The 111,574-nt window shown below is 43.8% G+C and overlaps 4 protein-coding genes across 7 annotated transcripts; 2 read left to right on the top strand and 2 right to left on the bottom strand.

Annotated features, from left to right (window-relative positions):
- Positions 1–4,885: 4,885 nt before the first annotated feature.
- Positions 4,886–18,370, bottom strand: LOC125433815 (oxidative stress-responsive serine-rich protein 1-like). Of its 3 annotated transcripts, XM_048498695.1 has the most exons (5): positions 18,244–18,302; positions 12,919–13,017; positions 9,558–9,854; positions 8,518–8,628; positions 4,886–5,664 (listed from the first exon to the last, which is right to left on the bottom strand). In XM_048498695.1, coding segments are annotated over exons 3-5 (780 nt in total). In that variant the 5' UTR covers positions 9,560–9,854; positions 12,919–13,017; positions 18,244–18,302; the 3' UTR covers positions 4,886–4,997. The 3 variants fall into 3 exon arrangements, with proteins under 3 accessions (XP_048354652.1, XP_048354649.1, XP_048354651.1); XM_048498692.1 differs by lacking the exon at positions 9,558–9,854 and having other exon boundaries at positions 18,244–18,370; XM_048498694.1 differs by lacking the exons at positions 9,558–9,854; positions 18,244–18,302 and adding an exon at positions 18,089–18,204.
- A 150-nt stretch (positions 18,371–18,520) lies between these two features.
- On the top strand, positions 18,521–27,679 carry LOC125433967 (oxidative stress-responsive serine-rich protein 1-like). Of its 2 annotated transcripts, none has more exons than XM_048498934.1 (4): positions 18,521–18,566; positions 23,258–23,378; positions 26,240–26,341; positions 26,822–27,679. In XM_048498934.1, exons 2-4 carry the CDS (start codon positions 23,302–23,304, stop codon positions 27,522–27,524), a joined length of 882 nt encoding a protein of 293 aa, XP_048354891.1. In that variant the 5' UTR covers positions 18,521–18,566; positions 23,258–23,301; the 3' UTR covers positions 27,525–27,679. The 2 variants fall into 2 exon arrangements, with proteins under 2 accessions (XP_048354891.1, XP_048354892.1); XM_048498935.1 differs by lacking the exon at positions 18,521–18,566 and adding an exon at positions 18,575–18,886.
- A 9,102-nt stretch (positions 27,680–36,781) lies between these two features.
- Positions 36,782–94,080, top strand: GDAP1L1 (ganglioside induced differentiation associated protein 1 like 1). Its single transcript, XM_048498802.1, has 6 exons — positions 36,782–37,304; positions 52,603–52,795; positions 66,992–67,165; positions 82,123–82,220; positions 85,871–85,985; positions 92,659–94,080. The coding sequence occupies exons 1-6, from the start codon at positions 37,122–37,124 to the stop codon at positions 93,000–93,002; spliced, it is 1,107 nt and encodes a 368-aa protein (XP_048354759.1). The 5' UTR covers positions 36,782–37,121; the 3' UTR covers positions 93,003–94,080.
- Positions 94,081–99,627: 5,547 nt separating this feature from the next.
- Positions 99,628–106,634, bottom strand: FITM2 (fat storage inducing transmembrane protein 2). Its single transcript, XM_048497419.1, has 2 exons — positions 106,315–106,634; positions 99,628–105,476 (listed from the first exon to the last, which is right to left on the bottom strand). Exons 1-2 carry the CDS (start codon positions 106,485–106,487, stop codon positions 104,861–104,863), a joined length of 789 nt encoding a protein of 262 aa, XP_048353376.1. The 5' UTR covers positions 106,488–106,634; the 3' UTR covers positions 99,628–104,860.
- Positions 106,635–111,574: the final 4,940 nt, after the last annotated feature.

Below are 111,574 nucleotides of genomic sequence, written 5' to 3'. Positions count from 1 at the left end.
GGGTATATATTGTCCATGTCCCAGGGTGGGGAACTAATCAGTAAGTGTTTGGGTGGAAATTGCTATGCAAAGGTGTGGTTGACTGCATTGTATTGCGGGTGGGGTTATCAGTCCATTTTTTAAGTACTTGTATAAAGGATTGACCGCTGACAAAAATGGTAGGAGGAAAAGACCTGAGAGCCAGCGGGATAATCTTGGACCCGCCACTTGCTGTTCACTGCCTCGCAGGGTCGTTGTGGAAGGAAGAATCAGGTTATATCTCCTTGGAAAAGGGGCAGGATGAAAGTGAAATAATGACATAAGCTAATGGCATTCTTTCTCAAGACAGACTCCCCCTCTCCGGCATGAAGGCCTCAATTTCTCTGCTTTATGGTGAACAGAACATAGGAAGTTACAACTTTTTTTTTTAAGCGCCTGGGTATGTGCTGCACTCACTATAGTAGAGATAATTAAAAACAGGTTTCGTTTTCCTTGCCAGCGATTTGGTGCGTAACTGCTCTGACTGTAGCTACCCTGTTAGGAGCAGATTTTGCCCTACTGTGCACCTGCTCACAGCTTGGCATCTTACACTTACAAGATTAATGGTGAGGTCAAATGGTGGCAGAAAATGGCATCAGTATGAGTATACAAGAACTGTGCCGTGTAACTGACCTACTGGCTCTTAAGAAGTGCTTTCATGCCTTACTCCTGTTTCCTTTGCACAACTAAAGCTCTTTCCAGAACTTGAAACATCTTCCAAAAAGGGGGTGGAGGAAATAGATCAGAAAAGCAGACAAGCCCAGCCTCCTCCTGTAAACTTTCATTTACTTTGGTCACACCTGTCTCTCGTTATGTAGAAAGAGAAGGAAGAAAATATGTTTCCTGAACATGGCATTAAAAAGAACATGTGCACATCATATAGGAACAAAGACAAACTTGGAGTTAATCTGTATGACTACGTTATGCAGACATTACAAATCATTAACGTGCCAGGAATTTTCCAAGTTATCTCTAGGCCCCAATAACTTAACCGTCCCTGAATGAAAAGAGGGAGGAAAAAACCTGCCACTTTTGGAGCGCAAAGCCATAGCAAATGGACTTGCAGACACATAAAATAGTAAGTGTCCCAAACACTTTGTAATTACTGAGTTTAGAACTATCAGTCAGTCACCACAATCCCTTTCACGATTGACCTCAAGTCATATTGTGTTTCCTCTCGCAGGCTGGCTGTTGAAAAGGCATCCTCCTCTAGGTTGTCAGGAGGAAGCAAGGTCTTCTCACAGAGTGACAACTCAGTATATACAAATTCCAGGGTGTACAGGAAAATAAAACTATGTCCCAGTGTCTTTCCAGCACTGTTAAATCTCATCTTAACTCACAGAGTGGGCAGTTTCTATATAGGGGTTGCACTTGCTGGCAGATGACAAAACATCAAAGCCGTATATGATGAGAATCAGAACATAAGAACAGCCTCTTGAATCAGACTGTTGATCCATTTAGTCCAGCAACCTGTTTCACGCAAAAGCCAACCTGTTATCCCGGAGGACTTCACAACACAGTGGCCAAGGCTCCATGCACTACTTCAAGTTGGTCTGATTAGAAGAGTGTTTTTTTATACCCTGTTTTTCTCTCCTGCAAGGAGTCTCAAAGTGGCTTACGATCACCTTCCCTTCCCCACCAAGACACCTTGTGAGTTAGGTGGGGCTGAAACAGAGACAACTCTAAGACAACTGTGACTAACCCAAGCAGGCTTCATGTGGAGGAACAGGGAGAACAAATCCAGCTCACCAGATTAGAGTCCACTGCTCAAGTGGAGGAGTGGGGAAATCAAACCTGGTTCTCCAGATTAGAATTCAGTGCTCTTAACCACCACACCACGCTTGGTGTGTTATCTACACAGAATGAATCTTCTGACATGGATTCCCATATTGGTTTGGCAGTCCCAAGCGCAGACTTAGTAAACAGGAAAAGCAACAAAAAGATGCTGTCAGGAGGGAAGATTTTTGTCTACGAGGCTGTTAGACAGCTGTGTTGGTTGCCTTTTAAAACATCTCATCTGTACATTGCACTGCCTACCACTGCTTTCAGCTTTTTAATTTTTTGTAAGTTGCAAACACCAGTTAAGTCCATTATGTGTGCTGAGGCTGCTTTTTCAAGAGAAGCTCAGGACCACCACAGGACTGTCTCCGTTACAACAGGCCCATCTTAGAGAAAAAGGACACCCATCGTACTGAGGCGCTCGATGGTGATGCGAATAGGAGGCTGGAAGTTTGGCTGTTGTCTTGGTCAAATCATGGCCTGAAGGAGGCACAATGGAGTTTGCTGCCTCCTCAGAGATTAACAGATCCTGCTGGTTTCCAGATGGCTCAGTGATTTTGAGAGCCTCCCTGGTGATTCCATGGGCCTAAACAGGGTTTCTGTCTCATGCTGAGATAGGCCTCACCTCAGTGATCTGTCGGGAAGTTGCTGAACTGGAAGACGACTAAAGCAGCAGGCTTAAGATGAGTCAGAACACGACACAGAGTCCATTTGCAGTTCTATGAAGTGGCAGTGAAGGCCAAGGGTTTTTTCTGCACCATTATGCCAGTAGCATCTCATTCAACTCAACCGTCTGAAGCGGTTCGTGACTTGCTTATTGCTCAAATTCAACCTTTCGAGTGATATAATGTAGTCCCAGATGTAATGTTTTTGCAAAGTTGTTTGCTGCTTATGTCTCTCTCATTCATTTTGACTTGGAGACCTAATTGAGAGTAAGGTCAGCGACCTGAACAGTCAGAAGTACTTGCTGGTCTTTTTGTTATCGATTCAAGATTGATCCTTGGGAGCATTAGAGCCGCCTCTCATGCTCTTGACCTGTGCCTGTCTTGGTTTTTAAAACTTTGGCAGAAAAAAGGTTTTGGAACCATTCATTAAAATCATTAATCATCTCTCTGACTGATGGGGAGGGGACGCTTTGAAAGAAGAAGTTATTAGACCTCCAATGAGATGGCCAATTATAGGCCCGTCCCTAATCTCCCTTTGCTGGGGTTCCACAGGGTCCTATTTTCCCATCTATGTTCTTCATATTTATTTGAGGCCACTAAGATCATCTGGAGTTTTGGAGCTGGGTGGCATCAATATGCAGATGATACTCAACTGTATATTTCATTATCCAAGAGGTCATATCAGATTCATCCATCCTGGCTCTGAACCAGCACTTTGAGGCCGTGATTAAGTGGCTACAGCAGAACAGACTGAATCCAGACAAGGCAGAAGTGATCTTGGCCAGGAAGGGTGATTTTTTAAAAAGTAGGCACAGCAGTAGATCCAGTGGAGCTGGTGTTTGTGGAGCAGTTTAATAGCCTGGGGGGTGGGAGGCTGATCATGGACCTTTCCTTGCTGTTTGAAAAGTAGGCTGGAATTGTGGTTAAGAGTGCCTGTTGCTGTTCGCATCTGGCTTGACCCCTCTTCCTTCTTACTTGCTGATCCCACTACGCTAATTCATTTTTGTTTGGTAACACAATGGTAATGTGGTCTATGCCCCCTTCTGCACATGCAGAATAATGCACTTTCAATACACATTCCCAATTGTTTGAAAGAGGATTTTGCTATTCCACACAGCAAAATCCAGCTGCAAAGTGCACTGAAAATGGATTGAAAGGGCATTATTCTGCATGTGAGGAAGGGGCCTATGAAGCTGTCCTGAAAGGTAACCCAGAACCATGAGGCGGTTCAGAATGCATCAGCCCGATTGCTGTCAGAGGATATCCAGAAGGAACGTACCTTGCCTATCTTGAAACAGCTCCACTAGCTGCCAGCTTGCTTTCAAGTCGAGGTGCTGGATACGACTCTTATGTGAATTGCAAGCTATAAAAGGACTGTTTGCTCTCATAGATTCCTCTATGCCAAATAGGCTCAAAGCTACCACGTACTAACAGCTCCCCAACTTAAGCCTCCTGCTGTCTGGCATCAATAAGAGTCTGTGCCCACACAACTGACACTTTCACTCTTTGAAACAATTTTTTCTCAGCAGGTCAAACCCACAGTTACATCTTTTTTGCTGCAAGTGTCTCTTTAATGGAAACAATTCATTTTGCTGCTTTTAATTGATTTGTAAGCTACTTTGAGCAACAAGGTCATGTGGGATATAAATATTTTAGCAAGTAAATAAATATATACCAACGACATTTCCAAAATTACTGAAAAGCCAGTTAAATGAGTTCTGAGTGGAAATTGTAACAAGAGTCACAGAATCCAGTGGCTGATGCACCGCTTCTTTTTAAATAGGTCATCAATTATGTATATGGTACAAGGCTGACACCTAGTGGCAAAAAGAAGTAGGTGAGCTTTTAGTACCTGTCTACATTCTCATTACTGAACCCAACATTTACGTTTCCTATTTGCTGATTGCTCATTCCACAGGATTTGTGCCCTGCAAAAACCTGATTTGATTGTATTTACAATGCATTTAAAGCAATGCCAAAAAGACAGAGAAAAAGCAACTTGTATTTGCATGCAAGGGATGAAGGATTACACTCCAAAGTAACGTCTGGTTTGATGGAGACTAGAGAAGACCCGAACAGGAAGCAAGATCAGGTCATAAGAGACTGGATTTTATCAGTTATAATGCATTTCCATACTTTAATAACTAGTGGAGACTTGTACAGATGCTGTGAACTATCTGCGGAAAGTTAGCAGTGGCAAGATACATCTTTCAGCTCATACAGAGAGTCAGCTCTGGTTTCTGCTTGGACTGCTGCGTCAGTTCCGTAAATGGATATTCTGAACATTTTAGTCATTTATCCAAGCTGGTTACTCATTAAACATAGATTCTACATGGCAATCTCTTGCCCTGATCTTGCTTCCAGCTTTTGCAGTCAACTGGGTTTGGATTTGTGGCCATTAATGAGTGTGGAAAACCAAAAGATTGAATGTGATGCAGAGGTGTCTTTATTAGGAGCACAGAGAGCAAAGGCCTCTCAGATGAGACATGACCAAGGCCAGATTCCACAGCCTTTCTTGACAACACCCCACAGTGGTCATGTGTACATCATTTCTGCCATGTGGGACATTTTTTTAGGGATATGTAGGAAATACTCCATGTACCCTGAAAGGTCTTCAATAGTCACATCATCCACATTAGCCCTGGCTTGCTCAGAACAAGACCTAGGAGAGCAGGAAGGAGTTCTTGAAAGAAGAACCTGGGAATTGTTCTGTACACGTGTTGTTCTTTCGGGCGTTGATGGAAGAGAGTTCTGTAGGTCAGAAAACTTGTAGACTTTCATGTCCTGCCATTCCTGACACTGGCAGTGCTTGTTTGTGCATGCGCAGATACCGCCTTTATGTTGCTCAGAGAGGGACTGAAAGTCAGCAAGATCTGTGGCTTTTAGAATGGCAGTGGGAAGAGAAACAGCACCACCTTCAGTTTTGTTCTTCAGAGTTTCTACGGCACGTGCTTCCGGTGGCTCACCACCATTCTCCCCGGGATCAACGTCACTGAGAAGATGATGGGCTTGTTCAATCTTTGGAGCTGGCATATCTGGGCTAGGGCTACTTTCAGAGGAGCTGGTGGAACTCTTGGACGCTGGCTGGCTGTAGGAAGACGTCTGGACACTGCAGTGGATGAACTTGGGGGGATGGAGTATTGGGGACTTTGACCGCCGCCGCCGTGTTCTCACAGTTCCTCTCAAGGGCTTCCTCAAACAACTAAAAAGTGAAGCAAAATTAGTTGTTTATTCTGCACCGATGACCATCAAGCCACACTGTATTGTGACTCTGCAACTTCCTGATAATTTAGAAAATATCATTATTTTCACATGCACTGAACAGAAAAGAAATGCCTTCCATAGAACTGAGGTTTTATACTAGAGTGCATGAAAATGCATTCTTTGTCTTGGGTCCTATTGTGGTGCTTTAAAGTTCTCTGCATTACATTGTGTATTTTTTAATTAATATATGCAACACATTAGTTTATACCATCTTGGGTTCCTTGAGAAAGGAGAAGAATTTGGATTTATATCCCACCTTTCTCTCCTGCAAGGAGACTCAAAGTGGCTTGCAAGCTCCTTTCCCTTCCTCTCCCCACAACAGACACCTTGTGAGGTAGGTGGGGTTGAGAGAGTTCTGAAGAACTGTGACTAGCCCAAGGTCATCCAGCAGGAATGTAGGAGTGTGAAAACACATCTGGTTCACCAGATAAACCTCTGCCACTCAAGTGGAGAAGTGGGGAATCAAACCTGGTTCTCCAGATTAGAATCCACCTGCTCTTAACCACCACACCTGCTTCCCTTCTCCCCTTCCTCATTCCAAAAGGAATAAGACAGAATGTATCACAAGGATTTCTACAGTAGAAAATAAGCTCTAAGTACTTTTCATAGCTAACCTGAGATGGATTTCTTTCTTTTTCTCCCCACAGTTTCATTAAAAAGCAAGCAAGCAAAAAAAAAGAGACTGTGGAAATACAGGAAAAATCCTCTTGAAACAAACATTTATAAGAAACAAAGGTCTGAAACGTGTGCAGACATTTGAACTGTGTGTGCAGCAGAGGAACTGGAATGGCAAGATCACCCTACCAACAGCACACCTGCTTCTGTCCCTGTGGCCCAGACACTGCAAGGTTATGCAACAGTGGAAATGTCCTACAGACATTAGGCTCTATGCACAAAGGCCTCTATGTAAGCATTAAACTGCTCAGTGGCAGAATGGGGGTAGACCAGGGACATAGGTATAGATTTTTTATGGAGGGGCACACCCCCACCCGCCCCTAGGGCATGGCCGTCTCCGAGGCCGGGACAGCAGACTCCGCCGCCCTTCCCTCCCCTGCCCCCCACCAGCTGGGCTCCCAGCAGGCAGCTCCTTCTGCCCTCCCCTCTGGGCAGAGGCATAGAGGGAAAATGGAGCCCGGTGCAAAATCTGAGTTTTGCGACCCCCACCCCCACCCCGCCAGCCACTGTGATGTTGGAATCCACCCCCAAACAGCATCTCTTTCAATGGTGTTTAAACTAGAGAGCCCAAATTCTCCTTTTAAATCCACCTTAAAGGGAAAATCTGGAGTCCCCAGTTGAACAACATTGAAAGTGATGCTGTTTTGCGGTGGATTATCCCCCACCCTGAAACAGCATCACTTTCAATGTGGCGTAGTGGTTAAGAGTAGGTGCATTCTAATCTGGAGGAACCGGGTTTGATTCCCTGCTCTGCCGCTTGAGCTGTGGAGGCTTATCTGGGGAATTCAGATTAGCCTGTGCACTCCCACACATGCCAGCTGGGTAACCTTGGGCTAGTCACAGCTTTTTGGAGCTCTCTCAAGTGTTTGTTGTGAGGGGGGAAGGGTAAGGAGATTCTAAGTTCCTTTGAGTCTCCTACAGGAAGGAAAGGGGGGATATAAATCCAAACTCTTCTTCTTCCACTGAGGACCTCAGATTCTCCCTTTAAATTCATGCCAAAGGGGGTGGATTTAAAAGGAGAGTCTGGGGAAATTTGGGGGGTGCCTGCTGTCAGGGGTGCAATTGTTAAGCTAGAAGCACCAAACTTTCAGGGTATCTTTAGGAGACTCTCCTGATGATACTACCCAGGTTTAGAAACGTTTGGTTCATGGGGGCCAAAGATATGGACCCTCAAATGTGTAACCCCCATCTCCTATTAGCTCCCATTGGAAACAATGGGGGATGGGGCACCCCCTTTGGGAATCCATAACTTTGGACCCCATGAACCAAACCTGGGTGGTATAATCAGGAGAGTCCCCCAAACAATCCCTGAAAGTTTGGTGCTGCTAGCCTAAACAATGCGCCCCCTGCACGCCAAAAACAAAAAAACCCACTAAAAATGTTTTTAAAACCCACAAACGGGGGGCGGAGCTTCGAACATGAATGGGGGGTTGAACCCGAGACCCCCCCTTACCTACATCCTTGGGGTGGACTAGCATGACCACGATTCGCCTCCTGGTCCCCCAGTGATGTGGAACAGCATGAAAACCTGCACACAAATTGATCTACTCTCCTACTCCTAAATGATGATACACAGTACTGATTGTAATCTGCCAAAGGATGGGATACTTACATTATCTGCAGTAGTGTAAGTCAGGGGTCTTTAAACTATGGCCCTCCAGATGTTCATGGACTACAATTCCCATCAGCCCCTGCCAGCATGGCTAAGTGGCAGGGCTGATGGGAATTGTAGTTCATGAACATGGTGTAAGTAGACAGCTGATCCCTCACCCATCACAAAACAACACAGGCCTGTGGTTTGCACTTTTTCTGAGGTGCTAAGGAACAGTGGCATGCTGCAGTGCAGGCAAGATCTGCCTCCATTCCCTCATGCAGCACCTTTTTGTCAACAGGAAGTCAAGGGCCAGCTCTTTATTTTATATTAAAAAGGAGGGGCTAAAATCACTTGGAATACAAGGCAGCACCAGTTTGCATCGTCCTGCCTCTCAGGCTCAACATCATGCATCAGCTGCATTGGTACTGGTCACTTTTAAGCTGCTCTAGAGGACCAAGAACTTTGGCAGAACACTCCGTATCTGATGGGGTTCCATTAGCCTGGCTCAGGCTTCCACCTTACCAGTGCCAGCTCTCTTTAGATGCATTCATGTTCTTCTGTTTGGTTTCATCTGTAGGTCTTACAGGCGGTCTCAGAGATGTCGACTCGCTCACAGACAGTGTAGCAGTGGACCTGAAATGGGGAAAAAATAGCCTTCTGAAAAAAACCCCCACCAAAAATCCTGCAGTAGGGTTAATAGACCTCTGCTTTCTGATATATATGGTACTTGTTAATATATTTATACTTGGCTTATTTAGTGACCTACTAAGCCAAACAACTTTTGCTCGCATAGTACAGATTTTTCCTGAAGCGAGCCAGCTAACTGCCATGCAGCACTTGAACGATTATGAGTTTAAAGTAAATGGATTTTTTAGAGCCCTATGTATTTTTCAGCTTCTGTGCACAGCATTAATTTACAAAGATTTTTCACACTAATAGACTAAAACAGAACACCATAAAGACCTTTAATGGCAACTTAAGCCCCCAAATTAGCATCATTTCCAAAAACACGCTAACCCAGAGATACACAGAAACATCAGGCACAATTCTCTTTGCGCTGCTCTAGAAACAGTCACTCAGAATTCTGCGACATCCCAGAATCTTGGAGGCAAAGAATACTAAAATCAGTTGAGCATTTTATGGGAAGTGGGGGTGGGGGGTGGGGGGTGGATCAAAGATAGGAGAATTGGCTTGCTCAAGTCCTAAGTGCTTATAGAACCATGGAAAGGGGAATTGAGGTACAGTGAGGAAACTAACAAATAATTTATTCCTTTTCACCCCACAATTTGTCATGGGTTTCCATCTTGTTTCTCAAGAATAGCAACGCTTCCACTTTTTCTGAAGAGAAAACCAACAGGGAACTGTATCTAAACTAAGATCACTGCTTCACAGATTTAAGGAAAGCCTCAAGAAACAGTGATTAGAAATGGAAGACACACCAAAATAAAGCAACGCACGTGCTCCACCTGTTCTAATGTCATTGAACAGGCTATTTTTATAATTATTGGACAAACAACATGTTTTACACTTTTTTACAGGTATATTCTAGAAACAAGCCTTACATTCATCCATGGTGACCTTCTGGCTTTCTGAATTTGTGATACACCATTCATTTTTTCTCTCTCCCATTTTCTCCCTAACTCCGTGTCTACGAGCTGTTAAGTCACTTCCGATTCACGGCAACCCTACAAATGAATGACCTCCAAAACATCTTATCATTAACAGCCTTGCTCAGGTCTTACAAACGGAGGGCCGTGGCTTCCTTTATTGAGTCAATCCATCTCATGTTGGCTCTTCCTCTTCGCTTGCTGCTTTCAACTGTTCTTAGTGTTATTGTCTTTTTCATAGCACTAGGAGGGCTATAAGAAATAAAACATTAAGGTCAACAGCGACAGAAACTTCACTGGAAGCATGACACGGCATATTGGAGTGGGAGGGCAGAGTCATTATTGTGCACAACAGAATGAGCCTAGCAAGGAATTTATGACACAATCTCAAGTTGCTGCTTGTCAAGCAGTTGGAATGTTTTGTGGTTTTTTTGTGGCTGTTGTGTGTTCGTCACATTTGCAATCTGTAATTGCAAAACCTTGGCGCTCCCGGAAAGACCTCCAGAGGGGTCCTCAATGAGAAAGTGGTGGACATGCTTCTTTGCAGCACAGTTTGTCCAGTCTCTCCTACTGCCTCCTGCCAAGTGCAGTCGTGGAGTCTGTTCTAGTGCATATGTTCAGTGAATGGAGGGCAGTGGTGAAGCTCAATAGCCTAACACTCGCATTAGAACACGCAGCAGTAAATATTAGTAATAAGACCACAACTACTGTTGCACTCTGGCTATAACTAATTTTTCATATGCGTATATATATACATATATATATATGCGTATATATATACATGAATTTACATCATTACATTATATTTCATCCACAAAGTAGATGTTGTTAAACTTACCTTTTGGATGTTGTTAACAAGAAGTGATTGTGTTGAAAATTAATGAAATATAAAAAATATAAAAAATATGAACAATGCTATAAATTCATGTATATACATACGCATATGAAAAATTAGTTATAGCCAGAGTGCAACAGTAGTTGAAGCTCAATAGCCTAACACTCGCATTAGAACACGCAGCAGTAGCTTCTTGGCAGACAAGTTAATTTAGAAAGGTTTCTCTGAACCTTATAAAATCCCTGCAGGACAGAATGGGGAAAACAACAGTTCAGCAAGTCAATAATGCTTTCTATTTTTATGCTGTTCGGTTGGCATATATCCCATCACAGAGGGATGTTTTATTAGTAATTACCAATACCTTGCCCAAACTAGTCCCGCTGCTCACCTCCAAGGAAATATGCTAATCCCTAATAAATAGTTCTGAAGAGATTCAAGTATGGTTATAATTAATACCATCCCAACTAGCATCTCCACCAAGTGGCTGAAAATTATCAGCACGGTCCCATGCTAATGCTTGCTCTCAGGCACCTGAAACGATCACTGATAGGATACAAAAGAAACCACCGGCTTGATCCAGTCAGGACCAAAATCAAGGCCAAACAAATCAACTGCTGTCAATAATGAGTCATGGCCAATCTAAAGTAGCATGAACAAACAAATCCGAAGTGTTCCATTCTAAGACAACTGAGACAGTTATGGTTAAGGGGGAAACAATATGAGCTGAACTTAGCAATACAAGTTCCAGTAGGAATGCTACTTAGCTGTTTGCAAAACCTAAACAAGACTGTTAATGACAGGATGTTTTAAAGGTCATTCATTCGTAGAGCTGCCACAAATCAGACGCAACGTGACGGCACATAACTTACTCACAAACATAGTTAGCAGTTTAGCACCACAGGTCAGCTTCAGGTAAGACACTGATATGCTCTTTCACTCACACTTGAAGCATAAAAGCAACTACCTTGGAGGTACATGAAATACAATGAATGGGAATTCAGACTTCAGTAGTCTCTCAGAGGTAGGCATATTTCTAGATGTAAGAACTGTGTAGTCATACATCTGCAGTTATTTCCTCGACCTTCAGTTCATACACCATGCTAAACCATAGTCAGTCATTTATACACTCAAGACAGTTTGAGCCTCCTTCCATTTTCCACCCTCAGGTTCATATAGTTCACAAGTTCATTCCCACTCCACAATGCAAATATTCTTTGAGGAAGGCTGTAATTTCTCACACCCGTCCAAGTTAGTACAACCCATAGTTTCTAGTTCTGGCTTGCCAGTGAATTGCAAGCTGTGGTCTGTCAATTCAGACATTGCAGCTTAATTAAGTTGTACTATTTTAAACCGGAGCTGGCAGGATATCTGAAGCCTCTTTTAAAAGATCCGCACACACACCCTTCCTAAATTCGATCCACAGAAGATTTTAATTTTGCACTAAGTTTATATTGTTTGCAAAGAAGTTGGGAGTCCCCCACAAATTGCTATAGAGTAGTACATAAGGGCATACTAGGAAGTTCTCAGTTCAAACAGCACCACTGTTATTTCAGTATCAGCCCTATTTTTGTAACATGGTCTACCTTTATAAGAGGACAGAAAATGCTGTTAGCAGACATGAACCACACTGAACATTCAAGAAGTGCTGTGGAAATTTTTTTTAGAAATTAAAACCAGGGACCATACTACAGAAAGGATGACAGAAGTAAACTAGGTATCTGAGGGCAGAGGAGTAAGGAGCCACAATGTTTAGTGGCTCTTCATCATACATATTCTCTCCTCCACCAAGACAGCTATTTTTAAAAAAATGAACTGAATTAAATACAAAGATAATTTCTGTTTAGGTTCCTCTTCCTTTTTTATTTCTTGTTGTCAAGTCACATCTGACTTATTGTGACCCCAAAGTGTTTTCAAGGCAAGAGACGTTCAAAGGTGGTTTGCTGTTGGTTTGCTCCATCTTGGTATTCCTTGGAGGTCTTTATCCAAATACTAACCAGGGTCAGGGCTGAGAGTGTATGACTCTCCCAACATCACGCAGCAAATTTCCATGGTGTGAGGATGTAAAATCGGGTTTCCATGCTGGCTCTCTCCAGGTTTCCTACTACCGTGTTTCCCCGAAAATGAGACAGGGTCTTATATTAATTTTTGCACCAAAAGATGCATTAGGACTATTTTCAGGGTAGGGCTTATTTTAGGGGAAATATGGTACCTTCACAATTCATTAAGGCGGGCTCTCAGCAGCCCCATTGCTTCCCCGTCACATGTGATGCAAGCCACATCCTCATTGGCAGGGAGAACCCTGCTGGATCACACCATCCTGAACTGTAACTACCGGTAGGGCTTATTTCTGGAGGAGGGCTTATATTTAAAGCATCCTCCAAAAATCCTGAAAAATCATGATAGGGCTTATTTTCGGGGAAACACGGTATGTAATTTTTAAAAAATCACACAAATGCTAAATTTCACTGCGTTGTTGCTTACCCCTCTGCATCCACTCTTAGCTTTTTGAAAGCTGCTTGAAGGTTCTCCTCAATCTCCGACATTTCTGGAGCACAATCCACTGCTCTCCCTCTCTGCAGGCTGAAGAGAGAATATAAGCACATGAAAATAACACAGACACACCTGAATAGGTATGACTTCATTTGATATTTCACTGGTGAAAGTGCCCAAGCTGAAACATTATCTGGAGATGTATCAGAAAGTCAAAAAGCTAACAGCAATTCTGTGTGGAACATCCAAATAATATAATAAGCAGTTCCACTTCTTTTGGAAAGAATGAAGCTATATGAAGGATTACAAGACAAGAAGCAACAGCAAATGGAAGAAAGGTACATCTAGGACAAACTTCACACAAGGGCTGCTTCATCATTACTAAATTCATTCTGGAAAAGCCAGTCTGCACGCAACTTGTTAATTTCCACACACGTGACTCATGAAACATAACAATCTCCTACTAACAGCACAGACCAGTGTCCCTACCAGTTTTCTATGATGTACTGCTTTTCTCTACCTCAAAGTGGCTTACAATCATATGACGCCTTGTAAGGCAGGTAGGGCTGAAAGAGTTCTGAAAGAACTGACTGGCCCAAGCTCACCCAGAGGCTTCATGTAGAGGAGTAGGGAATCAAACACAAGTCCCTGCTCTTAACCAATGCATCATGCTGGCTCTCAACAGCTTATTGGTTTCATCTATCAGGATTTCACCCCTTCCTTACCCCAAAATTTAAGTTGTATAACAAACAGTCTATTGGGGACCTTTAAGTAATTTTGATATCCGAGGCGTTTTCTACCAAGCTCTAAATGTCTGAGGCTACAGTTTCCCCAAAAATTCAATCTGGCATGTTTATTCTGAATCAAACCCCACTAAATTCAATATGACTGACTTTTGAGAAAAAGTACACAGAGCATGCAACCAATGTTATTCAGGTGGAAACATTGAAAGCCTAAGTGCCATGAAAGCCTATACATTGAAAGCCTATACTGCCCTAGCTTGTCAATATTTTCCCCATTCTGACTTTATATGGGGTCCCCTCATGATTGAATGCTCCTCTATACAATAATAAATACGCCATCCCTCTGCACAGAATACCAGCAAACCAACCAGAAGGCTATGCTAAAAGCCCAGACTTGCAACATGATAGTTATATTATAAACCACATCAAATTCAACAGGCCTTATTCTCAAGAAAGCATTCATGATTCTAGAGTCTCACTGACTGCAAGCAGACTTACTTCAAGAGTAATTATGCCTCAAACTTCCATACACACATAGTGGCATAATTGTTGATATTTTGTTGTTTATGACAGTTGTTGCCTGCCGCCCTGAGCCCTACGGGGGAGGGCGGGATATAGATCAAAGAATAAAATAAAAATAAGATAAAAATAAAACTGCTTTGTCCTGAATTATCCCCCTATAAGCATGTCTGTACTGCTCTACTGAAAACAGCTATTACAACTTTCAAAGAGTAAGAATAGTTTGACCTTCCTATGCTGAATTGTACACCAACAAGGAAAGCCGATTTTCCCAGCCTTCAGAGCTCAAGTTGACAAGGAAAAGAGAGAGTAGAAAAACTACTAGAACGGTGCTCACTTGGATGCACCTCCCTCCCTGCTCCTCTCAGGTGATGTTTGTTGGCTCTGGCATGATTTAATCAGGTAGGTTTCTTACTTGCCTTGCTTGTTGGATGTCATTATGACACATCTAGAAGGATCGATGTGTCACAATGTGCTTGGTGTATACACCAGGTGTTGAATCAGGCACCGACGAAAACCCAAAAGGAAGCGGCGTGTGCCTACAACAGCTTCCTGTGCCTACAACAGCTTCCTGTGCTAGTCACCTACCAAGCAAATGGATGATTGCAGGTACATGAGAACGGTCTGCCTTTACAGAAAATTAATATTGAATTTACAAGTAAAAAACTTGAAGGCAGGCTACTTTATTGTACATTATTTTTCATAATGCAAATACAGCATATCTCTTTGTAACATCATGCAAGAACTAGGAATGGCAGAACAGGCTGAGACAGCATGCAGTGCAGCACTCTGCAGCTACCTCTTGCTTTAGTACTGGGCACGTCTGCAGCACTGGTTGTAGAAAAGGAATTTCTGTCTTCTTGAAAGACTCCTCCAGATATAATTCCTTCTCTCATTGCTGTGGTTTGCCTCAATTTGGATAACGCCTCAACAATAGTTCATAATCCAAATTGTAGTTTGAACTTCCAAACATACAACAGGCAAACCATGACTCTCTACTGATCTCTTTTTGTGTTTGGGAGGGGGCTTGGCTTTATCGGCCTGAGTCCCCTATCTCTGTCCACGGTACATCTTAAGACCATGGGGGCGAATCTTTGGCACTCCAGATGTTATGGACTACAATTCCCATCAGCCCCTGCCAATTGGCCGTGCTGGAAGGGCTGATGGGAATTGTAGTCCATAACATTGGGAGTGCCAAAGGTTCACCACCACTGTCTTAAGATGTGGAGTTTGTATTGTGAACTATCTCATTAGGTATCTAACAGTGTAGACCTGCAGAACCCTTCTGGGTGGATCCGGACCTACTGGGTTCAGCATAGAGCAGGAGGAATTCTCTGCAGACCACTGCAATTATTTTGCTAAGCCCTTTCCGAATGAAGTCTCTCCCATCCTCTGCCTTGGATTCTACATTAATACTGACAGGATAGGATAGTCCCCGGGTACCAATGTGTCCAGTTGTGTGGGACACCTTTCAGCTTATACAATGTGAGGATGTGGACAGAGTTCTTGGAAACCTGAGACCTCCCAACTGCTTGCTTAAATCTGCTAGGGAGCTTGCAGACTGGGTCCAGGAGGCAGTAAATGTCTCCTTGAGAGAGGAGGTGGTCGACCTGCCTTAAAGAAGAAAGTGATCCATTCCCTCTGATAGAAATCTACTCTAAACCCACAAGTGTTGGCTACCATCCAGTTTCAAATGTACCATTCTTGAGTGAGTTAATGGAATGAGTGCCGACTGGTGAACTTCAGTGATTCCTGAATGAAGCCATGAGCTGGTGCATATTCTGGTACCTCTAAATTAAATTGCCACAATGTGCCCTATGTAGGGCTACTCTTGCGGACTGTCTGGAAGTTACATTTGGTACAGAATGCTGCAGCCAGAATGCTGACTGGAATGGGTCATAGGTACCGTATCGCTTCAACCTCTCTCGGTGTATCCTGGCTACCAACTTGCTTCTGGGCCCAATTCAAGGGGCTCATATTGAGCTTTAAAACCTTGCAATACTTGTGGCCAGTATAACTTGAGGACCATCTTCTCCAGTATGAACCTACCTGTTCATTCCAATCATCATCAAAGGCACTGCTTCAGGTGCTCCCACCATCTGAAGCTACACACGTTGGTGATCTCAGAAAGGGCCCTCTCGTTCATGGCACCAAAACTTTGAAAATTCTTCTCCAGATAGATTAGTTTTGTCTTCTGATATCATTGTCTTCTGCTAACAGGTGAAGACTTTTTTGTTTGGCATACCCAATACCTATTATTGGCCCTTCTCCCTGGTTGTTTCTATTGAATTCTTTTATTTTTACTTTATTTTTTTCTGTGATGGGGACACAGCAACGAGTAACACTTCACCTATTTAGTAACTTTGTCCCATATTTTTATTGTAATTCTCAAGGCGGCTTTCAATACGAACAAGAAATAAAAGCATAAATAGACCTAAAGAAAGCAATTTAAGTGAACGGCCAGCAGTAACCCTGAACAAAACTAAAATAGCTAGAATAAAAGTCAGCATATAAATATGTAAGCAGCAACATAAAACCTGCATTACAAATTGAAGCATTAAAATACACTTCCATAACATATTTTAATAAATCCGCCAGAGATCAGGCATGAGGTAGTTTCTAGGCTGATCCTGCATTGGCCTGTATGGCCCCTTCCAACGCTATGATTTTATGATTTTATGATTCTGATGAGCCTTTTGAGGCAGGGAATTCTAGACCGGAAGCCAGATGAAGATGACTCATCTCATATCTTCCAAGCTCAGAACTGATATAAATGTGTCACCACTGGGCAAGTAAAATGCACACATGTGATGCAGCACATTGCCAGCACCTGATTTAAGCAGACTACTCAGCTGCTATGTGAAGCAATGCATATTAAACCCTGTGTACAAACACAGCATGAAGTGACAGAGCGCTGAGACAGTGCATTGTAATACCCCTCACTGCACGAGGGAATCGCATTTTCTGAACACACCCTTCCACTAAGCAAGCCTCCACGAGCAGAAGCCACAGAGCAGGCAGAACTAAACCCTTTACCTGGAATGGCCTAGATTTGTTTGTAGTTTTCAACTGACAGGGGATTTTCCCTTCTCTAACACAGAGAAGCCTTCAAAATAGAAAGGCAAGCTGAATAAGCATCGCTTACTAGTTCTTTTTAATAATATTTTTCTTAGTTTTCTGAAATATAATTCAAAAATAGATAAGAAAATATAGAAAGAGAAAAAAGAAAATACAGAATCCCATTGACTATACATATATTAACTCTAACACACTGGATCTTAAAGTTACAGTACTAATATCATTCAGACAGAACTCTGCATAGTTTATAATTCAATAGCTTCTAACCTTTAATTCCAAAACAGCACTAAGTATCTAATAAGCAGTTACTTAATCAACAACAAATTAATACTCTTATTATTATTCCTGCATAATCGATTCAAGGTTTAAATAACAAACACACTTCCCATTCTCAGCAAACTAATTTTTGCATCACTAATTCGACATCTCGTTCTGCTGAATGGGTAGGCCAGACCTTAGGAAACGCCAGGTCACCGACGAGGTGCTTGTCCGATAGCGTCATGCTTAAATCTGACCTAAATTCAGCCCCGACCCCCGGTGACCACGCGTCAAGAGGAGCCGATATTAAAACACAGGTCTCTCTACCTGTTGAGTCTTCACCTGTTAAAGAATCCTCTCTACCTGTTGAGTCTCCATCTGTTAACAAATCCTCTCTACCTGTTGAGTCTCCACCTGTTAAAGAATCCTCTCTACCTGTTGAGTCTCCATCTGTTAACAAATCCTCTCTACCTGTTGAGTTTCCACCTGTTAAAGAATCCTCTCTACCTGTTGAGTCTCCACCTGTTAAAGAACCCGCAAAAGGACTCCCTAATCCGTTTTACCAGAGACTCAGCACTAAGGAAGAATCTTCTAAACACGGAGGCTTCAACGCCCGAAGTTGTGACTCAAGAGAAACAAGCACCGCTGCGCTGAGCCCTTTTCGGTTTGGAAGAGACCAGCAAGCGCCAGCGACGGTTGATTAAGAGGACCAACGTACTCGAGTCAGTGAAGCAGCCTAGGGAAAACCTCGAACGCCGCCGTCCTCCCGCCTGAGAAGCGACAGCCAACGACCCGGATGTAGAAGCGACCCTGCGAGCGAGAGTACCAGAACGCGAGCCCAGATCTGGCGAATGACGGAAGGTTGGCCTCAATGCGCATGCGCTCCTCCCGGACGAGAGACGAGCCCACTCTTCTCCTCCCTATTGGCGAGATGCGCGCGGGGAAGCTTCCCTCTGCGATTTGGGCATGCGCGGCTGTTGTCGCCACTTCCTGTTGTTGCTTTTTCGATCACTTCCGACAGTGACTGTGGCGAGTGTGCTGGTGAGTGGCGCGTTGCGGATGATGGATACTTTCTTAGTCTGTTGGGTGGCGGAGGTGGAAAGTGGCTGTCTGGGGGGAGGGAATGAGCTCTTCCATTGGGATTCACTTAGCGGGCCCCTTTGCAGGCAACTCTCTTAGCCGCCTTTTTTGCCTGAGGCAGAGGGTCCTTGGGGACTGGCCACTGAGTCAGGGTTCCCATGCTTCCCCCCTTCCTATATCTCATGCTGCACCTGCCTTATTCTGTGTGCTAACGGCTGGGGTGACTAAAGCTTCCACCAAACGCCCGAGACTGTTGTCTACTTTCATTCAACATTTCGCGTGTATGTAGAGCTTTCTTTGTCTGGAGAGATTCAGCATAAACGGCATATTTGGTTTCGAACCCGAGCTTGCATAAGGTCCTTGTCAGAGAGCATTGCCGCTCTTTGTCGTCTTTCAAGCTGTATGCTTGATTGAGGAAAAGACCTGTTGGCCTCGATCTTAAATGCAACTGTATAGGATCTGTGCTTTCCTTTGAAAATGGAACAAAATGATCAGTGTGGGATATTTGTGTGCAGATTTTCTCCCTCGCCCCTTAGTTCGGACTGCCCAACCATTTTTCACAATTTGCTTGCTAATGCATTAAAAGCATGCGTGTGTTAGTGTTTGTTCTGTTCTTCTCCTTGAGAAGATACCCTTGTGTGTCTTGACAAAAGTTGTCTTACAGTGGTCTGACATCCTAATTTTTAAAAATGTTGATTTGCTGAGGACTTCAGTAAGTCTGCTCAACAAGTGAATGTCTCGTTGTAGCATTACAACATAATTCTAAAACTTTTGGGGCCAAAGCATTAATTTGAAATGTTAATAAATTACATATCTCTTTATGATATAGGTTTGGGTCCACCAGAGGATTTCCCATGGACAGAAGGGATCTCTGTTAATGGAAACTTCCTTGTTTCCCTCTCTTGCTCCTGAATTCCTGGAGGACAGAGAACCCCCTAGGAACATCAAGAGAAGAGAGCACTCCCCTCTATTTGCGGATGTTCTCTGATGAATCGAAGCCTGTGGCTGCCATGCACACACACTGTGTATTTAAAAGTAGTGCCAATGGAAAACACTGGATAAGTCTGACATGTGGAGTGTATTGACTTGCTGTAGAGCATACAACTTCTTTGGTTTTGCACTCTGAATCATTTGTTGGCCTGCTTTATAGTGCTGGATATAACAGAATGGAATTGTTTCATTTCGTATAAGACTCCAGGTGTAATTGTTGAAAAGCAGAATGGTTGTTGTCATAGGGTAAAACTAACTGCATTGTTAAGAACAACATAAAGTTACTTTGTAGTTCAACCAATATAAACATTTTACACTTCCACTGAATTTTAATTGCCTTCTTCCCAGCTTGTCTATTCTACTGATGAGTAATTAAATTCTTAGAAAATCAAAATAGTTGCATGAGAAGGGATGGGGAAAGTTAGCAATTCAGAGAAAGTGGTGGTTGCCTAGCGGGGAAAATACAGTAACTAATATTTACCCATAATGGTCTCTAGGAAAAGACTTACAAAAGGCCTTTTTGTTGTGTTGAATAAGTCATTAAGCAAAATAGCCTCAGGATCAGCTCTTTGGAGGATAAAATATAGAACATTAGGGGAATGAGTTTGTGTGTGGGGGTGGGGGGAATCTTCTTATTCATTTTATTTTCTCTGTCACCCCTTAGTTGGAATTCACCATAAACTTCATATTTGGCTTAGAACTCGAGCTTGTATAAGTTCCTGATCAGTGAGTACTGTGGACATTTCAATCAGAATGCGGTTCTGGCATGAACTACCATTACACTGAGGACAATCATAAGCAGCAAGATGCCAATTCCCACAACTGAATTGTGGATTGCTAAGAATGGCACCGTTGTAAATTTACAAAAGCCACCAATCAAACTATTAGTATAAATTAACAATAATTGCTTATACAGAGGAAATTGGTAGGAATTTGCAGAGATGCTGGCTGTTCCCCAAAAATCCATCTTAGGATCTGCATCTTACATCTGTTCCTCAGGATCTGCATCTTACAGACTCCCCTGCCCATGCTTTATGGAAACAACTGCTTGGGGAAAAAAGGCTTCTAAAAGCAGCCATAGCAAGATGAATTAGACTGTATTTGGACAGCTTGCACGGTCCAAAACTCAGCGTTCTCAGTGGCATCATGTCCCATTTGACCAGATTAGCGGGTGCATCTGCTTCATTTGCTGCCAGGGCTCCTTCTGGAGAAATATGTAGAACAGCCACCTGGTCCTCCTTTTCAGCCTTTGTGAGACTCTACAGATTGGACCCACAGGGCTCAATTGAAGCGGCCATCAGAAGGTGGGCCCTGCAACAGGTAGTACAGTAGGATTCATAAGAGCAGAATTTTGGCCACAAGTGGTTTTCTTACTGGTCCCACCCTTATATAGAGGCTCTTGTATATAACCAGCCTGGATGACAGGGCCCCACTGAAAAAGAAAAACAGCTTGGACTAATGGTGAGGCAGTCTTCTTTTCAGTGGGGCAAAGTCATCCACTTCCTACCCCCTACAAAAAAAGGAAAAAAAGAAATGAAAATGAATTAAAAAACACCAAAAAAAGAATGTGACAGGTGCAGAAAAGGAAGAGAGAAATTGATGGAGCTAGGCTACAGTAATTCTGGAAAGGCCACCCCACTGCAGCCCAGGAGAATAGCAAAAAAATTTGCATAGCCCTGCCTGAACAGTTGGAGGCATGCCCTAACCAACTTGGATGACTTTGCTCCACTGCTAAGACAATGTAACTATAGCTTTTAGCATTGTCCAGCTGCAAAATTTTAACAGCTGTCATTATTATTTCTTGGAGCTGTTGCATGTGTTTTGCAACCATAAAATGCTTATCTTTTGAATCCCAACCTGTCAATGAAGACATGAAGCTGTCCTAAACTGGTCAGACTAGCGGTCTTATCTGGGTCAGCAGTGTGAACCTAGAATCTTTGGCATGCTAAGCAGATACTCTACTGCTGAGCCATGGGTCTCTTCCTATCAATGCTTATACATTTTAGTTTCTTCTAGACTGAACAGTGATTACTTGCTTCATATCCACGTGACAGTCTTGCCATCATTGGTGTCCACTAAAGAAAATTTACTACTGATAATTTAATTGAGGGTTTATCATTGTGAAAAATGCTGGATAAAGCATCGTGTATGTGTTACTGTGCAAAGTTACATTTCAGTATATTAGTTGGAGCCTATTGATGAAATAAGGAACTGTATCACATGATGCTTTTGTTGCTAAACAAGTTAGCAATCATTTATTTATCTACTTTATTTAAAACCTGTCCTCCTCGCTGAGACTTAGGTGGATTACACAGTGTAAAATAATGCGGTCAAATAGCACAAGACAGACAACAAATGATGCAGTAGGAATAGCATTACAAAAATTAAACAGTACAAAAAAGGTATCTGACAAGATATATAATAAATAATGACAAAAATTGGATTATAAAAGTGGAAGACAATGAGAGTAAGAGAGTATGTTCGGTAAACAATGGAATAGACTGCAATCCTATTCCATATTAAATAATCACATGAAGTCTTTTATGTGTATGTCACATTTATGTGGGATGGCTTCCATGTAATGCAGGAAAAACCCATGGCAGTCTGATGGTAGGTTTTCCTAGGGTTGTGGTGGTCGCTGGTTCAGATCTTTGTTCCTGAGGCCAGTTTCGCTTCGTATCTTTGGCTGGTATCTTCAGAGGTGTACACCTCTGAAGATGCCAGTCACAGATGCAGGTGAAACGTTAGGAGCAAGATCTACCAGACCACAGCCACGCAGCCCGGAAAACCCACTACAATCAGTTGAATCTGGCTATGAAAGCCTTCGACAATATCATGGCAGTCTGTTTAGCTGTGACCTTGAATGACAACAGACCTTCCTATCTGGACTGTAATGGCCTGAATGTCAGTTATCAGCACATTTCAGTGAGAAGGATCTTTCTATTTTTTATTATTTTATAGTACTATTTTATAGTTCATTTGTCATATTTGCTTCCATGCGTGACACTATATCTTCTTTCCCTCCCTATCTGTAAAGAATCCTGATCAGAGCTCAAAAAATAATTAACGTGTGTAGTTTCCATCAAGGAGTTGTTTAGATATCTGCAGTTTTTCCAGCCTTGGTTCCAATATGAAATAGTAGCTTTAGCTATTGGCTTGCATATTTAATAAAATATTTATTAAACAGATCCTTCTCCACTGCAGTTAATGTTGTGGTGTAGGATCGATTGGGGAAGAAAAGATGTACTTTTGCCGTTAGTAAATACTATATTGTCCATTGCCTCTATCTCAGCTTTAGTATTCCATGGGATAGCATTTTCTCTAAATGAAAGGCTACCATGTATTCTCATCATATATTTATATCCATTTCCATTTGTGATTGGCAAAAAAAGTTTTGAAATCATGCAGGAAAATGTGTACCCTCAGTCACATGGATGTTGGTAGAAATGAAACCTCGGATTGTCTTACCAAATTACCTCAGCCTGTTTTTTGTAAAATGTCTTTTCACATGCAGTGTCAACATGAGTCAAACTGCATCTGAGCTAAATGTAATAATACAAGTAATAATGTAGTATTGTCACTGGTGCTTCTTTGGTGGATTTTAGTGGATTTGTGTAATGTTCTCCAACTCATCTCACTGTAATTTATTTTTCTTTTGTTAGTATTCATTATATGGCAGGTCAAGTAGTATCCTAACAGCCTACCAATGGAATCAGAAGCTAAAGAAGGAGATGAAGAAAGTTTGCAAACTGCTTTCAAGAAGCTGAGAGTGGATCCTGCTGGGTAGGTGACTAAAGCCACATGAATTTGTCTCATGGTTGAATGTGTTGTTGAAGGCTTTCACGGCCGGATTCAACTGGTTGTGGTGGGTTTTCCGGGTTGTGTGGCCGTGGCCTGGAAGATCTTGTTCCTAATGTTTCGCCTGCATCTGTGGCTGTCTCATGGTTATTGTACTATTCTTGTTGGTGATCTTTTTATTGGGATTCTAACCTATTCAGATGTAAACCATGTTAAGTGTTTTTGTTAACAACGTAGGCATTTTCCCATGTGGATGAGCAGGGTGCAAAAACTGGCCAGGAAGAAAGCAGTTCAGCCTTGTTAAACTCCAAAAGTACATCCAAAGACATGCGTATAAATGTCTTTCAACGGGAGGCGCATTCCACAATTTATTAATTTATTTTATATACCACCCTCCCCCTGAGGGCTCAGGGCGGTTCACAACAAGGTTAAAACATACCTTAAAACATAATTTAAATATCAGTTACATAAAAACAGAACTCATTTAAAAATGTGGATGGCGTCCGGCTACCCCCTCCCCCCTTTTGTGCCCACGGGAGGCCAGATAACATGGTAGATATATTTTTAATCAGGCTGGCCAAACGCCTGGCAGAACAGGTCCGTCTTGCAGGCCCTGCGAAAACTCTGTAAGTCCCGCAGGGCCCTGATCTCCCGAGGGAGCCTGTTCCACCAGGTAGGGGCCAGGGCTGAAAAGGCCCTGCCCCTCGTAGAGGCCAGCCTGATCATTTTTGGGCCAGGGATCACGAGTAGGTCCTCCTCCGAGGAGCAGAGGAGCCTACCGGGGCAATATGAGGAGAGGCGGTCCCTCAGGTATGCAGGTCTGAGACCGCGAACGGCTTTGAAGGTCAAAACCAACACTTTAAACATAATCCGGAACTCAATCGGCAGCCAGTGCAGATGGTATAGGATCGGTGTAATTCGATCCCTGCTCAAACTGCCGTAAGCAGCCTGGCTGCTGCATTCTGAATGAGTTTTAATTTGCGGATCATGGCTAAAGACAAGCCCGTGTAGAGTGAGTTACAGTAGTCTAACCTGGAATGTGAATGCTCATCTTTCCGCATTCAAACCATTAAAAATTGAAGGCATGTTTTATTTGATTTATAGTAAAGGGGGTGTTTAAGAACCATTTAAAAGAATTGGAGAAAATACATCATCACGATTTTTTCAGTAATCCATACTCATTGTCCAAAAAGTGAAGCTTTGTACAATTACTAACAGTTAAGATCTGGAATCTCATTTGCCTTCACCTAAGCTACTTGAACGTGTTTTCTGTGCTCTCTACCCTTACCTCTGCTGTCGTACATTGTTGGAGATGTTTTTTATTCTTTCCACTTTGTTGAAATTATGCTGTTTTGGAATGCTTGTAACTGGGTCTCCATTTTCAAACCCAGCCATTCCCCATTCTGCAGAAACAGTAGTTGTTTTTCAGTAGGTTTAGCGCTCTGATTGCAAATATGTTACATAAAAGCAATCCCTACAGATTTCAGATACTCATGTTTACATAGCATGCTTTAGGATTTGAATTCAAGCTAGCTTTCAGATCTTTTTTGCTGTTCCATTGGTTGATTAGTTGTTTGCTCGCATTACTGAAAGTTAAAGGCAAGATTCTAACCAACATATCCCTTGTTTTGTTTATTGGGATTAAGATCAAGAGGAAGCATACGTTATCTGCCTTATTTATGCTGTATTACTGGTCCTCTTACTTACTGAATTGATGATCCAGTCATGGAAGGCCACCTGTTTATTTTAAATAAAAGCCAACTGTACAATATGTTTGGAATAATAGCCACATATAGCTTATATACTTCTTCATTGAAAAAGTGTGTTAGGAACAAATTGGGTTATCTTTTGAACAGATTCATACAGATCAACTGTGTACCGGTAGTAATATCACCAGTTAGTGACTATGGCCCCTTCCGCACACGTAGATTAATGCACTTTCAATCTACTTTCAATGCACTTTGAAGCTGGATTTTACTTACTGTGGATCAAATATACATTATTCTGCATGTGCATAAGGCAAAGGCGGAGATACAAGGGGGACGGTGGGGTGTGTGCACGTTGCACCGGACGCGCACCAGGGGGCACAAACATTCAGGTTTGTTTTTTGTATTTTTAGTGTTTTTCAGTTTTAGGCCTGCAGGGGGTACACTTTTTAGGCTAGCAGCACCAAAATTTCAGGGTATCTTTGGGAGACTCTCCTGATGATACCACCCAAGTTAAGTGAGGTTTGGTTCAGGGGGTCCAAAGTCATGGATTCCCAAAGGGGGTGTCCCCATCCCCCATTGGTTCCAATGGGAGCTAATAGGAGATGGGGGCTACACTTTGAGGGTCCATAACTTTGGACCCCCTGAACCAAACTTCACCAAACCTGGGTGGTAACATCAGGACAGTCTCCTAAGGATACACAAACATGCCCCCCCCCCCACCGCAAAACTCAGATTTTGCACCGGGCTTTATTTTCCCTAGCTACGCCTTTGGCAGAAGGGGCCTATGAGGCAGAAGGGGCCTATGAGTGGTGCCCTTAACCATCACATAGTGGAATGTATAGGGACAAGGCGGACTTTTCCCTACCCAAGACATTTCCTACCCAAGACACAGTGGCAGTTTGTTTAGCTTTTTAGTGCTAAAATTCCAACAACAACAAAATTAGGTGGCAGTATGACAACATCACATCGTATTTCTCACTCATTTATACGTAAGCCATAAATTGCAAAGTCGTTTTTCAGATGATTGGAGAGGCATCTAGGCATGCCTTCGACTGTACTTTAAACGTCATTCGAATCTGCCAGCAAACCTTTCATTTGAGAGCAAAGCTTTCTCATTCTGGTTTCCCATTAACGTAGGTCTACACCTATGAGCGAAGGTACCGGCCTGAGAGCTCCTGTCCGAGCAACCGTGGATGGAGCCAGGCATCAAACCGTCTGCTCAAGAGAGACCTGGCATGGGTAAGATTTCTTCCTGAACAGTTGCTTGTCCAAGACACATCCCCCTTCAAAGATTAAATTCATTTTCTTTATATTCCATTATGCAGTTGTTATAGCTGTTTAGCCAGTAAGTTCAGCTAAAAATTAGTGATGTGATCTTCTCTTGCAGCCTACTGCAACCGTCCTTTAATAACCTGTTGCATGATGAGGGTAGTTCAGAAATGACAGAAATAAGTTCTATGACTTCTGTTAGCTGTAGTTAACATAAGGAGAAGGATTTGTAGGAGGGGGCGTTTTCATCTGCCACGGAATGGGGGAGCTGAGAAAGTCACACTCGTCAGGTAGAAGCCATTGCTCCCACAAAAACACTGCGCCAAATCCAGCCTCATGATCTTTTCTATTGATGTGCTTCAATACTCAGAATGATAGAAAATCTCTTTTATTTAAAATGCATTTTATTTGGGTATGAGATTCTGAATAATGCTGCTCTTCTCTCTTCAGGTGCGCAAGGAAACCCTTGAGAGGAATGACGAGGCCGCAGCGCCGCAGGCGTTCCAAATCCCCCGTCCTGCATCCCCCCAAGTTTACATACTGCAGCATGAAAGCATCTTCCACCAGTAACCAGCTTAAACACAAAAACCAGGTGGATGTTTCAAAGAGCAAACTCAGTCCAGACCCTGGCATTACAGAAGAGCCATATTTGGGAGGAAAGAGGTGTCCTCTTTTTGACAGCAATAACTGCAGAAGGCCCAGAGCAGAGCACTGGAGCACTTGTACGAGCGAGCAGCCTTCCGAGAATTTGAGAAAGAGCTGCTCTGCATTTTCTTTGGCCTTTGAGACCGGCCTGGATCCCAGCCATCCTTCAGATTTCCAGGCGTTATCCAAGCTGAGTTACGGGAAGCGGTGCTCTTGTCTGGACAAGGAATGCCGGTGCAAACCGTGGCAGGCAATAGAGGCGTATTCGTTCTCTGGCTTGCGGAGCGTCCTGTCGGAATGTGAAAAGGCCGTCCTGGAGGTGCGTTCGCAGTCGCTGCCAAACAGGTCACCCTCTGGCACGTGTTCATCAGGCTCTGCCCGGTCGTGTTCTGAGCAAGCCCGCGTCTTTGTGGATGATGTGACTATTGAAGATCTTTCAGGGTACATGGAGTATTATTTGTATATTCCCAAGAAAATGTCTCACATGGCAGAGATGATGTACACTTGACGTGAGAATCACGGGTTGGCTGTTCAGTGGTGGTAGTGAGATGTTCCCTCAGTGCCATAGTTTGAAATGTATCCATTATTATTGCTGCGTGTTTGATCAAATGTTTATTTGCGCCATACAGTGTAGTTTTTTAAATAAAGTGAAAAAAGAGACAACAGCCTGTGTCTGAAAGATGCATTGGATTCACTGTTTCAGAAATGGACTTCAGCAAAGTATCCCCTCCTTGATCCATTCTAACGTTCTCACTATTTCTCCAAAAATAACTGTATTTTAAAAATCGGAAGTGTCATCTTGCTTAAAACCTAGCAAGCTATTCTGTTTTGAAAGAAAATGTAATGAGTGGGTTAAGTTTGAGCCAAATCTTGAAAAAGTGAAATGCAGAGAGAGTTCCTTGTATATGTTCACCTCAAGTTTTTAATAGATCTCTTTCAGAGATACTTGCAGAGAAATGGCTTGGCACAAGTAGGGAACAGCAAGACCTATCTGAGCAATTTTGCACTCAGTGTGCCTTTGTTTTGCTTGCAAAATACATTTCACATTTTGTTTAGGTCAAAATTTCAGTTGTAGCTCTTAAGAATAAGCTGTTGAAGTACCCCAGAATCTATTACCCTCTGTTCCTGTTTAGCACTCTGCTTTTGGATTTTCTCGCATACGGATTTTGTACTGTATTGAAGAATTATAAGCTGATTCGTCTGGTGAGAAGTGTTTCAGTGGCTCAGTCTTCCTGCATCTGGAACATTACTCAGCTGGATTTGCAAGTAACATATAGAACTGGTTGTTGTGGGTTTTCCAGGCTGTGTGTCCAGACTTCCCTCTGTGATACACCTCTGAAGATGCCAGCCACAGATGCAGGCGAAACGTTAGGAACAAGATCTACCAGACAGCGGCCACACAGCCCCCCAAACCCACAACAACCAGTTGAATCCGGCCATGAAAGCTTTTGACAATACATTAACACATAGAAACTTAAACACAAGAAAATTCCAGATGTGGACCTTCTCTGCGAGCTTTTGACATAAGTGGACACTGGATTCCTTCTAGTAGTTATGCAAGCAATGGAGACTTCTAAATGGAGACTTCTAAATGGAGACTTCTAAAATAGCTGGCAGCATGTTAAAAGAGCAGCTGTGCGTGCCACACAAAGTTTAGCCTGCTTTGTCAGTGGGATCTTGCAAGCCACATGGCTTTAAGCACTCTAAGCTTGCTTTCCCTTTTCACATCTGTCTGAGCTTTAGAAAGGAGATAGCATCGCATCGTTAATCTTAAATTTTAAATTAGGAATTTGTTTTGTGGTTATAATCCTGAATTTTGTTCAGGTACTACCTCTAGTGGCAGCATAATGATTTTATAAGTAAAATAAATGTATACGCAGTAGATTTTATCATCTTGTTTGTGAGTTGAAAATAGAACATAGAAGATAGGTATCGCTCAATCACAGAAATGACTGGAGAAACATCTACCGAGAGCTGAGTGCTTCTATGCCCGGGAGCAACTACAGGCTCCAGCAAACAGGAACAATCTTCTGCCTAAGTGGGGAGAGAAAAAGAGAGATCCATTTTCCTTTTATAGGACTTGGAAATTTGAAATGAGGTATGGCATATTTTGCCACTGCTTAGTAAGATTAAAGGTAAAAGCAGCTGAAAAAAATGAAAAATAATTGTGTGTAAAAAGCTGTGCCGTTCTAGCTACACAATAATAGTTGGGCAGGTTCTCACGTTCATTTGAATGACTTTCTCAAGTACTCTGTATTCAGTCCTGCAAGAAAGTTGTCCTAGTCGAACCAGATTGAAATGAATGGAGGTCACGCAAGAGCACGGCATTTCATACTGTTTTGAGGGAACTGGCAAAAGAGAACGTTGCAGTGTTGTTCTCTTGATCTCTTGATGATTTCCAGCTGAATTTATGAAATTACTTCACTGAAAAGACATGCACATTTAACTTGCGATACCTCATTCTCACATTCAAGTTACCACTTGATGTTGCAGTCAATCCATAAATGTGTATATGCCCCCTCCCCCCGCTTTCTCTATTTCGCTTCTAATTCCTTGCACTTTAAAGGTGTTTGATAACTTCCTCACATTTCACGAAGGACGTTAAATCATCTGACAGTTTTGACAAACACGTTCTCATCCTGTGCTCAAGCATGTAGGGAAAATATACATTGCGTGACAGTGGGGTTGATTTGCTGCTTTAAGATCAGGGTTCGCTTTGAAACTATGGTAACAGAGCCTATTTTAAGAGGTAACAAGGAAACTGAACAAAGCATAAGCACTTGACCTATTTCCATTTCCCTGGAAATGAACCCTTCACTGTGGTTTGATTTTTTTCAAAGCTTTCTAATGTCCTTGGTACAGAATGTCTCCAGAGTGTAATCCCTTACCACAGATTAATTTTCTTTTCACCATTTTAGGGTACTACAAGGGCAAGAAAAGTCAGTGCCGGCACCGAGAGTAGAAGGCAGTAAGATCAACTTCTGGTATTTTAGTTAATTAGTCAAATTCCTTTTCTTGGGGATTGCTACATAACCAGCAGAAAGGTACAATCATCCAGGATGGGTCAGTGGAAGTGGTCTTTTAAAATCAGTCTTACAATGTTTATTGTATAATAAATAATCCACTAGATGGAGCTATAGGTTCTGTGATGAGAGCCGTTTTTTGTCTCCGCACTAGTTCTTCGTTTGCTCCAAATCTGCCCATTTAAATAAAAGCCTTCAGTGCAGTAATGCCTGAAAAAAAAACACCCGGTATAGGGGTTTATCATAACTTAAATGAGCCGTCCCCCTGAATTTCATGCCCGTGGATGCCATGGCACACACACACACACACACCCCACACACACCCTTTCTGGTGCCTACCATGTGTTTTTAGAAAATGGGTTAGCACCAAGTAGCTTCTCATTGACTATTGAAGGTTTGATTGGCTGTGCAGATTTTTTGAAATGTTGCTTAGGCAACAGCTGCTATCACAGCTCAAGGATCTGCACTGTCTTACTGAAGTTAAGCCGTGGCTATCATTTTGGTGCTACGCCCATGACGTGTTAAAATTCCAAATGTGCTTGCAGGCTCTCAAAGGTTGGGAACTCGCAGCTTAAACCTTCCAGTGGGTGCCAAAAAAGTAAATCTTATGAGATGAGAAAATCTGTGGGTTGGATTCTACCAGATTTTCCTGGTCCTGTTTAATTCCCCTCCTCATTGCAGTCCCCTTCATTAGTGGGTGTTTATTTTTTCATGCTGGTTCCATGATCCCTGGTACAGCCTGTTTGTTCAAGTGAAATATCTTACTGTGTAGGACAGGCACTTTAACAGAAGGATGAAATACATTCGATTTTTAAATATACTGAAAAAATGCAGGTTGTGTTATTTCTTATCAGAATGCAAAAATTAAGGTTTTGGAGTTGGGGAGCGAAATGCACAGGTCACAGCTGCAGATCAGTAAAACCAATGCTGGCATTAAATTAATGTTTTCAGAGCATGTTTTCAAATGCCCCTTTTGTGGGAAAACTCATTTTGCTACTGTTTGCATTTGCTTTCTACATAGCAAGTATTTATATATAACGTATATATACAAAACGGAAGGCTGCACACACATTTACACACATATATATAGGAGCATTTGTGCTGGGATCCCCTACACTTTAAGTAGGAATGTGTATTTTGGAGTGAGAATCCCTTCACTTACTGTGTGCGGATCCCTTCTTTCCTTCAAAAACCTCAACATGGTATTCATGGGACAATTCCATTTTATCTTCGCAAGATCTCTGTGTGATAGGATAGGTTGAGAGATCTTGATTGGCCCAAAGCTACCCTGCAAGTATCATGACTGAGCCACTATCTGAATCCAATTTTCTTTGATTTTATTATGTCACTGTCCCCAATACCCCATGCTATGTGTCTGTACATATGTAGAGTCTACTCACATGTTCAGACTGCTTGTAAGTGCTTGTTGATTGCAAGTTATCCTCTGCATTTCAGCTATTTCCAGACATTTGCTTGTATGTTTGCTGACTTAGGGCAACCCTGTACAATTTTCAAGGCAAAAGACTTAACAGTGGTTTGCCATGGCCTTCCCCTGATATTTCTTGGTGGTCTCCCATCCAATTACTTCATCAGTACTGAACCTGCTTAGCTTTGGAGATCTGGCCAGTTCAGATTAGCCTGGGCCCTCCACATCCAGGCATCCACTTGTGAGCAATTTTTTGTAAAACGCATAGAATCAAATAAAATTCCTGTTTCTCTTGATAACTTCTAATTGATCCCAACAAGTTGCAGAAGCGTCATTGGGGAAACAGGCTACTTTCATCAAAAACAACACTGGTGCAAAAAGGAACGTGGATTCTGCCGTCCAATAGTCTTTTCCTGCTGGTTAGCCTGTGGTAATGCTGAACTATTATTAAAATCAGGATGAAACTACTCCAGGTTGTTGTACTTCAAACAAGCTACAAAATATTGCATTATTTAGGATGTTTTATTTGGGATGGGAAGAATTCTTGAAATTCACAACAACTTGTTTTCTGCGGATGTTCACAGATATTTCTGCCTCTGTTGCTGCCTTGTACAAAGTGGCACATTTCTGTCCACAATTTTGGCCCTAGAGAAAGATGAGGCTTGGGTACCAGCATCATGTAATCTGAAGCCATGACTTGATGTAGGAATCAGCAGTAGATTGGAATGGTGGGGAGATGGGAATCGTCTTGCCTCAATTTTAAAAGGGAATGTTGGATGAGCTGCAACTCTATCATGTTCTCCCCCACAAAATTATTTTTGTTCTTTCCCATCTCTTTCTGCACAAGAACTCATAGTTACACCCTCTTGATTGCCCTGCAAAGTAGGCTGAGACTGAGCCCTAGCAACTGGCCTGAGGCTGCCTTTTGTCCCCAATTCTGACTCTTGTTAGTAGCACAAACAGGCTAATTCCTAGCTTAAAGTGGGGATAGGCGGGGATTTTCGGAATAAATTGTAGGGCAAGAAGATATTGTGGAGGTGCCACTATCCCCCTTCACAAGGACTGTTTGGAGACCCCTTTCAACATGATAAACTCCTAAACTTGGGGAAAGCGGATTGTTCCTGTTTGCCTATGAACTTGAAGGACCTGTGACTGTCAGAAGGTCTAGGAAATGGGACACTTACTGACAAGGTAATCAAGGTTTCTGAATGCTCATTTCTTAGGTGTTTGTGGCCAATCATAGCAACAAAAATAGACAGCTGGGTGATGCAAGAGGAATTGGTTGCAGAGGAAGGAACAATAGCTAGAAAATTCATTCTCTCTCTAGCACCATGGGGCAGTGTCGCTGAGATCCAGAGCTAGATGAATAGCCTTGTTAATCCCTACCCCAAACCTCCCCATGGAACTATAGTCCAACAGCCTGTTGTATCTGCTGTCCAAGGGGTATGATGGGAGAGGTAGTTCCGCAGATACATCAGGCTGTTGGACTATAGTTGCGTGGTGAAGTTTAGGGGCAGGGATGCAAAACTCTCAAAGGAGTGTGTGTTTAATAATATTTAATAATATTGTGTTACAAACATGAAACCTTTATCCCAAATGTAAAAATCAACTTGAAACCTTTTGAAACCTTTAACTTAAGTATAATTATCAGGACTACGGACGACCACTTTCTCACATTAATTAAAAGAACTATTCTTAAATATTGGCCTATAGTCAGAGATCTTCCTGGTTGCTATCTCCCTCCCTTGTTCGGACTCAGGCATAGCAAAACACTAGGAAATACTGTGGTAAGAACAGATGTTATAAAACATGCTAAAACTATACCCAACACCATTTGGGTTCAAATGTTGCCTCTACCATGAACTCAATAGGTAATTGTGATCTTAGGCAAGCCAGCTTCCCCAATCTATATCAAAAGCATAATAATATGGGCCTGCCTTGCAGGGTGATGGTAAGATTTGCAACATAATGTATATGAAGTGCTTTGAACTCTTGAAAGCGCTATGTAAGTGTCTAAAAATCATTATTCTGGTCTGCAACTTCTGTGTATCCTAAAGGGCAAGTTCAAAAACAACAACAATCCCATTGACACACACTGTATACATCTGTATTGAGGTACCAACTCAGAGAACCATTTAATGGAGGCCAGGTGCCAAGTTATCCAACAGACTAGAAGGTCCCTGAATGAGTCCACTCAGCATTTTTAAAAGGTAAAATGTAGTTGTGGGAAGTTACAGTCTAAGACACAGGTGTCGAACTTGTGGCCCTCCAGATGTTATGGACTACAGTTCCCATCATCCACTGCCAGCAGGATGCTGGCAGGGGATGATGGGAACTGTAGTCCATAACATCTGGAGGGCCGCGAGTTCGACACCTATGGTCTAAGAGCTCTAGAACAGTGGTTCTCAACCTGGGGGTCAGGACCCCTTTGGGGTTGAATGACCCTTTCACAGGGGTCGCCTAAGACTCTCTGCATCAGTGTTCTCCATCTGTAAAATGGATAAACGTTAGGGTTAGGGGTCACCACAACATGAGGAACTGTATTTAACGGTGGCGGTATTAGGAAGGTTGAGAACCACTGCTCTAGAAAGTTCCCAAATGCTCTAGATCATCTTCTCTCATGTAACCTACCACTCTGCTCAGTTGAGTCTGAAACCTTCCTCCAGCCTCAGGAGCCTTCTTCCAAGCTAGAAAAGCAGGAAAACATGCTGTTGAATTGCAGCTGACTCATGACAACCCCCTCCACAGGGTGTTCCATGAAAGAGATGAGCAGAAGTGGTTTGCCATCACCTTCCTCTTCATAGCAACCTTAGTCATCCTGGGTGGTCTGCCATCCAAGTACAAACCCTTGCTAAGTTGAGATATTCGGGCACCTCCTCCAGTGACTCTAAATTGGACTTAAGTGATTCTAAATTGCAAGAAGGAGCAGATAAAGACTTTGTTGGGTATATATCTGTATCTATATATATATATACATTAACAGAGTAGAACAGAAGAGACAGATTCTCAGTTGCTTTTATATATGAGTTTACTAACTATAAAGAGAGGGTTACATGGAGATAAAATAAGAAATCTTTCCTGTTACACATCTACATTACTGTACATTTGGTTACATCTTGGTACTATCTGCTGTCTCATGCCCGTGGTGGCATGGCTCAATCAGAGTTAACTTTGTCAAAGGCTTTCACGGCCGGAATCACTGGGGTGTTGTGTGGTTTCCAGGCTGTATGGCCGTGTTCTGGTAGCATTTTCTCCTGACGTTTCGCCTGCATCTGTGGCTGGCATCTTCAGAGGATCATGTCGAAACGTCAGGAGAAAATGCTACTAGAACACAGCCATACAGCCCAGAAAACACACAACACCCCAGAGTTAACTTTGTAACTTCAGATGGACGTGCTCACTAGCATGCAAGCAATGGCTATCTCACTGATCAATAGTTAATCAATAGATCAGGTCATAAACAGTGACTTCAGCAACTGATACCAGCATAGGAGTAATTAGACTTTCATATGGCAGGTTTCCCCACATATCTCCTCTGCTACACCTGTCCCCATTGACCATTGTCTGCCCCCGCCCCCCCAAATGCCATCACAGGACTTTTTAAACTGGCAGTTGACATAGTGGTATAGCATGGTAACATTATAGCAATCTGTAGGTTCTCCAGATTTTTTTTTAAGCATGTCTATAGCACCTATGGTTATGGAGATACAGGGTGGGGGGAATATGTCCACAACAAAAGACTTTGGCCCCTTCCGCACATGCAGAATAATGCACTTTGAATCCACTTTCACAATTGTTTGCAAGTGGATTTTGATATTCCACGCAGTAAAATCCAGCTGCAAAGTGCATTGAAAGTGCATTATTCTGCATGTGCGGAAGGAGCCTTGGATTTTCAAAAATGAAAACTAGGGATCCACAGAACCTAACAGACAAACTGTCACAGCAATATAACACTGTGGTAGTGTACATGCTGTCAAGTCACAGCTGACTTATGGTGGTCCCATAGAATTTTTGAAGGCAAGAGATGTTTGGAGGTGGTTTGCCATTGCCTGCCTCCTCATGGGCTGGGAGAGTTCTGAGTGAACAGTGACTGGGCCAAGGTCACTTTATGTGGAGGAGTGGGGAATCAAACTCTGTTCTCCAGATCAGAATCAACTGCTCTTAGCCACTATGCCACACTGGCTCTGCAAGCAATGAACACATTATTATAAATATAACACTATAATCAGGTGTTAATTGCCTTTCTTAAGCCCTTGGGGGTCACTGTTTGAGGGGGAAAGGGCATTGATGGGACAATCAACACCTTGTTGTGAACTTTACCAATACATTGCGGCAAGGTGGTTAGAGAAAGGAAACGTAGGAAAACCCAGAAGGTTCATGAAAATACAATGATGCTGAGGGTAAGCAGGGGTAAAACACCTGTCCCACAGCACCCAAGGCAGTACAACAATGTATAAGTGACTGTCGGGATGCTGCCATGGGGCCTGTTTGCTCTATGCTCTGAATTGCTTTGTGCTGTTCGCAGGTGCTTATCTGCCAATGTAACCTTGGCAGTCTAGAGGGTTGCTTCAGTGAAAGTTCCTCTGTTTTGCTTCACATGTGGGGTGGGGGAATACTGTTCCAAATTATCACTGTTCTGAGGGGATGAACTCAGAACAGTCTTCTGCCTTCTTTCTTTCTAGCAGGAATAAATCAATGAACCTTCAAGTGTTTCGTTGTCTATGCAGAGGAGTTTGGACATTAAGACTGTTCTCCATGTGTCCGCCTCCCCATCCCATCTCGGACATCCCATCTCTGTAAAAGCACTGTATCAGCTTCTATTGGAAGTTTTAAAGCAGGGGCTTGAGGTGGAATTCATCCCTTGCTCCCCCCCCCCGGTATACTCCAAGATATACTACTTCTGAACGTGGATGTTCCATTTGGTTGTCATGGCTGCTAGCCAGTGAGAGGCTCTATAAATTTGACCCATATTTCTCCTTACTTTCTGAACAGCTTATCTTCAGTGAAATGTGATTTTTAAAAAAATGTCAAGGTCAGAAAATGCTCTCAGGTTTAAAATGATAGAAATGCACGGGGATTAAACAAAGAATCTCCTCATTTGCACAACGGGACTTTCTGATTGGGGGAAAAATTATATCAGAATCCCAGATCTGCCTGCCAGTAGAAGTAAAATTAACCTCAGTAAACATCAGTCCCCTCTATCTGGATATTGGAATACTTCAACATGTGGATTCATATCTTGCCAGAAGCCATTCTGATCAAAGAAAGGCTGTCCTATATTGTCAATAAGCTGCAAGACCTCCGGCAGCGTGTGGATGCTCAGGTTTGTCGTCAGGTGGCACGGACTCTCTGTTGTGTCTGTGATTGGAACAACGCGTGAGCAGTGCAGCAGTCAGCCTCAGTGGCAACCTTGCCATGGTTGTAAAGAGGTTGTGCTGTAGCACACACCCAGCTACACTCCTGTTTTCTCTTCCAAAACCAGATGCTGCTTCTGATCCTGCTGCCTTGGGCTCCCTGTGCCAATCCGGAGTGAGTAATGAATTTCGAGCCCTTCGGCTCCGGCAAGGATGCTGTTTCCATGAGCCCATGTGATGCTTCGATAGTACAGCAGCTGCAGCTCTTCCTTTCTCCTGCTCTTCCATAATCTCGGGCTGTCATGGCGACTCCCAACAATGTTACTCCCACCAACTGCAGCTGGTGGCCCATTTCAGCCCTGGAGAACGATGCAGCAGGCAAATCCATGGAGACAGAGGAAATCCAGGACCCGGCACACCCTGCTTTCCGATCCAAGGACAGGCTGGTTTTATATCACTGGACCCAGTCATTCAGCTCACAGAAGGTAAAGGCTTAGCTGGCTTCAGAAGGGGAGGGATGTCAGCCAATATTATAGTGTGCAAAATTCCTGGATGTGAAGCTGGTAGACAAAAGCAGGTTGCGTTTCCCTCAGGGGATGCTCAAGGGAGCAGCTGGGAGGCAAGATGTTGTTGGAACAGAGGTGTGTTTTATGTCTGCATTTCAGCAATTTCAACAGTGTTGGCCTTGGAGGCAGGGGGAGGGGATTCTCGGCTGTCTCTGTCTGGTTTGGGGGTCAGATTTTCCTGTTATGTTTGGCGATGGTTCTGACTGATGGTTAGAAATCTGAAATGAATGGCAGTGTTGGGGGTGGGGGGAGAGAAGCACACAAAAATGAACCCTGAAATGTTTAGCAGGTAATGATGGAAGAAGACTGGCATGGAAACCTACAATGGGGTTTAGTTCCTGAATATGTACCGTGGGACAGGACTGCACTGAACAACCCGTTCACTTATGAGACTGCAGTATTGGGATCAAAATCCTGTTTCCTGGATTCTGTTGTCTATTCACTGAATGTTTTAAGTTTTGGTTTCAAACTGAAAGCAAATGGCATCTTCCCCCCACCCCCATTTGCTGAATGCTCCATCACTAGGGCAGGCATTTACACAGGATGGGACACACCTGGCATTATTTTTCATAGCCCAGTGTACCCAGCATCAGCTATTTCTCTTTGCATTCATTATATATGTGAGCTGAATTATGCATGGGGGTGAAGATGAATGGACAGGCTTCTTCAAGGAAGGAGGCCTCTTGTTTCCATTGTACTCTGGAAAACTATGTGGGTTGCAGTGTGAGTCTTCCCTCCCCCCCCCCCACACATGTATACACAAAGAAACCCATGGAGTAGGGCTGTTGCTTTAAGATTAGTGGCTAAAGTAACTTGTCCCGCATTCACAGGGCACAGCTCTGCCTGTCAAACAAACTGTGCCTTCTCTCCTCTTTTCTTGCATAACAATCTGTCTCCCTTCAAAAGCATTCTTTATGTCTTTCTTTCGGCCCTTGCCTGGGTAGGAAACAGTTAACTAGCCACTCATACATGCTTTTCTACAACTAGTCCAGAGCTAGCCCCACCTCTGCCAGAACTGATGGGACTCCATAGCTGGCAGACTGAGCAAGTTAAAGTGGCAGTGCACAAAATGTGCCTCTAGTTTGATAAACAGGGTGGGGGGGGTTTGTTTGCAAAGAAAGCAGGATTTTTCAGTGCCTTGTAATGCATGCATTGCATCAAGCTCTTCAGGAAACCCTGGACTTAAAAAGTATAAACACAGCGCTAGAGACATGACAAAGAGAGATAGTTCTTTTTGGATTGGAATTTCCATGTGCCAACAAATTTTTTTAGCTCTGACAGCCATATAGCTTCAGTGTCCCTGAGCTCAAGTATTCAGTCCTCTCCAGTGCTTCATTTTAGCCTAAGATTAGATCCTGACATCAAACATTTTGCAATCTGGCAATGTGTTGACTAGCTAGGAAAGTCAGCTATCATGCAGAAAGCCCTGGGTTCAGATTTTGCCTCTGACCACTTTGCCTCACTGTTCTCAGGCCTGCCCACATCCAGTGCAATATGGGAATGGTAATACTGGCCTAAATTACAGGGATACTGTATGGATTACAGAAAAAAGTGTGAAGTGCTTTGAATTCTGAAAGGGCTGTATAAATGTTAAGAACCATGACTATTTGGGGATTCCTTTCTCCTTCATGGTAGAAAAGACAGGGCTTTAATATAGGCAGCCCCATTATTCATGATATCTATTTCCTACAGAAAAGAAAGGCAAAGTCAGGTGCAGGTATTACCCCCCCCCCCGTCCCCCCCCCCCAAAAAAAAATCCTATCAAGATTCCACAGTGGTGGACATGAACAGCAGTTCTGCAGATCTGGCTTCTGTATTCTTGGTTCAATACCACGGCCAGGGCATTCCACAAATGTGCCAATATCCTCCTAATGCAATTTCCTTTCATAGAGAAGACCTTTGCAAATTAAGGAGTCAAGTCTGCTGTTTATAATGGATTATACCAGAGGTGAACTAGGCTAAAACAAAGCCTTGACGAGACCTTATGCATTTTTCACATTCTGGAATTCTGCACTAAAATGACCAACTTCTGCAGTTACAAACCCCAAGATAGGAATTGAGTTGTTCATAGAGTGCTTCATTTTGGGGAGGAGATATTTATTTATTCACTTCATTTATACCTCAGATTTCTCCCCACTGGGTATCCAAAGCAGCATAGTTAGTCCAACCTCCTGCCTGAAGCCACAATCAAAGCACCCCTGACAGACGGCCATCCAGCCTCTGTTTAAAAACCTCCAAAGAAGGAGACTCCACCACCCTCCAAGGCAGTGTATCCTACTGTCAAACTGCCCTTACTAACAGGAAGTTCTTCCTATAGGGGAAATCTCTTTTCCTGCACCTTGAATTCATTACTTCTTGTCCTAGTGTCTGGAGTAGCAGAAAACAAGCTTTCTCCCTCTTCAGCAAGACATCTCTTCAAATATTTAAACATGGCTATCATATCTACCCTTAGCTTTCTCTTCTCCAGACTAAACGTATCTAGCTCCCAAAGCCCTTCCTCATAGGACATAGATTCCAGACCTGTTACTATTTTGGCCACTTTCCTCTGAACCCATTTTGGTTAAAAAGAAAGATACTTCTTAGGATGCCTTCTGGCCTGGAACTCTTTTTTTCCTGTTCCCAGTTTCACAGGTGCTAGTTGAAGTTGCTTATAGTGGGGGAGATGTTGGAAGTAGCAATGTCCAGCATGAGAAGGAACTGAGAAGAAGACCCAGCAGGGGACAGGCAAGTGGTCAGCTAGGTAGGGCTGTAAGATTAGAGACCCGTCCATCCTTTCGTGCCACCTCTTGTCCATCCTTAGTCTGATATTCTTGAGTCTAATTTCCTCCTCCTCAGAAGTTAAGTGTTCTTCTGTTCCCTAGCTAGCAATGTAGCGACTGATTGTCTCTGTATGTCCTATTTCCTATATGAAATGTAGTTCCCTAATAAACATTCTCCTTTTAAGCTTTTAATCAATGTGTGGACATCTCGACTCTTCTGTAAGATGCCAACAGGAGAGAGATTTTGTATATGATCCAAATTGCTCTTTTTATTAGGGAATCCAGGAATTGACAGGAACTGTGTGGTCTGAGATGGGGACACAGCCCAGTGAGCTACCACATAAGGTCTATGCTTAGACTTCAGAGCCCTCTTTGGACACAGAAAGGAACAGTGTGTATCACTTAAGCCCTTGCTATTGGCAGGTAGCATGAAGCTTCTGGATTGGCAAGATCTAGCAGAAATATGGGGAACTTGACCTTCTGCTGTTACCCAATAAACAGAGCAATACATTCTGCTTGCTGAGTTTCATGCTCTAACGTCCAGCTTCAGCGATTGAACCTTGCAGCTCATCAGTGGAAAGCACACTATCTAGGGATCTTGAAAGGCCCTAGTGCATCCTAACATTTTACCATAACCACATTATTCTGGGCTGAGTCTTTTCACGGAAAGTGGGCTGTGTTTGCAAGCAAAGCACAATGTGTGCTACCAAATGCACTTTGTTAAATCAGCATCTTTTCTTGTGGCCACCTTGCATGATAAAGTGTGGACTTCTCTCTGTGTCTGTGTCTTGAGCTCTGTCTCCTTCTCTCACTTCCAGAGGACATACATAAGTACCTTAAACATGTCTGGCCATAATGATCCTGCCGTAGTGCATAGATTAGCCATAGATTAGTTCTTGGGAACAATTTTGTCTTCTGTGAAAACAAAGGAGGCCTCATTATGGTTGCTTGATACAAACCCCTTAGCGTGTGGGAATGCAGTGGCTTGAAGGGGGCTGACTTCAGCATAAACTAGCTGAGCGCTAAACCATTTGCGGAGTTGCTGTTATGTCACAGAATCTTGGTGGAGGGATCGAAAGAGAACACCCGTAAGGGGTGGCTAGGGAAAGGGGCTGAAAGGTGAAGTCAAGGATGTGCCAAAAAAGAGGGTTTTTTTGGGGGGGAGGGAAGTAACAGAGGGAAATTTACCTCAGTTCTGTGAAGAGAGCAGAGGAAACTGAGGATATTTGTGTACATGGAGCATGGGTCAGAGAGTATGCAGGTGGAAATCTTTCTGACTGTGAGCCAAACCATTCCTCACCCCTGCTGCTCTAATAGTTGGCTGAGTTACTGTAGTGCTGTGAAGGAAGGAAAACTTCACAGCAACCAAAGGAACTAAACGTTCTTCTTGGTGAACTGTGTGTGGAGAGGCAGAATGTCCTCATGCTTCGGTAGCATTTGCATCCTCTTAAGACCATAAGGTAGCCCTGCTTGATCAGATGATACCAAAGAACATCTGTTTCAGGATCCTGCTTCCCCAAATGGCCAAACGGTTATTGCTAAGAAGCCCAGAAACGGCATGAAAGAAACTGCCCTCCCATTTTATTCCCCAGAAAGTGGCATTCAGAAATACACAGCTCCTGAACATGGAAGTTCATTTAGCTTTCAGAGCCAACCTTCATAATTTTACCTAATCTCCTCTCAAAGCCATCTAAGCAGCGGCCACATCCTGTGGGAGGCAATTCAGTAAATATGTGAGTTATGAAGGAATCCTTTCTTTCTCTTGAATTTACTGGCAATCATCTGCCGGTAACATTAAAAAGAAATTGAACAGAGCTTTGACTCTTTGAAAGCAGTTTGACACCTTCCTAAGCGTTAGTTAGAGTGCCAAGAGGTGAAAAGAAAGTCTGAAGTCTTAGATAAGCTAATTAGAATAAACCTCTTCATGAATTTTCATGGGCTTCCTTTTGTGTCTAATGCACAGATCATTGATTACATATGAATGAGACAGGCCTATTGAACATATCAATTATCTCAACCCTTCAGAATCAGAAGCGAGTAAACATACAAAGGAACAAATCCTTAGTTTAATTAGTTTCATTGGCTTATGTTTAAGTATAAACAAAATGGACAAACGTGAAAGTGAAATAGCTGCTAACCTAATCCAATATGTCTATTTTTGTTGAGAGGTTCTAGTAAACACATTTGTATTCCATTTTTAGAAGAACACATAATTATTAGTTTTCCAGTTCAAGAGTGGTTTCTTAGTTGTCCACTACATATTCCTTGCTGTTTTCATTCTTTTGTTCTCCTTAGGGCAAACTACGCAAAACTTCAAAAACTTTCAACAGATCTGGTCATATAAGCCCATATAATGGCTTGATTTATGCTCATTGGGGCTAAAAAAAAAGCTAGCATCCATAAGTACAGTAGCTGCAAATCTGACCAAAGAAATTGTATTTTTCTACTTCAATTCACTTCCACTCAAGTTTTTTTTCCTTGTGTGGGTGAAAAAGCATCAGGGGGTGTAACTTATTTGCCTGCTGCAATTTACAGCCTCCCATGAGTGCTTTTCATCAGAAAAGAAACATCAAGTAAACTGTTATTTGCCTTGCTATTCCATGTATAGTTGGTTCTTTGCTCCCAGACAGATGATTTTGACTGATACCCTTATACTGTTGAAGACTGCTTTTTGTTAGGGATGCCACAAAGGTTTTTTTTTTTAACGTGCTCATAATGCGAAATGTCCTGTTCTTGTTCATATCGCTAGTTGGTCCCCACCTTGCCCTGAAATTACATCTAAGAAATTATATTAAATGTGTTTCATACTTATGGGCACAGATGCGTTATGTGCTCACACTCAAAGTGCCAATTAACAATTATACTACCACATGCTGGACTGATTGTAAGGCCTGGGTGGTTTTCAAAGGTCACCACAGTCATTATGCATTGCACTAATTCTGGATTGGTTCCAGTGATCAGTTAGCAGAAGGTGTAGAGACTGAAGATCTTTCCCATGTTCTGTTCTACCAGCAATCCCCTGATGTTCCTCCTCAGCGCAGCCCACAGTCTGCATGGCTGTTAATGCTCGTGGATCCTGCAACCACAGGAATCAACTTTCCTGGGGTCAGAAATGACTGCTGGGAAGAAGGGGAACATGGGAGGGATCCACAATCCTTGTATCACAGATAATTTGATCTGACTCCTAATGTGAAAGTTATCAAGGCACAGATGACAAACTGTGCTCATAATATCATAATCCCCTCAGAAGAGGGTACAGTCAGTATACAGACCAAACCATCAAAGGGAATTTGGTCCCACATTGGATCCCAGCTGTGCTTGGACAAAAGTTGTTGGAGAGTCAAATTACACCTATCTTACCTAACAGGTAGATTGATTCAAACAGGGCAGGACTTGATCAAAGAAGAGTTGGCTTTTATACTCTGCTCTTCTCTACCATAAGGAGTCTCAAAGAGCTTCACAATCTCTCTCTCTCACACACATACACACACACACACACACACACACACACACACACACACACACACACCAGACACTTTGTGAGGTAGATGGGGCTGAGAGAGTTCTGAGAGAACTGTGACTGTTCCAAGGTCACCCAGGAGGCTTCATGTGGAGTCAAACTTGGTTCTCCAGATTTGAGTCTCTAGGTAGGGTTCTCTAGAGAAGAGTCTGTTGCTCTTAACATGGCTCATTCCGCACATGCAGAATAATGCACTTTCAAACTGCTTTCAGTGCTCTTTGAAGCTGTGCGGAATAGCAAAATCCACTTGCAAACAGTTGTGAAAGTGGTTTGAAAACGCATTATTTTGCGTGTGCGGAAGGGGCCCATGACACCATGCTGACTCTCAGTTAAAATCTTAAGGTAATGAGAACATAAAGTTCTGAGTACCCTCAGATCACCCTTTCCTGCTTCTGCCTGCTGAGAGAGGTGGGAATAAGAAGAGTACCCAAGATAAGAGAGGGTTTCTGATCTTACAGTGGTCTGCTGGCCCTTCTGGGATGAATAAATAAGAGTTCATGAAGGACAGCTATTTTCTATTTAGAAAATGACACAGCACCACAGCCACAATCTGAATTGTCCCCTCCCATAGCTGATCTTTAACATCCAAATAAATTTGAGTGGCCTGTTAATGGATTTCCTCCATGAAGCTTGACCAACCTCCTCAGAACCATTCCCATAGTCCAGGGGTCTGCAACCTGTGGCTCTCCAGATGCTGGCAGGGGCTGATGGGAATTGTAGTCCTTGAACATCTGGAGAGCCGCAGGTTGCAGACCCCTGCCATAGTCCTACCCACTCCAGCCTGTCTAGTGATTTGCTTTTTTTAAAAAAAAAAAACCACATTCACATTAAGCAGGAAAGCTCCTCTTGAACTTGCCTGTTGTCGAATGCTTTTGTGGCCTGCACAGCCAACCAGGCTGTCAATGGGCTAGTCACCACTGGTTTGAAGCCACCAGTGCTGAGGTTATGCGAATAGATCTAGGCCCAGATTATTTGCAGGGTCACATCATTCGGCCCGTTGCCTTTCGTTTCAACCTCTCATCACTGGCCCGTGTTCTGTGCGCATAGAGAGAGCTCCAAGATACAAGTGGCGCCGAAATGCAGCTTTTGCTGCATGGCTCGATGTGAGTGGGCGGAATGAAATGAGGCTTACTGCGTTTTTTAAAAGCCAACCCCTCCTAATAAAGTGGTTGGCAACAAAGGTGCATTGGAGAGCTGCAGGATCTTTACCACTGGAGATTTTAAACAAAGGGATGCTAAGCGATCTCCTGCCAAGGATGCTCTAAGTATGAACTAATTCCCTCCGGCTTCTGGGGTCAATCCCAGATATGTGGGCTTATTTACTCTGAAACCTCATATCAATTTTATATCAGTGTCCCAGGGTTACTAACTTCCAGGTAGTCCTGGAGTTTCCCCAGAAATACGTTTGATTTACTAGGGAGATCAATTCCCATGAAGGCTATGACAGTGTTGGCAGATGGACCGCATCGCATCACGTCATCACTGAGCTCTTTCCCAAATTCCACCTGCCCCAGGCACTACCCACAAATCTCCAAGAATTTCCCTTGCCAGAGTCAGCAACGCTAGAAGGAGCCAGAGCTCAGAGGAAAAGCATAAGCTGTGCATGCCAAAAGACCTCAGTTAAATCTCTAGAAAATCCAGTTAAGAGATTTGAGATGGGAGGGCTGGCAATGTCCTCGGAGAGCTGCTTCCAGTCCGAGTATGCAATCCTGGGCTAGATGTGCCAATGAGCAACTTCATACATGTGTATGAAGAGCCAGCGTGGTGTAGTGATTAAGAACAGGTGGATTCTAATCTGGATAACAGGGATTGATTGCCAACTCCTCCACCGGAGTGAAAGAGGCTTATCTGGTGAACCAGATGTGTTTCTGCACTTCTGCATTCCTGCTGGGCGAACCTTGGGCTAGTCACAGTTCTTCAGAACCCTCTCAGCCCCACCTACCTCACAAGGTGTCTGTTGTGGGGAGAAGAAGGGAAAGGAGTTTGTAAGCCACCTTGAGTCATCTTACATGACAGAAAGGTGGGATATAAATCCAGACTCTTCTTCTTATCTTATTTTGGCCTTTTATGTTGGTTTTGGACTCCTTACAATATCTTGCTGCTCTCTTAGCTGTCTTGAATCTAAAAAGGCAAGGGAGGACATAAGTAGTTTACATAGATAAATAAACTGTTCAGTGTTAACTATCAAGTCTTCCCCCCAAGAATCCTGGGAATTGTAGTTTGATAGGGATTCTTTATATCCCTGGGCTTTCTCATGGAAGCACCAGTTACTTTGAACTGTTGTAGGTAGAAATATAGGAGGGAAGACTGCAAGGTGAAGCCCAATCATATCAGATTTTAAAAGCTAAGCAGGAACAGTACTTGGTAAGGGAGACCACCTAGGAAAACTCTGCTGAGAAAGGCAATGGCAAACCACCTCTGCTTCATCACTTGCCTTGAAAAACCTCTTGCTGGGGTCAGCAGAAGTCAGCTGCAACTTAATGGCACTCTAAACACACACAGGTAGGAATGTGAACCGCCAGCCAGGAAGCACAGCCTTCCATATTGCCCTCAGCTATGGGTTCACATAACTGATCCAAGTCATTAGTTTTCTTTCAATCCCAGTCACCTATGTCTGCAACTCTAATGCTGGCCTCCCTTACAGAACTGGTGCTAAGCATCAGTGAGATAATGCTGAGGAAGTGCTTGGACTTAATTCTACAAATGCTAAATATTATTACTGGTATTAATGCCTTCAAACACAGCACCACCTGTTTTGTTTTTATCCTTTCTCCAAGGTGGCAGGCATGGGTCCCTGCTCTTCAATCGTATCCTCGTGATATCACTTTGAGGTAAATGAGGTGGATGGAGAGAGTCATTAGCCAAGATTACTCAGGAGAGTTGGGAAAGTCCTGGAGATTTGGGAATCGAGACTGGGGAAGGGTGGGGGTTGTGGAGTGGAGTGGAAGGCCCTCATTGGGATAGAGTGCCATAGAGTCTATTCTCCAAAGCAGGCATTTTCTCCTGATCAGTTGTAATTCCAGAGGATCTCCTCTTCATCTGGAGGTTGGCTACCCTATCACTTAGTGAGCTCCATGGCTGTAGCGATTTGAACTTGCATCTTCTTGGCCCTAATCTGACACTCTAACTGCTACACCACATTGGCTGACGATCCTCTTTGATTTTGCCATGTAGGTCATCCTTAGTGTGTAACAACCTGCTTTATGTAACTAACTCTAGGTAAGCATGCTGGCAAACTTGTCCACAGTGTGTAGCCAGTTGGCATCTCTGGGTGTTCCGTCCCACCTAAAGTGCTGATTCCATCCCACCCGAGGTCCTTTTTAAAAGCAGCTGCTGTCTTTCCTTTTAGCGAGTCCTGGCTGTGATTTGACAAGTTTCCATTTAAAGAATGAGGGTATGTTTGAACAATCAACAAGAGTTTTGGGGATTAAGTCTTCAAGAGCTGAAGCCCTCTTTGTCAGATGCCCGACAAAGGGATACTTTTATAAACTTATACCCCACAAAAACTTGCTGATCCATAAGGGGCTACTGGACTTGATTCTTTCTGTACTACTGCAGATCAACATGGCTACCCTCTGAAACTGTTTTTAAAATGGGGACATTTATGGCAAGTGCTCCAATTTCCAGTCACCTGACTTCTCCCCAATTCTGCCCAAATGTCTTCTGCTCTGGCCGGGAGGGGGTGGGGGGTGGGGTGGGGGCTGTCTAGACAACAATCAGCTTTCTGCCTAGCTGATTTTAAAACAAACTCCCCTTGTGTGGTTCCTGTACTTTGAGCATGGCAGGGTGCTTCGAACTCATGGAGCAGCCTTTTGAGTCGGACCATAAGTCCCTAATGTCAGGGCTGTCTAGTAGTCTGACTGGCAACTGCGATCAGCACTCACAAGTTGAAGTCTTTCCGATCACCTACTACCTGGTCCTGTTAACTGAAGCTATATTGCCCTGGAGATTCCATGCCTCAAAACAATAAAGGTACTGGTTGTTGTGGGTTTTCCGGGCTGTGTGTCTTGTGGTCTTGTGGATCTTGTTCCTAACGTTCCGCCTTCATCTGTGGCTGGCATCTTCAGAGGTGTATCATAGAGTGAAGTCTGTTACACACTGTGTCTAGTGAGAAGAGAATGTTTAGATTCTGAACATCTCATTCTCTAAACATCCTCTTCTCACTGGACACAGTGTGTAACAGACTTCACTCTTTGATACACCTCTGAAGATGCCAGCCACAGATGAAGGTGGAACGTTAGGAACAAGATCCACTAGACCACGGCCACACAGCCCGGAAAACCCACCAGAACCACTCCTGCTTTTCATTTGGTTTTTGTGACATGAATAATCACAGATTTTGAGATATCAGCTTGCAAATTCATCTTCTTATGTGTGTGTGTGAAGTGTTCAAGAGCTGGAGAAAGGGGGGGGGGAGCAGCAGGAGGCATGCTGACAATGCTCTTCAGCTGGGACGGCAATGTGGTCCAGGGCCAATCCTGGTCCTCATGTGGCCTCATCTAATTGTGGCCAAGGAGAAGTGACTTCTATCTGGCGATGTGAGAAGACATCCTCCCCTGTCGATTCAGCCAAGTGGTAGATATTGCACTGAGGATTAGACAGCATTATATCCATGAGTCAGAAATCCTGAGCTCTGCTTGCTTTAGCTGGTTTCTTTCACCCAGCATCTCTCTCTCTCTCTCTCTCTCTCTCTCTCTCTCTCTCTCTCTCTCTCTCTCTCTCTCTGCCTTTCAGCAAGAAAGGCAAAGCTGGCCAAGGCAGCTGAGTCGTGCTCCTGAGTCCCGACCAACAGAGCTACTGAACAGCGTGGGCGGTGAAGGAATGCACGCAATATGTCTTTCCTGCCTCAGCAAATCCCAGCACCTGCTGGAGGAAATAGTGGTTTGGCTGAGCCAAACAAAATGCCCCCTCTCTCAGAGTCCAATAGTTAGATAATCCAGCAATGAAACCATCACTTCAATGACACAGAGGAGTGAGGGATGAAATCCACTCGTGTCACTTTTGCCAGCAAAAGCTAGCAAACTGTGATGTGCCGCTAACTGAGGCAAGCACTACCAAGAGCTGACTGGGCCAATTCCTTTGGCATGGTGAAGGGCATTTGAAGCAGAGGCTGTCTGGATCTCAACAGGGTATTTGCTTTCTGTAATTTAATTCATGGCGTGTCTCATCTGCAGAAAACTCCATTCTCAGAGGCAGCCATGAGCGCACATTTACTGCATTGGGGGGCATGGGCAGAAAAATCACGTGGGAGAGCCCTCTTGGGGCTCTGCCACTGCAAAATCCAGGTTGGTAGATAGCGCGTTTCAGTGTTCATTCCCCTCTCCCATTTCCACCTCTGAAAAGGAAGTTTTGTGAACAGAGCAGGGAGCTCAATTCAAATCAACAGAAGGGCACCAGAAAAGGTAGCTGTTTCCCCTATCTGAAATGGTCCCAAGAAATCCGTGGGAGAAAACATAGAAGAAGCTGCATTAGAAGTTCTATGCCTATTCCAGTGGAGCAAATAGCAGCTCAGAGAGGAAAGCTTAAGCCTGTTTGCCCTTATACTCTGTCTAAATCAGTGCATTTGGTTTTAAAGAGGCAAACATATTGGGAGGGAGACTTATAGAACTCTCTCTCAGCATCGCATGTAGCAGCAGCCCAAGGAAAAAGATTTTAGCCAGCCTCCTTGACATGGAGATATGGAGCACAGCTTCTTTTTTGCAGCTGTTGGTAGTGATTTGTGCAGTGCCTGGCGCTGGGTCAGAGGCAGCCAAACTGGCTTAACATAAGAGCCACATAGAATAAACTTCTGATGTTTGTGAACAGGCATGAACAGATATTACCCACACACTTTGATCATTGCCTGCACGTTTTATTACAAACCTTTTAATATAAATATTAAGAAATACATGTGTCAAAATAATTATTCACGCATATCATTTTAAAATTAAAATTAAATGAGATTGCCAAAAGTAAAAACAAACGGAACAAAAAAGATAATGCTAATTATACTTCTTTGTCTAAGATGATAATGAAGAAGAAGAGTTGGATATATATTCCCCCTTTCTCTCTTGTAAGGAGACTCACAGGGGCTTACAAACTCCTTTCCCTTTCTTGCAACCCCCTCCCCACAACAAACACCTTGTGAGGTGGATGGGGCTGAGAGAGCTCTGAAGAACTGTGACTAGCCCAAGATCACTCAGTTGGCATGTGCTGGAGTGCACAAGCTAATCTAGTCCACCAGGTAATCCTCCACAGCTCAAGTGGCAGAACGGGGAATCAAACCCTGTTCTCCAGATTAGAATGCACCTGCTCCTAACCACTACACCACAACAGGCTCTGTGGTGAGATGAGGAGGCAAGGGGCAAGAGCAGAGAGTGAAGAACAGTGGCTGAGACTGCCCCATCAGTCCACTCTCGAAAACACTGGCAGGAGGTTCCTTATGCCTCCCTCAGAGGATCCAATCGCACTATCCCTCACTCTCTGCTGCTGAGAAGTGACTAAGGAAGGTCACCTCTTCCACCATCCCAGACTTAAGTGTCAATAACCAGTGAGGTTGAGCACAGCCAATCCTGACCTGCTGCCCATTCAGCATCTCAGCTGGGGCTCCCCTCTGCCTTTCCTTGGGAGTATTTGCTGAGGAGAGGAGGTACAAATATCAGTTTCCTACGCAGCCCAGCCCAGCCCAGCGTTATCGCCACAGCTGCTTGTTTGGAACTTCCCACCCAGACAGCTTCCCACCAAGTACTACTCCCAGGGGAATAGCGGGCCCTGAGAAAGGCTAGGTGGGTCTGCCGCGGGAAGGAAAAACCAGCAGAAAGTCCCAATTTAGTCCGATTTCAGTCAAGTGTACCTTAGCTCAGATGTGGACAGAGGAGGCAGTGACCAGCTGTTTTCCTGTCCTGGTCCTGCATTGCATTATCCTTTGGAAGACTAGAAATCAAATCCAGGTGGCCAAAACTGAATGCAGAGTATCCCAAGCACAGGAAACATCAGAGATGGTACAGAATTTAAATCAATAGTGACCACCGGGAGAACCCTCTTAAGCTAGCTGCCATTGAACTACGAGGTTAAAAGCTGTACGGTATTTGTTATCTGATGATTTCTGGTAGTTTTTGTTATTTGGTTATAGAAGACAAGGGCTCTCTCAAATCTGTTTCATGACTTCACAAAACATTAAGATCCAATCTATCGTTAATAGTGTACATATATTAGTTGATGTGGTTTTTAAAAATAAATGTCTTACTTTTGTATGAGTTGCTATAATTTTTTTTAAAAAAATGTACAACGCCCCCCCCTTGTAAAAGGAAAGATCTGTCTCCAGCTAAAGCTTTTCCCTGTTACCTGAAGGACCTGAATACTACTAGTTTCAAAAGGACCTAAGGGAGGGCTATTGTCCAGAGGAGTAGCAAGGGGGGAAAGCACCTGGCGCACTGGTGTATCCTACGCCCCCGCCCTGCCCCGGAATGCCCCCCCCACCCCATAACGCCCCCACCATACCCCCAGATCGCCCTTGGCACACATCCAGTGCACACACATCCAGTGCATCGCGCACACCCCAATCCCCTTGGAGCTACACTTCTGCTGTTGTCTTCATGTCCTGTTTGTGGGCTTCTCAGAGGTGTCTGTTTTCTGTGGGAAACAAAGAACTGTATTAGATCTACTACCAGGTTCTTTTAACTGAAGATGCCAGAGATTGAACCCATGACCTTCTGGCTGTTCACAGAACCACAGCCCTTCCCCAATATATACCTCACCTGATGAGAGTATACCACCTTGGGCCATGTTGCTTGGCTTTTTGTCCACCTGGGTTTTCCAACACCCATTTTCAACTATTTGAGATTCACAGGAGGGTGCTGGAGGAGAGGCAGGTGAGAAAGATCAGCGACCACCAGAACCAGAACCAGCTACCAGCATGCTGTTAAATCTCACTGCTAGCTGTTCACTTTTAGCTAGAAAATATTATCTGCATGCATTTGTGTTAAACATCCTTTTAACTTTACTGATAATATCATATAGATCAGTGGTGGCGAACCTATGGCACGCGTGCCAGAGGTAGCACTCAGAGTCCTCTTTGTGGCACTGTCACCCCAGTTTGGGCACTCAGTGGCATAGCACCAAGGGGGTGAGGGGTGTCCAATGAATTCGGCGCGTGGCGAGGGCATTCTGGGCAGTGGTGGGATCCAAAAATTTTAGTTCCCATGGTGGTGGGATTCAAATTGTGGTGTAGTGCCAATGGGGCTGGGCGGGGCACGACGGGACGTGGGCGGGCATTCCAAGGGCGGGGCTGTGGCAAGGATGCAGCTACTGTGCCTGTCCTTGGGCGGGAAGCGAATGCACGCAGGCGCACCTCCTGCTAGACTGCTTCATGTTCTGCACGCTACTGCTGAGAGGAGGGGCGTAACTAAGGCAAAAATCACGTGGCAAAATCACCAATTAGTAACCCCCTCTCGGCACATACAAATAATTAGTAATCTACTCTCGGGAACCTGTGAGAACCTGCTGGATCCCACCTCTGATTCTGGGGGTGTGGCGGGGGTGTTTCGGGGCATTCCAGGGGCATTCCAGGGCGGGGCAGAGGCGCGGGGCGCACGCATGTCCCGGATGCAGTTTCCCCTTGCTCCATCCCTGGTACTTGGTTTCTAAAAGGTTTGCCATCGCTGATACAGATACATAAAGGCCACCATTTTTTGTGCATCAATAAAAGCCACTGCTGCTATTCTTTATGCAATTACAAAGGCCACTGCTGCTATTCCAGGTGTCATTTATAAAAAGGCAGTCAGAACTAAGGGATTCTCAGGGCTGTACTGCAACACTAGGAAGTATATGATATGTGCTAATCACCCACAATATTCATTGGTAGTAATATTGAGCACAGCTGTCTAACTCACATAGCGCACGTTTTTAATGAGGCTGGTGAGGAGCACTGTGTCATTTCTCCATTCATTTCTTGCTGCAGGTCCGCCTAGTCATTGCAGAAAAGGGGTTACCATGTGAGGAGCGGGACGTCAGCATGCCACTGACTGAGCACAAAGAGCCCTGGTTTATGCGGCTCAATCTTGGGGAAGAGGTGCCCGTCATCATCCACGGAGACAACATTATCAGCGACTACAATCAGATTATCGATTACATGGAAAAGACCTTCACAGGAGGTAAGATGAGACCCGTGAAGACAACCAAAAGCAGGAGTCCTAGGGAGGAATCTCCAGCCCAAGAGTTCTGTTTTCCTTATGTGAATAGAAAAGGAAAGCAGAGAAGAGTTTGTAAGCAGGGCTCCCAAGGAATTAAACAAGGATGTTGATTAATCAGTTTTAAAAGCAGAAGATGAATCAATGCAAATAACTTTGGGGTGCTGTGTGGTTTCCGGGCTGTTTGGCCGTGTTCTAGCAGCATTCTCTCCTGACGTTTCGCCTGTATCTGTGACTGGCATCTTCAGAGGATCTGATAGTGCCAGCCACAGATGCAGGCGAAACGTCAGGAGAGAATGCTGCTAGAACACGGCCAAACAGCCCGGAAACCACACAGCACCCCAGTGATTCCGGCCGTGAAAGCCTTCGGCAAATAACTTTGCTCAGTAACATCGATATAGGCATGGGTTATAAACTTGTTGACAAACAATGCAATCATTTTCTTTTGGGGGACAACTGTATAGCCATGGAGGTCTACTGTACCTCTGGGAGAACTTCAGGCCTTACCTGGATGTTGGCAACTCTAGCATTGCTCCACAAAAGTTGCCTGTGACGGTTTCCCAACTGCAACTACACTGTCTAACTGCAGGTCTGGAAAGCAGTCATATTATGTGCATTTGCTCCACTGTGGGAACTCCTTCATGTACAATTTCTCTACAAAGGTAAGGGGAAATGTCACCAAGCAGTTTTCTCCCTGTGGAATGTGCTTAGGTGTCAAACTCGTGGCCCTCCAGATGTTATGGACTATAGTTCCCATCATCCCCTGCCAGCATGGGGATCTGCCAGCATGGGGTCTAGGGTATATATACTCTACTTGATTTACTACCATCAGATCCTCTTAAGATGCCAACCCCAGATGCAGTCGAAACGTCAGGAGAAAATGCTACAAGAACATGGCCACAAAGCCCGGAAACCACACAACACCCCAATGAATCCAGCTGTCTTGGACAATAGTTTTCTCCCTGTTTAAGGCAGAAGGGCCTTATTCCATCTAGAATGTGATTCATTTCTCATGTTGACTCAGAGGCCAGTGTTTACATGGGAATTATGTACCTTGTTTTGTGTTAGAATCTTCTCCCTGCAGCCTTCTTCCCCGGTTCTGTTTCCAAAGCCTGCCAAGCGGAGAAATTTCAAAGGCTAAGAATGGATATTTCAATGGGGGCTTTGCAGCCGTTGTCACAAATCCCGTCATCTTGTGCAAGCAGATGCTTAAAGAATGGCCCTAAAATAGATCCAGAGAAAAAAAGGGAGTCTTGGCAGCAATGCCGCATTCCTGGTTGCTTAAGCTCCCACTTTCAAATGAGCTCCCCTCCCCACTTCTGACTGCATTCAGCAGATTTCAGCAGGGCAAGGAAATGTTGCCAGCAGAATTTGAGACTTTGGTTTCGCTAATTGCGCTGGCCTTTGCTGAATCCCTAAAAGATGTAACCCAAGATCCAGTTCTGGACACATTTATCTGGGAGCAAGGGTAAAAACAGACATCACACATTTCAGAACAGTGGGGCAAGTTCAGCAGCACTTCCCCATCGATGTTCTAAGTATACTCTTGTTCTTCAAGAGTATAACTCCCTCAAGATCAAACTCCTTAAGGAAAAAAAACCAGTGTATTGTCAAAAGTTTTCATGGCTGGAATCAACTGACTGTTGTGGGTTTTTCTGGGCTGTGTGGCTGCAAAAACTACCAGACCCCCTCCCCCACAAAAACAGTTATGCAAGCTTTGATTGTGTATTCTTGTATGGCAGGGGGTTGGACTTGATGGCCCTTGTGGTCTTTTCCAATTCTATGATTCTAAGTTAAGGTGACCAGATGGTCACCTTTGTAAACCAAGACGGATGGGTGGGTAGGCGGGTGGCCGAACGCGTGCGCGCGCAGCCACAGGAGCGCACTGCCTTCTGGGGTGCTCCCGTTTCCCGCCCTGTCACAGGGCGGGAAATAGGCAGTGCTCCTGCGGCCACGTGCGCGGGAGGCTGCCGCACTGCCTTGCACCCCAGAAGGCAGTGCGGCAGCCTTCCAAAAATCGGGACACTTGAAAAAACCTGCGGGACGTGGGACAAATTGTTTTAAGGCGGGACTGTCCCACCAAAAGCGGGATGTCTGGTCAGCCTATTCTAAGTTCTCCACCAAAGACAGCTGTGCATGGTGCCAGTAAGCAGTTTGGCACTCGTGAGAACTCCAAGAAACCTTCCCCAACTCTTTACTCAAGAATTTCTTTTCTTACTGATAAGGATAACATCCAGTGTGGTGTAGTGGTTAGAGTGTTGGGCAAAGACTTGTGAGACCCAGATTCAAATCCTTGCTTCATCATGGAAGGTTATTAGATAACCATAATGCAGCTATTCTCCCTCAGACTAATCTAATTCACAAGATAATTTCAGAGGACAACCATATTGGTCTGCAGCAGAAGAGTTAGATTCAAACCTAGTAGCACTTAAAGACCTACAAAATTTTCAGGCAGATATGGATGTTGGCCTGAAGCAGCTAAAAAAAAACCTGTTGAGTACAGAGACACACCGTTAGAAAGAACCAAGTTTTATTCCCAGTACAAGCTTTCCTGTGCTTGCACTCTTCTTCAGATACACTTCAGATACACTTGATGGGGAGGGGGCTTGGCAGCTGAAGGTGGCCCCTTTAAGGCAGATTCCACATGGGCCAAAAACAGCAGTGTGAAAACCCTTCTACACTGTTTTAAACCATTTTACACCGTTTTCACACTGCTGATTTGGGCCCATGCAGAATCCGCTTAAGTGGCACCCAAGGACCATGCCCTGGATGCCCCACCCTACATACATCTCTAGTATCAAATTTCTCATATGAAGGTATCTTAAAGGTAAATCACCAGCACTTTGAGAATTTTTTTCCTGGACCAAACTCATATTAGCATATTTATTCATATGTACAAAATTGATGTCACATTTTTTTTCCTGCCATTTTGAGAAAGTATCAGAAATTGTACGGGTCCCCTGACTGACTCTTGAGTTAGCTAGCAGGAATTATAACACTGGCTAGGTAGTGATTCCGGGCAGCAAAGTCCAGCTTGGCTGCAGCATCCAATTAAAGTGGAGAGGTCCAGGTTCTGATGACCACTCTGATGTGAACGTGGTTGGGAGATTTGGGGCCAGTGCGGTTGGTATGTGAGGTGAAACTGGAGAAAAAGGAAGTATTGGAACGTAATTTAAATTGTTGTGTAGCGGGAAATAAACATATTGTATGAACATAGAACAGTGGTGGCGAACCTTCGGCCCTCCAGATGTTATGGACTACAATTCCCATCAGCCCCTGCCAATTGGCCATGCTGGCAGGGGCTGATGGAAATTGTAGTCCATAACATCTGGAGTGCCGAAGGTTCACCACCACGGACATAGAACATGTAGAAGCTGAATAATGGAGGGAAATGGTAGGATGTCTTGAAAACGGAAAATATGAACTCTTAGCATGTGAGGTCTGGGAGGGAAACTGGCATGGTGTAGCCCAACAAGAGAGTGACTGTAACGTGCTTAATGGAATGTGGAAAATTAGTCATTAAAATGGGGCTCTATTGGCCTACAGAAACATTTTGTGTTTTCCTAGTTCCAGTTCCCGTGCCTTAGTATTATACATCTCAAATTGATTCTGAACCCCTTCCCTCATTTCTTATATGCTGCTACACTAGTTGCTAGTTGCTCTGTTGAATTCTCAGAACTCCGAAAAGTAATCAGAATATGCAAGTCAAACAAAGACTGTATTCTAATCATGAAGTTTGTGCATTCCCATGGAAGAATCTGGGACATTAACATTTTGTTTATTGGCAACAAAGGCTGAGCCCTAGAATCAATTTTTGGGTTTTCTCTTCCATCTGGTGGATGCAGAGAGGGTTTTCCATAGACTTGCTTTAGTAGCCGGTTGGGGGTGAGGGCATGTAAAAGATCATTTGTAGTCATGTGCCCAATTTCATCAGCTCTTAGAAGCTAAGCAGGGTTGGTACTTGAATGGGGAAAAGGTTGGTACAAATGAAGTAGTAGTAGTAGTAATTAGGACTACTCAACTAGTCAGCTCAAGATCTAAGCAGGTCTCTCGACTCTGCAGTCCAAGTCTGGCAGGGCAACCACAGACTACACCCTGCCAAGTCTTCCAAAATGGTGAGTGAACCAGCTCTAGGAGAGCTAGGAAGAGTTACTAACATCATGATATGTTTGAAAGGGCAACCCCTGGCGTGAGGGGTTGCAGCATTGTCTCGACAAATGATAGGAGGATATGATTTCATTTCCAGGTGATGTTGTTTCCTCTAGTAATTATGGGGAGCAGGAGGATTGTGATGGATTATAAAGGGTGTCTCCTACCATGGCTACCCCCCTTCCCCACAACTGAGTAGGCCATGGATATCTGCTTTATAAATAGATCTATGATAGCAGAACAATGGTTAAAATCTTACTTGAAATGATGGGACATAATCTGTTTATCGACTGCAATTACACCATTAGCTCTTTTTAAAAGGCTCAATGAAATCTCAAGGCAGGAACTTAACTGGCAATTTATTAACTGCAACAATAATTCTGGCTAAAAACAGGAAGACTGTATATCTAGTGAGTGATATGGATTGGAGAAAATAGCCGTGGGGCATTATGCATATGATGTGAACAAGCTGGTCCAATTCATTCAAAACCAGGAAAGAAAGATACTGCACTTAAAAAAGGCCACTTGGAGAAATTATTCCAGTTGATTCAGTACTGGAAGATGTTGCAGAACACCCTGTTGTCCTATTAACTTTTAGAGACCTGGAAAGGATGGCTAAAATCAGAACCATGACAATTGCAGCAAATCATACTAGCAACATTGTGAGGAGGTCATAAGCTAGGAGTCTCCTCTGGTTCTACATCACCCTCCAGAGTTCTGCTCCATTTCCCCTCTTTCTGGTTCGCTTCCTGGCTGGCATATCTTAGCTATCAGAGACCATCCATTTCTACTTAGCCCTTTCTCTGAACTCCCTTTTAAGTGCTCCAAGCTATCATGACATAGGCCCAGAGCTGTCCCCCAATTCACTAAAGCAAGCAACATCATCTGGGAAATCCCTGAGAGCTAGAACACTTGCAAATGAGGACATCCCCAACACTCTCCCAGGGCAACTATATTCAGACTGGCCTGATTAGAAATGATTGTGCCTTCTATTTCCCTCCCCTCACCAGATGGGTGGGAGCAGCCTCTTTGGCCCTAAGGCAGGGCCAGGGGTCTCTGCTGACTCCATGCTTGTCCCCAATGGCGTAGCGCCCACAGGGCAGGGCAGGGCAGGGCAGAGTGGGGGGCAACACCCCGGTTGGAGCCACGGCAGAGGTGTGGCCAAGTTGTGGTAGGGGCATTCCAGGGGTTCTGGGGCCAGGGTGGGTGGTGCCACAGCAGGGGCGTGTGCGTGCCTCAGGGGCAGTTTCCCCTCACTTCACCTCTGCTTGTCCCTCAAATCCAATCTCTCTGGAGTAGATTCTTGTTACCCCACTACACAGAGGCCCCTTCCACACAGGCCAATAAAGATAGGGTACCAATGGAAAAAAAACATTTTTGGGGAATTTCGCACAGTTTCCGAACCTAATGCGAGTCTGCCCTGCGCTCCCCACCCCACCCCACCCCCGCGCATGGGTTTTACCAGAATTGTGCTATCCGGAGGACTTTTTTAAAAGCCCAGGTTGCAGCTGCTGGGCAGCTGGGCAGGAGGCGCGTTCTGCGGCTGCGTGTCCCATTTGTCATTTCTGTTCCGCCTTGTACCTGTGTAGCTATGCAGGGGAACAGGGTCATCAGGTGAGGTAGCATGGCTGTGGGGGTCCCGTCATGCGTGCCTGTGTGGCTCTGTTCGCTGCCTGCACAGAGGCATGTGAATGTAAAAATAGAAGAGTGGGTTACTTTGTCCCGACCTCAACCTGCTTGGCCTGTGCTGTGCGGTTGGGGGAGGTAAGCCCCAGCCGACCACTCAAGTCTTGGAGAGGGGAGGTGGACTCCAGACAGACATTTGAAAAGGTGTCCCCAAATATGCTGCTGAAGACAAATGCAGGCAAAAGCAATACTATGATTGGCCAGTGTTATATATTAGAAAATGGAGACCGTCTCTGGTAGATGGAAAGAACAAACCTAAGTTGATCTACTCAGAAGCCTACTCAAGTCAATTCAATGTGGCTTATTCCCAGAAAAGCATTCATAGGATGGCACTGAGAGAAGCAGAAGAAGCAGAAGAAGAGTTTGGATTTATATCCCCCCTTTCTCCCCTGCAGGAGACTCAAAGGGGCTTACAATCTCCTTGCCCTTCCCCCCTCACAACAAACACCCTGTGAGGTGGGTGGGGCTGAGAGAGCTCCAAGAAGCTGTGACTAGCCCAAGGTCACCCAGCTGGCGTGTGTGGGAGTGTACAGGCTAATCTGAATTCCCCAGATAAGCCGCCCTCCACAGCTCGGGCGGCAGAGCTGGGAATCAAACCCGGTTCCTACAGATTAGATACACGAGCTCTTAACCTCCTATGCCACTGCTGCTCAATTCTTCCTACTGTTATCCTGTTCTAAGCACTCCACCCTAACAAGGATCTAGAAAGATTGGAACAGGAGAACATCAAAGATGGTTAAGGTGGACTTAAAAACAAGTCTAATGAGAAAGGGTTGAAGGAACTGGGTATGCAGAGTATACGTATCCTTGAGAAATGAAGGCTGTGGTGAGGATGTGATTGCACTCCTCCAATATGCAAAAGGCTGTCATTATTGAAGAGGGCAAAGAACTGTTCTCTGAAGCTCCTGAGGACAAGGCCAGACCTAAGAAGCCAGGAGGATATATTAATTGATTTAAAATATTTAGATGCCCGCCTTTTGCCTGAGCATCTCAAAAACCAAGATAGGTAACAACCATGTAAAAATAGTTTTCTACAACAGATGCAAATCGTTTAAAACCAATCTGAAGTCGCTTTATGCCACCCACTCATATGCATTCCTCCTCTGCCCTGGCTCCAGGAGCTCTCTGGAGCATATGTTAAAGGAAGACAAATTTTCAGTGAGCATTAAAAGAAACTTCCCGATGGCAAGAGCAATTTGACAGTGCATCCAATTACTTAGAGAATGCTGGTCACCCTCACTGGAGGTCTTCAAGCGTGCCATCAGCTAAGAATGCTCTAGCTTTGGAGTTTCTGCTTTGAACAATGGATTGAACTAGATGGCCTAAGATGGAGGTAAGTTTGTCACACGGAAGTGACTAGGCACTCTCCAAGCAATTAGATCACCCCCTTTCCTTGAGTGCTGCTTCTGCTTCTTTTTTAAGCTTATACAGCAGCTTCTCTACACTTCTGTACAGAAGAGGAAAAGGAAGAGAGGAAAGCACACACCTTTGCCTTGGATGGGAAAATTACAAAACCAGCAGCCTGTCCCATCTGCCTCTCCTGCTACTCTGTGCTCCTTTGTTCTGTCTGAATAAGGAAGGAGTGGTTTTTTACTCATCTTTTCCCCACTTTGTCATAGCTGGTAACTGTATATTTTATTCAGAATTGTATATAAGTTACAATTTGGGGGATGATTTGCTTTGAGCAAATGGAAGAAGAAATGTTTTCTATAGAGCAGTGATGGTCAACCTTTTTGAGACCGAGTGACCAAATTGCAACCCAAAACCCACTTATTTATCGCAAAGTGCCAACACGGCAATTTAACCTGAATACTGAGGTTTTAGTTTAGAAAAAACGGTTGCCTCCGAGGTGTCCGTTACTCGGGAGTAAGCTTGGCGGTAGTCGGTGACTTTGCTTTGAAGCAACTGTGCAACTCTTCAAACAGGTGCATCATGACCCTAGGAGGGTTTACTCAGAAGCAAGCCCCATTGCCAGCAACCAAGCTTACTCCCAGGTAAAGGATCGCTCTTAGTTCTTCACATGAAAATCAGTGGGGTTTAACAGTACTTAACACGGTTACCTACACTGCTTCCCCAAAACTAGGACTTAGGTTTAATGCTAATAATCGAGCCCAACGGCCCAGGCCAGCCTAGATGTGTGTGGGGGGTGGGGGGGGTGGGAATTTCCCCCTTACATGATGAACTCTGTGCGCGCGCGCCCACTGAGAGGGCTCTGAGTGCCACCTCTGGCACCCGTGCCATAGGTTCGCCACCACTGCTATAGAGATTTGCTCTGAAATGCCCTTTTGTGACCAGCTCTTCCTATCAAACCACCATTTTGTGACTGGTAGTTCCCAAGACACTTGAAAAAAAATAACCAGCTCTTAGAAACAAGAAATCTGCTTTTGTACAAAAGGCTAGAAAAACTAAAAACAGCATACTGTGATGTCAATTACTGGCATTTCCCTAGGTCTAGCAGAGCCAGAGATGAGGCAGCCCATATTCTGTTGGGGTGCCAGACTGTAGCAGGCATTATATTTAGTACCCTGGAATATCCCCGGCTTACTTTTTTCTACCATTGGGGAAGCAGCAGTGATATACCTGCTTTCTCCCCTGCAATTTCTCTGAAATTTATTTCCCCTTTCCTCCAAACAATCCTAGGACCAATTTAGGCATAATGCAAAGTCATAGTTTAATTAAGCTATTATTAGATGATTGATTGTTGGGACACAGGCAGAGGTGGGATCCAGCAGGTTCTCACAGGTTCCCGAGAGTAGGTTACTAATTATTTGTGTGTGCCGAGAGGGGGTTACTAATTGGTGATTTTGCCACGTGATTTTTGCCTTAGTTATGCTCCTCCTCTCAGCAGTAGCGCGCAGAACTTGAAGCAGTCTAGCAGGAGGTGCACCGGCGTGTGTGTCAGCCTGTGCCTGCGTGCATTCGTTTCCCGCCCAAGGACCAGCGCAGCTGCTGCATCCTTGCCACAGCCCTGCCCAGGAATGCCCCACCCCCGGAATGCCCAGCCACGCCCCGTCGTGCCCCACCATGCCCCCGTCGTGCCCCGCCCAGCCCCATTGGCACTACGCCACAGTTTGAATCCCACCACCATGGGAACCTGTTACTAAAATTTTTGGATCCCACCACTGGACACAGGCTACTATGCCAGCTATAGTTAGGAGCCATCAAACCAAGGTCTGAAGCCAGGCTCTCTAGCCAGTTATTGAGAATGGCCACATGTGCCACAAAGTCCTGCCGTTCCCATCTCTTCCCTATAACACCAAGTGCATCATGACAAGACAACTGGGAATGGGACAGAGAAAATGGCCGTCACTGGCAATCTACCAGAATATTGCTAGTAACATCATTTCAGAATTGGTAGCTGAGATAGCATTGCCCTTTCCATATCTTATTCAGTGGGTTTACACACCACCAGTCAAAGTGCAGGACACTTACTAGTAAGAAACACTGACCAGTGCTTATGGAATGATTATGTGAATATTCCTTTATTTTTAGATTAAGTACCAGACTGCAGTTATGAACATTATACTCTACCAAACACAGTGGTGACACAAATACTTCTGAGTCATGCTAACAAATTTGTCCAATGCTGATAAAAAGCACCCTATAGGACTCATAAAGATGAATGTTCCTATAAAAGGTGGCCCAGATATTCTGAAGAAAAATATGGTTTCTCTTATTCAAGCATCATCCCCTCTTAGCTTTTAGAAGTATCAAAAGATGGATGCACGCAATCAAAAGATGGATACATGCTGTCACCCCGGTGGAATGGGTTAGGAGGAAATAAGGCTAGCAATATGAAGACTCTCAAATGTTGAAATGGACTGAGTGAATGTGGGTGTAAATAATACATGCTCATATCTGAGAAGCAAAATCGTGCCAGCTCTAAGCAGTAGGAACTGAACTCTGGAGGTCTGGGGTATCAGCAAATGAACTGAATGCTGAATCTGGACATTGGAGGCCTGAACTCAGACTAGATTTGAAACAAAACATACCAGATTAAATGAGCAACCATGAATCATGTAATTCATACAGACACTTTCAAGTCTTAAATTATTAGGTTTGTGTCCAGGAAATGCTACTTTGGTTACAAAAGATGAGATTCTCTCACAGTGTCAGACTTCTTTTCTACGTTTTCTGGTCTTTAAAATCATATTTGGTGGTGTGAGGTGCTGCCTAGTCACAGCTGACTAATGGCAACCTTCTGGGGTTTTCAAGGAAAGACACATTTGGAGGTGGTTTGGCATTGTCTTTCTCTGTGAGGGCTGAGAGAGTTCTGAGAGAACTGTGACTAGCCCAAGGTCACCCAGTAGACTTAATGCAGAGAAGTGGGGAATCCAATCTAGCTCTCCAGATTAGAGTCCACCACTCTTAACCCCAACAGCCACACTAGTTTCAAAATTATAATTAGTACTGCACAAATCTGAGTTTAAAAAGGTCTACATTCAAATGTTAGGAATGTGGAATGGTATATATAGGAGGTTAAGAGCTCGTGTATCTAATCTGGAGGAACCGGGTTTGATTCCCAGCTCTGCCGCCTGAGCTGTGGAGGCTTATCTGGGGAATTCAGATTAGCCTGCGCACTTCCACACACGCCAGCTGGGTGACCTTGGGCTAGTCACAGCTTCTCGGGGCTCTCTCAGCCCCACCCACCTCACAGGGTGTTTGTTGTAAGGGGGGAAGGGCAAGGAGATTGTAAGCCCCTTTGAGTCTCCTGCAGGAGAGAAAGGGGGGATATAAATCCAAACTCATCTTCTTCTTCTTCTTGGATCTTGGAAGCTAAGCAGGCTCGGTACTTGGATAGGAGATCACCAAGGAAGACTTTGCAGAGAGAGGCAAGGTCAAACCACCTCTGCTTAATTTCTTGCCTTGAAAATCCTTTAGGGTCATCATAAGTTGGCTGCAACTTGACAGAAGTTTACACATATATGCAGTCAAATATTTTTTTAAAAAAAAACACACACAGGTAATTGCAGGTAGATCCTGTGCTTGTTGAATAAAAATGTTCTAACTTTCACTTTGATGTAGCCTGCTGTTCACCTTGGAATTCTGCTGGGGGGAAGTCATAGTGTGGGAGGGGGCTGGCCATGGTCCAATCCAGTGACAGTGAGGACTCCTTGGAGGAGGAGGTCCACAGCTGGAAGCAGATGACCAGCAGGGAGATCAGGCATGCCCAGAGGTACAGCCAGCAGCTCAGGGGCATCTCCAACACCTGACTGAGGCTGCCAGAACAGACCAGCTACCTGGCCACTGTTCTACCTGGCCCCCCCGCCCCCGGAACCCTGTAGAAAGAATTTGAGGGCAGAACTGCAGGTGCAGAGATGCAGTGCTGCTTGGCTACTCAGGCTGTCAGTGGAGATGAGTCTTCACAGGATGATTCCTGAGAGGCTGCCTGCATGCTGAGTTCTTTGTCAGTGGGTTGTAAAGTCTTCTAGAAAGAAGTGTTGGGCACATATGCAACCCTCCTGATTGATTCCTGGCACTTTGACCCTTGGACTGTATTACCAGCTTCTCTGGCTTCCTTGGCCTGGATTGTTCAACTACGCTTATGGAATTCCCTCCAGACTGTTGCTGGAGAGCTAAGCGAAAGATGCTGCAACATGAGACCAGTAGTTGGCAGGCAGCCAGAACAGGGCTGCTGGGAAGAGAGAGAACCGGAAGAAGTCTCATACAGGCAGAAGGATCTAAGAGTCATCTCACTATCTTATGTTTCTAGATCATGTACAAATTTTCTCAGCACTAAAATCCATGAACAGGTATAGATTCCATGGGTTGCTTTGAGCACAGTTTTTGTATGTTAGCCTTAATTCACTGGAAATAACAGTCCCCTCATAGGTACAGCGGAACCTCGGTTTTCATTGCCTTCGGTTTTCATCGGTTTCGGTTTTCATCGATTTTTTTCAGTGAAAATTTTGTCTCGGTTTTCATCGATTTGCCTCTGTTTTCATTGATTTGCAGTAAGGTGCAGGGGTTTGTGCAGAAAAATCACCCAGACAAAGCTGTTGCAGGACGTGTCTGCAACTTGTTTAATGACAATGTTTTGCCCCATTTCAGACAAATCTTAGAGAGGCGTCAGAAACAGACCTCTTTGGACAGCTTTCTGGTGCGACATTGGTTCACTGACTGTGAAGCTGGTCCTAGTGTTATTGTTTGTTACTGTTTTCAGCATTAAACACTAGGTTTATTCACCAAAAAATGTGTTTTTGGTATGTTTTTTGGATTGCCTAGAACCGATTAATTGGATTTACATTGATTCCTATGGAAAAGTTTGCCTTGGTTTTCATCGGTTTCGGTTTTCATCGATTCTTTTTGGATGGATTACCAACGAAAACCGAGGTTCCACTGTAGTTAGGCGGAGGAATGGCATATACCCAAAGCGCTAAAAGTGCTAAGCAAACAATGATACAATTCCACTCCTGAATCTCTATTCTTGTGTGACTGGCAAAAGGGGCGTAAAAATTGAACCCTACATGAAAACAGGCCGTGATAACAAAACACTTATCTTTAGGATTTTCTCTACAACTGTTATTCAGAATGGGTTATGAATAGGCCAAAGAGGCTGGAAACAGCATGTGGCCGACACAGAGTGCCATCCGGCTCTAGCCACGTTTTATTGCTAGTGATTCCAATAGGTACATTACCTCTCTTACAATGTACCTAACTGAATTTGAAGTATCTAAATATTGGAGGGCTTTTACTCTGTCATGATGCAAAGCCTTCCCTTCAGCTGGTTCTAGTGGGTTTTCTGGGCTGTGTGGCCATGGTCTGGTGGATCTTGTTTCTAACATTTCACCTGCATCTGGGGCTGGCACCTTCAGAGGTGTATCACAGAGGGAAGTCTGTTACACACTGTGTCCACCACACAAGATCCATCATAGCACGGCCACACAGCCTGGAAAACCCACCAGAACCAGTTGAATTCAGCCATGAAAGCCGTTGACAATATCTTCCCTTCAGCTTTCTTGAAGACTGATACAAGAAGATGCCCTATCAGAAGAGACAATGTCCTTGTAAATCTGGACACATAGAAACAGTAGAACATGTGCTTTTCCAGTGTCAGTACAATACTATAAAAACACACTATGAGCTTTATCTAGCTGCTGCTATGTAGATTACCAGATCACACAGGACAATTTTATACTTCTATGCTGCTCACAGATAGCAATTCTGACACAACATTCAATGTTGCTAGGTTCTGTGCAGCAGCACTTGAAATACGCTGTAGGATGGTCTGTGCCATAAAATAGGCTTAGATTTGATAGTTATCGTTACAATACTCTATCTGTCAATTTCATTGTCCCCTTATGTCTATTCTTTTTTAGCTTTAAGCCTTTTGCTTTCTTTTAATTGTGCATGCTATACTTACCTTCTGCTTTATACTGGTTTATGACCGTAATAAAGGTGCTGATTCTATATGCCACCCTACCCATGCCACCCTACCTGCCCATGGCCATCAGATGCCAACTGAAATGTATGAGGTTGGATCCAACAAGGCATGAGTGGAAAGGAAATTGTATTTAGCACAGTCCTATTTCTGCAAGCAATTGTGTAAGGGCATTTCAATATTTTAAGGAAACAACAATGTGCGTGTGGAGCAATGAGAAGTACGACAGATGGTTGGGATGATTTTATGTAATTTGTTTTTGAAGGAAATAAATTATCAGAAGAAATACCTTGTGTAGGGGTATCAGTTCTCATGGATTTCCAGACTACAGAGATCAGTTTCCTTGGAAATGACACTTTCGGAAGGCGGATTCTATGGCATCGTGCCTTCGCTAAGCTCCCTCCTCCCTCCAGACTTCCCTCTCCCCTATTATTGTTGCCAGTGGACTATTAAGAGTGGCATAACACAATTGTTACATGTTATGATCATGTAGGCAGCAGTTGCAGAGCCCTTGCCAGTTTGTGATTCATCATTCTTGTCCCAAATGCCCAGCTCTGAAAAACATCTGAATCTTGAATGCAAAACACTAAGCGAATGCAGTTAATGACTCAGATCCCAGAGAAGATTTCCGCAGGTGAAAGGGGGTTTCTAGCCTCAGACCGTGGCTTTCTTCCCTCCTGCTCTAGCCTTGAATGCCCCCTAAAATGCTGCCCCTGGAGGATCCCTGGACCTCTAGGAATAGCAAGAGAATAGCACTGGAGGCCTCCAGTGGGAAGGAAGAATCAGGCAGAAATCCCCCATCCTTGGATAATTTCTCCTGGTTCCAGTCCAGTGTTTCTAATTTACATGGCCTGCAGAATTTGAATGACTGAAAAGAATGCGTAAAACATTTCTCATAATGAAAGGCATCTTTTATATTCATTTTTTTTCTTGTTGCATTTCAGAAAATGTTACCCAGCTAATCCCAGAAACGGGGAGTCTCCTTCATTCCAGAGTGATGCAATACAGAGAGCTGCTGGATTCCTTGCCCATGGATGCTTATACGCACGGATGCATCCTTCACCCAGAGCTCACCACAGACTCTATGATTCCAAAGTATGCTACAGCCGAGATCCGCAGTAAGTGGCTCTGAAAGCAAGGTTGACTAGGAGCAGATGGCTGTGTGACAATGTCACGGTCATGGAGGAAATTGGATCTTGCAAGTTCCCCTTCTTCCAATCCAAACAGAATGGACTGTTTGGCGTATGATCAACATGGGACATTATGATAACAGATAGGAATAAAAATGGCTGACCTCAGTAGCTGCCAAACTCTTAGATGATTTTCTGTACCTGGCACTATACATCACTTATTACAGGGATCCCCAATCTTTTTGAGCCTACAGATACATCTGGTATTTTGACAGCATGGGGGGAGGGGTGCTGCCACAAAATGGCAAGATGGCTGCCACAAAATGGCTGCTGCAAGAGGTGGAGCCAACCACAAAATGATTGTCAAAGATAAACTGCAGTGGGGCCCCTTCCTCACAGCACCGGGAGAGTGGGTTGCAGGCGGGATAAAATAACCCGTTCTCCTGTTGTCCCGTTCGCATGCCTCCATGCAGGTAGCGAACAGAGCCCGTGGAAGCAATGTGGACTGCAGTTGTGACTTCGCACAGAGGTGCATCTTTTAAAAAAACCCTCACCTCCCATGCTGTGTAGTTGCACAGGGAGGACCTTGAAAAACCACTTGTGAATGGCTGTAATCTGCGTTAAAACGAAAGAATCATAGATAGTGCAATTCTTGAAAAACCCAGGTTGCAGGGAAAAACATGGAGCGGACTCACATTAGGAGTGGGATCCATGCAAAATTCCCTTCCAGCACAGGTTTTATCCTGTGGTTAGCCCGGGTTTATTGACCCATGTGGAAAGGGCCTAACACAATACAGATCCGTGTACTGTGGTGGCTGCTGTCAAAGCAATATTTTAACAAATCTGCACAGCCGGTCAAATCCAGTAGTCAAACACAAGCCTTACCGAGCAAAAGCCCTACCTGTCTGCACCCACTTCCTAAAAACACTTTGCAGGCATCAAGTGATGTGAAAGACCTCTGTATATGAAGTTATCCTGAAATGGCAGCAGTAATAATGTGAACTTCGGCATCCGTACTGCACAGATGCAAGTACCTTAATTATTAATCAGTCTTATTCTAAAGGTCCTTTCACGTGAAGTTTAAAATGAATGTTCAACTAAGAAACTGACTTGAACCTAAAAGTTTCTTTAACAGCGGAACAGTTGTTGATTTGTTCTCAGTATAGACCCCCCCACTTCACCCCATGCTGTTTGGTAGAATCCCTTGGTCCTCAGGAGCAGAATTTCAGTGGGGAAGTGTGGCAGGGCAAGCAAGGAAGTCCTCTTCTGCAAGCTTTGCTCTGCTCAAGAGACTTCAGATTCAGCCTAGTAGGGATCCAATGCAATGCAAGTGGAGCTTTCCTCTTTACCACCTCCTGTAGCAGTCTTCTGGGCTCTTGTGGATCAGTGGGCCCTCAGAATCACCATGGCGATGGAAGTTGGGAGGGAATTGATGAATATTGCTCTCCCCCTCTTTCACAAGCAGAAGAGGAGTCCAAGCCTCTAATGGAGGAAATGATGTGTTCATCATGTACAACGATAATAATTTGCCCACATCTTTTGCATGTTGTTTATTGAGAACTACCATGGTGTAGTGTCAGACTTGGATCTGAAAGATCTAAGTTCAAATCCCCACTCCACCATTGGAAGTTTGCTGGGTAATCTTGGACCAATGACATATTTTTAGATTGACCCACCTGATGGGGTTGTTCTGAGGATAAAATGGAGGGGAGCAGAAGAACGTAAGCCACTTTGGAACCACCCTAGGGAGAGCCCTCCGGGGGTAGGGCGGTATACAAAACCCATAAACAAACAAACAAATAAATAAATGCAGGTTATAAATGAAGTACATAAATATGAACATGCTACAGGAAGCACCAATTGACTGGTTTCTGCAACCCATACTCGGTTCTGTACTTTATCTACAACATATACTTGGCCCTGTACTTTTCGTAACAATTGTATTTGTCATAGGTGTGCCAGTGGTTCAAATTCCCACACTGTGCATGGAACGTCAGGGTTTCCAGGTGCATCTCCACATGTGTTTGAAAGCATCAGTCTGCCATTCCCTGTCTGCATATTTGACACTAGTGGAAATGTAACCTCAGCTTGTGAGTTCTGTGGGGCAGTACTTGGAATGAGTTGCAACAACAATTTTTAAACAACAATATGGTTTACTTCTCTTTACAATTAACATTAAACATCAACATTTAACGTTACAATTCAAGGTCCTGTTCAGGTTGCATTTCAAGTCCTTCTATTTACAGTCTACTGATATTGCCAAGTCCAATTTCTTCTTGCAAGTTGGCTGGCTCCTGAAGACTCCAAGGGCTTGATGAACAGGTTGCAACATGATGAAGGTTTCCAGGAGAACTCTCACCCATTACAACCACAAAAGAAAACCCTGAAACAATAAACTCCAACATTTACAACACAGCAAAACAACAACTACCTTCCCAGTAGCTCCCAACAATATTGAAATTACCTTAACAAGGTGTTAAGGGCTTATAGAAATCAAGGTCCGAGTCTGGTAGCCTTGCTTCTTCTGCAAAAGAGCTCTTGCAGCCTCTCTGCTGCTCCGAGTCTCCACCCCCTTACTGGGTCAACCCATTCTGGGCCAACCCATTCTGGGCATAGGGGTTACAGAAACACTACTGTAATGTCAGAGTACCTCTAGCAAACATGAGTTGCTCCTAATTGACACATGTACATTGGTGAGCACAAGAAGCAAAGATGTGCATACTGGAAATTAGCCTTGTGGGATTCAGCACTAAGCCTTGCCCAGTTTTGTATTACACTATTCACCTTCTGCCTCAGACATCCAGCCATTTAAGAGGCATGTTTATGAGTGCCTGCACTTCTTGTAATTAATTAGAGACAAATTTCAGCTTGAGGAATCCAGATTTGAAACGACCAAAGTGGTAAAAAAAATTGGCAGGAAAACAAAAAATGGAACCACAGTCCTGGAGGGAGAACTCGAAAATAACAGCTTGCCTAGCTATGATACAGAAGAGCAAGGGCATACTTAATCCTGAGATCAGTGCATTTTGAGTGTAGCTGAAGAGTTATAGCTCAGTCTTACACAAACACAGGAAGCTGCCTTATACTGAGCCAGACCACTGGTCTATCAATGTAAGTGTTGACAATTAGCATTTCAGATACAGGACATTCATGTTATATAATACCTGATGATCTTTTTTCATGGAGCCCCTTCCATTCCCACATTTACCTCTTTCTGAGGTAGGGATGCCAGCAGAAGTGTAGTTCCAAGCGGGCGGGAGGGGGGGGGGGTGCACGACGCACAGGGGGCGTTCCAGGGCATGGCAGGGGCGGAGGATGCTCCACTGTACTGGGCACTTTCCCCCCTCGCTCCGTCCTTGGATACCTTCAAGTGGTACCTGGGGATCACCTGAAATTATAGCTCATTTCCAGACTACAGAGATCAGTTCCCCTGGAGAAAATGGATGGTCTAGACTAGAGGATGGACTTTATGGTCTTGTATCCCACTGGGGCCCTGACCTCCTTGTGCTCTATCCCCAAATCTCCCGGAGTTTCCCAGCTTGGAACTGGTAACTCTCCCCCTTTATTCCCAGCCAGGCCCTGGCTGCCATAGGAGATGGAACCAGACACAAAATGCTGCCACAGCTTACTTTCAGGGACACAGTCAAGATTCTTGAGCTGTGGTGGCAGCTGCTGCCAAAGCAACACTTTAAAAAAAATCTGTAAATCAGACCTTTCATGGCCAATCAGAAGTTTGCTGGGCAAAATTCCCACCCGACCCCACCCACATTCTAAAAGCACTTGGGGGGGGGGGGATCCTGGAAAGATGTCAGCAGCCACCGTGGCAGCCATGGGCGTCATGTTGGGGACCCCCTGGGTTAGAGTTGAAGAGGTTTTAACCCCAAGAAAAGGGTTTTTTTAACCTCTTTTATTAACATACTAAAAGCATGTAAGGCAAGAACTGTGACTGATGAGCAGCTGATAGCAATGTCACCAAAATCCCTGATTTATTCAGAATACATTTGCATCACAGAGTAAAAATCTGCAGTGTATAAAGTTATGAATGCAGCATTTCTAATTTTCAGATGTTAAGTGACCTCTTATGAAGTGAGCTCTGACTCACAAAGCATTTCCGATGATATATTTTATTAGTCTCTCAGGTGCCGCTGAACTGTTTTAAGTATGCCAATTAAAATGTAACCCTGTCTGAGAACACATAAAACCCTATGAGCAAAGGATGAACACACGATAAAGATGCTTTATACCAAGACAGGGCATTTGCCTAGTTAGCTCAGTGCTGCCTGCTCTGAATGGAAGTGTTTTTCTAGGGTCCAGAGAAAGGTCTTTCTCAGCACCCGTAATGCTTTAGAAGTCTTTTTCACAATTATTCACTGTATGGAAAATTATTAACTGCATGGAAAATTATTAGTAAACTTCTCTGAGCAGCAGTGGCATAGGAGGTTAAGAGCTCATGTATCTAATCTGGAGGAACCGGGTTTGATTCCCAGCTCTGCCACCTGAGCTGTGGAGGCTTATCTGGGGAATTCAGATTAGCCTGTACACTCCCACACATGCCAGCTGGGTGACCTTGGGCTAGTCACAGCTTCTCGGAGCTCTCTCAGCCCCACCTACCTCACAGGGTGTTTGTTGTGAAGGAGGAAGGGCAAGGAGATTGTAAGCCCCTTTGAGTCTCCTGCAGGACAGAAAGGGGGGATATAAATCCAAACTCCTCCTCCTCCTCCTCCTCCTCTTCTTCTTCTTCTTCTTCTTCTTCTTCTTCTTCTTCTTCTTCTTCTTCTTCTTCTTCTTCTTCTTCTTCTTCTTCTTCTTCTTCTCTGTAGCATGTTCAGTATAAAAATGAATAGTTTTTCTACATAGTATGTAAGCATGAACACTGTTTCACTCTTCCCAGTGAAATTCAGGGCATTTTAAAAAGCCTTTTATTTTTTTCTGGATCTTACCCAGTATGTGCTGGTTAGGGCTGGGTGTTCAATCTGGGCTGACCTGGGACAGCCCAATCATATGCAGTGCAGATTAGGTTTCAAAGACACGAATGAATTGGCATCGGCCTCTGTACTTGACCTACAAGCATTCATGAAAGATTGACAATGCCTAATATAACTCTGTCGCATCTTAGAATGCAGCTCAGCTCTGGATAGTGACTTTGTGACAGTAAGTCCACAGGGGTTTATGATTTGGTTTCTCTGCTGGATTTGAGCTTTTCATTTTACAACTGCAATTAAAAAAATAACCTTGGTTGTTTCTGCACGGTCCAAATATCCCAGGTTGAGCAAGGAAAATGTCCTGGTTTGGTCAAGATGTTCGCACAGTTCCCGGTCCTAAAGCAGTTTTGCCCTGTGATGTTTCCCTCATCCAGGGATTTTCTAAAATTGCCAATCTGATGATTCTTTTCAAAAATCCTGGGTTGAACCCACTACCATGCAAACACCACAGGAGCAGAACCAATTTATTTTTCCTGCCAAGCCACCTGATCTCCACTCCCTGCCGTCCGCCCCCAGATCTCCTGATGTCCACACCTGACATCATGTCAGTTTTCAACTCTGCTGAGCCACTGACCATTGCAGCCTGTCCTTCCTGAAACATTCACCCAAGCACATTTTCTGCCCATGGTATCAACCAGGTGCCATTTCGCCTGGGTTAATCAGGAGTAAAGTTCCAAAATGTCCCTTTTCTTTTCTGTACATGTACTGGCTACTTGGAGCATGGGCATATCTGCCATGGGGACATGGAGAGTCAAATGTCTCCAGGCGTCCCCATTTGGTCACGTGGGGGCGCGCAAAAATTCAGGTTCGTGTGTGTGTTTTGTATTTTTAGCGTTTTTCAGTTTTTGGCCAATAGGGGGCACATCTTTTAGGCTAGCAGCACCAAACTTTCAGGCATTTTTGGGGAGACTTTCCTGTTGATACCACCCAGGTTTGGTGAGGTTTGGTCCAGGGGGTCCAAAGTTATAGACTCCCAAAGGGGGTGCCCCATCCCCCATTGTTTTCAATGGGAGCTAATAGAAGATGGGGGCTACACCTTTGAGGGTCCATAACTTTGGACCCCCTGAACCAAACTTCACCAAACCTGGGTGGCATCATCAGGAGAATCTCCTAAAGATATCCTGAATTTTTGGTGCTGCTAGCTTAACAATTTCACCCCTGACAGAAGGCACCCCCCAAATTTCCCCAGATTCTCCTTTTAAATCCACCCCTTTTGGCATGGATTTAAAGGGGGAATCTGAGGTCCCCAGCTTAAACATTGAAAGTGATGCTGTTTCAGGGTGGGGGAGAATCCACCCCAAAACAGCATCACTTTCAATGTTGTTTTAACTGGGGACCCCAGATTCTCTCTTTAAGGTGGATTTAAAAGAAGAATCTAGGCTCCCTATTGAAAGTGATGCTATTTGGGGGTGGATTCCGTTGGAAGTGTTTTGTGAGAGATGATGCTGACATTTGTTTGGTAAATGTTTTGCTGGGGGTGATTTGTGAGAGATTTACATGCTTAATGCCCACTTGCACTGGCTTGGAGCTGTTTCTCAGGCTAACAACCTACCTCATAGGGTAGGTGTGAGGACAAAATTAGGAAAGAGAGTTGGTGGGGAGAAAGTCATGTATATTTTGCTGGGGGTGGGAGGTGTTTTGTGAGTTGGTGTAAAAAACATTGTTTGGTCGTGGTGGGGGCAGGGTGGCCACCCATACCGGGGGTGGGTGGGCACCAAACTCAGGCTCCAGTTTGCCTAGATACGCCTCTGACTTGGAGCACATAGCTAGTGAGATGTGCACTAGCGGGCATATCATGGGGGTGTGTGTTTCTCTCTCTTTCCACAAAAATATGAGAATGTGACTGGGAATGTGATGTGATGCTATGCCTCATTTTTTGCTGTTGCTTGCCGGGGGCTTCGTTTACCCCCACTGCTACCCAAAAACAACAGCCAATCAGAACGTGGGACACCGGGGATGTTTGCCCCTGCACGGATACGCTTGCAATGTAAATACAAAAGACCCGGGCTTGTAGTGGGGGTATTTTTCAAGATGGAGACACCAAACTTGAGGGTTGGCTTTGCAAGACTCTCCTGAAAAGAGAACCTAAGTTTCATGAAGTTTGGTTCAGAGGGTGCCCCATTTCTCATTAGAAACAATAGGGAACAATGACAGACAATGCTAGAAAAGTTGAAGGCAGCAGGAAATGGGGAAGACCCAACCCAATAGGCGGGATTGTCTAATGAAATAAGTCCTCAGTTTGCAAGATCTGAGTAAGACTGTTCATGATAGAATGTTTTGGAGATCATTAATTCATAGGTTTGCTGTAAGTTAGAAGTAACTTAATGGCACTTAAGAGACAGAGCACATAAGATACCAGCAGAATGTGTATATGTGTGGGGGGTGGGGGGGGGTGAGCTTTTGAGAATCAAAGCAGCTGGATTCAAATCTTACCATATGAAGTTAGATAAATAAATATTGATACCCAGGTGACCCCTGTGTTCTTTCCAAAACTATATTTCTCCATAAACAGGTGTTTTTAGGGCACCTTTACGACAGAATTTTATTCCAGCTTAACTTATTAAAGATAAAAACACCCTTTTTTTGAGTGCATGACTATGCTCATGTCTGGAATCCATTGTTAGGGAAATCTGCCCTTGATGTTGCCTTTACATATGTGCATTTTCTTAAGTAGTACAGAGTTAGTTAAACACTCTGTGCCAACAAAGGGCACCATTTTAAATTGATGCATTTGAAACCACTGAAAGAAAACCAAGGCATTGTGTACTCTTGGGTCAATGATACCTGTGACTGGATGCCACTGCAGGCCAGCACTGGCATTGCTTACACAGTGATCACTGACTGGCTGGTTGCCAAACCCAGTTGGGCAGAACAGGAAGGAAAGAGGTAGCTGGTTCATGCCCCGTCAGTTCCACTAAGATTCAGGTAATTCATGTTCAGTCTTCAGCACATTACTGTGGTTTCCCCTTTATCTTTCCCTATGTTCCTTATTTATCTTCCTTAGTCGCTCTCAGCTCCTGAGTTAAAAAACCATCTGGCTACTTGATCAAGGGTACACAAGAACCTTATTTTCTAATCCATGGGTACATATGGTTATATGTGTGAGAGAGAATCCTGTCATGGTAATGTAGATTCAAGTCAATTGAAGCAACTTCCTTTGGAACTCATTATATTTTTTACCTTCTTGAATTCAAAGTCCATGGCAAAGGAGATGTGTGAATCTACAAATGGACTGTGTGAATGTGCTCTACACTGATTGGCTCCCGGTGCCCAAATCACAAGTTGTGATTCCTAGTGGCAAGCAGCATGGGGAGGGCTCATAACCATGCCCACAGAGACTATGGCCCCTTCTGCACATGCAGAATAATACACTTTCGATCCACTTTCAATGCACTTTGCAGCTGGATTTCACTGTGTGAAACAGCAAAATCCACTTGTAAACAATTGTGAAAGTGGAATGAAAGTGCATTATTCTGCATGTGTGGAAGGGGCCTATGTGGCTACAGTAGACCATGACTGAGGTGGTAGGGATAGAGACTAGAGCTTTATACACATAATCACATTGCACAGTCCTTGGGCAACCATAATGGTGTTGTTGCCGAAGAAAGAGGCGAGCCTTAAACATCATAGACTGTTTCAGATACCTTCAGAAGCTGTTCCCATTATCTTCAGAGGCTGTTCATTTTAGAGTAATTATTATATGAAATTTTGGATAGGATCTGGAAGGGTAGCCTCATCCAAGGGGCCTGGCGCCCAGCCACAGTGCTGCTGGACCGTTGCTTCCTGGCAACGTGGGGAGGCTTAAAATGCAAAACAAAAACAAAAAAACCCCAAACCCTCCCTGCCTCCAGGAAGTTCCCATTGAGCTTAATAGACTGATGCCACCTTACGTCTAAAGCCCTGGCTGCCAGTGCAATGGAGCCAAAGACCAGGTGGAAGCTAACTAATGTTGGCTCCTACTCAATCATACCCCCGGTCAGTGGTGGGATTCAAATAATTTAACAAGCACCATTTGTTTACAAGCACCATTTTAACAACCGGTTCTGCCGAAGTGGTGCGAACCTGCTGAATCCCACCACTGCCCCCGGTCCACATCTACTACACCAACGGTGGCAATGGCGCAGCAGGGATGCTGGCACAGCGTCCCACGCTGTGTCCCACTGCCAGAGAGTGCAGCAATTAAAACAACATCACAATATTAGAAACAAGCCATTGGACATGAGTGGCATAAAAACTATCCATAAACAGAAGTAGTCCTTCAGTTGTACTAAGGGAGAACAGAAAAAGTGCAGAGAAGGGCAACGGGGATGATTGAGGGACTGGAGCACCTTCCCTATGAGGAGAGGCTGCAGCATTTGGGACTCTTTAGTTTGGAGAGGAGACGTCTGAGGGGGGATATGATTGAAGTCTATAAAATTATGCATGGAGTAGAAAATGTTGACTGAGAGAATTTTTTCTTTCTTTCTCACAATACTAGAACCAGGGGGCATTCATTGAAAATGCTGGGGGGAAGAATTAGGACTAATAAAACGAAACTTCTTCACGCAACGTGTGATTGGTGTTTGGAATATGCTGCCACAGGAGGTGGTGATGGCCACTAACCTGGATAGCTTTAAAAGGGGCTTGGACAGATTTATGGAGGAGAAGTCGATTTATGGCTACCAATCTTGATCCTCTTTGATCCGAGATTGCAAATGCCTTAACAGACCAGGTGCTCAGGAGCAACAGCCGCAGAAGGCCATTGCGTTCACATCCTGCATGTGAGCTCCCAAAGGCACCTGGTGGGCCACTGCGAGTAGCAGAGAGCTGGACTAGATGGACTCTGGTCTGATCCAGCTGGCTTGTTCTTATGTTCTTAACAGGAAACGGGAAGTCAGAGGGAGATAGGGTTGTCTAGTCCCTACTGGGGGCAGGGATTGTCCATTCTCTTGCCCCTGCTGCTAAAACTGACCAGCTGGACAGTGGGGGACCTACCAAGAGGAAAACTAGGCTTCAGTCTGTGTTGTTGGCAATGTAGCAATGTAGTCACTTCTGGTGCACGCTAAATTAACATGTCTGGGGTGCTGTGTGTTTTCTGGGCTGAATGGCCGTGTTCTAGCAGCATTCTCTCCTGACGTTTTGCCTGCATCTGTGGCTGGCATCTTCAGAGGATCAGATCCTCGGTCATCAACAGCTTGGGCAGGAAATGAACATCAGTCACTGTACTGTCTTCCCCCACTAAACCAGAAACAAATTAAGTCTGTCAATGGAAGCTGTTATAAATTAAAATCCTGCCCCCCTTCATCCACAAAAAATGTGGTGAGGAAAATCACCACTCTAGGATTTTGTGGTACATAGGTTTGCCATGCCCAACAAGTGACAGAAGCTTTGAGGGTACGGACATGATGGGGGCAGCAGCATCTTGTGTTCCACAACATCACTGCTACCCTTGGGGAAAACCTGCAAATGGTGTTGTGGTACATAAAGTGCCAACACTATTTTTCCTCCACCACTGTGCAGAGTGAACAACTAGGGCTGCCAGAAGAAGGCCTTGCAGCCCTAGTTGTGCACTCGCTAGTACCAGAGAGCCAGCAGGGTGTAGTGGTTAAGAGCAATGTATTCTAATCTGGAGAACTACGTTGGAGTCCCCTCTCCTCCACATGAAGACTGCTGAGTGACCTTGACCAAGTCACAATTCTCTCAGAACTCTCTCAGCCCCACCTACCCCATAGGGTGTCTGTTGAGGGGAAAGGAAGGAAAGGGGTTTGTAAGCTGCTCTGAGACTCCTTATGGTTGAAAAAAATGGGGTATAAGTCCAAACTCTCTCTCTTCTTCTACCATTCTGGTTGTGACCTTGCCCTTGAGTATGGTGTTAGTGGGGGCTGTCCTAAGCAGACAGCCCATTAAATTCAATGGATTTAGAAGGGCGTGCCTTCACTTATGATGCTTTTGCAAGCTACCCATTGCAATCCTGCATTGATATTCATCTGCTGGGCTGGCAGATGAGTATTTTTACTAGCTAGAATTTTCCGTTAATAAAACATGAGTTCTGCAATGTCTGTTTTGTTTGCATAGCAAATAGGAAGGAAGCAGGGTTGTCAACAGAGCTCAGTTTAGACTATCGATTTGCTGTAGATGAAGTGGCAGCCCAATATGGTACCGGAAGTATTCAGGAAAAGTTTCAAAAGTAGTGGGCTCCACTTGAGATCTGAAACAGGAAATGAAGACTAAATTGTAATTTGAAACCCTCAGGGATGAGGTAAATGGAAGGTACTTTCTAACATACATTTGTCAGTCTGCATCAAAATTTTGCAGCCGAAGAAGCCACAGAATAAAAGAGAAATGGACCATTTCAAATGGTGCTTTAGAGCAGCAGTGACCTGGTTTCTGTTTTGTGCAGTCTGCTTCCTATTTATTTTAAAAATCAAAATCCCTATGGCCCACAAATATCCTTTTAATTCGCAAAGCAAGAGTGAATATTTAGGACCTTCCAACAGTTAGGACATAAATCTATATTGTTCTAAGCATGCGTTTACGCTAAAATATGTATACTTTTAAAAGAACCTTGCATGATTAGATCATTGTTCTTTGTTAGAATCCCAGCTAGCCGCTAGCATAAGGAGATGCATCAGAAAGAGGCTCCCATGGTCTGCTGTTGGATGGAGGTTTATGTTCTGTCCTGCATGGCTTTACAGAAGATGCAGGTTCTTGTCCCAAAGACCTTACACTTGGAAATGCAAACTAGACTTGACAAGAGGCAACTTGCTTGCATGTAAAAACAGATAGTGGGTGGAATTTAAAAAACAAAAACAAAGTTGGAGTAAATGGACAAGGTAAGCTAAACCACGAACTTCCCTCTTTCTGTGTTCTTTCTATGGTCTGGATATTTCTTCCAGCTCAGCTCCAGTATCAGAAGTGAGCTGAACTGGAACAAGAGCATTGAAACCAACAGAGCCAGGCAAAGTTACGCAGAGAGGTGGACCAGGAGGACATCCTCTGCTTTAATCACAAGTAGGCAGATGTTTTATAAATACACACGGATCACATTTAATTTGACTCTAAAATGTCAATAGTGGGCAGCCAAAAGTGAAGAGCTATGCCATTAATGTCCACAAATATAATTTGCAGGCACCTCTGCTTTCTAACTGCATTTTGGTGTCATCTCACATGACTCTTTGATACTGCAAAGACTATATCTTTCATGCTCATCAGTTTGGGATGCGGAGCGCATTTCCCTCTCCCATTAACTCTTCATGTTCAGGTGGTTTAGAGAATGGGAATGTGTTGGGCTTGAAAAGCCATATGTTCAGCCATGGTCTAACAGATAGAACATAGGCTGGGTTGGAAAGTTAGGATAGGTATGAGAATACCTAACCATTTGTTTGGGAACAAGGAGTATCACAAGAGGCAAAGACCCAGAGGGAACAGAGAACTACTTTTTGAATAAGAGGTGTTGAAAGATCTGTGGACTGTCCACCTTGGCCTGGTCAGGAAAGACTCTAATTGCCAAAGAATGTTGTCAGGTGGAGGGACCTGAGTTATTTGAAAGATATTGCTACTGTTTTATTGATTCTATTTTCAAAATGTGTCAGGAGACAGTGCATGAGAGATAAGAGGCAGGATTAAATCTGCCCTTATTTGAGTTACCATGCAGCTGAAGTCACTTGATACCAGTATAGGATTTTCTTGACACTACTTAGCAGAGGTCAGTTGAGAAGCTGATCTGCCATTTTACACACACGCACACGCACACGCACACGCACACGCACACGCACAAACACTCTTTCTGTGCAACTTCCAGCTGAGGAGCTTGCTCTCTGCTTCCTTTGTGTGGGTGTGCCATCTTGGGACTAGCATTATTTCGCTGGACCATGAAAAGTTCATGCAGATTTCACTGGTCTGTTGCTCCACAATAGACTGGCAGTGTTAACATTTTAAAAAAGAAAGTTCTTCCAGTCACTCTCAATTACTGCCCCAAAGTGAATGAAGAACTGCTGCAGGGGAAGGCAGGAAGGGACAAGAAAACCTAATGCAAGCCAAACACATGCTGTCTCCCCTCACTGTCCCTGTGAAGCAAGCAGAAAAGTCACGCTTTCTAAGATTTTGGAAACTGTAGATATTCTCTAATCTGAGGTGGGGCGATTTCAGGAGAGGGGACAATGTGTGGGTCGCAGAGAACACAACCCAAAGGGAATGCATACTCAATGCAAAGTGACCACAAGTGCATAAATGGCCAAGGAGAGCACACCCCCTCCTGAGTAAGCCACTGCTCTGTCAGGGAGTTCTTCCTAATGTTTAGCCAAAAACTCTTTTTACTTAATTCTTACCCATTGGTTCTGGTCCGATCTTCTGGGGCACCAGAAAACTCCACATCATCCTCTATATGCCTACCTTGTTCTGTCCCCACGGCACTAGGACTCAAGTAGAGTATTCTAGAACAAAGACAGTCCAGGAAATGGCAGATGAATTTTCAAATCTCCTGTCATCTTTATCCTGAACAGGATATAGGGAGTAACACCGGCTCATGTTCAGTATAAGATCCCTAGATTCTTTTCTCAAATACTACTGCCAAGACAACTCTCCTCCATCCTGTAATTATATAGTTGACTTTTCCTATTTAAATGCAGAATATTACATTTACCTCCACTGAAATTTATTGTATTGGTTTTAGCCCAGTTTCCCAGCTTGTCAAGATCATCCTGTATCCTGACTCCTTTTTCTATCCTATTTGCTACCCCTCTCCCAATTCAGTACCACCTACAAATTTTAACAAGCATTCCCTCTACTCTTCCATCGGAATAATTTACAAAGATGTTGAACCACCTGGGCATCAGGGCAGATCCTTCAGGCATTCGACTCGTCACTCCTGTCCAAGAGGGTGAGGAAAGATTGGCAAGCGACATTGAGCTTTCTCTGCCATTCCAACGGCTCTAACCTTTTCCTGCTTCAGAGCTGCAGCCTCAGCAAACTATGTGATCATTTTCCCTTTTAAAAAAGCAAATTAGCCCAGTGACCTTCTCAGCCACAGAGGAGGCTAAATTGCAAAATAGTTGTGCCCTCCTGGTCTAAGTCATCCGATAAGTTCATTATGAAGAGACAGAGAGAGTGACGGGGTTGTGGTCGCGTTGGTCATGCTGGGACATAAAGGGCAACCAAGAGTCTGATTGATAAGGCCACCGCTAGTTTTGCTGAGTTAATGAGCTAATGATGCTGTGATCATTACAAATTATCACTTTTGGGAAATGCAAAGTCAGTGCAGCAGAAGGATGAATATTAGTCAATACTTGCTGAATTTATTTACTGTTTCACCAGCAGACAAGTTACTTAGACTTTCTTGTAGAGTAGAGATGTATGTGTTTGGGTAATGTTGCAGATAGGTTACTACCATTGTACCTGCTAGGGCTGCCCTAGAAAGTTGTCTGGAAATTATAGTAAGTGCAAAATGCAGCTGCCTGTTTCTTGGGGTGCAGCAGGCAGCCAAGATCACGTGACACCAGTTCTTCGTTGCTGACACTGTTTCTTCGTTGTTTTCCAGGCAAGCTTCCAAATGTCAGTTGTTATGACACACTCACTCACACACACACACAAACACACACACACACACACACAATATGCCCACACACATGCATGCATGCATGTATGCCCGCACACACACCCTGATCTGGATGGACCAGGCTAGGCTAACCTTGCCAGCAAAGAAAGTAAGGAGCTGTTAAGCAGAGACAGGCAATGACTAACCACCTCTGAATGTCTCTTGACTTTACAGAGCAAGTGTGGTGTGTGTGTGTGTGTGTGTGTGAGGGGGGGGGGGGTGCCTGGAGAACAGATGTCTTGGAGCCCCATTTTCCCCTGGTACGCCTCTGGTTGAAACTGTCCTGGTGTTTGTGGATTTCAGTTACTTCCCTATGTAGTAGCTGTTAAAGTTGTCAAGAACAGACATACCAAAAACCCTGCCACAATCCATTCTCTTTCCATCTTTTGCAGGACATTTAGTGAATGCCACCACGGACCTTCTGAAGTTAGACCATGAAGAGGAGCCACAGTTAACAGAGCCATATCTTTCCAAACAGAAGAAACTCATGGTGAGGCATTTGAAACAGCTACAGGGATAGTGTTGTAACAGGGGTGGGCACAAGAAGGTACTTATCACATGCTCTTCTTTATCAGGCTCCCAATTATTCATAGGATGGAAGTTGATATTCAGTAGTGTTGCCAGCTCTAGGTTAGGAAATTCCAGGAGATTTGATGTTGTACTCTAGGGAGGGTGAGGTGAGGTATTGGGAGGGTGAGGTATTGGGAGGGAGAGACCTCAGTGGAGTGCAATAGAGTCCATCCTTCAACACAGCCATTTTCTCCTGGGAACTGACGTCTGTAGCCTAGAGATGAACTGCAATTTTGGGAGATCCCCAGTCCCACCCACCTCCCCGAAGGCTGACATCCCTACTTCTACCTGGACATTTGCAACCCTACAGGAAGGGATAGACATTATGCTGAAGCCAATTGGGTCTGAGTTGAGACCAAGGATTTGCAAAATACAAATCATATCCATTGGTTACCCGCTGCTGGCCCTGACCACTGTCTTCATAATACCCAGTGTTGCTGCCTGCTATTTGACTGCCCTTGCTGCAAGATGCTACCCTGCAACCCTTCATACCTTCTTATTTAAAATTCCTGAAATCCAAACAATATTCCTCTTTTATTGTACGTTTTCTGTTTGGTTATCTTACAGTGCCACCCTAATAGCATTTTCCAGGGAGTGAGCTTCACTTAGTAGAGCTGAGTAGGAGAAGGTTCTGAGTAGGATCGGTTGAGGATTGCTCTGTTTGGCACCTAGGTCCAGATTTGTTAATCTATTGAGGCAAAAAACAACAAAGTGTCTTGTGACACCATAATGAGCAGCCCATTTTTATTCTATCATAAGCTGCCATGGTCTGGAGCCCACTTTTCCTGTATCCTGGTGAAGTAGGCTATTGTCCATAACAATTTGTGCTGATTTTTAAATGCTATTCCTTAAAGGCGCTCAAGATTCTTGTTTGTTGTATTACCTAGAAATTCTGTTTGACTCCTGTGTAATCCAATTCCTTGTGCGGAAGTTGGGGTTTTGACAGGTCCAATTATATAGCAAAGCAATAATAATCTTGACATAATTATAAAAATTATTATAAACATTGTTATAACAACTACGCCTGCCAAAATTCCCTGGAGATTTGGACACAGAGGTTGGGGAGCACAGGGTTTAAGGAGGAAAGGAACCCCAAGAGGTTATTACAGCCCACCCTATAAATCTGCCATTTTCTCAAGGAGAGCTGACCTCTGATGCCTAGAGACCCACTGTAATTCTAGAAAATCTCCAGATACTACCTGAGTATTGACTACCCTGTCAATGGTGGTTCTATTATCACCTAATTCAATAAATCATCACTTATATTAATTCAATAAATAATTCATAACCCCAGGTATCTAACTAAAACAACAGGCTATAGATTCCCAGGAATGCATTTGAGGCAGAGGTGGGAGGGGGAAACACAAACTGCTGTACACATCTCCCTCCAGGAAGGGAATGATAGTCAGGCCCAGTATATGACTGGGCATGACATTAATTCAATAAATGCATATTTATTGATTGAATGATCCTGCAGTCCTGTCTCTGGCTAATCTAGACAAAATAAATTTACTCTTTTGATTTCTGTCCCAGCTAATAAGCACATTCTTGAACAAACTTTCATACACACACACACACACACACACACACACACACACACACACACACACAGAGAGAGAGAGAGAGAGAGAGAGAGAGAAAGAGAGAGAGAGAGAGAGAGAGAGAGAAGTAAAACAGAGCCTTGATCATCATCTAGTTTTTCTGGGCCGATTTCGCATGACAAAATTGTTGCCACAGGGAATGCCCTGGTACAATTGGGAGTTCTTCACAGCTGTGTGGCTGCCATGTTTTTGTCTTGGAGCCACCCTGCAGCACCCCACTTTGCTCCGCAAATTTCCTGAATCACAAAGGTTAAGGTTCTTTTGAAATGCCCCTTTGTTGCTCCGGAGGCTTCTGCCGCTGGGCAAAACTCCTCTGTAGCAGGACTGGGGTTATTTTTCCCACCTCGCTGCTTTGACCTGCTGCATCAATGGACAGGCACTGAGAATCGGTGCCTCCCCCCACCCTTGCAGTGGGAAAAAATGGAGGGAGAAACCTTGGTTTTTAGAAAGGAGGGAAAAACCTTAGGCAGAAAAGCAGCGTGTGCAGGCGCTGTGAACGGGAGGGCGGCGATTCTCTCGCACACGCAAGGATTTTAGATTTAGATTTTAGATGGAGAGGATGGGTGGAGGATGGCGATTTTGTTGCACATGCAAGGATGGAGAGGCGAGGGCGCTGATTCTCAGTGCCTGTTTTGTGTTCAGAGTTATTTAAAACTAAAATAGTGAAAGTGAGTGGGGGGAATGGGGGTGGGGGGAGATTCAACCAACCAGAACGCAGGAAACGGAGGTTGTCCGTGCACGTGTGGAAGACATTGCAGAAGAGCTCGCGATGCAAATGGAGAAGCATCAGGGTCGTGAAGAAATGTTTGGGGCATAACACGTCGGCCCTGGCTCGAATCCCACGAAGAACCGGGGGCAGTGAAGAGGCAACAGCAGGACAAAAAGCTCTGTGGCAGACACACTTCCTGGATCTACCATGGGGAATTTTGACTGTGAAAAATTGGCCCTGGATAATCTTTTTGGGAGCAATCCTAAGTAAATCTACTTCGATAAACAAGTCCCTTTTTATTCAATAGAGCTAACTTCCAGGAAGCCATCCTTAGGATTGCAGCCTTTGAGAAACAACTGGAGTCATGAACCTGGTTTCCTCCCACAGACCTTACTGTCATTCCCTGTTGCTCTATATTCCAGTTCTCCAGATACATTTTTGGCAAGTGGCCAAACAGTACCCCTTCGGTTGCCAGTATTCCTTCCTCTGATAAATCGATTCAAGCATAGAGTTTTGTCCTTCTGTGCATCTACTCCCCTCCCTAGGCTGCCCACTGTCTGTATAAAAAAGAAAATGCCCGGATGCTTTAACAGAGGCTGAATTGTATTTTATGTTTTATTGATACCTTTCTCACTGAAACTGTAAGCTTATTACAAAATATTTTTTTAAATACAAGTAAGCAGCAAAGACCTCTAATGAACAGCGTGGTCCCAACTAGGATCATAGAACTGGAATACAGAACTATCTAAGGCATGACATAACCAACTGTAATGCAGAAAATGGGTTACAGAGGCAGAAGACAATGCAATGCGATAGACAAAAATCCTATTCCCTTATAAAAGCAGCTTGTCGGAGGGTTCTTATTTAAAAGGTGATGTTGTCTAACTCTGTACTTCGAAAAATTTTAATTGCCCACTTACTCGGATTTAACTTTTACTAAAGGGACAGGACAGAGCTCTCCAAGTCTTGAGAGAAATGCTCCTTGTGTCTCCACAGCAGAATTTTTTTTTCAGTTTGGAGTTATTTTGATACAGCTTTTACTATCTTACCTGGAGCCTCCCAAACTCCTCTTTTGATTGGAAGGATTACTAAAATAACTTGCACATCCTGATGAGGTTTTAATTTCATCTTTTGGGGGGGGGGGGGCAAATGTATTCTTCTAATAATATGCACCTTGATCTGTAAGGAGATTCTTTGCAAGAATATACTGTCTTCTTGTATGATCAGCTTGATTATAAAGATTTTGTTGTTTTAATTTAGGCCAAAATCCTGGAACACGACAATGTGAACTACTTGAAGAAAATCCTGGGTGATCTGGGAATGGTGCTAGATCAGGTCGAGGCTGAGCTGGAGAAGAGGAAAATTGAATACCAAGGTATGTATCATGTTCAATCTGATATGGAAATGATAGTCTAGGAATGCTATCCTAAAGAAAACTCTACGCTTCTAAGTCCATTCAAGTCAATTGGCTTAGAAAGTGTGACTCTGTTTAGACTTGCACTGTTGGTCTGCCAAAACAGGTTACTGAGGAGACAACTTTGTACTGAGGGAGGTCCACAGTTTTCAGAAACAGGTAACTTCCAGCCACTGTTCTCTCATTTAGACTATCCATTGGCAATCCGAGTTTTGGGTCCTCACGCACAGTGTTTGCTCTTTGAAGCATTTTCAGACATTAAGACAAGATTCACATGTTGTCCTGTTTTCCCACTGGCTCTTTTGCTCCTCCTCCCCACCTCACAGGGCAAAATTAGACATCTTTGTAGATTGCCAGAAAACTGTTAATTATTCTATACCTGGATAACCAGCAATAACGGCTTTCAGGAATCCTTAGCAGAGCTGCTTTGGGGTCCAGGTGGATTTCTAACATAATGGACCAAATTTTCCATGTGTGCAAACAAAGTGAGCTGTTGCCACTAGACAGTTACAGCTACAGTGGTGTAGGGAAGGTGGGGGGAACAAAAGGGAACTTTTAGAGGAAGGAAGGAATAGCTGCATTTAAAACACACTCACATGATCACACACAAAGGTGCCTTGATTCAGACCACTGATCCATCAAAGTCAGAATTACCTGCTAAGACTGGCAGTGGCTCTCCAGGGTCTTCAGTAGATGCTTTTCACATCCCCTACTACTGGAAGTGCCGCTGATTGGATCTGGGAACTGCTGCAGACCTAGCAGATACTTTACCATGAGTCTTGCCCCACTAAGAATAATTTTGGGTAGTCTTCCTCAGAACTCTCTCTGTCCATGGGGAGGCAGGCAATAGCAAACCATCTCTGAATGCTTCTTGCCTTGAAAACCCTACAGAGTCACCATAAATCAGTTGTGACTTGATGACCCTTTCCACCACCAAGGAGTTGGCAGCAATGCTGGCCAAGAAAATAATGGTGCTCAACCATCATCACCCATTCACAACTGATTTTCTAGAGTATTCAGTGGATACATCTAGGTCTTTAGTTAGTGAACCCTATGATGTCATCAATTCATCCTCCTCCACTTTCCCCCCCTTGTAAAACATCATATTCTTAGATAAAGCATCCTTGGTGCCAAAAATTCAGGCCTTTGGGGAAAATCAAGTACAGAAACAAACACGGTCCGTTAAGACTGAGTTAAAACAGAAAGACCTTCTTGTAGCCCTTCAACCAAACTGCTGCTTTCATCAGTTCAGTCATCACACCATTTCAGGTTTTTACTTCTATTGCAATGGCAATAGGTAAATATTGGCTTGTTATGCATGTGACACTTACCTTGGGGCTCTTCACTGCACAGTGTGCCTGAAGTGGGGTCTCCTCCTGTTTCTCTGTTTAAGGAGCCACTCACTCCTGGCCCTGCAGAGAACTTTCCCGGGTCGGCTTCCATTAACTGTGCATATCGACTAATTCTCATTACACCTGGTAATCAAGATTGCTGGCTTAGCCCTTTAAACTGCACTTATATCAATATTACTGTTCCAAAAATAATATCCCCCCAATAAAAGAGGCAAAGCAATTCCTTGGAGCACATGCTAGTGAAGAAGGGGACCATATCTTAGAGCTGATATTCTCCCCCACACACACACACACACACATGCACTTCTTGCTGCTGCTGCTGCTGCTGGGAGGACAGAGAGACTTGTTATTTCCAAGAACCCTCTGTTATTATTATCTTGCTATATCAGTATGAGAATGCAGAGATTCATGTATTTTGGCTAAGCCTGTGTACGTGATCTTCTTTTGTATGACTTGAAGGATTTGGCAACATGGAAGGGGGAGCAAGGGGGAAGGTATGAATGGCAGTGCGAGGGAGTGGGAAGGCTGGCTATGGACAGAGGGAAGATTTCTGGGGCAAAGCTGTGCTCCTTGGCAAATCTGCCCTGCTCTGGCAGTGAAGAAAATGTAAATGGTGCTAGAAGAGGTGTCATTTGCTGTGGAGAGAATGGAAAATGAAAGCAGGGCTTAAGGAAATATGTCTGTACAAGAAATTTTGCTGCAACAGACATTCACCCCACCATGCAGCAGGCACCTTGTGCATCATTGGCCACTGTTTTTTTTACCCACCCTTACAGGAAGCAGCGTCTTACAGCTGCCAGGCCTGAATAATGACCCTAGAGCAGCGACAGGTGTTATAAATCTGTGAGTTATAAATCCATGCTTTCAGGCAAATTGGCAGTTGCTTCCAGGTTTGGTTGGCAGTGCAAGATTTTGACATCTAAAGCAATCTTCCATCACAGCTTTTCCATTCTGTATCGTCAGCTAAACCTAACTACACTTTAAGCTAACTCTGACCAATTGTAGTGTCCAAGCTACTCTGAATGTGCATCCTAAGGGCGTATTCTCAGCTTCACTTTACAGTTTCCATAAGAAGCCAGCTCAGTTGTTGTCCCTTGGCCTAGTTTACACACAAACTACAACACACCTTAAAAGGCACACTGAAGACTCTGAGACATTCCAATACTCATTCTTGGTTCAGGCTGGATGGTGCTGGTGCAAACAAACAAAAACCCTTTCCCAATCCTACTTTTCAGTTGTTCCTGATCCTTGGTAATCCTGCCCAGATAATTGTGTGGTTTCTCTGCTTGGTTGAATTTCGTAAATTGGGTGGCAGGAGGAGGGAGAAAAGATCAGAACACAAGAGAATGGCGAACCCCTTCGTTTGCGACTGCTTCGGTATGGAAATTTAGTGCTAGTTTGGCATCTAGGTTTTTTTAAATCTTTGACAATGTCACCCCCATGTGCCCACTTTCCATATTTTCCTTTACTTTGTCGCAATCTTTTCCAAACTTGGTTTGATCCAACTTTCTCATGGTGCTCCTGTGTCATCACCTGTTTGAGGTAGAGCCAACAAGGTAAACTGTGGCATCAAAGCAACAGCCATGCATGTGTCATCAAAGCACCTGAGCCAGTGGCAAGCGGATCACCTTTAGGGTAGCATCCATCCTCAGGTGTCATAGAGGACTGCACAAGGGTACAGCCAGACTGCTGACTTGGTCACAAAAGCCACGGGGACCTTAAAGGATACTGGGCAAAGGATGAGGAAAGGAAAGTCTAATGGAAAGGACAGAAAAAGGAGAAAGCAAAAACTAGAGTGTGCAGGCTTGGCACAGGAGAAGCTTATGAGAGATCAAGGTCATTCCTAAGCAAGACTGAAAAATATGTTTGAAAATGCCTAGAATAATTCTCCTTCAGTAGACTGGAATCTTAGAGCATTTAGAAGTCCTTAGGTATTATCTAGAGGGTGAGCTGGCTAAGCTCACAGCAGGAAATCCCGGAGACATCTCTTCCCAGCAAAGACAGAAGAGTTTTAAAGGTTAGCCTTTCCTCTGCAGAAACATAACATTTCTAATCATGGCAGCCATCAGTGCATTTGAGGGTTGGCCTGCACCAGGCCTTTGTAAAGGGCTTTGAAAGTCATCAGGTTTTCTGCACCTCAAGTTACTTCTGTCTTCTCCACTGCAATGTGCTTGAAAATTCCTTTGCAAGTATGGAGGAGCTCCTTGCAGAAGTACCAACATGATAGACTTAACAGTAAGAGGCAACCCATAATTAGGAGTGCAAAATGCTGTTAACCAGAAAGAGTCATAATCTCAAGGGATATTTTTGGATGACTTGTTTTTTTGTCGAAAAATAATATGCACAAGAGCATGAATAACATTAGTTGAACACAGCACACCACAGTCAGTGGGTTACAGTATTATGATTTCCAGTTCTCTCCTGGCAGACTTGAAATTCTGGTGAAGCACAAGGACACAGCTTATCTCCGCTGTGATTCAAACAGTTCTAGGGGTTCCAATTGCAAAAGTATGCTTAATGTGAGGTGCTGAAGTCCCAGAAACCAAAGGGAGTTTCTAATCTAGCCCATGTAAATTGCTGCAAATTTCTAATGGAAGGACTGGAGGGTCAGGGCCAGAGGTGGGATCCAACCAGCTCTCTTCTAGAGAAGTGGTTACTAATTTTTTCTGAGTGCTGAGAAGGGGTTACTAAAGCAACCTCCCTGCCCAATAGGGACTGGAGGTGCGTGTGTGCGGTGGCGCCACTGTTTGAATCCCACCACCATCGGAACCTGTTATTAAAATTTTTGGATCCCACCACCGGTCAGGGCCCTGTATAGCCATTTTCCCACCAAGAGAAGCAGAACAAACCACGCAAAACAGCTACAATGACAGAATTAATTATGCAAAGTAGAATTGATGCAAATTTGCTGACATTGCAGTACTAATTCTTACATCTGCATCAATTTATATAGTATGGACAGAAATCACTTCAGTGCATAGGGAAAACACCATGGATGTAGGTAAGGGGGGGTTTCTCGGGTTTGAACCCCCCCATTCATGTCCGAAGCCCCGCCCCTCCTTTTGTCGGTTTTAAAAACATTTTTAGTGTTTTTAGGTTTTTGGCCTGCAGGGGGCGCATTGTTTGGGCTAGCAGCACCAAACTTTCAGGGATTGTTTGGGGGACTCTCCTGATGATAGCACCCAGGTTTGGTGAGGTTTGGTTCAGGGGGTCCAAGGTTATGGACTCCCAAAGTGGGTGCCCCTATCCTCCATTGTTTTCAATGAGAGCTAATAGAAGATGGGAGCTACACCTTTGAGGGTCCATAACTTTGGACCCCCTGAACCAAACTTCACCAAACCTGGGATGTATTATCAGGAGAGTCTCTTATTGATACCACCCAAGTTCTGTGATGTTTGGTCCAGGAGGTCCAAAGCTATGGACTCCCAAAAGGTGTGCCCCATCCTCCATTGTTTTCAATGGGAGCTAATAGAAGATGAAGGCTACATCTTTGAGGGTCCATAACTTTGGACCCCCTGAACCAAACTTCACCAAACCTGGGTAGTATCATTGGGAGACACTCCTAAAGATACCCTGAAAGTTTGGTGCTTCTAGCTTAACAATTGCACCCCTGACAGCAGGCACCCCCAAATTTCCCCAGATTCTCCTTTTAAATCCACCCCCTTCGGCATGGATTTAAAGGGAGAATCTGAGGTCCTCAGTTTAGAAGAAGAAGAAGAGTTTGGATTTATATCCCCCCTTTCTCTCCTGTAGGAGACTCAAAGGGGCTTACAATCTCCTTGCCCTTGCTCCCTCACAACAAACACCCTGTGAGGTGGGTGGGGCTGAGAGAGCTCTGAAAAGCTGTGACTAGCCCAAGGTCACCCAGCCGGCGTGTGGGGGAGTGCACAGGCTAATCTGAATTCCCCAGATAAGCCTCCACAGCTCAAGTGGCAGAGCAGGGAATCAAACCCGGTTCCTCCAGATTAGAATGCACCTGCTCTTAACCACTACGCCACATTGAAAGTGATGCTGTTTCAGGGTGGGGGATAATCCACCCCAAAACAGCATCCCTTTCAATGTTGTTTAACTAGGGACCCCAGATTCTCCCTTTAAGGTGGATTTAAAAGAAGAATTTGGGCTCTCTAGTTTAAACACCATTGAAAGTGATGCTGTTTGGGGGTGGATTCCAGCATCATAGCGGCTGCCTGGGGTGTGTGTGTGTGCAAAACTCAGATTTTGCACCAGGCTCCATTTTCCCTCTATGCCTCTGCTTTTATAAGCGCTAGGCCAGGGGCGGGGCTTGGGGAGGCGTGGCCATGCCCTAGGGGTGGGTGGGGGTGTGGCCCCACTCTCGAAAAAACCCCCCCCATAAAAAATCTATACCTACGTCCCTGGAAAACACACAGCTTTCAAGACAAGTATAGTGTGGCATCTCTCTTTAATTATTTGTATTTTGTCTCCCCTCTTTCCTTGATTAGGGAGAGCTCAGTTCTTTGGACCATAATGTTCGAGTTACGACCGGATGTCACGGAAGTTTGCTGTGATTGATTTCACAGTCCTTACCGTCTGTTGCAAAGGTTGCATGTTGGCATTAGTTTTATTCAATTCTGCCGTGACCAATGGAGCAAAGGTGTGGTACAGCAGGGAGGAGAGGCCCTGCCAGGTCTTTTGCTTCTTGTGTCATGTAAGGCTAGGGTTTCCAACCTCCAGCTGGGGGCTGGAGATCTCCAAGAATTACAACTACTCTGTAGACAGAAAGAACTTAATGAGATCGGTTCCTCTGGAGAAAATGGCTGTTTCAGAGGATGGACTCTATGCCATTAAACCTTGCCGAGGTCCCTCTTCTTCCTAAATCCCACCACCCTCAGGTTCTACCCCCAAATCTCTAGTTACTTCCCAAGCAGCAGTTTGCAACCCTAGGTAAGACACTGTTACACCAAGCCCTACAAACTGACTGACTAAATCAGCTAATGAGTGCTTTAGTTGCAGGTTAAAATATGCTTCTCCATTAACCTGTGGGATTGAGATTCAGAGGGCTTCCTCCTCCTTGTTGTGGATTTGATGGAAAAGAAACCAAGACTCAGCAGCACAGTGCTAACAAAATGCAACTTCTCTCCATAGCTGGCAGCCCCGGTCCAGTTACCACCATAGGCCGAATGTCAGAAGTTCACATAATCAACTCCAGTGTAGCGCAGTGGATGATCTGATTGAGTTTGCTGGGCAAAATATTGGTCTCAAGTCTCCTCATGAGATTTGCAATGTCTTTTGACAATGTTTTCTGTTGTGGTTTTGTTCTCCAGGACAGAAGTGTGAACTCTGGCTTTGTGGGTGTGTTTTCACCTTAGCTGACATCTTGCTGGGAGCCACTTTGCACCGCCTCAAGTTTCTAGGACTCTCTAAGAAATACTGGGAAGACGGCAGCAGGCCCAACCTACAGAACTTCTTTGAAAGGATACAAAAACGTTTTGCCTTCAGGAAAGTTTTGGGAGACATACACACCACCCTTCTCTCGGCTGTGGTACCTAATGCCTTCAGGCTGGTCAAACGGAAACCACCATCCTTTTTCGGCGCGTCCTTCCTCATGGGATCTCTAGGTGGGATGGGGTATTTTGCTTATTGGTATCTAAAGAAGAAATACATCTAATGCTGGCTGTTCCGGTGTTTCGTTTGGTGTCTGTGCTGTGTGAAACCATGATGAATCCTCAGTAATTGTATTGAAAAATCTGAAACCAATATGAATAATTATACTGTTAATGTAACATTCCATAGTCTAGAAGTAGAAACTTATACTGCAAGGAAGCGAGTCAACAAAAATAATCAACCTGTTTTAAAAAGAAGAAGAAGCCTTTTTTTAGGTTTAACTGTTATTAAAGTGTAAACGGTAGAGGTGTATAAGGCTTACACAACCACCGTAGAGCAAAACTGCCCTCTTAGCACAGTCAAGCTCCATCAGAAGATGTGGTAACCCCCGGCAAAACAGAGTCCAAATAGAGGGGGTTCTTTTCTGTACCTTTGCATTTTTCCCACTGTTTGTTGGCCACATAGCACATTTTTTCCACGGGTGCAAACAGCAGGGATTTTTCTTCTCCTCCGTACTATGGTGGTGATGTGGTGAAACAGAGTCTTTTATAGAAAGGGAATGAATGTGATCAATTAAACCACACTTGATAAAGTTCTGGTTTTTGGTGGAAATGAAATCTCTCTCTCTCTCTCTCTCTCTCTCTCTCTCTCTCTCTCTCTCTCTGTATCATTCTTTCCATTCAATCAAGTATTTTTATTGACCTGCGCTTAGAATGTATCCACTTTCTACTTCTATTTTTTTAATTTTTTGTATCTATAGCTAACAGACAGTGGTCTTTTCTGATTGTAATCTTGATTTCAATGATGAATTCCGTCTTACCGAGGTGTTCACCTCCAGCTTCTTTCATGAATTTGCCAAGCGTCGTTCACCAACAGAGCCTTTTCGGGACTCTTTAACAACATGACTGTTTTCATTAAGTTATCAAGCCATTTCCAAAAGAGTTCTGTTATTTGGACTTTTGTGTTTCCTCTTTCTTTCAGAGCTGTCTCGCTGTGTATTTTCTTAGGAACACTTTGCACAGAGAAAAAAAATCACTTTCTTGTGCCTTTTGCATGTCGGAAAGAATAACGAGCATCACTGCTATTCACGCTTTAAAAAAAAAAACTTCTGAGATCCTAAATAAACCATATGGGAGGAGTAACTGCTTTACATTTTGAAATGTGTTCTGCATCAGTGGACTCATTTCCAAAAGTGTGTGTGTTTGTGTGCGCGCGCATACACGTGTATGAGAGAATATCTGTCATTTTTCACTTTCACACGTTCAGGGTGATTTAACAATGGCTTAAGACTTGGAATATGAATATATATACCTCTGAACATGCACAGAATGCTTTTCTTTTGCCACTGTTAACCATACCCGGTTGCTAGCAAGATTCGCTCCGTAGTTGGGTTGCCAAATTGCAGGTAGGGCCCAGAGATCTCCAGGAATTGAAACGGATCTCCAGAGAAGAAAATGGGTGCTTTGGAGAATGGAGAATGGATACCCTACCAACCCTGACCTGGGTGGCCCAGACTAGCCTGATTTTGTCAGATCTTGGAAGCTATGCAGGGCTGGCCTTAGTTAGTATTTGGATGGGAGATCACTAAGGAATACCAGGGTTGTTTTGCAGAGGCAGGCAACAGTAAACCACTGGAGTTATTCCGTTGCTCTAGAAACTCTATGTGGTAACCATAAGTTCGCTGCAACCTGACCGTACTTTCTTCATCATATCCTGTCAAGGCCTCTTCCCTCCTCAAATCTCATCATCCTCAGGCTCCAGCACCCACATGTCCTGTAATTTCCCAATATGGAGTTGATGGCCCTCCTCCATCTTAGTCAGAATCACAATTCTATGGTAGGTTGAATGTGGCCACCTCTCAGGTTTACCCTATGTGGAGTTTGTACAGGAAATCTGCAGTCCTAGATTCCAAAGTAATGCTTGCCTTTTATTATTATTATTATTATTATTATTATTATTATTATTATTATTATTATTATTATTATTATTATTATTATTATTATTATTATTATTTAGTTTTATATATCCCCCTCTCCCCAGAGGACTCTAAGGAATCCTAATGAATTCTAAGGAACAAGAAAGTTTGGATTTATATCCCACATTTCTCTCCTGTGAGGAGACTCAAAGGGGCTTACAAACTCCTTTCCTTCCTCTCCCCACAACAGACACGTGGGGTAAATGGGGCTGAGAGTTTTGAGAGAACTGTGGTCATGTACAGGGCCAGGGAAACAAATCTGGTTCACCAGTTGAGTTCGCTACTCATGTGGAGGTGTGGGGAATCAAACCCAGTTCTGAAGATTAGAGTCCCTCTACTCTTAACCACTACACCATGCTGGCTTTCATATTCCTTAGGGAATATTCCACCCAACAGATTATAGGAACGATACACAGTTCTGGATACAACAAAGGAAAATATCCATTCCTCCAAAGTAGTTTCTGCCAACGGATGTGGTAATGGCCACAAGCTCAGATGGCTTTAATAAGAAACAACTGGTTGACTGCTGTGAGAAACAGGATGCTGGACAAATGTAGCAGGAATGGGTAAAATAGTGCTGCATAAAAATTACATTGTACTTTAAACCCCTTTTAAAAACCTCATATTTACAGATGATCCCTTGCCCTTTGTCTAAAAGGCAAAAATAATCTTCTGTTATGCTAACTTGTCGTGCGAGCCAGAATGGTGTAGTGGTTAAGGTGTCAGACTAGGTCCACAGTAGTGGCGAACCTATGGCACTCCAGATGTTCGTGGACTACAATTCCCACCGGCCCCTGCCAAATTGGCCATGCTGGCAGGGGCTGATGGGAATTGTAGTCCATGAACATCTGGAGTCCATAGGTTCGCCACCACGGGACTAGGACATGGGAAACTCAGGTTTGAAACCCTACTCCACCATAGAGGGTAACCTTGAGCCAGTCACACACTCTTAACTCTAATCCTGGTTAATATTTGGATGGGAGACCTTCAAAGAATACCAGAATCCTGACATGGAAGCAGGCAATGGCAAACCACCTGCGGATATCTCTTGCCTTGAAAGCAAGGGTCTCCATCAGTTAGCTGTGACTTGACAGCAAACAAACGGTTGCCCGTTGCCCTATTTTCCCTTCACTCAAGTTCTGTTTCCCCTTATCACACAAAAACCTGCTCATGCCAATTCCATCCTGCCCAGCAAACGTTGGCTTTTTTACAGGTATAAAATAATTTTGTGTGGAGTTGCAGGGGGGAAGGGGAGGAGGGAAGAGCAGGATATTAGCAGTCTCTGTACTAACAAAGGATGTCTTGTGGAAATAAAAAATGTACTCCTAGGGTTGCTGAAACATGGAAATCATTGGTGTCCTTGTCCCAAGCGGCTTGTCCCATTTTGGTTCATAAAACAAAGTCATTATAAAAACATCGTAATTAACTTAGAGATCAGACTGTGAAAAACTATTAAGTGAAATACCCAAAAGCCGTATAAGAATCACAAGGATGAGTCAGAAATTGTATCCAGACTTTTCCATCTTGCAGTTAGACTTTGTTGCAACCTGCCAAACATTCCAAGGATGGCCTCAAGGCGATTTAAAGTCATCTGATGAGAATGGGCAATTCTTTCAAATGGCTCTTCCCTTTTGATATTGCTTCTTTTATAGAAATACAGTCAAATGTTGTCTAGTAAATATAAGAGCTGCTGGATTGGAATCGTGCTTCATCCAGACCGGCATCCCGTTTCACTGCATGCCCCTAGAAATCTTACAAGCAGGGCATAGTGGCCAAAGCCTGATCCTGTATTAAGTGGCTTGCTGTTGCTGAACATGGAGGTTTCATTTAGTTATATGGCTACTAGTCGTTGATAGATATCTCCTCCATGAATTTGTCTAAGCTCTCTTTAAAGCCAACACTGCATCCTGTGGCAATGAATGTTATGAGGTAATGACTGTTTGAGTGATAAAGGGGAAAAGTTCTCTTTGGCCATTTATGTATGCACTACCTACCCCGATGTTGTTTGTTTCACAGTGGGTTTTTCTTTTTTCTGTTGTTTGTTTACACAAGGTTTTTCCTCCTGCAATGTGTCCCTAGCTGAGCAAGTCAACCATTTTGCCCACCTGCCCATTTGGGGAGGTTGCCTGCCACCTTTCTAAAGATTTTTTTGTGTGTCATCTTTAATTTAACTTTACGTTGCTAGACCATGTAAATTTAATGTCAGTGTTAAGGGTCTATTGCTCCACCAATAGATCTTCAGCATTAAAATTAAAAATAAACGGCTCCATTTTGAAATGGAGGTCTGAAGAGTCAAAGGACCTGCTGTTGCGTGGCAAGGGAAGGCAGAGAGGAGACAGCTTAATGCCCTGTGACCTCCTCCACTTTCCCTGCAAAGGAAGAAAAAAAAGTCACATTTTAACAGGTTTTGGAAATCATGGGGATTCCCTGATTTGACAGCACAGTGAGTTCTGAAGAGGGGAAAACATGCACATAACCTAGAATCAAACTCAGTGTACGTTCACTGCGAAGGAGACAACTGTGTAAATGAATTTTGTTTATTTTTTCCATCACATTAATTTCCCCTATTAGTAATCTGCTAAACTAAAACAGATTTTACATGGGCCCAAAACAGTGGTGTAAAAGCAATGTGAAAATGGTGTAAACCCTTTTATGCCATTTTCACACTGGTGTTTTGGGCCTGTGCGGAATCCGCTCTAGAAAGTCCAATTTAATTAGATTTTCCTTATAGGAAAGGTGCTCAAACCCCTTAATTCTTTTGGTTGTCCTTTCTTCTGCATCCTTTTCAGTCTGAAATAGCCTTTTTGAGATATGGCAACCAGAACTATACACTATATTCCAAATGCAGCCGAACCACCCTTCAATACAAGGGTGTTTGGATACTGGCCCCTGTGTTTTCCTGCCGATAGCTCCTAGGATGAAATGTGGATTTGAGCAAATCTCAGACCCATGAAGGACCAACACTTCTGGGGCAGATTCCAGAGCTATCTTCTACAAGCACAAACTAGAAATATTAGGTGAACCAGTTCAGAACACAAAGGAACAGGTGTGTCTTTTAAGCGATCCAGAAATAGAAGCTGCAAGCAAAAAAAAAAAATACAGAGAGAGCAGTATCACACAGTAATTAACTAATCTAACACAGTGCTTGAAAAGTGAGAAATTGAGATGTGAGGAAGATGTGGATTGTGTAAAAGTTCGATTTAACAGGACCTTTAGGACATATGTTTGCATCAGGCTTTGAAAAATGTCCTTGTCTAACTCAGAATCGCTTTGCATGCACAACAATGAAGATTACAAGTATGGTTGGGATTGTCATGTAAGCAGGCACAAGCACAGGGGCTCCACTTCAGTACTAGAAGCAGTGATGTTGTGTGATTGTGTCATGTTGTGTCAAAGTCGGATCTGGGCTCAAATCCCCTCTCTGCCATGGAATGTGACCTTGGGCCAGTCACAGCCTCTCAGACTAACCCATCTCACACAGGTGGTGTTGGAGATAAAATGTAAGAGGGGAGAATGTTGTCAGCCATTTTGAGTCACCACTGGGAAGCAAGGCAGGGAATGAATGAGGTAAAATATGGGATATATTAATCCCATATTAATGGGATATTAAATATGTCTTGATATATATTAATAAAAGGGCATTTATTCCTCGTTTTCATAGTGCTCTCTAATTGGGAGACTGAAATCAACCAAATTTTACATATGCAAATCTATTGCTAATTGTAGCAGGTGGAGGGCAAAAATTGTGCAGGTATGTGTACGTGAGAGGAGTGTTGTAATTTACAAGGCTGAATATAGAGGGAGAACTATGGATTACTGGTAGAGTGCATGTTTATGCTCAGGAAGTGTCTAGTTCAATCCCGGGCAGCCAGGGCCAGCTCAGGGTAGTTTGGTGTCCCGAGCCCCTGTGTCACTCCAGCAGAGTTGAAGGTGAGACCTAGAAACAGTGCTTCTGAAACAGTATCATAAGTCTAGGAGGACACACAGAGGTCATTAGAGATTGCCACCATCATCATAACAACATTTAAAAATCACAATGAAGAGGCTTAAAAGTTAATTTCCAGTTAATTTGGCCTCCAAAAGTCACATTTGTCATTTAAACAGCATTTTGGACATAATTTTATTATTTCTCAGGGGGGTTTTTTTGGAGGGTTCTACGTAAAATTAGCCAGCCCTGTGACACAGAGTGGTAAACGGCAGCACTGCAGTCCAAGCTCTGCCCACAACCCAAGTTCCATCCTGATGGAAATCAATTTTAGGTAGCTGACTCAAGGTTGACTCAGCCTTCCATTCTTTCAAGTCAGTAAAATACCCAGCTTGCCTGGTGTAAAATGTAGATGACTGGAGAAGGCAATGACAGCCCACCCCATCAACACAGTCTGCCAAGGTTGACTCAGCCTTCCATTCTTTCAAGTCAGTAAAATACCCAGCTTGCCTGGTGTAAAATGTAGATGACTGGAGAAGGCAATGACAGCCCACCCCATCAACACAGTCTGCCAAGTAAATGTCATGATGAGACTTCAAAACCCCTTGGGTCAGTGCATGCACAGGGGGCGGACTTTACCTTGAAGTAAAATTACAATACATAATCCCATTGCAAACAGCATCCAGTGCATATTCTCCCAGCATCACTAAGAACCTTTGCTCTAGTTTTCCAATGGTTATTTGGAAACTCAGTACCAATTCCTATAGACACGTAGAAAGACTCACCAGATCTTTTGCTATTGAGTTTTAATATATTCCTAGTCAGTGCTCTTTCCAACTTCACCCGCTTGCACTCCATTTGACATACAGAGGTCTATAAGTATCAGTAGAAACGAGACACCTTGTATCTCCCCAGACTTTACATTTCATTTCATTATATTTTTTAATCTTATTATAACATACAAAACAGTGTCTGGGAGTCTGGTATAGAAAACAATCAGCATTAAAAGCAAATGCATTTGGCTTATTTCCCTGAAAACCTATGTCTCATAAGAACAAGACCTGTAATTCAGGACAAATGGAAACAGCAAAAGCTTGCAGTAAATGAAACTTTAGTAAGAAAAGGCAACATTATTCTTTTCAATATTGTCATGATTACAATTGCTTTCTGCATCACTGCCTTTTAAAATACTCCCCATAAAGTTGGCAACAAATGCGTTCAGCTCTTTTAAAAAAAACACTCTTTGACAAAATCTGTTTCAGTTCCAGCACCGTGCTTTGTTGAGAAGGATGCAAGTTGGGCTTCTCTGTTACAGCATTAGTATTTCCGTAATACAAATCGTGTACAAACTATATTCTCTCCAAAGGAAGAAAGAAAACAGAACCCTGGGCAGGAAATTCATTGCCCTTGAATTTCAAAAACTGCCATATGTATAGTGTGAAATACATTGTTTAGTGTAAAAATACATTGTATAATGTGAAAAACCATTGTTTTAGGATGAGGGAAAAGGCTACCGGTACTTTCGATGTAACAGAAGTTTCAGTGAAATCAATGGGAATTCCCTGCAAGCAAACATGTCAGGTGTAAGCTGCAATTCACGCTCGCGACTGCCTGCAAACACACCTGGTTCTCTTGGTCCCTATTCTTCCTTTGCTGGTTCCTCTAACAAAACCAATTCAAAACTTCCCTATCGATGCCCTATATTTAAATATTACTGCAATGGTTACATGAATGTTTTGAACATTGCCAGGTTATCTAAAGCTAATAAATGTTGTCACAACGGCTTTAGGTACAATACAAATAAGTGATAATAGTGCAAGAAGAGAATGCAGCCGACATCCTGGAAAATGAGTGGCAGAACTGTCACAGATTTTCACAGAACAGACATATGACATGCTTTAAAAAACATGTAGCTTCATTAATTCTACTAAGGCTCTATTGAGGGAAGGCATCTTAGTTGGGAATGATGATACAAATAAAGCAAGAATACCAGGATTTTTTTATATTTACTCTATGAATCTGCATTAAAAGTTCTGCATTACCCTGAAGACTGAAGATTCTAATAGGACCAGAAGGCATCCTGCTGGCCCAGAGAAAACTACAGACGTTAAAGAAAAATAGAAGAGGCTCCATGGAACACAAATGATAGATCAGAGTACTGTCAAGGCAGAAAAGCAATCGTTTTGAAAAGAATAGAATACACCTGGAAAAAAAATCTGCTCTGATCCTCTTTTTTTGGAAGGAAATCCTACCAACATCAAAGGGAATGATTTGCAAAAATGGGTGTTTAGAATCAGGATGTGATTGTCATACTGCCTGAAATAAAACACACCTTGGCAAATAAACAATCGAGATTGCAGGAGAACTCTAAGACTCATTTTATAGCTCTTAAAAACTAAACTTAATTTGTGCGATCTTGAACAAAAAAGACAAACATCACATGCCAAATGACTTTGCTATACAGACAGCAAGAGGACCATTCTTTATATACTGATAACAACCCAATCTGGAACAGGGGAGACTCCACAGTGGCAGGGGATGGCATGGCGAAGACAGCACTGAGCAGCCTCCAAAGGGGCTTCAGTGGTACAAGGCAAACACAACCCCCCCCCCCCCCAGCCTCCTGGAAAAATCCCATGGGGAAAACATGAAATCATGGTGTAAGTCTGCGGCCGGGGGAGGGCGTTCTTGGGCTGAAACCTTGGTGGAAGCTGCCTATAGTTGGCTCCACCCCCAGGAATGCCCCCGGTCTGTCCCCTACTACTCTGGCACAGCAACCAGGTGGCGGGCACTTCCAGGTTTGGGCACTGCAGAGCTGTTCAGTGGCCACAAGCTGGCATGTCTGCTCTCTCCATGGGCATAGGTGTCCCTTATACAGGAGGATGGGGGCAAACACATTGGCGCAGGCCCATGCCACTTTCACAACCCAGTTCCACCCCCCACCCCCAGATTGGGCTGTAAAAGGTCTTACAGTTACCCAGCATCATTTGCTGTGAGTAACCAAACTAAGCCACTAACTGTACCATATTCAACATAAATACTTGAAACAGGAAAACACAGGCACATCAGTTATGTTGATGGGAAGGAGCATCAGTGCAGATTTTTTTAACCCCCACAAAATGTATTAATACTGAAGCATAAATGAAGGTAAGCTAACTACTTAAAGCATCCCTGCGCAAGATGCTAGTAACTGGTAAGATATAATACTTCAGGCCACTTGCAAGATATAATACTTCTTCTACCACTTCTTTATCACCCACCAATGATCTGGAGCTAAAATGTCCATCTAAATCACGCTGCACACTGGTACAGCCACACAAGTCTTATGGACAGGGTGGCCCCCCAAAAATGCTTCCACAAGTGTGATTGTGTGAAGTCCCAGTTCATGGGCAAATTTACGATGAAGGGTGGCTTTAAACGATTTTCATGCAAGGAAACAGTGACACTGCATTTTCGATTTACAAAATCTCTTACATTTCGTGCTTTTGCATAAACTACTTTTGCATAAACTGCAATTTCAGAGAGATGTCTGAGACAAAAGCTCTCTGAAGCATTCCATTCTGTTCATGTGAACTGTGAGCCTGCCATCTTCATGTATTAGGGGCATGATGCTCCCAATGCATGTGGTTGCCATCTCATGCAAACTGGACAACAGGCAAATTTTCCAAGTGGGTACAGCTTCCATTCACACAAACCAGAACCCCATGAATGAAAGCTGTACCTATATATTGTAGTGTTCAGGGTCGTGCATGAAAAAGCCATAAATCACCCTGTTTGTGTGAGACAATGGTGTGTATTGGACATATCACATTCCTGAGACACACAGCTGGCATGCTCCCACTTTATATAAATGAAATAGACCGTAACATCTGTACAGCTATAAATGATATAAGCGTAACTACTGGGTCTGTAAGCCACTGAGATGTTCTATATTTCTGTAATACCAATTTACAATTTCTTTCCCATAAGTTACACTTAAAGTTGGAGAAGGAAACTGGGAGATGAGCAGGCCTTAACATTCTTTTAGGAAAAAGGATGCGACAGGTATTCATCTCTGGATTGCTTTGGAAATCAGTTCCACAAAAGTAACTTCTATCTAACTGTGCTTATTGAGGCTGTGAAATTGTAGGCTTTGAATTGGAGCAAACACATTTAGGATTACGGGTGCAGTCAGTTTAAGTATAAATAATCCACCTCAAGAGGTTTATGAAATACTAAAATCAAGTACTGAAATATTCCTCTTGATTGTTTAAATTGAAGATGGAAGATTTTGGGTAATCCCGCAAAATCTGCAAAAGGGTTAGTAACTTGCATGAAAGGATTCTCCGGAATAGCGAGACCCTGCAAACTTTGTGTCTTAACGGACCACATTCATTACTATTTAAAATTTACAAGCATCTTCAAAACAACCAGCCAAATCAGAAAGCTGGCGCAAACAACATAATATAGAATTAAAAATATGTATTTTTTAAAAAAATTAGTGTTATGAAAACAACACTCAAGGCTGCAAATCTAAACATCACTTGAGGTGGGCTAATTTCTGTATTTTCCTTAAACCTAAGGCTAGTTGTGAGAGTCACTATAAATAAGAAAACCCTTTCATATCAGATGTTCATGTAGACATATAACGTAGACATATTTCCTAACTTTGTAGAAAATGTAATATTATTACATTGGAGTTTCTGTTGTTAATTATTTTAATTTCTGTAACATTCAATAAATTCAATTAATAAGAACATCAAAAAAAAAAAGAATCAGAGGGCTTTCTTTCTACTGTCAATGAATGCAGCTAGTTTGGACACGTAATGAATAGATGAAAATAAAACTGAAGAAAGTGAGATGTGGCAACTTTGCAACCAACACCATATTTTGAAAAAGACAGCTTTGATTGCCAATATAATGCATGTTGTAACAGTAAGCTGAGCTGTATTGCCACAGGGCCAAGCATCTAGTTATTCAAGAAATTCTCACCAGACGGAAAAATCAGCAGCGCAATCCTACAAAGAGCTGCGTCATTCTAATCCCATTGTTTCCAAAGGATACAGAAGGGTGAAACTCTGTTTAGGACTGCACTAAAAATCTAGCAGCATGGTTGGATGGTGCAAGGCACTTTGCATGAAGAAAGAATTTGGAAATTAATTTCACAGCTGTTTGACTGGATGTTTGGACTGAAACAGACTGAGAACATTTGACAACCTGGAATTTCAGGTTTTGGCCACAAAATATGCATAATACAATATTGCAGACCTCTGTTCTATTAATCTGTAATTAGCATTAACCATCACGGACTCAGCTGATGGTCCTCTATTCCCATAACAGAAAGTCTCATTTTTGTATCAAATTCCATCCATAGTTCCATGATACCTTGGCATGGCTGACAGACAGCCTGGAGTGAAACACTAGAATATCTATGGCAATTATTAGAGAGACCCTCAGCTGTTGGATTCTACCAGCTTTGTATAAAAGTAAAAGGGGGGAAGGACCACCTCACCTTATTCTTCTCAATATAGCTCCCTCTATACCATAGAGCCTTTGGTCTCCATGAGAATCCCAACCCCTAGCATAGGCTTTTTGAGAGTCAAAAGGAGTTACTGGAGGAAGGAGAAAACAGTGAGCTAGCCACTTACATCAGTGGAAAGCAGGCAGAATCCCAATCCAAGAGGACCCCTTGGCCAATGTCTTCAGTTGAACCCTGTGCTTGGCTTGTCCAGTGAGCTGCTAGCTTGTCCTTACTAGTCCCCCCCCCCCCAAAAAAAAAAAAAAGCCTTATGGGACTCTATCCTGAATCAATCATTAGTGTTTCTATTGAACTGGTCAGCAAAAAAGCTGACCCAGGTGCCTTTAACTGGGATTCCAACAGCACCTTCTCTATTTGGAACTAGGCCACAACCTCTAGCCAGAATACAAAAATATTTGGTCTTTTCCCCCTTCCTTTAAATAGGCTTTGTTCTTTTTTAAAAAAAACTTTGTACCAAATATTTAATAATTCTTCAAACACAGTCTGACTCGCAAGAAACTGTTTTTATAGGCTACGTTTGGGCTTTGGAGAGCTCCAGCTAGCAATGTTGGGAGGAAGTCCGGGAGAGAAAGGTGACAGGTACCAGACCCTGTATGTTCCATACCATGCCAAGAGGCCCACCAAGGTGCCAAAAAGCTTTTGAGAGAAGTCATGGAAATATATAGCCGTGGTCAAAAACATGAACAACCAGATCACCGTCAAACAACTCAAAGCCAAGAACAGGTAGTTGACTACCCTGTGCAGTCGGGGGTTCCTGGAGGTGTCCAAGTGGTGCATCACGGCCATCTCTTCCACAATCATTAGGGCACAATACGAGAGGAGGAAGGAGTGCCCCGAGATGTCAAAACCGTGCCAGAAGCCGCCAGCTTGCAGGCACTGCAGTTTGCTGGGATGTTGCCGGTGCAGCACATCAAGGCTTGCCGATTTGTAGCAGCTGCCTGTGAAATCCTCGATGTGCAGGAACACCCCTGTGCATGCATACCAGACCACAGTGCCGACCAGTAGAGCAGTGAGTCGTCGCAGCACCGCCAGTGCATTCTGGGTGACATAGTGGTTAGTGATACCGATGAAAGGCAGCAGCAGCCATAACGTCCAGGCCCAGGCAAATTTCACAAAATAGCTGCCAGAGAGAAATCAAACAGAAAAACTCTAAGCTCCACCCAGAAAAGCCATTGTCAGAGATGTGAACATCAAAAATTATCTTATTATCTTAGAGATTATTTTATACTATTCATTTATATAGGCATGACCTTTTGCCACACCTATGGAACCCATCAGATGAGAGGTAACTCTTAACCTTATCTAAAGCACAATCTAGGATTGAGTACCAGCCTAAGCACCATTGGATTGCTTAGCAGCACTGAGTATAAAGTTACAACTGCGTAAACTGAAAACTGGCCAAAAAATCTAAATACAGGTTGATTTCAACACTCTGTGAAATCAGATTAGTTGAAAAGAACTGGAGGATCAGAGTCAGAGGGTGAGCTTCTGGCTAAATTAAGTAGAAATAACAATGACTGATTGATGCCCTGAGCATCCCAGATAATAAGTCGTGAATTTCGGCCACTCGTTCACAAGATTATTATTTTTTAGCTTGAATATTAACAGTTTGAGTTGAACAGCCAGGCCAGTTTCTTTTCTGCATGATGCTTCATGTGCCTACAGCCTTTGAAATTATGGAAAATACATAAGGGCCAGATCCTTCTTGCAAACCCCTCACCCCCATCTGCATGAGAACAACACCCTCCTATTAAAATCCAAACTCCAGTAACAAATACTCTCCTTCTCACCTTCAGTACCCCACTCCTCAAATTAAGCCCGTCCTCTTCTGAAGCCCCACCCCAACAAACTGAGGTTGTCCCGACCCCTTTGCAGATCCCCCTCCCTTACGAGGACAGGGAGTCCCAGCAAGCCCCACCCCCCCCTCCCGCCCCGCCCTCCCCTCCAGCCCTCCTCACACGTTGAGCAGGTTGCGCTTGTTGCTCAAGTAGGATTCGGGCAGCGGCGCCCAGTCCTTCACCAGAGAGCCGCCCAGCATGAGGCCCAGCAGCCCCCAAGGCATGCTCCTCCGCACCGAGCTCCGCACCAAGCAGGAACGTGCGGAACGGGCCCAACGATCTACGCGGTCCATCTTTGGAGGCTGCGGCAGCGCGATGCGGCGGCTTCAAGATGAGCCGGTGACCGCGAGCGATGGAACGCCTGGCCACTATGTGACGTCACCCGGCACCGCCTCTCCCCGCCATGCTCGTTAGGCCTCCCAAAGCGCAAGGTCGGGAATGCTCCACTCTCTGCGCATGCGTACAGAGGCGGACCGCAACCCCAACCGCGCGACGAGAATTGGGAAAAAAGGGGGGGGGGAGAACGACGATCATTCTCGGCTGCTGGAAGGAGAGGGCCGCATTCCTGGAGTTGGGTTGCTAGGGTTCTTTAAGCAGTCTTTCTTAAGGTGGTCTGAGGACGCACATAAGTAACAAGTGAGTGCTTTTGAGGCGGGAGCAGGAGTTGCCCGTTCCACCTTAAGACTCAAGTCCTTCCTGGGAACTTGTGACTTGTCAGTTTGGGGCTGCCTTTCGTTTGGAGTTTTGTGCTCTTGGGGAAATTTTGGTGCAGGCTGATGAAACAGCCTAGTTTCTTTCTTCCAAAGAGTTATAATCTGGTAAGCAAAATGAGCAATTCCTTCAGGCAATCGCTGCAAAAATTGCTCCTTAGCAGCCAAGAATGATCGTGCTGCTTGGCTCCCATTCTCCCCCCCCCCTTTTTTTCTGCCCCTAAAGAAACGTGTTTTCTCCTCCAAGGTCTCTGAACTTTATTTACAGAGTATAATCTCTCCATTTGTGATGGGAAAGTGTAGCACTTCTGAGTGAGGTGTTGGCAAGTCTATTTAACTGTATCTCTGAAAATAAACCAAATTAATACTCTTGAACTGTTTTAAGTGTCTCTTGGGAGTTTTTGTTTCATTCTTATGAGGTGCGATAGTATGAGCAGAGTTTGCTGTCACTGTCACAAAGACCCATATCTTGGGATTCTTTGTCAGAGCTGTTGGTCAAGTGACCTCAGATGTTTCAACAGGTATTTCATTCCCCAGATATCTTTCTTGTCTTTCCAGACTGAACAAGTATTCAATTGGGCTTGCTTGTTATATATTAAAACTGCAATTCTAGGCATACTTACTTGGAGTATTTCCATGGAAGGTGATAGGACCTAGTTGAGAATAACCATGAACAGGATCACACTACATTTACACCTCTGATAACAAACCAGAATAATACATGTGCACCTCCCAAACATTCTATGGGAACCGAAGTCTGTATATACAGAGGTGCAAACGTGGAGGTTATGTTGTTGGAGAAAGAATGAGAGGGAGAGGGAGAACATGTAACTTCCAATTGACTGGAATTTGACCTCTAAAGATCATATATGAACAGCAGGAAAAACAAAGTCTGAAAGTAGATTAAAAGGTTCTCTTGTAAGCTATATCAAAATCAAGGAATACAAAGCAAGTAAATCACACAAATTAAGGTATGCCACCAGGGGATGTAATAGAATCAGTCACATTGTAAGATTTTTAAAAAATAAATTGGTATGTTTTGTTTGTATTCCAACACTCAATGAATGGATGCCCAATGGATGGGGGTTCCTGGCCCCAAAGATGTGACCAGAGCCAAAGCCTTTTCTACCCTGGCTCCCACCTGGAGGAACATTCTGTCAACTGACACCAGGGCCCTGTGCGACCTTAAAAAGTTCTGCAGGGTCTGTAAGACAAAGATGTTCCACTGGGCCTTGGTGGCAAAGCCACTTGTCTGCCAAATTCCATCTGCCAGCCTCCCAACTACTACCACCAACATGCATATTGCATTCTGCACTGCCCTCCTTCTCACACACTTCCTCATGCTTGGACAGTCCCTTTGATGAAGGGATCTGTATTGTCCAAGATGGGGTAGGTAGCCTTTCATAGGAGTATGTTTGTTATTTTGCCATCTTCCAGATGTTAATGATGAGATATAGAATTGTTTTATGAGCTTATATTTATGTAATGCCTTTTTTTAATATGTATGTGTGCCACCCTATGAACCCTGCCTTGGTCAAGAAGGACAAGGATATGGAATTTAATAAAAATCATCCCATAATTTTTTAAAAAAATCCTTAACTTCTAGGGTTCCAGTTCTGAGGGTTTCATGACAAGTGCAGTGCCCCACATAATAAAGCAGTGATGCTTGCTGGTATTGGAGCCTTATAAGGACTCCCACAAGGTACAGACTTTGTGCAGAAGTGAGCATTCCCAGAGTCCATCAACTCTGACAATAGCACCCACCAATCAGGCAATGGTGCACAATAGTGGTGGTTGTCTGCAGACAATAAGTCAATCACTGCTTGCCAATACAGCTACTTCTCGCCCCTCCCCCACAAAATGCCAGAGAATAGGGCAAAAAAGACCTTAGCAAATAGGATGCCGTGCATGTAAGTGCGACCATTACCTTACACGATTCACAAGCACATACACTGACAGCAATTCTAGTGTTACTGTCAATGTCAATACAGTTTGTTGTGGGCTTTCTAGGCTGTATGGCCATGGTCTGGTAGATCTTGTTCCTAACGTTTCACCTGCATCTGTGGTTGGCATCTTCAGAGGTGTATCCACAGAGAGAAGTGTGTTACACGCTGTGTCCTGTGAGAAGGGAATGTTTAGTGGGGTATATATTGTTCATGTTCCAGGTTGGGGAACCAATCAGTGGCTCATTCCGCACATGCAGAATAATGCACTTTCAAACTGCTTTCAGTGATCTTTGAAGCTGTGCGGAATGGAAAAATCCACTTGCAAACAATTGTGAAAGTGGTTTGAAAACGCATTATTTTGCATGTGCGGAAGGGGCCCATGGGTCTTAACTGTGCTTAACTCTGGGCAGATTGTGCTGCATGGCTTGCGACCTTTGTTTTGTAAGTTTCAACAGAGTGCAGATAGTTCAATACAGCTTAAAAATGTAGAAAGACGTCTAAAAATTCACAACCGATCATGTGAGCAAAATATGGAGGGTCCTGTTGAATGTTTCAAGAGTGCCTCACGTGTTGAAGTAAATAACACCTGAAAGTTGCATAGTAAATGTAGAGGGTTAGACTGGATTTACTATGCAATTTTCAGGTGTGATTTTGCCCACTTTGTGTAGCAAAATTGAACAAAAAGTCCAGTGGTCTAGGCTAACGAAATTTCCTGTAAATCAATCAGAAGCATTAAGTGTGCATCTGTTAGCATAGCAGTTTGTTTTGACCCTGTGGGCACCTTTGTAATTCTGATACTGGATGGTGAGCACAACCACAAAACGGCTGCAACAAGAGGTGGAGCCAACCACAAAGTTTCAGGGAGTGCAGTCAGGCACATCTCTAATAGTAACTTGTCTTCCAACATTTAATGCAGTTGTGGATTCCCTGGACTGGATCCAATGGAATGGAATATGAACTGCATTGTTGTCGTAACATAAAACTGGGGGAGGGATGATATTTGGTGTAAAATATAAGAGAGAAATATAGGATGCTTCAGAATTTAGATACTTTTCTGCAATACATAGACTGTAATCCTATATACATAAATTCAGGAGTAAATTTCAGTTATCTGTGTGACTTTCAACAATGAGGTTGCATGGAATTGGCTTATGAATAAGAAAGGAGGTATTTTGCTACTAAGTGAAATGGTATAGTAGGAAGATAGGACAATTCATCTATCATCGACCTTCAAGCCCACATGGAAGACTTCCTTAAAGTATTCTTATAATAAGCTCACTGAAAGCAAAATGCCCCAGCACAAATCAGTTGTGCATTGAAATATACCCAGTTTCCAAAATGTGAAGGGGTTGAGCTAGAAAAGCTGTAGAGAGTAAATAAGAAATAGCAGTAGCATGGTGAATACCAATCTGCACCTGCATGCCGATTTCCACCAAGTGGCAGCACATGACTATAAAAAGGAACAGCATTTTTCTATAATCTGCACTGAGTTTTTGTGGACTGTTTAGTTGCAGGTAAGGAGACTGGTACTTTTTTAAATCTTACACCAGGATAAGCAATTCCACTCAGCCACATCTTATTCCTTTATTTTTAGCTAGCTTCATATACAGAACTGTCTCTACTGTTGGGTTGCTTCCTTGATTTTAAAAAATACTCCTTTAAATTGCATGGGCACAGGAAAGCATTTCATGAGACCACAACAGAAAGGCAGCAAGTGAAGCACTTTTGTGTCGATAATTGGCCCATTCCTTTCTTATTGAGAGTTTGTGCATCTGGAATATAACATATTGTTTCTGGGTAGATTACTGTCAAGACATGGTTTGCAAGCTCCCAAGCGCACCACCGTGGCTTATTAAAAACAAAATAAACAAAAATACTTTCAAAGTATGTTCCTTGGAGAATGGTTAGGAAGAATACTACTAGCAAAATATATGCCAGCATTGTTACTTTGTATTTTAAAAATATACTGAATGTTATGAAATTATTGAATGAAGAAACTCATTTTGTCTTGCTTCACACACATAACTGGTCAGTGAACACAGGTGAACGGGGAAAGAAAAAGAGCCCTTTTTCTTCTTTCACTTCATATTCATCCCACCTATCACCTACCCAGGGAGTCATCATTTTTGGTGACAAGTAACAGTAAATCTTGCTACTTCAAACAAAGGAACAGCAATATTCTGAAAACCAAGTGTCTTGAGGACTCAGAGTTGAATCTTATAAATACTTTGCTATGCGCTTCAACTGAAGCTAATGAAAGGCAGCCTCCACTGCCTCCAGCAGCACACCCAAGTTGTGAACCTGCCCCTTTAGGGAGAGTGCATCCCCATCCATCCAGTGCTGGAGAGTAGAGACACATCAGTTTCTGAGTCAACCCTTCCACCCACCGCTAGAAACATCTTCATGTTGTCGTCTGTCTCATCATCCATCTCAAAACTGCCTCAAATCGTTGGGTCATAATTTCCAAGGTTTCCCTGGAATCTGCTGGAAGTACCAGATCTGGCTGAGTAACATCTGCATGATGGTGACAACCTAACCCAAATCTCCAGATGACCTCTGCCAGTGTTTAATTTACTGACTTGCAGATTTCAGATGTTAGTCAAGACAGTCTGTTGCAGTTTGTGTGTATACAGTGCCACCAAGTTGCGGCTGACTTACGGTAGCCCCAGCAAGGTTAGAGCAGAAACTGTTTGCCATTGCCTTCCACTGCACAGTCTCCCTCGG

Source organism: Sphaerodactylus townsendi, linkage group LG05 (genome assembly GCF_021028975.2).
Source record: "Sphaerodactylus townsendi isolate TG3544 linkage group LG05, MPM_Stown_v2.3, whole genome shotgun sequence".
Classification (NCBI taxonomy): domain Eukaryota; kingdom Metazoa; phylum Chordata; class Lepidosauria; order Squamata; family Sphaerodactylidae; genus Sphaerodactylus; species Sphaerodactylus townsendi.
The sequence above is the reverse complement of the archived record's forward strand: the minus strand, read 5'-3'. Positions and strand labels throughout refer to the sequence as shown.

Excerpts from the sequence above, each read along its gene's own strand:
- LOC125433967 (XM_048498934.1), top strand. The coding sequence starts at position 23,302 with ATGGAATCAGAAGCTAAAGAAGGAGATGAAGAAAGTTTGCAAACTGCT. Across the intron at positions 23,379-26,239 it reads CTGAGAGTGGATCCTGCTGG|GTCTACACCTATGAGCGAAG; the intron begins GTAGGTGACTAA and ends CCATTAACGTAG. Across the intron at positions 26,342-26,821 it reads TCAAGAGAGACCTGGCATGG|GTGCGCAAGGAAACCCTTGA; the intron begins GTAAGATTTCTT and ends TTCTCTCTTCAG.
- LOC125433815 (XM_048498692.1), bottom strand. The coding sequence starts at position 12,980 with ATGTCGGAGATTGAGGAGAACCTTCAAGCAGCTTTCAAAAAGCTAAGA. Across the intron at positions 8,629-12,918 it reads CTAAGAGTGGATGCAGAGGG|GTCCACTGCTACACTGTCTG; the intron begins GTAAGCAACAAC and ends TCCCCATTTCAG. Across the intron at positions 5,665-8,517 it reads TCTAAAGAGAGCTGGCACTG|TTGTTTGAGGAAGCCCTTGA; the intron begins GTAAGGTGGAAG and ends TTCACTTTTTAG.
- GDAP1L1 (XM_048498802.1), top strand. The coding sequence starts at position 37,122 with ATGGCGACTCCCAACAATGTTACTCCCACCAACTGCAGCTGGTGGCCC. Across the intron at positions 52,796-66,991 it reads GGAAAAGACCTTCACAGGAG|AAAATGTTACCCAGCTAATC; the intron begins GTAAGATGAGAC and ends GTTGCATTTCAG. Across the intron at positions 82,221-85,870 it reads CCAAACAGAAGAAACTCATG|GCCAAAATCCTGGAACACGA; the intron begins GTGAGGCATTTG and ends GTTTTAATTTAG.
- FITM2 (XM_048497419.1), bottom strand. The coding sequence starts at position 106,487 with ATGGACCGCGTAGATCGTTGGGCCCGTTCCGCACGTTCCTGCTTGGTG. Across the intron at positions 105,477-106,314 it reads AAGCGCAACCTGCTCAACGT|CTATTTTGTGAAATTTGCCT; the intron begins GTGAGGAGGGCT and ends TCTCTCTGGCAG.